This window comes from Bufo gargarizans, chromosome 6 (assembly GCF_014858855.1).
Source record: "Bufo gargarizans isolate SCDJY-AF-19 chromosome 6, ASM1485885v1, whole genome shotgun sequence".
In the NCBI taxonomy this organism is placed as follows: Eukaryota; Metazoa; Chordata; class Amphibia; order Anura; family Bufonidae; genus Bufo; species Bufo gargarizans.
Genome location: NC_058085.1, coordinates 160,248,811 through 160,392,989, shown reverse-complemented (window position 1 = coordinate 160,392,989; position 144,179 = coordinate 160,248,811). Strand labels below are relative to the sequence as shown.

The 144,179-nt window shown below is 43.8% G+C and overlaps 1 protein-coding gene across 1 annotated transcript; it reads left to right on the top strand.

Moving 5' to 3' along the window:
- The first annotated feature begins 29,173 nt into the window (after positions 1-29,173).
- LOC122941078 (neurotrypsin-like) lies at positions 29,174-113,572 on the top strand. Its single transcript, XM_044298068.1, has 15 exons — positions 29,174-29,430; positions 53,348-53,393; positions 67,835-68,077; positions 68,547-68,685; positions 70,900-71,072; positions 71,214-71,361; positions 72,078-72,256; positions 72,330-72,471; positions 87,066-87,268; positions 91,806-91,947; positions 92,349-92,548; positions 102,887-102,965; positions 108,936-109,058; positions 111,688-111,965; positions 112,878-113,572. The coding sequence occupies exons 1-15, from the start codon at positions 29,359-29,361 to the stop codon at positions 113,192-113,194; spliced, it is 2,484 nt and encodes an 827-aa protein (XP_044154003.1). The 5' UTR covers positions 29,174-29,358; the 3' UTR covers positions 113,195-113,572.
- The last annotated feature ends 30,607 nt before the right edge of the window (positions 113,573-144,179 follow it).

Below are 144,179 nucleotides of genomic sequence, written 5' to 3'. Positions count from 1 at the left end.
GGTCGGGCACAGCGTGTCTTCAAAGCGGATGAGACCCTCCGTTCAGTCATGCGTACTGAATGGAAGAAACCGGAGAAAGGACCAGTCCTGACTCGCAAGTTTAAAATGATGTTTCCAATGGCGAAACCCTTAATGGAATCGTGGGGTTCCATTCCCAGGGTTGACATGGCCATAGCCAAGTTGTCTAGACGCACTCTGGTGCCCGCAGATGATGGGTCGAGTCTACAAGACCCTCTTGATAGGAGGGCGGAGTGCACTTTAAGAAGAGGCTATTCAGCCGCTGCAGCTTCAGCTTCCACTGCTATAGCAGCATCTGAGGTGTCGTCCTTCCTGAGGTGTAGGTTAAACCAAATCCAGACCGACGTGGACCAGAGTGTGTCCCGTGATGATATCCTGGCCGCCTTCAAAACGGTGAATCTGGCCATGGACTTTTTATGCGATACTTCGCAGGTGCAGCTAAAGCTAGCGGCCAAGACCATGGGCCTAGTCTCTGCGGCCCGTAGACCCTTATGGCTAAAACCATGGAAGGCAGATGCCTCAAAATATAATTTATGTGGGCTTCCGTTCGAGCCCGATCGGCTTTTTGGGTCCGAGCTGGACAAAATTATGGAGGGCCTCTCTGATAAGAAGGGCAAGAGTCTTCCTCAGCAGCCCTTTCGAGGACGCCCCAGTCAGCCTCGAGGCAGCAGACAGGGCCAACAGGCTACTTCTCGTAGAAACTGGGGGGGGGGGGCAGCGAAGACTTTTGAGGCGCCCCCGCAGACCAACTAAGGAGGCCAATCCCTCCTGACTGCGGGCCTCTCAGAGGCTCTTGGTTTCCCCCTGCTGTCCCCGCCGTTACGACTCTGGGTTTCCCCGTACCCGCTCCCCAGATCCCCGTGGGAGGACGCCTTGCCCATTTCAAAGAGACTTGGTCCCAGGAGATTGCAGACCCCTGGGTTCTAAGCATCATCTCCTCCGGGTACCTGATAGATCTCGCCTCTCTCCCCCAAGAAAGATTCCTCATCAATCGGGACTTTCAGCCTGCCAAACAAAGGATTTTAGAATCCTACATTAAGGATTATATTTCAAAGGGGGCTCTAGAAGAGGTCGCGGCAGGGGAGCAGGGCCTAGGGATCTATTCACCGGTATTTCTGGTTCCCAAAAAGACAGGCGATCTCCGGATGATAATCGACAAGACATCTCAATCGATTCATAAAGAGACCAAGGTTTCGTATGGAAACCATAAGGTCAGTCAGCCACATTCTCAAACTCTGAGATGTGATGGCCACACTGGACCTCAAAGATGCTTATCTCCATATTCCGATCCATCCCGCGTCTCGGAAGTATCTCAGGATCGCGGTCCAGATTTCCGGGGTTCTCAGGCATTTCCAGTTTGCCGCTCTCCCCTTTGGAATCTCATGCGCCCCCCTTATCTTCACCAAGGTGGTGGTAGCGGTGGTGGCAGCTCTGAGACTTCAAGGACTGACCATTGTCCCTTACCTGGACGACTGGCTCCTTTTGGCAGCCACCGTTCCAGCTCTCACCCACCATCTTCATTTGGCAATTTCCTTTCTGCTCCGCCTAGGGTGGATCATCAACTGGCAGAAATCGAATGTGAGCCCTTCGACTTCAATACAATATCTAGGTTTCATAATCGACTCTGTGGAGATGTCTCTTCAGTTGACATCGGAAAGGAAGTCCCGGGTACAGGACCTGGCGAGGTTCTTATCTGTACCATGACGAGTATCCATTCGGACTCTCATGAAGATGTTGGGGCTCATGTCAGCGGCTGCAGATGCAGTCCCTTGGGCATTATGGCACCTTCGCCCTCTTCAAACAGAAGTTTTGAACAAGTGGGACGGCAGCCCTACAGGGCTAGATTCCCTATACTCTCTATCCTCCCAAACTCGAAATTCCCTGAGATGGTGGTTCCATCTCCCTGCAGGAAAGTCTATGACCCAACCAGTTTGGCTCATATTGACTACAGACGCGTCCCTAGTAGGCTGGGGCGCTCACCTAGACGGTTCCACAGTTCGGGGAACTTGGTCTCTTATGAAGCAGCGTCTCTCCTCCAATCTCCGAGAGATGCGAGCTATCCGGCTAGCCCTCCTTCACTTCACCCCTCAAATCCGGGGCAAAGCGGTGAAAGTACAGTCAGACAATATGACTGCTGTTCTTTACATAAACAAACAGGGAGGCACATGATGCAGAGATCGGGGTAATTCTACGGTGGGCAGAGTTGAACCTATCCCATCTATCTGCCACCCACATTCGGGGGTCCCTCAACATGATTGCAGATCGTTTAAGCCGACGGATGCTCTGTCGATACCGTGGAGGTTCAAGCTGGCTTACATCTTCCCTCTCTTTTCCATGATACCGAGGGTATTGATGAAGATTCGTTCAGGATCAGGCCTCGGTAATAGCCATCATTCCGTTCTGGCCCAAGAGATCCTGATTTACCCAGCTCATTCAGATGAGTCGGGGACAATACTGGAGACTCCCCCCGGAGCAGACCCTGGTGTCGTGGGACACACATCTCTGCACAGATTCAACCTGACAGCCTGGAGGTTGATCAGTCCCTTCCCAGAGTAGAAGGGCTCTCTGAGGCGGTCCTGAGAACATTGTCACATTCAAGAGCGGAATCCACTAAGAAGGCCTACTCCAGAGTGATGAGAATCTTCACCTTATGGTGTGATTCTAACCAGGTGGCGTCTGCAGATCCGCCCCTTTCCGCCATACTACAGTTCCTTCAGGATGGACTAGACAAGGGCCTTGCTCCGGCCACTTTGAAGGTACAAATTTTTGCCATCTCGGCCTGTTTAAACAGGCCGTATTCTCGGGACCCGCTCATCAAACGCTTCCTTAAAGGAGCTGAGAGATTGAGGCCTACAATACTGAGACCCATTCCTCAGTGGGATCTTTCAGTAGTGCTCAATGGGTTAGCATCTCCCCCCTTTGAGCCATTGGAGGAGGTCGGGTTCAAGTTTGTCACATTAAAAACAGTATTTTTTCTAGCTGTGACTTCAGCTAAGAGGGTTTCGGAGTTACAAGCCTTTTCGGCTTTGCATCCATATATAACCTTCTTTCAGGACCGGGTTCTCCTAAAATTCTTACCCTACTTCAGACCTAAGGTGTTATCCTTTCAGAATATCAATCAGGTAATTTCTTTACCAGTCTTATTTTCCTCCGCCTCCTCCGATGTTCCTGTCAGACATCCTCTGGACATTTCGAGATGCCTCCAGACCTATGTGGATAGGTCCAGGGAGTTCAGGATTGATGAGAATCTCTTCATCCTGTTTGCCGGTAAATCTAAAGGCCGTAAAGCGTCTAAGGTTTCCATTAGTCGCTGGATCAAGGAAGCCATTAGGGAGTCTTTTCTGTCTCAAACTCTGGATCCTCCAGAGTTCGTTAAGGTCCATTCTACTAGGGCCGTTTCAACCTCTGTGGCAGAAAGAAACCAACTTCCCTTAGAGCTAATCTATAAGTCGGCTTCCTGGAGCTCCGAATCAACCTTTATCTCGCACTACAGACTTGGTGCGAGGTTTGCGGAGTTTTCGGCCTTTGGGCAGACTATTCTTGATTCTGCCAGGCAGGAAGGCCCTCCCTAGGGGTTCTTCTTGTTATCTCCCCATCTGTGCTGCTGTTGGGATGTAAGGGAATCGTTAATTTCTAACGATAATTTGTTTTCCCTTAGTCCTAACAGCAGCACACAAATTTCCCACCCTAAGTACGTATGCTTGCTGAAAACACGGTGGTTAGGAGGTAGTTCCCTCCTTTTGAGGGAGTGGGAACTTTTGTTATTGGTTCTTGGGCTCATTAAAAATTCCGCCGGTCCTACCAGTCCACAGGGGGCAGTTAACCCCATCTGTGCTGCTGTTAGGACTAAGGGAAAACAAATTATCGTTAGAAATTAACGATTACTGCATGTTTACAGTTTGCACAAGAGCACCTGGATGTTCCTCCGCAGTACTGGCAAAAGATTCTGCGGACAGAGGAAACCAAAGTTGAGTTGTTTGAAAGAAACACATAACACTATGTGTGGAGAAAAAGAGGCACAGCACACCAACATCAAAACCTCATCCCAACTGTTAAGTATGGTGGTGGGGGCATCATGGTTTGGGGCTGCTTTGCTGCGTCAGGGCCTGGACAAATTGCTATCATCAAATGAAAAATGAATTCCCAAGTTTATTAAGACATTTTGCAGGAGAATTTAAGGCCATCTGTCCACCAGCTAAAGCTCAACAGAAGATGGGTGTTGCACCAGGACAATGACCCAAAGCATAGAAGTAAATCAACAACAGAATGGCTTAAACTGAAGAAAATACGCCTTCTAGAGTGGCCCAGTCAGAGTCCTGACCTCAACCCGATTGAGATGCTGTGGCATGACCTCAAGAAAGCGATTTAGACCAGACATCCCAAGAATATTGCTGAACTGAAACAGTTCTGTAAAGAGGAATGGTCAAGAATTACTCCTGACCGTTGTGCACATCTGATCTGCAACTACAGGAAACGTTTGGTTAAAGTTATTGCTGCCAAATGAAGTTCAACCAGTTATTAAATCCAAGGGTTCACATACTTTTTCCACCTGCACTGTGAATGTTTACATGGTGTGTTCAATAAAAACATGGTAACATTTAATTCTTTGTGTGTTATTAGTTTAAGCAGACTGTGATTGTCTATTGTTGTGACTTGGATGAAGATCAGATCACATTTTATGACCAATTTGTGCAGAAATCCATATCATTCCAAAGGGTTCACATACTTTTTCTTGCAACTGTATATACTTCATCCTTGCACATTCTACTCCACTAATTTTCTCTTGGTTATGCGAAAGATGAATGTCAAGATTCGTTTTAATGGTTTTATTCACATTGTTAGCTGAACCATGCCAGCCTCACACAAGTCAAGAAGACCATCATTGATGCATAATTTGGTCAATAAACTGAAGCCCATACCACAGCAGTGAGGCTGCAATGGGTATCCATCCAGTGAACCACATTAGCGAATATTGTTAACAGCAAACTTTGTTATTTGATATGTTAACACCCAGTTAAATGTTATTGTCACCACCAGACATCTGAGAAGCTCTGACAGACGTCCTTCAGAACCTCCTCCTTGAGGTTCCTTTTTGTTTTGCTTTCATTTTCTCATCTCGTTAGCCTCTCTCAGCTGTCATGTAGTTGCACTGATTGCATCCCTTTAAATCCCTTCCCATACTGCATCACTTTGCGGTTTATATTACTTCCTGGAGTGTGTGCATGCTGATCCTACTACTGAGTCTTCTACAGATAAGTTTTGTTCGTTCATTTGTGTTTTCCTGTTTGCTGGATCCCAGGTGACCCTGACTCCCTCCGTATCTAGTGTAGGGAGACGGTGGTCGTGTCCCCTCACTATTATAGGGTGTTCAGGTGTTATACAGTCGAGATACGAGGATATGCGATCATCTACCATTGGGATTTTCGCATAGGCTGAGCAGTTAGGGAGAGAGCCAGGTCTGATGCAGGGCTCTCCCTTTTGTTCCTTAGTTTTGGATCCAGTCAGTCGGATCTTCATTTTTGTGTCTTCTAGTTTTCTGTACACCTTCCGTGACATTATAAACCGCCAAAACCGTCTTAAGCATGAATCCGGTTTCAACCTTGATTGACCGCATGCAGGGTCTTTCACTGGAGGTAGAAGATCTCCGGAAAACTGCCTCTCAGTTTGAGGTGGCTGTTTCTGCTTGCGTTCATGGAATTTGTTCTGAGTCTAAAATCTCGCTTCCGGATACATTCTCCGGGGGTAGTGAGAATTTTGTTTGTTTTAGAGAGGCTTGCTAACTCCATTTTCGCCTACTTCCCCATTCCTCTGGTGATGAGGAGCGGAGGCTGGGGATCATCATATCGCTGCTCATGGATAACGCTCAGTCCTGGACCTTTTCGCTGCCGGTGGGGGCACGGCCCCTCCGCTCAGTGGATGAATTTTTTTGGCCCTGGGTCAGATATATGATGATCCGGATCGTATTGCTTTGGCTGAGTCTAGACTACGTCTTTTATGCCAGGGTAAACAGTCCGCAGAGATATACTGTTCAGAATTTCGGAGATGGGCAGCTGATACTGGTTGGAATGATGCTGCACTCCGAAGTCAATTTTGCCATGGTCTTTCAGAGGGATTGAAAGATGCATTTGCCTTTCATGAGAGACCTACCTCCTTGGACTCTGCCATGTCTCGGGCCGTTTGTATTGACAGGCGTCTTAGAGAGAGAGGAGAGATTACTCCTTCCTGTCATACTCAGTCCAAGGACAGTGCGGCGGTCTCATTCAGTGCACAGGGGTCTCAGTCGCTCTCGATCCCTTCTGAGCAGGAGCCCATGCAGCTGGGTTTGATTGCTTCTGACAATAGAAGATTCAGCCCTCATGGGAAGGTTTGTTTCTGTTGTGGGGGTATAAATCATTTGGCAAATGTTTGTCCCTCTAGGAGATTCAGGCAGTTTTTTGAGAGTAATAAAGTAACAAAAAGAAAAAAATCCTCTAAAAACGTTCCATCTGTTACTATTGGCAAGGTTGAGGCGGAAATTGAAGGTTTTCCGTTTGCTTGTAGTTCCCGTTTTGTCCTACCTGCCAGGGTGGCGCTAGAGAGCAAGAACATTTTTTGTGAGATTTTTGTAGATAGTGGAGCAGCTGTCAATCTCATTGATAGTCAATTTGCTATAACTCATGGTTTCCAGGTATGCACTTTGGGAAAGGTTATACCTGTTTTTGCTATTGATTCCATTCCACTTTCTCAGAAATCGTTAAAGGGCATAGTTCACAATATCCGTTTGATTGTGGGTGATACTCATGTTGAGGATGTGTCATGTTTCGTCCTAAGCAGGTTGCCTACTCCTCTAGTGTTGGGGCTACCCAGGCTCACTAAACATAACCCCACCATTGATTGGCAAGCGAGGCAAATAAATTGTTGGAGTGACTTTTGCAGAGAGAATTGCCTCACAACATCTGTTTCTGAGGTTTCTACTAAGACTGTACCATCTTTTCTCTCTGAATTTCCGGATGTGTTTTCGGAGAGTGGTGTTCAGGACTTGCCCCCTCACAGGGAGTACGATTGCCCTATTATTCTCACCCCAGGCGCCAAGCTGCCTAAATCTCGTTTATACAATCTCTCCCAACCTGAAAGGGTCGCTATGCGTGCTTATATCTCTGAGAGTCTGAGAAAGGGACACATACGACCCTCGAAGTCACCTGTTTGTATTAGTGTATCTAGATGACATTTTGATTTTTTCTCCTGATTTCAAAACTCATAAGGAACACTAACGTCAGGTCTTGCTCATCCTGCGGGAGAATAAATTGTACGCTAAACTGGAAAAATGTGTGTTTGCAGTTCCAGAAATTCAATTTCTGGGGTTTCTTCTCTCCGCTTCTGGTTTTCGCATGGACCCCGAGAAGGTCCGCGCTGTGCTTGAGTGAGAGCTTCCTGAGAATCAGAAGGCGCTGATGCTTTTTTGGGTTTTGCCAATTATTACAGGAAGTTTATTTTGAATTATTCCTCTGTTGTTAAACCACTCACTGATATGACTAGAAAGGGGGTAGATTTTTCCTCCTGGTCGGTAGAGGCGCGTAAGGCCTTTTCTAATATCAAGGAGAGTTTTGCTTCCGCTCCCATCTTGGTACAACCTGATATTTCTCTACCCTTCATAGTTGAGGTTGATGCTTCTGAGGTGGGTGTGGGTGCGGTCTTGTCTCAGGGTCCCTCTCCTGCCAAATGGCGACCGTGTGCCTTTTTCTCGAAGAAACTCTCCTCCGCAGAGAGAAATTACGATGTGGGAGATAGGGAGTTGTTGGCCATCAAGTTGGCTTTTGAGGAGTGGCGCCATTGGCTAGAGGGAGCCAGACACCCTATTATCGCGTTTACCGACCATAAAAATCTGGCCTACTTGGAGTCAGCCAAGCGTCTGAACCCGAGACAGGCCAGATGGTCTTTGTTCTTTTCAAGGTTTAATTTTGTTGTCACGTTCCGCCCTGGGGTTAAGAATGTGAAGGCGGATGCCCTGTCACGTTGTTTTCCGGGAGGTGGGAATTTTGAAGACCCGGGTCCCATTTTGGCTGAAGGTGTGGTGGTCTCTGCTCTTTATCCTGAATTGGAGGCAGAGGTTCAGGTAGCCCAGTCAGAGGCTCCTGATCTTTGTCCTCCTGGGAGGTTATTTGTGCCTCTCGCTTTAAGACACAAGATTTTTAAGGAACACCACGATACTGTCCTTGCTGGGCACCCGGGGGCAAGAGCCACAGTGGATCTCATCGCTCAGAGATTCTGGTGGCCGGCGCTTCGTAAGTCGGTTGAGGGTTTTGTGGCAGCCTGCGAGACCTGCGCTCGTGCCAAAGTCCCTCATTCACGGCCATCAGGTCCTCTCCTTCCGTTACCCATTCCTTCCCGTCCTTGGACACATCTGTCCATGGACTTCATTACGGACTTGCCTCGTTCCTCAGGGAAGACTGTGATTCTGGTGGTGGTGGACCGTTTTAGCAAAATGGTGCATTTCATTCCTTTTCCTGGCTTGCCCAATGCCAAGACGCTGGTGCAGGCATTTATTGATCACATTGTCAAATTGCATGGTATCCCTTCAGACATAGTCTCTGATAGGGGCACACAGTTTGTTTCCAGATTCTGGAAGGCTTTCTGTTCTCGCTTGGGGGTTCGGTTGTCATTCTCTTCTGCTTTCCACCCGCAGTCGAATGGTCAGACAGAGCGCGTCAATCAGAATCTGGAGACATATCTGCGCTGTTTTGTGGCGGAGAATAAGGAGGATTGGTGTTCTTTTTTGTCCCTTGCTGAGTTTGCTTTAAATAACCGTCGTCAGGAGTCCTCTGATAAGTCACCATTTTTTGGTGCATATGGGTTTCATCCGCCGTTTGGGACATTCTCTGGAGAGGGGTCTTCTGGTTTACCTGATGAGGACAGATTCTCCTCGTCTTTGTCATCTATTTGGCAAAAGATTCAGGATAATCTAAAGAGCATGAGTGAGAGATATAACCGTGTGGCGGATAAGAGACGTGTGCCTGGTCCGGACCTGAATGTGGGTGATCTGGTGTGGTTGTCTACTAAGAATATCAAATTGAAGGTTCCCTCCTGGAAGTTGGGTCCTAAGTTTATTGGGCCTTACAAAATCTATCCATGCTGCCCACACTTTTCTACGCATTTTACTTATCAGTTAATGTCCCTAAAATTGTATCTTTTGAATGGTATTCTGCAAGTATTCTGGAGATAAGTAACATTTAAAGCTGGAGGTATGATTTAACCCATTAAAACCGGGCCCATTTTCGTTTTTGCATTTTGTATAACTTTAAATTTTCTGTTCACATAGCCATATGAGGTCTTATCTTTTGTAGGAGAAGATGTATTTTTAATGGTACCATTTAATTTGCCAGGTCTTGTATTGAAAAACAGGAAAATAAAAATCTTTGTGGGGTAAAAAAAAAAAAAAACACAATGCCACAATGTGCTAATATTACAATGTTCACTGTCTAAAACATGTCTAAAAATGGCATGATGTCCTTATTCTGCCGATCAATACAATTACAGTGATACCAAATTCTGAACGTTTTCTTTTTTTTACTTCAAATAAATAAAAACCTTTTTTATTTTGCATGACGAACTAGTGTTTATTAGTACAATTTTTGGGATACGTTTGGCTTTTTGATCACTGTTATTGAATTTCTGGAAGAGGACAAGGTGGAGTAAAAATATTCTTACAGTATATTTGAATAGTTCAGACTTTTTCAGACACGGCGATACCTGTTATGTTTTTTTTTGTAATTTTTTTTATATGTAAAATTAGGGAAAGGATGGTGAGTTGAATTTTTAACATTTACATTTTGAAAACTTTTTTTAAAAACTTTTTAGTCAATAGATTTTAGCTCACTTTAGGGGCCTTAAACTATTATGGAAGATAACTATTATGGTCTATGAGATTTTCATTGCCTGCCTGTGAAACTGTTCCTGCTTTGAAGGCAGTATACCATGACAGGCCTGGGAAACTTAAGCAAGCTCCAGGCTGTTAAGGCCCTTGCACATGACCGTATGCCCTTCGAGATATACGGTTCGTGAGCGGGCCATATGTCCTGGAGCGGCATTGATCGTGTGCAGGGGAGCGCACAGCATCATAGATTACAATGATGCTGTGCACGTCAGGCCTCCAGCGGGACTATTTTCCTGCACTCATATGATCTTTTGAGTGCACGAACTGTATATCTCGGAGGGCATATGGTCGTGTGCAAGGGCCCTTATGGTAACCGATCGGAGCCCTGCAATTACACCTCACAGATGCCACAATCGGCAGATGCCATGACCGGTTTTGTCACCGTCGCTGATCGTAGTTATTGTGGCAAGTTGCCTCCTATATTTTACAGCCACTACCCGCCTTGTATGGAGCAGGCTCAGCACAGCAAACAAGCCCTTGCACATAATGAGGTACATGTACAACAATATGCGTTAAGAAGTTAAAGGCGTTGTCTAGGATAAGAAAAATACTCCTGCATTCTACCAGCATTACACCTCTCCACAGGTTGTGTGTGGTATTGCATCTCAGCTCCATTCACTTCAGCTCAGCTGCAATAACACATACAACCTATGGACAGGTGTGGTGCTGGTTTTGCAAGAAAGCAACCATGTTTTTCTTGTCTTGGAGAACTTATTTTAACTCCTTAGGACCCAGCCATTTTTCACCTTAAGGACCAGGCCATTTTTAGCAAATCTGACATGTGTCACTTTATGTGGTAATAACTTTAAAACACTTTTACTTATCCAGGCCATTCTAATATTGTTTTCTCGTCACATATTGTACTTCATTATAGTGGTAAAAGTGAGTCAAAATATTTCATTTTTATTTATAAAATTTGGAAAAATTAGAAAATTTCAAAATTTTAATTTCTCTACTTTTATAATAGACACTAATACCTCCAAAAAGAGTTATTACTTTACATTCCCCATATGTCTACATCATGTTTGGATCATTTTGAAAATTATGATTACTTACCGGTAATTTGATTTTCCAGAGCCCATGACAGCACCATGAGAGAGAGGATCCGCCCCCAGAGACAGGAAACCTGCAGAAAATAAAAGGGCGGACACTCTCGCCTCAATTTAGTGTGATATCCAAGCATCGGAGGAAGGCCGCCATATACGTTAGAGACACATTTACTTTCTATTTATATATATATATTATTTTTTTATTTTTTTGCTGCTATACCCAAGTGAACATAGGATAACCATAAACGCCAAAGGGAGGGAATATAAGGGTGCTGTCAAGGGCTCTTGAAATCAAATTACCGGTAAGTAATCATAATTTTTCCCTTCAACCATGACAGCACCACGAGAGACAACAGAGGAACAATTCAGGGTGGGAGAGTAGAAAGAAGTACCTTTTCACCAAAGGAAGACCCCAAAGGAGAATTTAAGTCCAAATGGTAGTGCCTATAAAAGGTTGAAAGAGAAGACCAGGTGGCAGCTTTGCAAATATCCTCAATGGGAACCAAGGCTCTTTCTGCCCAAGAGGTAGCCACCGCCCTGGTAGAGTGTGCTCTGAGACCCATTGGTGGAGATAAACCCGAAGACAGGTAAGATAAAGAGATAGCCGAAACAATCCACCTGGCAATAGAGCTTCTTGAAGCTGCGCCTCCCTTATTCACTCCTTGGAATACAATAAAGAGTTAAAAAGATTTGCGCCATTCTTTTGTACGGGAAATATAGTTAATTAAAGCCCTTCTGACATCCAAGCAGTGAAGGGACTTCTCTTCCTCAGAACCAGGATTTTTAAAAAGGGTAGGAAGAGTAATCTCTTGTGATCTATGAAATTTGGAAGCGACTTTTGGTAGAAAAGCCGGGTCAGGACGGATCACAACCTTGTCCTCTAAAATCGTGGTGTGCGGAGGGTTAATGGAAATAGCCTGAATTTCATTTATTCTGCGGCAGATGTCAATGCCACCAGGATACATAATTCCAGGGTGAGACATTTTATGGAAATGGAATCTATAGGTTCAAATGGGGGACAAGTTAAGGCTTTGAAGGCTATGTCCAAATCCCAAGGAGGAGGCCTGACTGATGACACCAAGGAAGGCCTGTCAACTGCTTTAAAAAATCAAGATACCCATGGACATGGTGCAATCTTCTGATTGAACAAAGCTGACAAGGCCGAGACATGTACTTTTAAGGTACTACCTGCTAGACCCAGGTCTAACCCTTTTTAGAGGAATTCTAATACCAAATTTATGGGAGCAGAGGGTGGAATAGGATTAATCTGGATTTATGCAAAAGCAAAACATTTTTTGCCATACCCTAGTATAAATGGCAACAGTAACCTTCTTCCTACTCTTAAGAAGGGTCAAAATTAGGGCCTCAGAAAAACCCCTTTTCCTTAGCAAGTACCTTTCAAGTTCCAAACAGTTAAGTGGAGGTTCTTTATATGAGGATGCAATACTGGTCCCTGGCTCAACAGGCCCCAGATTGCCGGAAGCACCCATGGATCCGAGACTGACAGGATCCTGAGCCACGTGAACCAAGATCTTCTCAGCCAAAAGGGGGCAATGAGAATCACTTTTGCCCTCTCTTCCCAGATTGTTTGTAACACACGGGAAATTAATGGAAGGTGAGAAAAGGCGTAGGCCAGGTGAAAATACCATTTCTGAATCAAGGCATCTATCCTATAAGGGGATCCGGTCTGATCCAGGGAGAAAAAATTCTGACCTTTCTTGTTCTGTGAGTTGCGAATAAATCTATATCTGGATGCCCCCACAGGTCCGTTATCATTTTGAAAATGGATTGGTCGAGAGACCACTCGGTTTGAGAAAAGATCTGACGACTTAGAAAGTCCGCCTGTTTGTTTTCGATGCCCTTGATATGGACTGCCGAGATCGAAGTACATACTCTGCTAGATTTAGGATTCTGTAGGCTTCTTGCATTAGAGTGCTGCCCTTTGTGCTTCCTTGTTTGTTCAAATATGAAACTACAGTCTTGTTGTCCGTTAGAATTCTTAAATTTCTTCCTCTTATCCTGGGAAGGACAGAGTTCATTGCTAGGTGTACGGCCATCAGCTCTTTCAGGTTGGAGGACCCTTTTTCTTGGACACTTACCCAAAGGCCCTGAAGGGAGATCTCCTGAATATGAGCTCCCCATCCCCATTGGCTTGCATCCGTGGTCAGACAAATTAGTTCTTCCATTTTCCATGGAATGCCCTGGATTAGATTTTCTCTTTCCAGCCACCATGTCAAGTTCTGGAAAGTCTGGTTGTATATTTTTATCTTTACCTCTAGTGAGTTGCTTTCTTTCCATTGGGACAAGATCTCCCATTGTAGTACCCTTGAATGGAGCTGTGCCCATCGTACTGCTGGAATACAAGATGTGAGAGACCCCAGAATAGACATCTGCTTCCTTTTGAAATTACAGGGTTTCTGATCAGGCCCCTGATTCTTTCTTGGATGAGACTCACTTTTTCCTCTGGCAAAAAACATCTCTGGAGGGATTAATCCCAGAAAGAACTGCCTCTTTGTGGGACGTGGTCTTGATTTTTCTTGATTTACTATCCATCCTAAACTGTTTAGGATGTTCACTACCTCTGCTACCACTGTTCTGCAAGCATTTTCTGTATTTCCAACAATAAAAAAAATCGACTAGGTAGTGAATTAAAAGACTATCCCTCTTCCTTATATGGGCTGCCATTTCTGCAATTATTTTCGCAAATACTCTTGGAGCCATAGATAGGCCGAACGGAAGTGCCTGAAACTGAAAATGTTCTAACTGACCCCCTACACTGACAGCGACTCTTGGGAACTTCTGATGATCTGCAAAAATTGGGACGTGATAGTACGCATCCTTGAGGTCGAGTACTGCCATGAAGCAGTGAGGTGAAAGAAGGTTTATGGCTGATCTGATCATTTCCATTTAGAATTTTTTGAGCTGGAGGAACCGATTTAACTTCTTTAGGTTTATAATAGTTCTTAAAGACCCATCTGGTTTTTCTACCAGAAATAGGGGGGAATAAAACCCTTTGCCTTTCTCTTCCTCCATTACCGGGATTAAAACTGATTTTTCTATTAAATTTTGTACCTCTCTTTCCATGGCTTTGGTTCCATTCTATGAATTTTTTTTTTCTGCCCCCCCACTGGATATCTGGCGTCATTGTTGGTTTTGTTTATTTTTATCCCCAAAGGACTTGTTGAAGAAGTAGTTTCTACCCTTCCTCTGGTTCCTAAATTTGTCATCTCAGTTTTTTTTTTCTGAGTCTCGATTTCCTCTGAAAGTACGAAAGGACCGTTTAAACCTATTTCCAGAAAAGGAAAAATTCTGGAACCTAGGAAACGTCCTCTTTTTATTGGCCGTCTTATTTAATAGATCGTCCAAAGTGGGACCGAATAGATGTTCTCCTTCGCATGGGACACCACAAAGTTTATTTTTAGACGTGAGATCGCCAGCCCAATTTTTTAACCATAGCGCTCTTCGTGCCGAGTTTGATAATGCTGCAGATTTGGCCGCCAATCTGACTGAATCCGCGGGAACATCAGCTAGGAAGTCCGCTGCTTTCTTTATTGTTGGAAGGGAAGCTATAACTTCTTCCCTGGGACATCTATTTTTAAGTTGGTTTTCTAACTCCGAAAGCCAGACTATAAGGGACCGGGCCGTACAGGTAGAGGCTATACTTGGCCTAAAGGAGGAAGTTGATGCCTCCCAAGCTCCTTTTGAAAAGGTATCAGCCTTTTTATCTAAAGGATCTTTAAATATCCCCATATAGTCGAATGGAAGAGCTGTGGAAGATAGCTACGTCTATCTTTGGGACTTTATCCTTTATCGGGAGTCCACAATCTTGCTGATCTGAAATTCTAAATTGCCGTCCAACATGACAGGAGCGGGAGGCAAGGAGGACGGCTCAACAGGTTAAACACATTTCTTTAACAACTATTTATGAAAAACGTTATGGATCTTCAATGTCTGAGGAAGTTCAAGATGGAAGGCTACAGGGTTAACAATGGCAGTGATCTTATATGGACCAATAAATGTTGGTCCCATCTTCCAAGAAGGTACCTTAAGTTTAATGTTTCTTGTAGGCAGCCACACAGAATCACCCACTCAGGTCCGGACCACTGTCCTGTCAGCCGCATGCTTATACCTGTTGCCCATCTTTTCTAGGTTATTTTGGATTTTCCGCCAAATAGAAGACAAAGAAGAAGAAAATCGTTCCTCCTCAGGAATGCCAGAATTATGAGCACCAGAAAATGTACCAAACTGTGGATGGAACCCATATGCCCCAAAAAACAGTGACTTATCAGTGAATTCCTGTCTACGGTTATTTATAGCAAACTCAGCTAATGACAAAAATAAAGACCACTCTTCCTGATTCTCTGAAACAAAACATCTCAAGTAAGTCTCCAGAATCTGATTAGTGCACTCCGTCTGTCCGTTTGACTGAGGATGAAAAGCCGTACAGAACGCTCTCCAGAATCTGGAAACAAACTGAGTCCCTCTATTGGACACCACATCAGAGGGAATGCCATGTAGATTCACGATGTTGTCGACAAACACCTGCGCAAGAGTTTTAGCATTGGGTAGACTAGGTAATGCAATAAATCATGCCATTTTACTAAAACGATCGACAACCACCAGAATTATGGACAAATAGGTCCAAGGTCTGGACGGGATGGGCAATGGAAGCAGAGATCCGGAAGGCCGAGTATGTGTCACCTTAGCACATGCACAGGTACCACAGGCTGACACATAGTCCTCAATACACTTACGCAACCCCGGCCACCATAATCTGTGAGAGATGAGATCAACAGTGGATCTACTCCCAGGGTGCCCAGCAAGCACCGTACAGTGATGTTCCCCCTAAGGACAAGAGTCCGGAGCATCCTCCTGTGCCTCCAACACCCTGGCCTCGAGATCAGGATAAAGAGTGGATATAACCACCCCTTCAGATAAAACTATTGTCATTAGACTCACTCCCCCAGGAAATCTACGTGACAAAGCATCCGCCTTGACGTTCTTAACCCCAGGGAGGTAAGTGACGACGAAGTTAAATCTGGTGAAAAACAATGACCATCTGGCCTGCCTTGGGTTCAGTCGCTTAGCCGACTCCAAGTAGGCCAGATTCTTGTGATCTGTAATTACCGTAATAGGATGAATTGCTCCTTCCAATCAATGCCGCCATTCCTCGAACGCCAACTTAATGGCCAGCAATTCCCTATTCCCCACATCATAATTCTTTTCAGCAGAAAGATTTTAGAGAAAAATGCACATGGGTGCCATTTACTGGGTGAAGGACCCTGCGACAATATTGCTCCTACCCCTACCTCAGACGCATCAACCTCAACAATAAATGGCTGAGACAGGTCCGGTTGCACCAGAGTAGGGGCCGAAGCAAAACATTCTTTCACAGCAGAAAAGGCCTGTAATGCCGCATCAGACCAGATAGAAATATCAGCACCCTTCCTAGTCATGTCTGTTTAAAAGTTTAACCACCGATGAATAGTTCAAAATAAATTTACGGTGGTAGTTGGTAAACCCCAAAAACCGCATAAGCGCTTTCAGATTTTCGGGTCGATCCCAGTCCAACACGGCACGGACCTTCTCGGGATCCATACGGAAACCTGTGGATGAGAGCAGGTAACCCAGAAATTGAAGTTAGATAACAGGAATAGCTCACTCCTCAGAAAATTAGGACCAGGTGCTCTAGGCCAGAAAACTGTATCACCCGTACAGGAGAAAATATTAAAAAATAGATAAATAAACTGGACTGGCACTCTGTATGTATGAAACAATGGATAAAATGTACGATAAAATAGTATAAAATACAATGTAAAGTGATCACACAATTTATTCAAATAATAATAGTAAAATCAGATAATGTGACAAAAATAGATAAAAATAAACGCTGCGCAGCAGGATAAGATAGAATTCACAACCCAGAAATTGCACTTCCTGTACAGCAAACACACACTTTTCCATCTTAGCATACAACTTATTCTCTCTTAGGATCTGTAACACCTGACTCACACGATCCTGATGAGTCTCCATATTAGGTGAATTAATTAGTATGTCATCAAGGTATACAACTACTAACCTCCCCACCAGATGATTAAAGATGTCATTGACAAAGTGTTGAAAAACCGCAGGATCATTGGTTAACCCAAAGGGCATGACCAAGTTTTTAAAATGACCCTCAGGGGTATTAAATGCGGTCTTCCACTCATCCCCCTCCTTGATCCTTACCAGATTATATGCCCCCCTCAGATCCAATTTAGAGAACACCTTGGCACTGACAATCTGACTAAACAAATCCGGAATCAAAGGAAGGGGGTAAGGATCGCGGACGGTAATACGATTAAGCTCACAGAAGTCCAGACATGAGAATCTGTCTCGTTTGCCAATCGATGTTAGGGTTATGTTTGCTTAACCATGGTAAGCCCAACACCAACAGAGCAGGCAGACCCTCCAACACATAACAGGAGATAGATTCCTGATGCAAATTACCCACTCTTAAATGAATGTCATTCACAACCTGCGAGAGGCATTTTTGGGTGAGAGGTGCAGAGGCAATTGCAAAGACAGAAATACTATTCTCTAAAGCATTAGTAGTCAACCCGTGAATGCGTACAAACTCTCCATCAATCAAGTTAACTCCTGCCCCACTGTCGATAAATGCTTCGATTTTCACAGTTTTGGACAAATATTCACAAAATGTCCCTTCTTGTCACAACTAAAGCAGACTCCTTTCACATGACCCAAGCTTTTGCCAGTAGTTCCAGGAGTAGCTCCTCCTAACTGCATAGGCTCATCACAAGGCACAACCACCCATGTCTCTCCACCATAAGTGTCAAAGGAAGCAGTACCCTTATTGGACAGTATGTCCTTAAGGAGAGGACCCCTAGATCTCTCCCTCAGCCGTCTATCAAGACGTACAGCATGGGACATAGCTGCTTCCAATGACTCAGGAATTTCATGAAAAGCCAATGTGTCCTGCAGTCTCTCAGAGAGACCCTGGCAGAATTGGCTACGGAGAACAGAATCGTTCCACTCTGTATCCGTAGTCCATCTCCTAAATTCAGAGCAATAGGTCTCCGCAGAACGTTCTCCCTGCTGAAAACCCTGTAACTTGGTCTCGGCCTGAGAGATCCGATCTGGGTCATCATAGATAAGACCTAAGGCTCTAAAGAATTCATCTACCGACCGGAGGGACAGTGATCCAGCCAGCAGAGAAAAAGCCCAAGATTGGGCGTCCTCTTTAAGCAATGAAATAATCATACCCACATGTTGACACTCATCACCAGAAGAGTATGGACGCAGCCTAAAGTATAATTTACACGACTCCCTGAACCGGATGAAATTGTCACTACGCCCGGATAACCTGTCCGGGAGACCTACCTTCGGTTCAGGGCAGGCCTAGAACCCACCACCGGAACCAGCAGCCTGTGGACTCTGAATCTGCAAAACCATCGCACGGAGGTCTGCTACCTCCAAAGTCAGATTCTGCAGCTGTTCGACCAGTGCAGTCATAGAATCCATAGCTGCACAGATCAGAACAAAAAATGGCGGTATTGGCTCTGGATAATGTCACGGATGTAGTAGGGGAGAACACCAAAAGACAACCAGAATGAAGGGAGAAGACACTAGACCTCACCGCTAGGGAAGGAAAAGGCTCACCACCTATAAAACCCTGCTCCTGGCCCTAACTCCTATCCGTATGGGCACCTCTCGATGGTAGAGATGCCCATACACAGGAACCTAGAAAACCCTGGTGGCCCTCGGATGCCCTAATGGTAATGACAGGACAGAGACAACCCGCTTCTTCCCTGGAGAAGGAACCAGCGTCTCACTGAGGCCTAGTAAACAACAAAGGTGGGGGAGGGGAAATACAAAATACAACAAGCGGAACACTTAACTTCTGAGGCTGATGGATGATGGATGAACAGGACTTCAACTAGAACTACACTCCAGCTCTTCCAAAAACAAATGAAGCTATCCAGAGCAAGGAGTAAGCGGTAAAGTCAGACTAAATAGGGGGAGGTAAAGGTCACATGATCCACACCTGAACAGGAGGCGTGGACATACAAGCAACAAACAGACAAAGTGAAACCAAAACCAAAAGAGGCTGTCAGATCACTAAGGTGCAGATAATCTTTCAGACCTTCTAAAACCTGTCACCGGTGTGACACCTCCCCATCCTCAGAGGAGGACTGTGAAGAATTTTTTAGATTGTTCAAACAGAGAGGAGTGTATCTATTCCTCCTCAGGCTCAGAGGATATATACTCCTGTACCGACTCCCGGAGCTTTGCTCTAGGGTCTTTCTCCCCCAGTCCCTTCCTGGATGATAGTGTACAGTTGACCTCGGATCTAACCAAGGTCTGGAGACACTTATAAAAGGAAGGAGACTCTTCAGCTACTGTTCTAGCTATACAAAATTGACACATCTTCTTTTCCCAATCTGAGGACAACAACATGGATTTAGATATGGCACATTCTTTATTCTTCTTTTTAGAAAACACTTGTCTGAAAATTAATTAACATAAATACATCAGTATAAGGAAGCATAATAAAGAGACCCAGGCACTCTCCCCCTCAGAGGTACCGAGACTGGAGGGACTGTAAACTCCTCAGTAAGTTTGTCCTCCTCCATGCTTCCCCTTGCTGGCCACCAGGAACGCCAGGCAAATCGAAAGTGCACTCTTCTCATGGGCGCACCTGAATTACGTCACTCGCGACGCAGTGCACCGATCACGTGACCTTTTTCCCTGGCCTACTCACTGCCGGAAGCTCTTACTACTACTACTCCTCCCCCTGGGGTTCGGCGTCCGTGCCTCTAGCGCATCAAGTGATGCTGCCAGGCACTTCCAGCTCCAGCACACTATCACCCCCTCCGGAGTTCAGCTGTGCCTCTGCTTGTCCCAGTGCGCACCAACTGATGCCGCCTTACTTACCCCGGGACCTCAGGTATGAAGAGAGCACCACCAGAGGGAAGGACCTGAAAAGAACAAACTGCAGGCTTCCCCAGGGACAGGAAACCACACTGAATTGGCAGGAGAGTGTCCGCCCTTTTATTTTCTGAAGGTTTCCTGACTCTGGGGGGCGGATCCTCTCTCTCGTGGTGCTGTCATGGGTGAAGGGAAAAATTACATTTTATTTTTGTGGGACATTAGAAGGCTTAAAAGTTTAGAAGCAAGTCTTAAAATTTTTAAGAAAATTTCCAAACCCCAATGTTTTCAGGACCAGTTCAGTTATGAAGTCACTTTCTGGGGCTTACATATTAGAAACCACACATACATCACCCCATTTTAGAAACTACACCCCTCAAGCTATTCAAAACTGATTTTTACAAACGTTGTTAACCCTTTAGGTGCCCCACGAGAATTAAAGAAAAATGGTAATGAAATTTCAAAATCTCTTTTTTTTAGCAATTTTTGAATTTTTTCTGCAACACATCAAAGGTTAACAGCCAAACAAAACTCAAAATCTATTACTCTGAATCTGGAGTTTACAGAAACACCCCATGTGTTCTCAAAAACTGATGTATGGGCGCACAGCAGGCTTCAGAGTGGAAGAAGCACCATATGGCTTTTCGATAGCGGATTTAGCCGGAATGGTAATTGGGAGCTATGTCGCATATAAAGACACCCTGAGGTGGAGCTACAGTGGAAACCACCAAAAAGTGACCCCATTCCGGAAACTACACCCCTCAAGGAATATTTCAAGGTGTGTAGTGAGCACTTTGACCAATCAAGCATTTCACAGAATAAGGAAACACTTGGATGTGAAAAGGAAAAATTACAATTATTTCCCGAAAAAGTTGCTTTACACCCACATTTTTCACTTTCACAAGGGGTAACAGGACAAAATGCACCGCACATTTTGTTCCCCATTTGCCCCCAGAATACGGCAACACCCCATATGTGCTTAAAAATGAATTATGGGCGCACAGCAGGGCTCTAGAGTCAAACAGCAAAATATAGATTTTGCTGACCTGAATTGGCAGGTCCCCATGAACTAAAAACCCCAAGGAGTAACCCCATTTTGGAAAGGTAAAGAAGAAATCCCAGCAGTCATGTCTTGATAATATGATGTTTTTTTATTGCATCAAATCAAATCGATGTGTCCTACACCCTATGATGTTTTTTTATTGCATCAAATCAAATCGATGTGTCCTACACCCAGTGGGTGTAGGACACATCGATTTGATGCAATAAAAAAACATCATATTATCAAGACACGACTGCTGGGATTTCTTCTATATCATTAGTGAAGATTGCTCCTATCCCGTGCGGCGTGCACAGAGTGAGTGCTGGCTGATCCATTTACCCATTTTGGAAAGAGCACCCATTTTAAGTGGTGGAAAGGGTACTTTTGATCTAACAGGTGTTTCACAGAAATGAATATGTAGTGGTTGGTGAAAAGTGGATATGTAAGCTATGCGGACCAAATCAGAGATATAAAGTGGTAAAACTACAGGCTACATCATGGATGAAATTAAATTAATACTCCATAGATGAGTAGAAGATTTTAAAACACTCCTGCATGCACAGGCCAGGTTTTTCAGGGCAGGTTTCACAGTGGTAAATGGTGTCTTTCTTTATCCCCCTTGCATCTTTTTTGGGTCCTTCCCTTCCTTGCTGTCTGGGGGACTTGACCTGGAAAATGTTGCCCTGGTACAACACGGGCACCATGACTTCCTGAAGCACTGGGAGCCTCTGCGGCCTGCGTTTGAAAAATTAGGGCCTTGACAACCACCTCTTGGAACTAAAGGAAAGTTCCTGTGTGGCAGATTGAAATAGCATGTATGCATTGCACATTGCCATCTGTACAATGTGTATGGCCAGCTTTTTGAACCACATTTTCGTTTTTCGTGTGGCACTGTAGGGCTTCAGAAGTTCATCTGAAAGATCCACCTCTCCCATGTGCCTGTTGAAGTCCAGGATACAAACTGGTTTGAGGTTAGTGGTTGTGGTACCTCGTACAGGAGCAGGGGAGCTGGGGTTAGTGTGAATGGTGGTCAGTACAAGGACGTCCCTCTTGTCCTTGTACTTAACCACCAGCAGTGATGGCCAGTTCGCAGTGTGCTCAGACGAACACATGCAATCTGCTATCTTTATTCCCAAGCCCGGCGATGCAGAGGTAAGTCCTTACCTGTGCCTGCGCCGCAAGCCGCTCTGAGACATATGCGGTCACCAGGAGCAGGCAGTTCCGAGAACAGCCCGATGAAGGCTGTTCTCGGAACTACCTGCTCCCAGTGACCGCATGTGTTTCAGAGCGGCTTGCGGCACAGGCACAGGTAAGGTCATACCTCTGCATCGCTGGGCTTGGGAATAAAGATGGCAGATCGCATGTGTTCGTCGGCGAACACTGCGAACTGGCCATCACTGACCACCAGCATGTTCTCATAGAGGAGAGCTCTGCTTTCACCCATTCTCAGCGGTTGCCCTACCAGGGATCTAGGGAGGCCTCTCTGATTTTGTGCACTGTGCCGCAAGCAGTTAGGGACATGAATAGGAGTATGCTGTTATAATAGTTATCCAAAATGTCAGAACTCCAATTTTGCCTAAACGTATGTTTTTTTTACAACGGCCATATGCAGCACGAGTCCCCAAAACATAATCATCTCTGCTGCACTTACTGTCGTCCAACCTAGGGGTCTAGCGTATGGTGATGTAGGGTTCTGATCAATGAATTGTTTGGTGTATAAACTGGTTTGGGCCACCATTAAATTTACAAAATCTTCAGAGAAGAAGATTTTGAAAAAATCTAGTTCAGTGAAGCCCGCACAGTCTATCTGTATTCCGGAATTTGGGGCTGATAATCGTCGGGGTGGGGTCCATAAGGCTTCACTCTAGGGGGCTGTCTCCGCTGCTACCCTGGGGCGCCTTCTAGAGGGTCCCTCATCGGCGGATGATGATGATGACGATGAGGGGGTAGAGGAGTAGAGGAAAGTGGCATCCTCTTCTCCCTCACTGGCAGAGTCAGTACCGGAGGCAAGAATGGAGTATGCTTCTTCAGCTGAGTTAACTCGTTGGGATGGATGGGCCATTTTTATTTTATTGGGGCGTGACGTGTGACATGTGTAAACCTTTATTTCGTGTGAGGGGTGTGTATGTTTTGTTTTCACACGTAAAGGGGCATGTAATAAATTTGAAATTAAATTTAGAAGAAAAAAAATTGTAAAATAAAAGTATTTTCTGCACAAAAAATAAGTATTTTCTGCACACAAAAAAGTATTTTCTGCACAAAAAAAACCCTTACTGATCAGTGCTCAGTGGTTGCAAAATGCACGTACGCAGATGATGCGTTCTAAACTGACACTAATTGGAACTATATATATATACAGGTCCTTCTAAAAAAATTAGCATACTGTGATAAAGTTAATTATTTTCTGTAATGTACTGATAAACATTAGACTTTCATATATTTTAGATTCATTACACACCAACTGAAGTAGTTCAAGCCTTTTATTGTTTTAATATTGATGATTTTGGCATACAGCTCATGAAAACCCAAAATTCCTATCTAAAAAAATTAGCATATTTCATCCGACCAATAAAAGAAAAGTGTTTTTAATACAAAAAAAGTCAACCTTCAAATAATTATGTTCAGTTATGCACTCAATACTTGGTCGGGAATCCTTTTGCAGAAATGACTGCTTCAATGCGGCGTGGCATGGAGGCAATCAGCCTGTGGCACTGCTGAGGTGTTATGGAGGCCCAGGATGCTTCGATAGCGGCCTTAAGCTCATCCAGAGTGTTGGGTCTTGCGTCTCTCAACTTTCTCTTCCCAATATCCCACAGATTCTCTATGGGGTTCAGGTCAGGAGAGTTGGCAGGCCAATTGAGCACAGTAATACCATGGTCAGTAAACCATTTACCAGTGGTTTTGGCACTGTGAGCAGGTGCCAGGTCCTGCTGAAAAATGAAATCTTCATCTCCATAAAGCTTTTCAGCAGATGGAAGCATGAAGTGCTCCAAAATCTCCTGATAGCTAGCTGCATTGACCCTGCCCTTGATAAAACACAGTGGACCAACACCAGCAGCTGACATGGCACCCCAGACCATCACTGACTGTGGGTACTTGACACTGGACTTCAGGCATTTTGGCATTTCCCTCTCCCCAGTCTTCCTCCAGACTCTGGCACCTTGATTTCCGAATGACATGCAAAATTTGCTTTCATCCGAAAAAGTACTTTGGACCACTGAGCAACAGTCCAGTGCTGCTTCTCTGTAGCCCAGGTCAGGCGCTTCTGCCACTGTTTCTGGTTCAAAAGTGGCTTGACCTGGGGAATGCGACACCTGTAGCCCATTTCCTGCACACGCCTGTACACGGTGGCTCTGGATGTTTCTACTCCAGACTCAGTCCACTCCTTCCGCAGGTCCCCCAAGGTCTGGAATCAGTCCTTCTCCACAATCTTCCTCAGGGTCCGGTCACCTCTTCTCGTTGTGCAGCGTTTTCTGCCACACTTTTTCCTTCCCACAGACTTCCCACTGAGGTGCCTTGATACAGCACTCTGGGAACAGCCTATTTGTTCAGAAATTTCTTTCTGTGTCTTACCCTCTTGCTTGAGGGTGTCAATGATGGCCTTCTGGACAGCATTCAGGTCGGCAGTCTTGCCCATGATTGCAGTTTTGAGTAATGAACCAGGCTGGGAGTTTTTAAAAGCCTCAGGAATCTTTTGCAGGTGTTTAGAGTTAATTAGTTGATTCAGATGATTAGGTTAATAGCTTGTTTAGAGAACCTTTTCATGATATGCTAATTTTTTTAGATAGGAATTTTGGGTTTTCATGAGCTGTATGCCAAAATCATAAATATTAAAACAATAAAAGGCTTGAACTACTTCAGTTGTGTGTAATGAATCTAAAATATATGAAAGTCTAATGTTTATCAGTACATTACAGAAAATAATGAACTTTATCACAATATGCTAATTTTTTTAGAAGGACCTGTATGTATGTGTATATATATATATATATTTATATATATATATATATATGTATGTAGAAATGGACAGCACATCCAGTAGAGAAATATATTCAAAAATTTTTATTCAGCCACAGTGGCACAAGAGGCTCTTGATGTGCTGTCCATTTCTACATACAAATGTTGGGTAAGCAGTGATAACCCTGGACATAGCACCCGCTATACTGTTGTGTTTTGGTGCTGCCACATTTTTCCATTTTTTATATATATATATATATATATATATATATATATAACTACCACTAACTGCAGGTCTTTTTTCACAAAAAGAAAATGTAAAAAAATAAATAAATCAAAAATGTTCAGATGTAAGTGAGCACACTACTGATCGGTGCTCTGCAGCACGCACACAGATCGTGCATGCGTGCAAAAACTGTAGTATAAAAATTCACTACAGTGTTAAAAAAGTGAACACTGGCTCAAAATTAACTTATTTCTATATATATATATATTTACATATATATATGTATATATAAATATATATATATATATATATATATATATATATATACATATATAACTTTATATATATTTATATAAAGCCCTAACTACAATTTCTTCTTTTTGAACCCAAAAAAAAGAAAAATTGGCAAAAAAACGATGTACAAAAAAAAAAAAGGATAATCCCCAGGTGCTGATCAGGCAGGCATGCACTGAACAGCACTTGGCGGTCACAGCTCGCACGCAGAAAAAGTGGTGTAGAGCTGGAAAATTGTAAAAAGATTTCATAAAAAGACCCAAAAAGCGCACTGACCAAATGGCGTCCGTAAAAAAAGGACGGGGATAAGGGAGGGGGGGAGGGTGGAAAGGGAAGGGACAGGGACAGGGAAGGAGGGTAGTTTAGGGATCTGGAACAGCTGAAAATGAAGAAAAAAAATCAATTCCAGATGTTGTTCTTCTTTTCTTCTTTTTTTCTTCTTTTAGCAGGAAAGGGTTAAAAGCGCAGTGGTGGTGTACCACAAGTCCCAGCAAGCCAACAGCAGCGCAGAAAAGCACAGAACCTCTCTGCATGCAGTCACCAGCTAGAATGGCTGCATGTAGGGAGGTTCTGCCTCTTCCTTTGCAGCTATAGCTCTGCCATTGGCTGGAGCATTGTTCCAGCCAATCGCAGCGCTGGCAGGGGACTCCAAACACCGGTGTCCCCTGCCTCACCTTGGAGGAGACCAGTGCTGACCAGTTCAGCACCGGTCACCTCCCCCTGACCTCTCCCTGCCTTGCAGCTGTATACAGCTTTTGGCGCTGCGATGTGCCGGTCTTCATTGGAGCTGCAGGGGGGTGGTGCAGCACCATGTTGCCCTTACCTGGCATGGATGCCTGTCGGTAAGAGCATGTACGTCACTGGTCTTTAAGTCCCGTCCAGATATGACGTACATATACGTCACAGGTCCTTATAGGGTTAAATATCACACGTCCTAATTTATAGGACATCAGTATAGTACATTTTCTATTGTTCGGGAACAACTACATTTACAATGATTCGTCATCATCATCATCATCTTGTACTCATGTGACCTGATGAAATAGGGAACCCACGGTGTGAGCCATACTATCCCTTTGCAAGGACTAAAGTAGCTATACAATGCTAATGCTGCTAAATGACCCACATTGTCTGACTAGAATGAACAGAAAAGGTTAGATGTCAAGCATTTATCATGAGCGTGAGTCATTCTAGTCCATGTCCTTCAGAAGGGAAATCTGAAAGTCTGCATTTTGTGCATAATAACTAAAGCCCACTGTCCATTGCTTGTAGACAAGAACTATAGACAGATGGCTGTTTTAAATTTTAATGTTCTATTTTTAATGAAGAAATTCTTGAAGATACATTCTTATGACACATAACTTAAATATTCTCCTAAGAGTCTCGTTATGAGGAAAATATTGCACTGATTTGAACATTAGGAAACCTAATGAAGCTTTAGTTATGGCTCTGATTTGAATGCATTTATTAGTCTGTTTGCTCTGCAATATTTCCATAACGTAAAACTACATTCTGTTATCTATTTACTAATTATTTGAAGTAATTTATATTTATGATATTTACTAATTGTTATAAGTAAGAATGGTCCTTTACAGGACATACTCATGGGTATGCGCAAATTGTGGTTTATGGCTGCGATCACTGCAAACACTTTTTTTTCTTGTTTTTTTTTTTCGTTTTTTTTGCAAAACTGGTTGACAGTTATGTTATTGTGCTGTGATTTTGCACAAATTCCAGCAATAAAACACAATTTTACTGTACCAAGTGACTGGATCCACAAAATCAGCACATGAGCAGGGAAATTTTTATCCACAGGAGTAGAGATGAGCGAATTGATTCATGATAAATCAAGATTCAGTTTGCACCTGTGATGGGGTGCCCCTGAAACTGAGGGCGCTGCCGCTGCTGCTTGGTTGGCACAGTTGGACATCTTGGCTGGCCCTGTTCACCTTTAAAAGATTTTTGGAAAGTTGGAGGAAACCAGAGCACAAAGTGGGTACCCACACAAACTTGGGGAGAACATACAAACTCCATGCAGATATTGCCTCTGGTTGGCATCAAACCCAGGATACCAGAGCTGACCAGTAAGCCACCATACTATGTAGAGATGGAGGAAGATGCAATACACCTCTTTCACCACTTAGCATGTGGGATTTAATAGTATATATATATATATATATATATATATATATATACAGTATATATACAGTATAATATTTTATATATATTTCTCTAGGTAACCTTATAACATTCAAATTAATTGGTCTGAGCTGCAATACCAGACACAAACCCTGGACAGAAGTGGCGCTGTTTCGAAAAAAAAAAGAAGCAGGACCTGATTCTAAGAGCTTGTGCACACGGCGGTAGCGGTTTTTGCAGTCTGCAAATTGTGGATCTGCAAAAGACGAATACCGGCCGTGTGCATTCTACATTTTGCGGAAAGTCCTGCCATCTTTAGAACTGTCCTATCTTTGTCCGTAAAATGCTCATGTATAGGAGATGTTCTATTTTTTTTTTAAGGGCACCACGGAACAGACATGTCGACAGCACCGGAGTGCTGTCCCCATCTTCTGAGGCCCCATTGAAGTCAATAGGTCCGCATCAAACCAGCAAAAAATGCGGATGGGTACCAAAAACACGACTGTGTGCATGAGCCTTAAGGCCTCCTGCACGCGAACGTGTGTGCCACGTGGCCGTGCTGCGGCCCGCAATTTGCGCGAACACCTCCTATTTGCGCGAACACCGACCATGGGGCAGCCACAGCGGATCGCGGACCCATTCACTTCAATGGGTCCGCGATCCGGCCGTTCCACAAAAAGCTAGGACATGTTCTATCTTTTTGCGGAACGGAAGCACGGGACGAAACGCCATGGAAGCACTCCGTAGTGGTTCAGTTCCGTGCTTCCGTTCCGCACCATTCCGCATCTCTGGATTTGCGGACCCATTGAAGTGAATGGGTCCGCATCCGGAATGCACATGCAACGTTGCCCGTGTATTGCGGATCCGCAAATGCGGTCCACAATTTCGGCAACGGGCAGCACGCGTTAGTGTGCAGGAGGCCTAAAGCTGTAACACCTAGTTGCTATTCTGCTGTGACTGCTGGCGAGACCTTTGCTCCCTTTCAGAATCAATCAAGGTGCAATAATAATTTTCCACCACCTACTAAGAAAACAATGGCTCACAAATGGCAACTGCAAATACACCGTACTGAAAGCATGGGATAAGATACCGCAGAGCGTAAATCACTTCAGCGTCAGGATATAGAGACAACCGTGCTATTTATCGGTTCAGAATATGTCGCTCACTTTCACCGCTATAGGTGATCCGCAGCCCGGATGACATTGCTGTACCCCTTTAAGGAAAATGATCTAATTGATATTGTACGGTAAGCACAGATCACGGCTTTGACTTGAACGTGACATCACTGCCTTGAAATAAACCCGTCCTAATGGAATTTAGAACGTCCCACTCCAGAGATAATTAAAATTGTCACATAGGGCGCATCTGCCAGGGTGGGCGTGATGGAATTGTGTGGGAAACACAATGTAAGGTATGCATCCTGTATAGTATGAACAGTACGGGTTTATGCATGACACTGTAAGCAGTTATACAGTATTTATTAGCATTGTTACTGGAGGGTGAGGTAGAGGGACTGGAGTGCAGAATAAGGGTGGGACAGAAGAAAAAGGAGGCGATTGACTTAGACCTACGGTAGGAGAGTGGGTGGAGGGAGATGGGAGCGGAGATCCTGGTACAGTCACACACTGCCTCTGCTAGCCTGCACTTGTCTAATACCTCTCTGGGTGATGATCAGGACTGCCAGCAGTAACACAATGCAGCAGCAGTACACTACCCACTGCTAGAGTGCTGCAGCCTCAATGAAGATCAGACAGCTGCCAGAGAGAAGAGAAAGCAGCCGCATCCCACTGTCACCATGAAACCTGTGGACGTCCATGGAGTGCTGGCCATCCTCGTGTGCATCTGCCTTGCATTTGGAGATCACCAGGTATGAATTTATGACAGTCCTATCGCCTCTTAACAAGTCACAGGCTTCTCACTATCAGTTTGTCAGACTTTGACCCACTAATGATGCCGTCTTCTCTGTATTAATATATCTAGGGCATATGACAAAGCAAGGGCTATGCTGTGGTGTAAATCAGGATTCTGCTGCAATAGGTTCCTTCACGCTGTAAGCACTGCAGTGACATCAGAAAGTAGAACGGCTAGCTTCATTTGGAAATTGGTGATAACCACTTACATTCCCAATAAAACTGTACACGGCGATTACTAGGGAATAGAGGGATGGGTATGAGTTCCCTATGGAATCCGTAAGCTCCCCGCTCCTGCGGGCACTCAGCTAAATTAGTTTTATACTTCTGAGGGGTAACCATGTATGAATTCTCTAGGATGCTGCAGATTGGATGATAGGGTATGGCTACACGACGGGTACAGCTACACTGCGACATTTTTTGTTATGATAGTCAATGGTGTCGTACCGCGAAATGCTGTGACTGCGGCACATCAGACGCACAAAAATCTAACTTGGATGGATTTTAGTGCCACTCTTCCGTCACAGTCGCAGCATGTAGCAGTGCGACACCATTGACTATCATGACAGAAAATGTTGCACGACATTGCTGCGACATAAACGGCACACTACAAATTTCGTTGTGTAGCCGAGCCCTTAACGTCATCAGTTTTCAAGCTAAACAACTGTCTTGTACGTACGAAGACTGGAGACACAGAGACGAAGTACAGGCCACACTGCCATAACTGCAGCCAAGGTGTCTCCATTAGGGCTACTTTATCATCTGTGCTTTTGCTGTCCAGTTTTCAGATCCGGCATGGGATCTCAAAATCGCAGCAAAACGCTTCCGTTATTATAATACAACCAGCCGTATCCATTCAGAAAGGATCCGGTTGTATTATATAGACCAGGCATCCTCAAACTGCTGCCCTCCAGCTGTTGTAAAACTACAACTCCCACAATGCCCTGCTGTAGGCTGCTACCTGTACGCTGTTCGGGCATGCTGGGAGTTGTAGTTTTGCAACAGCTGGAGGGCCGCAGTTTGAGGATGCCTGATATAGACGATGAAAATGCCAGATCCAGCACTAAAACCAGTGTAAGTTTTCGTGTCCCTAAAAACTGGATCCCACACCATTGACTTACATGGTTTTTGGTGCCGGATCAGTGGCATGCTCAGTTTTCCATGCCGCACACAAAAAAGCTGCAAGCAGCAGTTTTGTGTCCAGCATGGGAACGCAACAAACCGGAACGGAATGCATTCTGGTGCATTCCGTTCGGGTTTGTTCAGTTTTGCCCCCGTTGACAATGAATAAGGACAAAACGGAAGCGTTATGCTGTGGTTTTGAAACCATGTGCCATACCTCAAAACTGGACGATATAATGCAGATGTGAAAGTAGCCTTAAGGGCTCATGCACACAAACGTTTTTTGCGTTCAGTATACTGGCCGTTTTTTCAGTTCAGCATGAGTTACTTTTACTGAACCATTCATTTTAATGGGTCAGCAAAAAAATATGAATTGTCTCTGTGTGCATTGCGTTTCTGTATTTCCGTTTTTCCGTTCCGTTCAAAGATAGAACACGTCCTATTATTACCCGCAAATCACATTCCGTGGCTACATTCAAGTCAATGGGTCTGCAAAAAAAAAACGGAACACATACAGAATGTACTCCCTATGTCTTCCGTATCGGTTCCGTTTTTGCGGAACCATCTATTGGAAATGGTATCCCAGCCCAATTTTTCGTATGTAATTACTGTATACTGTATATGCCATACGGAAAAACGGAACGGAAAAACGGAATGGAACCGGAAACACTATTGAAACAAAAAACGGATCCGTTAAAAACGGCCTGCAAAACACTGAAAAAGCCATACGGTTGTATTCATGAGCCCTAACAGAGACATTAAAATGAAGCCCCCCCATAAGCAATATGGCCAGCAAAGTACCCCCACGTAAACTGATCCAGCAGAGTGCCCAGCCCAGTATACAACCCTTCACAATTCCATGGAATGCATTAGACAGATCTGGCTGCCGGCGGATGCCACAAGACGAAGCTCATTGAATACATATTTTACTTATACAGCTGTCAATAGGCTGATTTCTGCAGCGGCATCACTGACGAGATTGTCATGGGTCTTCGACTGCAGCCTAAATTGTCTGAAAATCAGATTACATTGCGATTACGTTGTCTCCACAGTGTGTGGATGAGATTTCTAAAATCACACCCACTTTGCTTGTACTGTAACTGCTACAGATTTTGCACATCAAATTCTGCTGCATTTGATGCCCATCTGAACCAACCCTTCGAGGACTTTCAGATGCTGCCCAGTTCAATCATGGCATCACAGTGTATGGATTAATAATGACCATGTGCCTATGAAGGTGGCCCTCAGCATTGGTTTTCAGGTAGCACCATGTGCTGTTCACACGTGGGTTCATATGCTATAAAGTCATCCAAGCAACCAGGATGTTTAAACACATTGTTTGCAGCCTTGGTTTTAGATAAAGATGATTCATTGTATTATGAAAAGTTCTGCGACTTTGTGATCACCATTTACAAGATCTTGTCTTGCTTTCAGTGAATGGACCCATTGAGTTTTTTTTTTTTATCTAGAGCAGGCATCCTCAAACTGCGGCCCTCCAGCTGTTGTAAAACTACAATTCCCACAATGCCCTGCTGTAGGCTGATACCTGTAGGCTATTCGGGCATGCTGGGAGTTGTAGTTTTGCAACAGCTGGAGGGCCGCAGTTTGAGGATGCCTGATCTAGAGGCTACAAATTTACCCTGATCATGGTTACTAGCTTACACAGGTGCACTCCCCTTGCACAGGTGCACTTACCGCTGCACTTGCAGTTTAGTCAGTATTCACGCTATAGGTAATCAGTTACCACTGCACTTGCAGTTTAGTCAGTATTCACTCTATAGGTAATCAGTGACTGCTGCACTTGCAGTTTAGTCAGTATTCACTCTATAGGTAATCAGTGACTGCTGCACTTGCAGTTTAGTCAGTATTCACTCTATAGGTAATCATTTACAGCTGCACTTGCAGTTTAGTCAGTATTCACTCTATAGGTAATCAGTGACTGCTGCACTTGCAGTTTAGTCATTATTCACTCTATAGGTAATCATTTACAGCTGCACTTGTAGTTTAGTCAGTATTCACTCTATAGGTAATCAGTGACCGCTGCACTTGCAGTTTAGTCAGTATTCACTCTATAGGTAATCAGTGACTGCTGCACTTGCAGTTTAGTCAGTATTCACTCTATAGGTAATCATTTACAGCTGCACTTGCAGTTTAGTCAGTATTCACTCTATAGGTAATCAGTGACTGCTGCACTTGTAGTTTAGTCAGTATTCACTCTATAGGTAATCAGTTACAGCTGCACTTGCAGTTTAGTCAGTATTCACTCTATAGGTAATCAGTGACCGCTGCACTTGCAGTTTAGTCAGTATTCACTCTATAGGTAATCAGTGACTGCTGCACTTGCAGTTTAGTCAGTATTCACTCTATAGGTAATCAGTGACCGCTGCACTTGCAGTTTAGTCAGTATTCACTCTATAGGTAATCAGTGACTGCTGCACTTGCAGTTTAGTCAGTATTCACTCTATAGGTAATCAGTGACTGCTGCACTTGCAGTTTAGTCAGTATTCACTCTATAGGTAATCATTTACAGCTGCACTTGCAGTTTAGTCAGTATTCACTCTATAGGTAATCAGTGACTGCTGCACTTGTAGTTTAGTCAGTATTCACTCTATAGGTAATCAGTTACAGCTGCACTTGTAGTTTAGTCAGTATTCACTCTATAGGTAATCAGTGACTGCTGCACTTGTAGTTTAGTCAGTATTCACTCTATAGGTAATCAGTGACCGCTGCACTTGCAGTTTAGTCAGTATTCACTCTATAGGTAATCAGTGACTGCTGCACTTGCAGTTTAGTCATTATTCACTCTATAGGTAATCATTTACAGCTGCACTTGCAGTTTAGTCAGTATTCACTCTATAGGTAATCAGTGACTGCTGCACTTGTAGTTTAGTCAGTATTCACTCTATAGGTAATCAGTGACTGCTGCACTTGCAGTTTAGTCAGTATTCACTCTATAGGTAATCAGTGACTGCTGCACTTGCAGTTTAGTCAGTATTCACTCTATAGGTAATCAGTGACCGCTGCACTTGCAGTTTAGTCAGTATTCACTCTATAGGTAATCAGTGACTGCTGCACTTGTAGTTTAGTCAGTATTCACTCTATAGGTAATCAGTTACCACTGCACTTGTAGTTTAGTCAATATTCACTCTATAGGTAATCAGTGACCGCTGCACTTGCAGTTTAGTCAGTATTCACTCTATAGGTAATCAGTGACTGCTGCACTTGTAGTTTAGTCAGTATTCACTCTATAGATAATCAGTGACTGCTGCACTTGTAGTTTAGTCAGTATTCACTCTATAGGTAATCAGTTACCACTGCACTTACAGTTTAGTCAGTATTCACTCTATAGGTAATCAGTGACTGCTGCACTTGCAGTTTAGCGAGTATTCACTCTATAGGTAATCAGTGACTGCTGCACTTGTAGTTTAGTCAGTATTCACTCTATTGGTAATGAGTGACTGCTGCACTTGTAGTTTAGTCAGTATTCACTCTATAGGTAATGAGTGACCGCTGCACTTGCAGTTTAGTCAGTATTCACTCTATTGGTAATCAGTTACCACTGCACTTGCAGTTTAGTCAGTATTCACTCTATAGGTAATCAGTGACCGCTGCACTTGTAGTTTAGTCAGTATTCACTCTATTGGTAATGAGTGACCGCTGCACTTGCAGTTTAGTCAGTATTCACTCTATTGGTAATCAGTTACCACTGCACTTGCAGTTTAGTCAGTATTCACTCTATAGGTAATCAGTGACTGCTGCACTTGTAGTTTAGTCAGTATTCACTCTATAGGTAATTAGTGACCGCTGCACTTGCAGTTTAGTCAGTATTCACTCTATAGGTAATCAGTGACTGCTGCACTTGCAGTTTAGTCAGTATTCACTCTATTGGTAATCAGTGACTGCTGCACTTGCAGTTTAGTCAGTATTCACTCTATTGGTAATCAGTGACCGCTGCACTTGCAGTTTAGTCAGTATTCACTCTATAGGTAATCAGTTACCACTGCACTTGCAGTTTAGTCAGTATTCACTCTGTAGGTAATCAGTGACTGCTGCACTTATAGTTTAGTGAGTATTCACTCTATAGGTAATCAGTGACTGCTGCACTTGTAGTTTAGTCAGTATTCACTCTATTGGTAATGAGTGACCGCTGCACTTGTAGTTTAGTCAGTATTCACTCTATAGGTAATCAGTTACCGCTGCACTTGCAGTTTAGTCAGTATTCACTCTATTGGTAATCAGTTACCACTGCACTTGCAGTTTAGTCAGTATTCACTTTATAGGTAATCAGTGACCGCTGCACTTGTAGTTTAGTCAGTATTCACTCTATTGGTAATCAGTGACCGCTGCACTTGCAGTTTAGTCAGTATTCACTCTATAGGTAATCAGTGACTGCTGCACTTGTAGTTTAGTCAGTATTCACTCTATAGGTAATCAGTGACCGCTGCACTTGCAGTTTAGTCAGTATTCACTCTATTGGTAATCAGTTACCACTGCACTTGCAGTTTAGTCAGTATTCACTCTATAGGTAATCAGTGACCGCTGCACTTGTAATTTAGTCAGTATTCACTCTATTGGTAATCAGTGACTGCTGCACTTGCAGTTTAGTCAGTATTCACTCTATTGGTAATCAGTTACCACTGCACTTGCAGTTTAGTCAGTATTCACTCTATAGGTAATCAGTGACCGCTGCACTTGTCGTTTAGTCAGTATTCACTCTATAGGTAATCAGTGACCGCTGCACTTGCAGTTTACTCAGTATTCACTCTATAGGTAATCAGTGACTGCTGCACTTGTAGTTTAGTCAGTATTTACTCTATTGGTAATCAGTTACCACTGCACTTGCAGTTTAGTCAGTATTCACTCTATAGGTAATCAGTGACCGCTGCACTTGTAGTTTAGTCAGTATTCACTCTATTGGTAATGAGTGACCGCTGCACTTGCAGTTTAGTCAGTATTCACTCTATTGGTAATCAGTTACCACTGCACTTGCAGTTTAGTCAGTATTCACTCTATAGGTAATCAGTGACTGCTGCACTTGTAGTTTAGTCAGTATTCACTCTATAGGTAATTAGTGACCGCCGCACTTGTAGTTTAGTCAGTATTCACTCTATAGGTAATCAGTGACTGCTGCACTTGTAGTTTAGTCACTATTCACTCTATAGGTAATCAGTGACCGCTGCACTTGTAGTTTAGTCAGTATTCACTCTATAGGTAATCAGTGACTGCTGCACTTGCAGTTTAGTCAGTATTCACTCTATAGGTAATCAGTGACTGCTGCACTTGTAGTTTAGTCAGTATTCACTCTATTGGTAATCAGTTACCACTGCACTTGCAGTTTAGTCAGTATTCACTCTATAGGTAATCAGTGACCGCTGCACTTGTAGTTTAGTCAGTATTCACTCTATTGGTAATGAGTGACCGCTGCACTTGCAGTTTAGTCAGTATTCACTCTATTGGTAATCAGTTACCACTGCACTTGCAGTTTAGTCAGTATTCACTCTATAGGTAATCAGTGACTGCTGCACTTGTAGTTTAGTCAGTATTCACTCTATAGGTAATTAGTGACCGCCGCACTTGTAGTTTAGTCAGTATTCACTCTATAGGTAATCAGTGACTGCTGCACTTGTAGTTTAGTCAGTATTCACTCTATAGGTAATCAGTGACCGCTGCACTTGTAGTTTAGTCAGTATTCACTCTATAGGTAATCAGTGACTGCTGCACTTGTAGTTTAGTCAGTATTCACTCTATAGTTAATCAGTGACTGCTGCACTTGATCTAATTATAGGTAATTGAAACAGGTACTTACCAATGTCTGCCTGCCTGCTCCTTTCTTAAACTGAGAACCAGTGGAAGAGATGCATTGGAGAAGGGTATTTTAGATTTGTGCCTCTTCCAGTGTGGTGATTAATATACACCATTGTGGTTTTAAAAAGATTTTCCAGTTTGTCTCAAGATCCTTCAAAATAATTATTTATGAAGGTAGCTGTAATGATGTAATGTGTTTCTTTTACCTATCTTCTGTTTTGGGCTGTGGTCACATGACCATGTCCATACATCTCTTTCTCATTTCCTGCGATGTCTTGTCCATAGGCATGTCAAAGCAGCAGGGGCAGTGATAGGGAGGTGTCTATGTAATTAGATGGTGGGAGGAGCTATCAACTAGCTGTTAGGGGCGGTGCTGGAGCTGTGGCAGACAGAGGAGAACTGCATCATGGGTTCGGTTGGAAACAGCAACAGGAAGTGCTACATACAGGATGGAAACCAACAAGAGTAATTTGTTTACATGGTGAAAACAGGTCAGGAGAGTCCAAATTGATAAAAGGAGGGAGAATTGTACACTAAGTAAGCAACTACATGAGCATATCTGTTAAAAACCATAGTAATCCCAGAAAACCGCTTTATTTTATCATATGATTGACCCACCACCCTGAAATAAGAAATAAACTCCTTGGTTTGGAATTTGGCACATAAATGATTTGAAGGATACCATATCTCCTTATGGAGAGCCCCTAAACCGTGTGAGGAAGCTTATAGGCCATACATGCTCCTCTGGAATTCTGGGAAGAAGTTATGCAAATTAGCTCCTAACAAGCTCTGCCTCTGATGCCACCAGATGTAAGGCAGCTATCCTATAAGTCAGTGTTTGACCTTGAGACAGGCCTTGAGACATGACTCGGATAATAATTAGGCCAGCACCTCATCTACAGACAGCTGCCTGCCTCATCTGCAGACCGGTGTCTGCCTTACAGTTTTAGAAGCACCACAGTATAGGGGCGTAACTATAATCCATATAGCAAAATAAGTTGGGGCCCCCACCAACTAGTGTAAGAAAAATTGTAACTGCTGCATAAGTAGCAATGATTAAGGCCTCTTTCACACGACCGTATGGCTTTTTCAGTGTTTTGCGGTCTGTTTTTCACGGATTTTTGTTCTAATTTTTGTTTCTGTTCCGTTTTTTCGTTCCGTTTTTTCCGTATGGCATATACAGTATACAATATTTACATAGAAAAAAAATGGGCTAGGCATAACATTTTCAATAGATGGTTCCGCAAAAACGGAACGGACACGGAAGACATACAGATGCATTTCCGTATGTGTTTTTTTTGCGGATCCATTGACTTGATTAGAGCCACGGAATGTGATTTGCGGGCAATAATAGGACATGTTCTATCTTTCAACAGAACGGAAATATGGAAATGGACTGCATATGCAGTACATTCAGTTTTTTTTGCCGGACCATTGAAATGATTGGTTCTGTATACGGACCGTATATGGAACGCAAAAAATGGCCCGTAAATGGAAAAAAAAAATTGTAGTGTGAAACAGGCCTAAAAGTATGTATAAGGGCATGTTCATACTAACGTTTTTTGCGTTCCGTATGCGGGCCGTTTTTTGCGTTCCGTAAACGGTCCATATACTGAACCATTCATTTTTATGGGTCTGCAAAAAAAAAAATGAATGTACTCCGTGAGCGTTCCGTTTCCATATGTCCACATTTCCATTCCGCTACATTTTGAGTCTTGTCCTATTATTGTCCGCAAATCACGTTCCGTGGCTCCATTCAAGTCAATGGGTCCGCCCAAAAAACGAAACACCTACGGAAATGCATCCGTATGTCTTCCGTATCCATTCCGTTTTTGTGGAACCATCTATTGAAAATTTTATGCCCAGCCCAAAGTTTTCTATGTAATTACTGTTACTGTATATGCCATACGGAAAAACAGAACAAAAACACAACGGAAACAAAAAACGGAACAACGGACCGCAAAACACTGAAAAGGCCATACGGTCGCGTGAACAAGCCTCTATTGGTCTCAGACTCTCAGGTTTTTTATGTTGTATTTATAGCATGCAAGGCAGTGAAATCATATAAGTTCATACCGGGCCTGTCCTAACCTCTATTCTGCTTTGACCTAAGCTCACAGTGTTTATAGACACAACTTCTGCATACTTGACATAGGAGACAAAACTACATGATAGCACATGAGGACATGCTGTTTGTTGACTTTACATTAGGATACGGACTAAAATGACCCTGTTCTTGAGTCACAATAGGAAGCAAGAGTTATGGAAAAATTGCAGGTCTTATCACTGTCTTTTCATTTGACGGTAAAAAGAACCATAATGTACTATCTTCACTCTTAGGCCACCAAAAAGTATTGTGTGATCTTTGCATTTAGCCTTTCCTGAATGGTCAGTTAGGTAAGAAAATGTCATGGTATAGACATAGAAAGCTGCTAGAGATTTCTTATATACAATTACTCTATATGTGATATTTAACTCACAAAAACAAGAGTTGTTCTGGATAGGATTCATCCATGTGAAACCTTTTATGGTTGCTTCATGCCTAGCGCTAGCGTAAATCCATTGTTTATGTCCAGGACATTATCTGAGTCTTAGTACAAAGGGACATATCTGTCAATGCATTGGAAAAGAAACAATAGTTGTTGGTTGGTCCCTTTAGCATCTATTCAAAGCCAGATCGTCCAGTGTTCCTCAAAGTTTCTAAGCAAAGTACCTCCAGTCAAAGAGAAGTCACAGAACAACCCACAAGGCTACCATCATTCAAATATTGCCGAACTAACATCATATTACATTGTATTTTGTACTTTTTACTAGTAATGGTTGTCATTGTCTTGATTTTTCTTTGAACTCTGGGGCAATGGGAGGGCACCATCTTAGTTCACATGGCTTAGACCCATCATAAAGGACTGTGGATGTGTAGGGGGATGGAGTGAGTGCACATTTCGATTTATAGGAAAAGAGTGTATCTATATAAGAGCCATCTAACATGGAGCTCTCACTTTAGTGGCAGCCTACAATAATGCCCTTAGAACAGAGGCATCCTGAAGCAGTACCCCCATGAAATAGCAAATGTACAGCAGTGGTTTTATAACCATTGACTGCCTCATTACACCATAGCACATCCAGTCTGCAAGATGGCCACCATAACAATGGAAGCCTACAACAGAGGAAAAGAAAAGTAGTTAGCAAGAAATGCATTGCATGTGGTTCCAAGAGAGCACCAGTGGGTTACCAGAGCCTAGGGCAAGCCAAGTATTTTGCCACCTAACTTTTGGACATGCCACTTTTTATACAGCCACACTCTACAGTATAACAAGACCAATATTACCAATAATAAAACTATATAAAGTGCAAATAATACCATTACATAATGACCACATATGATCAGAATGTCACCACCATACTGATAATGAATAAAAAACACTATACAATAACCAACATTACCAACAATAACACCGTATAAGAGAAAAATAATACTGCCAAGACCATGATAACATGTATTACCACCTCACAGTGACTATACCAATACCGATATACACTATACCAATACTGCACATGATGTACTATACAAAGAGCAATATTACCACCACAGCAGTGGTAGACACCAGTTAGTGCATACACAAAGAATACAATGCAGGTAAATCCACTTAATTACAGGAGATATCTCCTTTGACTGGAACTGAAGTCATTCTCTTTTCTTTTCTTTCCAGTCCAAAACGCAATGTCTTCAAGCATCTATAATGCCTCCAGTAGTGCCCTAGTATTCATAATGGCCTCCATATTGGCCATTGGCGTTTATAATGATAAACAACAGGGAAAGGCAACAGACACATATATCAAAACAAAATACAAAAGGGAGACGGAAACACTTATCTTTAATAAAGTTATGGTAGCACCAGGAACTCAGCCAAGAACCAAACACAAGCTAACCACAAGTCCAACAGAAGCTATAAACTGCATAGCATAGTGGGAGAAACAACAATAAATAGAGAAGGTAAAATGACCACAATAGCCACACCTGGGGAAAGAAGGTGTAGCAAGCACCAGAAACAACACAGACGTCATTTTATCTAAAAGTAAAACATATCAGATCAAACCACGTGTTGCCAGGCTTTCAGATCTCCTGCCACCTGTCGCGGGAATGTCTGTATGTCTCGGTACGTCCGTGACACAAGTGCTCATGCTGGGAGTGCACGGTGACGTCATCAAGCTTAGTGCAGGTCCTTTTCAATGAAGAAAGGAGTGACTGCTTCTGCACGTGCAAGTGGATGAGGTGAGTATTTTTTTTTTTAAATCCTTTTTTGCTAACAAAACATTACATCTGGGGGCCACTATGGGGGGCATTATTACAGATGGGGGGCACCATGGAGGACATTATTACAGATTAGTGCCACCAAGGGGCGACATTATTACAGATGGGGGCCACCATAAGGCGTATTATTACTGCTGGGGGCCACTATGGGGGGCATTATTACAGATGGGGGGCACCATGGAGGACATTATTACAGATTAGTGCCACCAAGGGGCGACATTATTACAGATGGGGGCCACCATAAGGCGTATTATTACTGCTGGGGGCCATTATGTGGAACATTATGTGTACTGAGGGCTAAGGTTTGACCGATTATCGGATTTACCGATATCATCGGCCGATATTCATGATTTTCAAAGTTCGGTATCGGCACCTAACCTTGACGATAATGCGTCCAGCGCTGCTCTCTTATGAGAAAACATGGCGCTTGGCGCGCGCCGCCATGTTCAGTGGCCAGAGTCAGTGGAGAAGGAGGGAGGGCCGCCACAGAGCTCAATAAAATGAGCGGGCTCTTAAGCTGCCCACTTCACTGCCACCAATGAATGTCTGGCTAATATTAAAGCAGGAGGAGGGACAGGGGAGGGTTTACCGCTGCGCCGTCTCAGCTAGTGTGCTCGGCAAACGGCAGCAGCCTCCTTTTCCTCCTGAGTGTCCTCCCCAGAGTCAAGCAGCCAGCATAGCAGGTGCCTGGCTACTGTGCCACCAATGATAATTTTAATACAAATACAGGAGGCGGGTGCCGGCTGTACCCGCCTCCTGTATCTGTATTAAAGGTTAATTATCATTGGTGGCGCAGTGCGCCCCCACCCCCCAGTATTAAAGTCATTGGTGGCAGTGGCCACAGGGTCCGCCCCCCCCCAACCTAAGTAATTTCATTGGTGGCAGTTCTGATCGGAGGCCCAGCAGTGTAATCGCGGGGCTCCGATCGGTTACCATGGCAGCCAGGATGCCACTGAAGCCCTGGCTGCCATGGTAAGCTCCCTGCTGCTGTGTGTTCTATGCACAGGGCAGCAGGGAGAGTGGAAGATCCTATTCACCCTAATAGAGCTCTATTAGGGTAAATAGGGAATATCGGTATAAGTTATCGGCTATCGGCCTGAAAGTTCACAGGTTATCGGTATTGGCTCTAACAAAATCAATATTGGTCGATCCCTAGTGAGGGCACTGCAGGGGTTATGATTTTTATTTAAAAATTTTTAGATTTAAAGATTTTTATTGAAATTCATCCGTTTTTCATGGCCATTTTTAACGTCCATGAAAAACAAATGGAAAACGGCGATTAAAAACGGACAGACCGCCAGAAAATGGATGCACAAATGGTTTAAAAATGGCCATGAAAAACGGACAGTGTGTCAGTTTTGAACTGATGCATGTAGCCTTATAGTGGTAAGGTGGCCACACATGTGCACTCTATTAAAGTAAGGGTACATTCACAAGCCCACAAGTGTTTTGCAGTCCGAAAATTGTGGCTCCGTAAAACATGGACACCGGCCATGTGCGTTCCGCATTTTGCGGACTGCACATAGCCGGCCCTGTGATAGAAATGCCTATTCTTGTCCGTGGTTGTGGACAATAATAGGACATGCTCTATCTTTTTTGCAGGGCGGTAGAATGGAACTACGGATGCGAACAGCACACAGTGTGCTGTCTGCATCTTTTGCAGCCCCATTGAAATAAATGGGTCTGCACCCGTTCCGCAAAATTGCGGAACGGGTGCGTACCCATTCATACGGGCGTGTGAATGGACCCTTAATGGGAGATATGGGAGAAAGTAAGCATGCTTAGGCTGTTTCTGTATTGCCCATAGCGTAAAATGGAGTCACAACTGAATATAATGTACAGCTCAACAGAGACCACCATACTGTAGTGAGTAGCCACCAGCAGTATAGATTGTTGTAATGCAGCCTATAGCTTGCTAACAGGGAACACTGATCTTGCTCTATTTTCAGATAGTTCCCACAGCTAAAAGGTACAATGCAATATTCCCATTATATGCGAGAATTGCTGTTTGAGCATGTCCCTAATTCTGAAACATCATCTGTAAGATGCAGGCATTATTTCACTATGTTATGCAGATAACTACAAATTTAGAATATATATAGTCATAATGATAACTGACAAATGCATATCTGCTGTTATATATAAATTATTCAAGTGTTATATATATACATTGGCCACATTTAGAGAGTACTTCCAGTAACACTGTCAGCTAGGAGCATTCTAGCAGGTCACAAGCTGCAAAATATAAGTAGTCGCAGCACCCCGTGAACCTGACGTTATATAGCTCTAATGTAATGTTATGGTATTTTCACTTGTTACTTTGTACTTAATGAAAGAAAAAAAAAAAAAAAAAAAGATTGTCAGTTGTCAGTCTCATGTGCTAGAACGATGTGCTAGTGATACAGTTCAAGCAAGTGACAGCTGAAACCAGTAATTGGCTGTCGTAGGCATGGGACCAAACCACTTTTGGTCTGCCAGGGACCAGAAGTGGCTGGAAATGTGGCAGCGGCGTGTGGCAATGGGGATGCAGACATGTGAGTGTTTTTTTAATTGCCACTGGTTCTGTCCATTACCAGCTCCTAGGCCAGACCACCCCCTTAAGTTTTGCAACTTGTAAATTGGATTACTGATTAAAGGGGTTGTCCCACTTCATAAAATAGGTTTTATCTAATCTATTTACCCCCACACAACATATCTTCCTATCCATGTTATTATCCAAAAGCTACCTTTCATTCAAAAAATCATGTAAAGCGATTCCTTTGTTGTTTTCTGTATCCCATGGATACGGCCTCTTTCGTCCGGCCGCATCGCTGTGCCGCGCCTGCGCACAACGGCTGAACAAGTACTCGGGCCGCCTCTCCATTCCTACAAGTACGCGCACGCCCGCGCATGCGCAAATACAGCAGGCGGGTGCCGGAATCAAATAGCCGGCACCCGACCTCTATGACAGGGAGCGGGACCTTAGGGGTTAACTGCCGCTGATCGCAGCCCCCTATCATAGAGGTCGGGTGCCGGCTATTTCACTCCGGCACCCACCTCCTGCATTTGTATTAACATTGGTGGCGCAGTGCGCCCCCCCCCCCCCCCCCAGTATAATATACATTCAGTGCGGCCACCCCCCCCCCCCCCCAGTATAATATACATTCAGTGCGGCCACCCCCCCCCCCCCCAGTATAATATACATTCAGTGCGGCCACCCCCCCCAGTATAATATACATTCAGTGCGGCCACCCCCCCCCCAGTATAATATACATTCAGTGCGGACCCCCCCAGTATAATATACATTGGTGGCGCAGTGGGAAGTGCCAATGAGGGTTAAAAAAATAAATAAAAAATTAACTCACCTCCTCCAATTGTTCGCGCAGCTGCCGGTCTCCTGTTCTATCTTTAGGACCTGTGAAAGGACCTTTGGTGACGTCACTGAGCTAATCACATGGTCCATTACCATGGTGATGGATCATATGATGTACCATGTGATGACCACAGTGATGTCACCAAAGGTCCTTTCACAGGTCCTAAAGATAGAACAGGAGACCGGCAGCTGCGCGAACAATTGGAGGAGGTGAGTTAATTTTTTATTTATTTTTTTAACCCTCATTGGCACTTCCCACTGCGCCACCAATGTATATTATACTGGGGGGGTCCGCACTGAATGTATATTATACTGGGGGGGGGGGGGTGGCCGCACTGAATGTATATTATACTGGGGGGGGTGGCCGCACTGAATGTATATTATACTGGGGGGGGGGGTGGCCGCACTGAATGTATATTATACTGGGGGGGGGGGGGGGGTGGCCGCACTGAATGTATATTATACTGGGGGGGGGGTGGCCGCACTGAATGTATATTATACTGGGGGGGGGGCGGCCGCACTGAATGTATATTATACTGGGGGGGGGGCGCACTAAATGTATATTATACTGGGGGGGGGGGGCCGCACTCAATGTTTATTATACTGGGGGGGGGGGCGGGACCTCACATACGGCTCCATGTGGATGACCTCATACACATGAACGAGCACGCAGGGTGAGTCATGAGGAGGCGTGGCCTTCACTCAACTGCCTGAGAACCAGGAAGTTATCAGGACATCTACTGCTGATAAGATTAAAAAAGCAAAGTGGGACAACCCCTTTAAATCAACTAATTACAGTGGAAAAAGTGGATCTTTTGCACGAGTCACAAATCTACAGCACTGAGCACGTTGTTATTTTGTTGATACTGTGTGTATTGTAAATGTGACCAATATGGCAATTTATATGGTCACCAATTCCCTTGTACTATGCTTGAAAATAAAAGTGGCCCCAATTTGTATATTTGCTATGCATGTGCCTGGTTTGCCGTAGGGGATTGTCTGCTTTGGAACAGCCTTTTTTGTTACAAAGGCCCCTGATGGTAAGATATCTACAGTATTTACCATGGAGCCAGACCTATGGGGCCTTGGTGACGGGAGGTGGCATTGACATTCTGCTGTCACTAGAGGGAGCTCAGTGCATAGGAATTTTACAACGGTACAACTTACTAAGCGTTGAATATCCCCTACTTGTGGGTGTAGGCAGACAGTTTTAAAATATATTAAAAGAAGGGAAGCAGAGGGTTTAGATCTGTATGGGAGGAGATTTATCAATGTATTTATACCAGTTCCCTGGTGAAAATACACTGAGAAATACATATGGAGATTGAGCTCCATATCTATAAAGGACCTGTTCTACTTTTTCTGACATACAGGTTTGGTAAAGTGTATGAACGTATTTTATTATTATATTTTTTTGCTGTTAAAAGATTGTAAATTCATCTCCAATCTCTCAGGGTGGCAAACTTACTAAATTTAGCTATGGGGCCATATGCTATCTGTGTGCTCCCCTGGAATCCACCAGAAAACAGCTGTGATACATGGGAGAACCTGACAACAAGTGTTTAGTAACCCTGCAGCTCCGCCACAATGGGAAAATGAAGTGGTTCTGTCAGGTCTCCTGTGCTAGCTTTTTGTGGGCAGTACATTATAGAGGGGGGATGCATTTAATTCAGCATGTAAGGGAGTCAACCCTTACAGCCAAAATTTTTTGGGTCCTGAGTGGTGTGTGTGGCTCCCAACTCTAGGTGGGATGGAAACAGGCTGTTAAATTGGCAGCCCATGCCTGCCGCCGCTCCTCTCTCTTGGGTGGGCATGGGTGCCGCTCCACTGACCCTCCTGTTGTCCTTCCTGCGACCCAGACCCGCTGGTCTTCTACAGTTTCCTTGCACACGGCCATCAAAGTCTTCTGTGGTCCCCCCACCCCCAAAAAGCCTCTCCCTGGCTTAGAAGGCTAGCTCGCTTTCACCCTAATTCACGCCTGAGCGATAGGTTGTCTAAATGCTTATTAACTCGATTCTAGCTGCTTCCTACCCTGTGCCTGGCCTCCGTATTGACCCTTCCTGCCTGCCCTGACCATGGCCTGTTTACTGTATGGCGTGTACTCCTCCAGCCCTGACCTCAGCCAGTTCATGACTACAATTTTGCCTGACTCCTCTGTGCTCCTCACTGGTACCTCTGACCCCTGTGGGTCAACTGTCAATCACATAGTAACTACTCCAGAAGGTAGTGGCCTGATGGTTCCCCTGAAGAAAATTACAGATCCCTGTACAGGGGTTAAAGGATGAAAACCAGGGAACGCCAAGATTATGCCCTTAGTAGTAGCCCAAATTCAAATCAGTTCGTTGACACAGCAGTTCCACACCCACTGCCAAAACAACCCAGTTGTGACTTATTGAAATTTTTACTGGTCTCTTGTGGCAAAACAGGTTTAATGGTTACAAGTCTTTTGACAGGCAACAAGCTTAGTGATTACAGTCTCCCAATAATAGCACATACTTAATTAGAGGAAACAGGTTAATTAAGTACACTGTCTTTTTATGTGGCAACAACTTTCCTTCTGGCTTGGGTTGCTCCCTGGTTGTCGACATTCTAGCTCTGCTCTCCACACTAATAAAGATGACTGCATGTCTTTCCATGTGGCATTATCTTTCCATGTGGCATAATACTGCATAATCTGCACAGTTTTGAACAACTTCTCCCAGGTTGCATTATCTCCATCTTCACAACCACTGTGTACATTCTTCTCAGTTGTGGTATTATCTTCTATGAAATACAAAGTATTGCACACAGTCTCTCACACCGTGTTTGCTTACAGGCTGCAGGCTGGATGGTCTTTGTTAAAGGTCTGACTATTATACCTGCCTTGGTTGCTTCCAGAATGCATGAACTTGGCAGCTTCTTTCTATCCCTTATCTGTGGCCTTAACTCCTCTGTGATATTTGGCTTCAGATGCCCTAGCTAGTCACATAGGTGTCGTACACTTATTATTAGTACCAGTCACCTCCACTATCAAGCTAGTTACTTGCAGGATCATTACTGGCTTTGTTTTCAGCAGTAACTTCCCAGTTCACTCCTTTATTTCCTACCTGCTTCCAACTATGAGGTCTGAAGATCACTGCCATGTCCAGGGCCTGTGTACACAAGCCATTTTGCTTTCTTTAGTTCAGTACCTTTTTTTTGTCATATCCCAGCTACTGTTTCCTCAGTAGCATAAGACCCACATAGCACACATGTAACACATAATATTACATATGAAACATATAGTACATGTCAGTTTCTTTCTAGAAAAGCTTGAACCAGCCCTGCACCTCTCATGGTTCTAGAGAGCACCCCATTTATTTCTCTGATTGTTGCTAGTTTTATTTCTGGCTGGCAGCTCAGGGGGCATGTCCTTTCTGCTGTAGCTCTTTCCTTGTAACTGCCACAGCTTCAACAATAGATACAGCTGGTGGCAGTTGAAGAGTTAAACTGAGCACGTGCAACTAACTCAGTGAGGTGGACAAGAAATAAAGTAAAGAACAAACAGCATGTGAAACTCTACCAATACATTTTATTGAATAGCCCAGTGGCTATACTTAATATATAATTACATGTAATTATATGAAGATGCACATCAAATAATATAAAACTATATATCTCTGAGCTCGGTGTCTTCCCAACTTATTCCATACCCTTAGATAAGGTAGGACCAGATAGATCCACAGTTCTTCATTGAAATCAATGGGCTCTCTCTGTAATATGCAAAAGTATCAGGTTCGGTGGAGTGAATGATGCTCTTTGCAGCCTTTCTGCTACATAGTTAATAGTGACATTGCAATGTAATTCAATTTACACTTACAAATAGCAACGCCATACCTTTTATTGGAGGTATTCTGGTGGGCTAGTCTGACTTTGTATACATGTCCCCTGCGCTATAGCTTATAAGCCTACATTTCTGTATATATTTATTTTATATATACCTGTTTTATGGTGTATTTTACTCCAAAATAGTGTGTTAATCTGCTGTGCAACATTTTTATTAAACATTGTGCCCCAGAATTTAGTCATTTGCGCCATAGTAAAAATTGAGTGTGGATTGCTGGTTGCCAAGGTTTTAGAAAATATATAAAATGCCCATGGAAAACTGTCATATATCACTGGGCACAGGGATTATTGTCTATTTGTATTTTTTTTTTTTAAACATTTGCCTTAATCCTGTGATTTTTATCAATTTTTCTGCAGCCTTTAGGTATTACTTTGTAAAGACCATTATTAGGAAACATCCCTATGGGTCCGTTTTGGAATCTGGTGAAAATCAGCCGGGAAACCCACAAGATAAATCTGTACCAAATGATGTCGATTTTTGTGCAGACTTACTGTAGAAGTTAAAAACAGCATTGGTTTAAAATGATGCCATTGTAAAGTGTGCCACAAACATTTGCAGCATTCTGTTCAGTGTGAGCATACCTCTACGGTATGTCCACAAAGCACGGATATTCTGCAGCATTTACCGTAGGAGCAAAGTGGATGCTATTTTATGAAATTTTATCCAAACATTATTCAAAATTGTGTGCCGAACCTGCATGGAAAATGACCTGCTGTGCGGATTATGAATCTGTAGGATGTCAATTTATGTTTTGCTGATATTCACATTTTGCAGTGCATAGCGTGAAATTCACAGCAAATCTCCCAAAAAAATTGCATATAAAACATTGTGATTTTAGAGCAGATTTTGTCGGAAATTTAGTGGCGAATCTGCAATGAATAATTGCCATTGCAAATTACATCTTGTATGGATGCATCTTTGCAGTCTTTGTTACTTTTATGTTTTTTTTTTATCAGTTTCCATTCCATGTTTGAGTGCCAAGTAATCAATATTATACCTCTGTAAACCTCTTTTAAGATTTTTTTGAGCTTTGATTTAACAGTATACTTATTAATTTAATACATCTATGAAGTATAACTTTTTTAAGCCATTAATGTGAAAAAATAATTTTCCACCCCTACTCCAGTACAGAAAAAAATACATTTAGTGTGAATGTTAATGGCCAAGATGTATGTTTTGAAAAATTTATCGAGTAGGGCACATGGAGTCAGAAATTAGTTGGTACACATAAATAAATTAGCCTAGCTTTAAATAAGACAGTGGCTAAAATGATGTAACTTTTGATAAACGTGGGCCAGACTTATAAAATTAGAATTTCCATGAGCCACGCAAACATTTTTGGAATATAGATGCAACTCAGTAATACATTAGTGTAGGTTCACCAAAGGTGACCCATGCTGTAACCTAAGTGCAGCAGTCTGGTCTGTATCTTATCGGCATTTTTCAGGCCTCTCAAGTAATTTGCCTATGGCATATGATGACCCTTGAGATAATGTCACATTAGTTTGATGTAAATGCAAAAGACATAGGTCAGTCATTTTACCTTAGTAGCTGTAATAGCTCCATAAATATGTATATATCTGTAGGAATAGGTCATATTTTTCATAATCGATGTCATGTATTAGGCATGTCATGTTAATGGGAAATTGGAAAATATCTCAAAGCCACAAAAATGTCTAATATTGTGTAAGCAATAAGTTGCACATGAGCCTACTACTTGCTGTTTTTACATACATTTCCATGTTTAGATGAAATTCATATATCCCAATGACTGACCAATGCTGCTTTTATATATATATATATATATATATATATAAATATATGATAAACGAAAAAAGTAGCAGCACACCACTATATGCACCAAGACTGGACAAACAAATACATGTATGAACAGGGTCAAATAAATGACAGCAATACTTACTGCAAATGCAGTAAAGAAGCTCTTAGCGCATATTATTGATCAAAAATATGTCGGGCCCACCTACCAGACGGCAAGGTAGCTTCTTATCAGGTGGGACCTACTCTAACATGGAGGGTCCAGCTCCATTTTCACTCTGATTTAAAACCACCAAGGGGTGGGGGATGGGCGAGGAGTGCTAAGTTCCAAAGAGGATGCCTGGTCCTCTATAATATACATACAAACGAAAAACGGAACAGCACCTCCTGAGACAAATCGCGGGTGCAGGCATACCGGGCAATAATACAATAAACGAAAAAAGTAGCAGCACACCACTATATGCACCAAGACTGGACAAACAAATACATGTATGAACAGGGTCAAATAAATGACAGCAATACTTACTGCAAATGCAGTAAAGAAGCTCTTAGCGCATATTATTGATCAAAAATATGTCGGGCCCACCTACCAGACGGCAAGGTAGCTTCTTATCAGGTGGGACCTACTCTAACATGGAGGGTCCAGCTCCATTTTCACTCTGATTTAAAACCACCAAGGGGTGGGGGATGGGCGAGGAGTGCTAAGTTCCAAAGAGGATGCCTGGTCCTCTATAATATACATACAAACGAAAAACGGAACAGCACCTCCTGAGACAAATCGCGGGTGCAGGCATACCGGGCAATAATACAATAAACGAAAAAAGTAGCAGCACACCACTATATGCACCAAGACTGGACAAACAAATACATGTATGAACAGGGTCAAATAAATGACAGCAATACTTACTGCAAATGCAGTAAAGAAGCTCTTAGCGCATATTATTGATCAAAAATATGTCGGGCCCACCTACCAGACGGCAAGGTAGCTTCTTATCAGGTGGGACCTACTCTAACATGGAGGGTCCAGCTCCATTTTCACTCTGATTTAAAACCACCAAGGGGTGGGGGATGGGCGAGGAGTGCTAAGTTCCAAAGAGGATGCCTGGTCCTCTATAATATACATACAAACGAAAAACGGAACAGCACCTCCTGAGACAAATCGCGGGTGCAGGCATACCGGGCAATAATACAATAAACGAAAAAAGTAGCAGCACACCACTATATGCACCAAGACTGGACCAACAAATACATGTATGAACAGGGTCAAATAAATGACAGCAATACTTACTGCAAATGCAGTAAAGAAGCTCTTAGCGCATATTATTGATCAAAAATATGTCGGGCCCACCTACCAGACGGCAAGGTAGCTTCTTATCAGGTGGGACCTACTCTAACATGGAGGGTCCAGCTCCATTTTCACTCTGATTTAAAACCACCAAGGGGTGGGGGATGGGCGAGGAGTGCTAAGTTCCAAAGAGGATGCCTGGTCCTCTATAATATACATACAAACGAAAAACGGAACAGCACCTCCTGAGACAAATCGCGGGTGCAGGCATACCGGGCAATAATACAATAAACGAAAAAAGTAGCAGCACACCACTATATGCACCAAGACTGGACAAACAAATACATGTATGAACAGGGTCAAATAAATGACAGCAATACCGTCTGGTAGGTGGGCCCGACATATTTTTGATCAATAATATGCGCTAAGAGCTTCTTTACTGCATTTGCAGTAAGTATTGCTGTCATTTATTTGACCCTGTTCATACATGTATTTGTTTGTCCAGTCTTGGTGCATATAGTGGTGTGCTGCTACTTTTTTCGTTTATTGTATTATTGCCCGGTATGCCTGCACCCGCGATTTGTCTCAGGAGGTGCTGTTCCGTTTTTCGTTTGTATGTATATTATAGAGGACCAGGCATCCTCTTTGGAACTTAGCACTCCTCGCCCATCCCCCACCCCTTGGTGGTTTTAAATCAGAGTGAAAATGGAGCTGGACCCTCCATGTTAAAGTAGGTCCCACCTGATAAGAAGCTACCTTGCCGTCTGGTAGGTGGGCCCGACATATTTTTGATCAATAATATGCGCTAAGAGCTTCTTTACTGCATTTGCAGTAAGTATTGCTGTCATTTATTTGACCCTGTTCATACATGTATTTGTTTGTCCAGTCTTGGTGCATATAGTGGTGTGCTGCTACTTTTTTCGTTTATTGTATTATTGCCCGGTATGCCTGCACCCGCGATTTGTCTCAGGAGGTGCTGTTCCGTTTTTCGTTTGTATGTATATTATAGAGGACCAGGCATCCTCTTTGGAACTTAGCACTCCTCGCCCATCCCCCACCCCTTGGTGGTTTTAAATCAGAGTGAAAATGGAGCTGGACCCTCCATGTTAGAGTAGGTCCCACCTGATAAGAAGCTACCTTGCCGTCTGGTAGGTGGGCCCGACATATTTTTGATCAATAATATGCGCTAAGAGCTTCTTTACTGCATTTGCAGTAAGTATTGCTGTCATTTATTTGACCCTGTTCATACATGTATTTGTTTGTCCAGTCTTGGTGCATATAGTGGTGTGCTGCTACTTTTTTCGTTTATTGTATTATTGCCCGGTATGCCTGCACCCGCGATTTGTCTCAGGAGGTGCTGTTCCGTTTTTCGTTTGTATGTATATTATAGAGGACCAGGCATCCTCTTTGGAACTTAGCACTCCTCGCCCATCCCCCACCCCTTGGTGGTTTTAAATCAGAGTGAAAATGGAGCTGGACCCTCCATGTTAGAGTAGGTCCCACCTGATAAGAAGCTACCTTGCCGTCTGGTAGGTGGGCCCGACATATTTTTGATCAATAATATGCGCTAAGAGCTTCTTTACTGCATTTGCAGTAAGTATTGCTGTCATTTATTTGACCCTGTTCATACATGTATTTGTTTGTCCAGTCTTGGTGCATATAGTGGTGTGCTGCTACTTTTTTCGTTTATTGTATTATTGCCCGGTATGCCTGCACCCGCGATTTGTCTCAGGAGGTGCTGTTCCGTTTTTCGTTTGTATGTATATTATAGAGGACCAGGCATCCTCTTTGGAACTTAGCACTCCTCGCCCATCCCCCACCCCTTGGTGGTTTTAAATCAGAGTGAAAATGGAGCTGGACCCTCCATGTTAGAGTAGGTCCCACCTGATAAGAAGCTACCTTGCCGTCTGGTAGGTGGGCCCGACATATTTTTGATCAATAATATGCGCTAAGAGCTTCTTTACTGCATTTGCAGTAAGTATTGCTGTCATTTATTTGACCCTGTTCATACATGTATTTGTTTGTCCAGTCTTGGTGCATATAGTGGTGTGCTGCTACTTTTTTCGTTTATTGTATTATTGCCCGGTATGCCTGCACCCGCGATTTGTCTCAGGAGGTGCTGTTCCGTTTTTCGTTTGTATATAAATATATATATATGTATATACAGTTGCCAGAAAAAGTATGTGACTTAAAGACCAGATCACATTTTATGACCAATTTGTGCAGAAATCCATATCATTCCAAAGGGTTCACATACTTTTTCTTGCAACTGTATATAGCACGTCTATGCACCTTTCCTTATTGTCTGTAGCTTTTTCATCTCACTGGAATATATTTTCTATTTTCTAAATTCCTAGGATATCGTAAATTCCCTCCAAGCCCAGAAGCACCTGCTGCTTACAGGTAAGGACAGGACTCTGCCCCGAGTCACGTCTAACATGTCACAACGTCTCTTCTTCCAGGTTATTTGTCTCTTTATTTCACTTTTAGATTACTTTTACATTGTGTTTCTTCTGTGGCGTCACTCTAGACACACAGAGTTGATTTGCTGCAAATCCGCAATTAAACTATTATCTATTTATCCTGCCTATGCATACACCCTTTTTTGCCTTTTTAATAAAAAAAATTGTACATGTTCTATCAACAGTGTTAAAAATACAACCGTTATAGGTATCCTCTCAATTAACAAACATAGCTTATACCCACGGGGTTCATAAACATGCCAGGCCTGTATGGGAATGAATCAGCTGCTATATGTGATGTCATGAGCACAAACTTAAAACCTATAAATGCATTCACGGCATAGTAGTAAGAATAAACAGACTTTTTGTCCACCATGACACTGTACTGGACATAGTTCTTGCTTTCTGGTCCCAGTAGAAGAGTGTGCTATAAATGTTTGATATTATATTTGCCTGGCAACACAAAAATGTTGTGTATTCTGCCAGAGCAGAAGCAGCTGAGCAGATTGATATATAGTTTGTGGGAAATAATAATATATTTACGGTACATATATAGCGCCACCATATTCTGCAGGGCTTTACAATTCAGTGGGTTCATGTACAAAACAAAAGACATCACAAAGTAACTGGCTAATATACAACTGAAAAACTAGGAGTAAGGGCCCTGCTCACAAGAGCTTACAATCTATGAGGAAGTGGGGGTGACACATAAGGTAGTTGATTGTGATATGTAGTAGTTGAGCCATTATTGAACTGAAAGCAGTGGTGTAGGCTGATCTGCTTCGGGTTTGGGACTGTTAGAAGATCGAGTTCAGGTCTGAGGAGTCGGAAGGAAGGGGTTAGGTTACTAGCAGAATAGTCAGTTTAGGTAGCTTGATAAGCCTGCCTGAGAAGATGTGTTTTTAAGGCACGTTTGACGGTGGAGAAGTTGTGAATTGACCTAATATTCCGGGGCAGAGTATTCCAGAGAGTAGGTGCAGCTCGAGAAAAGTTTTGAAGACGGGAGTGAGAGGTACGAATTATGGAGGTTATTAATCTTAGGTCGCTAACAGAACGGAGAGCACGAGTTGGGTGGTAGATGGAGATGAGGGAGGAGATGTATGGAGGTGCAGCACTGTGGAGAGCTTTGTGGGTGAGGGTGAGAAGTTTGAACTGTATTCTGTGGTGGATGGGCAACCAGTGAAGTGACTGGCACAGACTAGTAGCATCAGTGTAGTGTTTGTATGGATAGATGAGCCTGGCTGCAGCATTTAGGACAGACTGAAGGGGGGAGAGTTTAGTGAGAGGGAGACCGATTAGTAATGCGTTGCAGTAGTCAAGACGAGAATGAATCAAAGCAACTACAAGAGTTTTGGCTGTTTCCACAATAAGAAAATAAATATATTTCATTCCTTTAAATTCTTGCTCATTCTAGGCTTTGAAGACAAGGAGGCGGTCCTATCGGTGATTGACAAATACATGTTTTACTGAATCTCCCCCCCACCCCCAAAAAAATAAAAATAAAATACATATCAATCTGCTCAGTGCCTCCTGCTCACAGCTCAGACACCATGTGACAGTTTCCTTTTAAATATTAATTCTGTATTAATTAACTTCATATATTCTAAATGTATAGTTGTGTTGTCAAAGTAGGTACCCCAACATAGCATGACATACATGTGGACAAGTTGATATGGATTGGTAGCACCAGGAGGGCCAGCAATATCGAAGGGACTCGGTGCAATGCATACTCCACTTGATTTTCCTGTTTGATATGAATGAAGCTTAATTACTGTATAAGGCAAAGTTATGCAGCCGCCTGCCATATTTATAAGAGCTTTGCTTGCAGTTATTTACATTTTGAGACTGTGTTCTTCTTAAGCCGCGTGTTATGAACCCTGGCAGTCTGTTCTGGTGGACAAACAGGCTGCCAAAGTTCACTGTATCTGACAAAGATGCCGGCCTTTGGCCGGAAAAGAATACTACATCCAACATTTTTTGTCTGGCTGCCGCTACTGTTTGGCCGCTGCTCCAGTCCCTGCCTTATTCCACTTCCTGTTCTTGGGCTCCACCCCTGAAACAGCTTGTCCGCTTAGTTAATCGCTGGCTGAGCCGTGTGATCACTGCAGCCAGTGATTGGCTGAGCTGGTGGTTCAAGCCGTTTCCAGAGTGTCAAGCCAGAGAGCAGGAAGTGGAGAGGAGCGGTTACTGGGCAGTGTTGAAGAACAGCGGTGGGGGTAACATGAGTACTTCTATGTTACCCAACGCTGATCACATTTTTTTATAAAAATGATACCCCTTTCTAATGTGGAGATGTCTGTGCATAAACGACCATACGCAGCATACTCAACTCAATTATATATCTCATATCAAAATATATATAATCATAAACAGCATAATAGTGTAAAATAGGAATATGTGCCTTCTTATATTATTTCCTGGTATTGCCATACAAGAGTGATTAGTCAGTGTAGGGTGCAGCATAATAAACAGGAGCTTTCTTACGACATTTTATAGTACAGCTACCTGGAAGGAGTTCATGACAGAGATAATATGGTCATGATAATCAGCTGCTGCATGAGTGTTGTGTTCTGGAGACGTCGGGGCACTTACCTTCCAGCCTAGCAGATAACATATTGAATGTAACAGTTTTCGGCAGGATTATCTGTTGTAATAACCACCTTTATCATTTTGACCATTCCCTTCCTGGTAAGGAAAGGCATCTGTTATTTTGTTTCTGGGCTCCTACGAATTGTCGAATCTTCATGCTGGGGTCAAGACTTCATTTTCTGATGGATCAATGGTGGATCCATTTTTAATATAACAAAATCTAGGCTGAACTTTAATTGACTTTGACTTTAACGGGATCCATTAGGCTCCTGTTTACTTACTTGGTAGCTATGATATTCTGCCTGTCAAAAGAAGCACAAACCTGACGGAGCAGCCCTGGCAGGTGCCAGCTGTCCAGGACAATGCAAATAGCATATATAGATTGTTAAATGCTTTCCACATCCCAAATTTCAGTACTGCCTTGTGCTATCCTTCACTCAGTTGGCTGTACGAGCAGAGTGGCTTGATGGCTCCTCACTCGTAGCACACAGCATCTGGGGTAGGCAATTTTTCCAATTTATTAATTACAGACAACTCCTTTAAGGCTACTTTCACACTTGCGACAGAGTGATCCATTGCATTGCAAGAACAGATCCGTCTGTCCATTTGTCATACGGACAAACAAATCAGTTTCAATTTTTTTCCGGCATTGCAGTATTTTTAATGCCGAATCCAGCACTAATACATTCCTGTGTAAAAAAATGCCGGATCGGGCATTCAGGCAAGAGATAAAACAGTAGCATGCCGCGGTATTATCTCCATCCTGAACAGTCAAAAAGACTGAACTGAAGACATCCTGAACGGATTGCTCTCCATTCAGAATACATGGGGATAAAACTGATCAGTTCTTTTCCGGTATTGAGCCCCTAGGACAGAACTCTATGCCGGAAAAGAAAAACGCTAGTGTGAAAGTACCCTAAGGCTAAAGTCCATATGATGATTGGGTAGAAAATCTTCATAGAAAATCTTATAATTAGTGCTCCTCTCTACCATGACCACCTCTGGGAGCAAGTAAACTGAGGGCAAAAGATTAAGATTGTTTTGGTCTCCACTCAGTGGTCCATTGTCACTTCCTTATTTCCTCCATTTTTGGTGATCTACAGTACTTTCAGTTGTCTGCTGCTTCTTTCTATGCTCATCTGCCATAATTTATAGTGATCACATGGGGCAAGGTGGGGGCCTATATATATGTCTGATACTCTGGTAATAACCCCCATGCTAGAGTGACACATAGGCAGCCACTAGGGATGAGCGAACTCGAACTGTATAGTACCGAATTTTGGGGTGTCCGTGACACGGACCCGAACCCGGACATTTTCGTAAAAGTCCGGGTTCGGGTTCGGTGTTCGTCGCTTTCTTGGCGCTTTTGTGACGCTTTCTTGGCGCTTTTTGAAAGGCTGCAAAGCAGCCAATCAACAAGCGTCATACTACTTGCCCCAAGAGGCCATCACAGCCATGCCTACTATTGGCATGGCTGTGATTGGCCAGAGCACCATGTGACCCAGCCTCTATTTAAGCTGGAGTCACATAGCGCCGCCCGTCACTCTGCTCTGATTAGCGTAGGGAGAGGTTGCGGCTGCGACAGTAGGGCGAGATTAGGCAGATTAACTCCTCCAAAGGACTTGATTAACTGATCGATCTGCAGCTGTGGATCATTGAGCTGCTGATCCTCAATTGCTCACTGTTTTTAGGCTGCCCAGACCGTTTGTCAGTCACATTTTTCTGGGGTGATCGGCGGCCATTTTGTGTCTTGTGGTGCGCCAGCACAAGCTGCGACCAAGTGCATTTAACCCTCAATGGTGTGGTTGTTTTTTGGCTAAAGCCTACATCAGGGTGAAGCTGTCACACCAAGTGCATTTAACCAGCAATAGTCTGTTCATTTTTTGGCCATATACAAAATCAGGGGCAAGCTGCGCCTGTCACCAAGTGCATTTAACCCTCAATGGTGTGGTTGTTTTTTGGCTAAAGCCTACATCAGGGTGAAGCTGTCACACCAAGTGCATTTAACCAGCAATAGTCTGTTCATTTTTTGGCCATATACAAAATCAGGGGCAAGCTGCGCCTGTCACCAAGTGCATTTAACCCTCAATGGTGTGGTTGTTTTTTGGCTAAAGCCTACATCAGGGTGAAGCTGTCACACCAAGTGCATTTAACCAGCAATAGTCTGTTCATTTTTTGGCCATATACAAAATCAGGGGCAAGCTGCGCCTGTCACCAAGTGCATTTAACCCTCAATGGTGTGGTTGTTTTTTGGCTAAAGCCTACATCAGGGTGAAGCTGTCACACCAAGTGCATTTAACCAGCAATAGTCTGTTCATTTTTTGGCCATATACAAAATCAGGGGCAAGCTGCGCCTGTCACCAAGTGCATTTAACCCTCAATGGTGTGGTTGTTTTCTGGCTAAAGCCTACATCAGGGTGAAGCTGTCACACCAAGTGCATTTAACCAGCAATAGTCTGTTTATTTTTTGGCCATATACTACATCAGGGGCAAGCTGCGCCCGTCACCAAGTGCATTTAACCCTCAGTAGTGTGGTTGGTCAAGCTGTGACACCAAGTGCATTTAACCAGCAATAGTCTGTTCATTTTTTGGCCATATACTACATCAGGGGCAAGCTGCGCCCGTCACCAAGTGCATTTAACCAGCAATAGTGTGGTTATTTTTTGGCCATATCCCAGTCTAATTCTGTCACTTAATCCATACCGGTCACCCAGCGCCTAAATACTAGGCCTCAAATTTATATCCCGCTAAATCTCTCGTTACCGCTGTCCTGTTGTAGCTGGGAAAGTTATTTAGTGTCCGTCAAAGCACATTTTTTGTTCTGGGTTGAAGTACAATTCCCAATTTAGCAATTTCATAATTTAGTGGTTTCTGCTATATCAGAGCTATTTGAAATCTATCCCTAAAAGGGTATATAATATTCAAGGTGCACATTGGGTCATTCAGAATAACTTCACACACACCCGCTACTGTGTATTTTCAAGTCTAATTCTGTCACTAAACCCATACCTGTCACCCAGCGCCTAAATACTAGGCCTCAAATTTATATCCTGCTAAATCTCTCGTTACCGCTGTCCTGTTGTAGCTGGGAAAGTTATTTAGTGTCCGTCAAAGCACATTTTTTGTTCTGGGTTGAAGTACAATTCCCAATTTAGCAATTTCATAATTTAGTGGTTTCTGCTATATCAGAGCTATTTGAAATCTATCCCTAAAAGGGTATATAATATTCAAGGTGCACATTGGGTCATTCAGAATAACTTCACACACACCCGCTACTGTGTATTTTCAAGTCTAATTCTGTCACTAAACCCATACCTGTCACCCAGCGCCTAAATACTAGGCCTCAAATTTATATCCTGCTAAATCTCTCGTTACCGCTGTCCTGTTGTAGCTGGGAAAGTTATTTAGTGTCCGTCAAAGCACATTTTTTCTTCTGGGTTGAAATACAATTCCCAATTTAGCAATTTCATAATTTAGTGGTTTCTGCTATATCAGAGCTATTTGAAATCTATCCCTAAAAGGGTAGATCATATTGAAGGTGCACATAGGGTCATTCAGAATAACTTCACACACACCCGCTACTGTGTATTTCCAAGTCTAATTCTGTCACTAAACCCATACCTGTCACCCAGCGCCTAAATACTAGGCCTCAAATTTATATCCTGCTAAATCTCTCGTTACCGCTGTACTGTTGTTGCTTGGAAAGATATTTAGTGTCCGTCAAAGCACATTTTTTGTTCTGGGTTGAAGTACAATTCCCAATTTAGCAATTTCATAATTTAGTGGTTTCTGCTATATCAGAGCTATTTGAAATCTATCCCTAAAAGGGTATATAATATTCAAGGTGCACATTGGGTCATTCAGAATAACTTCACACACACCCGCTACTGTGTATTTTCAAGTCTAATTCTGTCACTAAACCCATACCTGTCACCCAGCGCCTAAATACTAGGCCTCAAATTTATATCCTGCTAAATCTCTCGTTACCGCTGTACTGTTGTTGCTGGGCAAGATATTTAGTGTCCGTCAAAGCACATTTTTTGTTCTGGGTTGAAATACAATTCCCAATTTAGCAATTTCATAATTTAGTGGTTTCTGCTATATCAGAGCTATTTGAAATCTATCCCTAAAAGGGTATATAATATTCAAGGTGCACATTGGGTCATTCAGAATAACTTCACACACACCCGCTACTGTGTATTTTCAAGTCTAATTCTGTCACTAAACCCATACCTGTCACCCAGCGCCTAAATACTAGGCCTCAAATTTATATCCTGCTAAATCTCTCGTTACCGCTGTACTGTTGTTGCTGGGCAAGATATTTAGTGTCCGTCAAAGCACATTTTTTGTTCTGGGTTGAAATACAATTCCCAATTTAGCAATTTCATAATTTAGTGGTTTCTGCTATATCAGAGCTATTTGAAATCTATCCCTAAAAGGGTATATAATATTCAAGGTGCACATAGGGTCATTCAGAATAACTTCACACACACGCTTCTGTGCATTTCCAAGTCTAATTCTGTCACTAAATCCATACCGGTCACCCAGCGCCTAAATACTAGGCCTCAAATTTATATCCTGCTAAATCTCTCGTTACCGCTGTACTGTTGTTGCTGGGCAAGATATTTAGTGTCCGTCAAAGCACATTTTTTGTTCTGGGTTGAAATACAATTCCCAATTTAGCAATTTCATAATTTAGTGGTTTCTGCTATATCAGAGCTATTTGAAATCTATCCCTAAAAGGGTATATAATATTCAAGGTGCACATAGGGTCATTCAGAATAACTTCACACACACGCTTCTGTGCATTTCCAAGTCTAATTCTGTCACTAAATCCATACCGGTCACCCAGCGCCTAAATACTAGGCCTCAAATTTATATCCCGCTGAATTTGAATACAATACATTGGGCCAAATAATATATTTGTTGTTGTGGTGAACCATAACAATGAGAAAAACATCTAGTAAGGGACGCGGACGTGGACATGGTCGTGGTGGTGTTAGTGGACCCTCTGGTGCTGGGAGAGGACGTGGCCGTTCTGCCACATCCACACGTCCTAGTGTACCAACTACCTCAGGTCCCAGTAGCCGCCAGAATTTACAGCGATATATGGTGGGGCCCAATGCCGTTCTAAGGATGGTAAGGCCTGAGCAGGTACAGGCATTAGTCAATTGGGTGGCCGACAGTGGATCCAGCACGTTCACATTATCTCCCACCCAGTCTTCTGCAGAAAGCGCACAGATGGCGCCTGAAAACCAACCCCATCAGTCTGTCACATCACCCCCATGCATACCAGGGAAACTGTCTCAGCCTCAAGTTATGCAGCAGTCTCTTATGCTGTTTGAAGACTCCGCTGGCAGGGTTTCCCAAGGGCATCCACCTAGCCCTTCCCCAGCGGTGAAAGACATAGAATGCACTGACGCACAACCACTTATGTTTCCTGATGATGAGGACATGGGAATACCACCTCAGCATGTCTCTGATGATGACGAAACACAGGTGCCAACTGCTGCGTCTTTCTGCAGTGTGCAGACTGAACAGGAGGTCAGGGATCAAGACTGGGTGGAAGACGATGCAGGGGACGATGAGGTCCTAGACCCCACATGGAATGAAGGTCGTGCCACTGACTTTCACAGTTCGGAGGAAGAGGCAGTGGTGAGACCGAGCCAACAGCGTAGCAAAAGAGGGAGCAGTGGGCAAAAGCAGAACACCCGCCGCCAAGAGACTCCGCCTGCTACTGACCGCCGCCATCTGGGACCGAGCACCCCAAAGGCAGCTTCAAGGAGTTCCCTGGCATGGCACTTCTTCAAACAATGTGCTGACGACAAGACCCGAGTGGTTTGCACGCTGTGCCATCAGAGCCTGAAGCGAGGCATTAACGTTCTGAACCTGAGCACAACCTGCATGACCAGGCACCTGCATGCAAAGCATGAACTGCAGTGGAGTAAACACCTTAAAACCAAGGAAGTCACTCAGGCTCCCCCTGCTACCTCTTCTGCTGCTGCCGCCTCGGCCTATTCTGCTGCTGCCGCCTCGGCCTCTTCCTCCGCCTCTGGAGGAACGTTGGCACCTGCCGCCCAGCAAACAGGGGATGTACCACCAACACCACCACCACCACCTCCGTCACCAAGCGTCTCAACCATGTCACACGCCAGCGTTCAGCTCTCCATCTCACAAACATTTGATAGAAAGCGTAAATTCCCACCTAGCCACCCTCGATCCCTGGCCCTGAATGCCAGCATTTCTAAACTACTGGCCTATGAAATGCTGTCATTTAGGCTGGTGGACACAGACAGCTTCAAACAGCTCATGTCGCTTGCTGTCCCACAGTATGTTGTTCCCAGCCGGCACTACTTCTCCAAGAGAGCCGTGCCTTCCCTGCACAACCAAGTATCCGATAAAATCAAGTGTGCACTGCGCAACGCCATCTGTAGCAAGGTCCACCTAACCACAGATACGTGGACCAGTAAGCACGGCCAGGGACGCTATATCTCCCTAACTGCACACTGGGTAAATGTAGTGGCAGCTGGGCCCCAGGCGGAGAGCTGTTTGGCGCACGTCCTTCCGCCGCCAAGGATCGCAGGGCAACATTCTTTGCCTCCTGTTGCCACCTCCTCCTTCTCGGCTTCCTCCTCCTCTTCTTCCACCTGCTCATCCAGTCAGCCACACACCTTCACCACCAACTTCAGCACAGCCCGGGGTAAACGTCAGCAGGCCATTCTGAAACTCATATGTTTGGGGGACAGGCCCCACACCGCACAGGAGTTGTGGCGGGGTATTGAACAACAGACCGACGAGTGGTTGCTGCCGGTGAGCCTCAAGCCCGGCCTGGTGGTGTGTGATAATGGGCGAAATCTCGTTGCAGCTCTGGGACTAGCCAATTTGACGCACATCCCTTGCTTGGCGCATGTGCTGAATTTGGTGGTGCAGAAGTTCATTCACAACTACCCCGACATGTCAGAGCTGCTGCATAAAGTGCGGGCCGTCTGTTCGCGCTTCCGGCGTTCACATCCTGCCGCTGCTCGCCTGTCTGCGCTACAGCGTAACTTCGGCCTTCCCGCTCACCGCCTCATATGCGACGTGCCCACCAGGTGGAACTCCACCTTGCACATGCTGGACAGACTGTGCGAGCAGCAGCAGGCCATAGTGGAGTTTCAGCTGCAGCACGCACGGGTCAGTCGCACTACAGAACAGCACCACTTCACCACCAATGACTGGGCCTCCATGCGAGACCTGTGTGCCCTGTTGCGCTGTTTCGAGTACTCCACCAACATGGCCAGTGGCGATGACACCGTTATCAGCGTTACAATACCACTTCTATGTCTCCTTGAGAAAACACTTAGGGCGATGATGGAAGAGGAGGTGGCCCAGGAGGAGAAGGAGGAGGAGGAGGAAGAGGGGTCATTTTTAGCACTTTCAGGCCAGTCTCTTCGAAGTGACTCAGAGGGAGGTTTTTGGCAACAGCAGAGGCCAGGTACAAATGTGGCCAGCCAGGGCCCACTACTGGAGGACGAGGAGGACGAGGATGAGGAGGAGGTGGAGGAGGATGAGGATGAAGCATGGTCACAGCGGGGTGGCACCCAACGCAGCTCGGGTCCATCACTGGTGCGTGGCTGGGGGGAAAGGCAGGACGATGACGATACGCCTCCCACAGAGGACAGCTTGTCCTTACCCCTGGGCAGCCTGGCACACATGAGCGACTACATGCTGCAGTGCCTGCGCAACGACAGCAGAGTTGCCCACATTTTAACCTGTGCGGACTACTGGGTTGCCACCCTGCTGGATCCACGCTACAAAGACAATGTGCCCACCTTACTTCCTGCACTGGAGCGTGATAGGAAGATGCGCGAGTACAAGCGCACGTTGGTAGACGCGCTACTGAGAGCATTCCCAAATGTCACAGGGGAACAAGTGGAAGCCCAAGGCCAAGGCAGAGGAGGAGCAAGAGGTCGCCAAGGCAGCTGTGTCACGGCCAGCTCCTCTGAGGGCAGGGTTAGCATGGCAGAGATGTGGAAAACTTTTGTCAACACGCCACAGCTAACTGCACCACCACCTGATACGCAACGTGTTAGCAGGAGGCAACATTTCACTAACATGGTGGAACAGTACGTGTGCACACCCCTCCACGTACTGACTGATGGTTCGGCCCCATTCAACTTCTGGGTCTCTAAATTGTCCACGTGGCCAGAGCTAGCCTTTTATGCCTTGGAGGTGCTGGCCTGCCCGGCAGCCAGCGTTTTGTCTGAACGTGTATTCAGCACGGCAGGGGGCGTCATTACAGACAAACGCAGCCGCCTGTCTACAGCCAATGTGGACAAGCTGACGTTCATAAAAATGAACCAGGCATGGATCCCACAGGACCTGTCCGTCCCTTGTCCAGATTAGACATTAACTACCTCCCCATAACCATATATTATTGGACTCCAGGGCACTTCCTCATTCAATCCTATTTTTATTTTCATTTTACCATTATATTGCAAGGCTACCCAAAGTTGAATGAACCTCTCCTCTGCCTGTGTGCTAGGCCTAAATATATGCCAATGGATTGTTGCAGTGGTGGCTGACGTGAAGCCTCATTCTCTGCTATGATATGAAGACTGATTCTCTGCTGACATGAAGCCAGATTGTCTGTTACGGGACCTCTCTCCTCTGCCTGTGTGCTAGGCCTAAATATATGCCAATGGATTGTTGCAGTGGTGGCTGACGTGAAGCCTGATTCTCTGCTATGACATGCAGACTGATTCTCTGGTGACATGAAGCCAGATCCTCTGTTACGGGACCTCTCTCCTCTGCCTGGGTGCTGGGCCTAAATATATGAAAATGGACTGTTGCAGTGGTGGGTGACGTGAAGCCTGATTCTCTGCTATGACATGCAGACTGATTCTCTGGTGACATGAAGCCAGATCCTCTGTTACGGGACCTCTCTCCTCTGCCTGGGTGCTGGGCCTAAATTTATGAAAATGGACTGTTGCAGTGGTGGGTGACGTGAAGCCTCATTCTCTGCTATGACATGCAGACTGATTCTCTGCTGACATGAAGCCAGATTGTCTGTTACGGGACCTCTCTCCTCTGCCTGTGTGCTAGGCCTAAATATATGCCAATGGATTGTTGCAGTGGTGGCTGACGTGAAGCCTGATTCTCTGCTATGACATGCAGACTGATTCTCTGGTGACATGAAGCCAGATCCTCTGTTACGGGACCTCTCTCCTCTGCCTGGGTGCTGGGCCTAAATATCTGACAATGGACTGTTGCATTGGTGGCTGACGTGAAGCCTGATTCTCTGCTATGATATGAAGACTGATTCTCTGCTGACATGAAGCCAGATTGTCTGTTACGGGACCTCTCTCCTCTGCCTGTGTGCTAGGCCTAAATATATGCCAATGGATTGTTGCAGTGGTGGCTGACGTGAAGCCTGATTCTCTGCTATGACATGCAGACTGATTCTCTGGTGACATGAAGCCAGATCCTCTGTTACGGGACCTCTCTCCTCTGCCTGGGTGCTGGGCCTAAATTTATGAAAATGGACTGTTGCAGTGGTGGGTGACGTGAAGCCTGATTCTCTGCTATGACATGCAGACTGATTCTCTGGTGACATGAAGCCAGATCCTCTGTTACGGGACCTCTCTCCTCTGCCTGGGTGCTGGGCCTAAATTTATGAAAATGGACTGTTGCAGTGGTGGGTGACGTGAAGCCTCATTCTCTGCTATGACATGCAGACTGATTCTCTGCTGACATGAAGCCAGATTGTCTGTTACGGGACCTCTCTCCTCTGCCTGGGTGCTGGGCCTGAATTTATGACAATGGACTGTTGCAGTGGTGGCTGACGTGAAGCCTGATTCTCTGCTATGATATGAAGACTGATTCTCTGCTGACATGAAGCCAGATTGTCTGTTACGGGACCTCTCTCCTCTGCCTGGGTGCCGGGGCCTAAATATCTGAGAATGGACTGTTCCAGTGGTGGGTAACGGGAAGCCAGATTCTCTGCTATGATATGAAGACTGATTCTCTGCTGACATGAAGCCAGATTGTCTGTTACGGGACCTCTCTCCTCTGCCTGGGTGCTGGGCCTAAATTTATGAAAATGGACTATTACAGTGGTGGGTGACGTGAAGCCTGATTCTCTGCTATGACATGAAGACTGATTCTCTGCTGACATGAAGCCAGATTGTCTGTTACGGGACCTCTCTCCTCTGCCTGGGTGCCGGGGCCTAAATATCTGAGAATGGACTGTTCCAGTGGTGGGTGACGGGAAGCCAGATTCTCTGCTATGGAACCTCTCTCCAATTGATTTTGGTTAATTTTTATTTATTTAATTTTTATTTTAATTAATTTCCCTATCCACATTTGTTTGCAGGGGATTTACCTACATGTTGCTGCCTTTTGCAGCCCTCTAGCCCTTTCCTGGGCTGTTTTACAGCCGTTTTAGTGCCGAAAAGTTCGGGTCCCCATTGACTTCAATGGGGTTCGGGTTCGGGACGAAGTTCGGATCGGGTTCGGATCCCGAACCCGAACATTTCCGGGATGTTCGGCCGAACTTCTCGAACCCGAACATCCAGGTGTTCGCTCAACTCTAGCAGCCACATCAGAGTGACACTGTCTTCTGCAGTGGATTGCCTACTAATCCAGAGGTTAGGCAGCCCAACTGTTAAATTAGGGCATACCTTGCTGCATCTCCATACAAGAGCACACAAACGTAAATTGCTGACCAGTGATGGTCAGTTCCAGTGTTCGCCTGTAAGGTAGACTTACCCGTCCGGCGATGCACAGGTAAGCCCTTACCTGTGCCTGTGTCGGGAGCCGGTCTAAAATCAAATGCAGTCACCGGGAGAAGGCAGTTCCGAGAACAGCCGCCGGGGGCCTTCATCGGGCTGTTCTCGGAACTGCCTGCTCCCGGTGACCGCATTTGATTTCAGACCGGCTCCCGACACAGGCACAGGTAAGGGCTTACCTGTGCATCGACGGACGGGTGAGTCTACCCTACTAAAGATGACAGCCCGCATGTGTTCGCTGGTGAACACTGCAAACTGACCATCACTGTTGCTGACATTTAAGCCCTGCCCTGGACACCCCAAACCCACCAGGAACACAGGAACACCTTCTTCTGGGTGGAGTTTACATAAACTTTGCCCATTTTCAGGAACAAAATTTACTGGGATTGTCCATGAAATTTGGGGCAATTACAGCAAATTTGGGATAATTGGCAACTATGCAACAGTGACTTCAGTACTGAGTAGAATAAAGGTTTGTTGTCACTGCCTATGAGGCCATCATGAAAGTGATACTATTAATATTTCGTTTTTGAGGGGTCATGCACACAACCGTGTGCTGCCCGTGGCAGCATTGCGGCCCACATACGACGCGTCTGCAATACACGGGCACCGGCCATGTGCATCCCGCATCACGGATCGCGGACCCATTCACTTCAATGGGTCCGCAATCCGGGAGATGCGTAACGGAGGCATGGAACGGAAGTCCACGGAGGCACTACGGAGTGCTTCCGTAGGTTTTCTGTCCGTGCCTCCGCACCGCAAAAAAGTAGTGCATGCACTACTTTTTTGCGGTGCGGACAGATCACGGACCCATTCAAGTTGAATGGGTCTGGATCTGTCTGCAGCCGCCGCACGGACGTTGCCGTGCATTGGGGACCGCAAATTGCATGAGCCCTTACTGTCTCATTATATTTCCTGTTTGGTAAGGATGCATTCATTATTCCAATGTTGTACTCCGGTAATTGCTGGATTAATTTATTAACAAGAACTATACAAATGAAGGCATCTGTTATGTCTTGGGCAGGTTACAACCTCTGCTCTGATGGGATAGATTCTCTGGGTTATTACAACGGTTCCATTTCTGTAACGGAGTTTGGCTTGGATTGTCTGAACTGGGCCGAATTTCCTGACTACATGAAGCAGTATCCAGGGCGAGGACTTGGGTATCACAACTACTGCCGAAATCCAGATGGATTAAGTACACCATGGTGCTTTTATCGTCAACCGTCAGGAATGATAAGCTGGGCTCGCTGCGACTGCAGCCAGGGTATGTAGCTACTTAATGTATCTACTATTCAGATGACATCACAGATCCTACAGATACTTTGCCTTTGTTAAAATGCACTTAATTATTACACACAAAAATTGAAGTTGACAATTTTTTTGGGCTGAACCAATCTATTCTCTTGTTTAGTATATTATTGCCATGTCCATGGGTTCTGTTCAGCCGGTATCATAGCTCAACTCTATTGAAGAGAATGGGATTGAGCTGCAATACCAATCACAACCTGAAAAACAGGTGTGGCACTGTTTTTGGAAGAATGCTGCTGTATTTTAGGCATAATTTACCTAGCTGAGAATTAATACGGTATAAAGTATATACTTTCTCTCTTTCATCTAGATAAATGATGTGTGTTCCCCTGTCATGATAAAGGAAAAATTATTCTTTGTTAAATGCTTCAATCATTTGCTATTTATATCATGCTGATAAATGCATACCGGCATATTCCTTACAGGTGCTATTCGTCTGCTGGGTGACCCTTCTTCCCAGAGCAGTGGAGTTCAGCTCTATTTCAAAGGAGTTTGGGGAAACATATGTAGCGACTACTGGACAGATTGGGATGCAAGTGTGGTTTGCAGACAGCTCGGAATCAGGTCAGTTTGAAGCGCTGGTAAATTAGACATGCCTGGTTGCTCTAACCCAACTCCTCCAAGGCACTGCTGGCACTATCCCATCCCAACATTGCATAAAAATTACTTTATTAGGGTGCTTTCACACTAGCATTGCTGGATTCTGCCAGGCAGTTCCGTTGCCGGAACTGCCTGCCGGATCTGGCATCTGTATGCAAACAGATAGCATTTGTAGATGGATCTGAATGCGGATCCGTCTCGCAAAAGCATTGCAATACCGGATTTGTCTCTCCGATTGTCATCCAAAATAACGGATCCGGTATTTATCTTTTTCACACTTTTAAAGGTCTGCGCATGCGCAGACCCCAAAACAGGGTCCGTTTTTCCAGAACACTTTATGCATTAATGCATTTCAATGGAAAATAATGCTGGATCCGGCATTCCGGCAAGTGTTCCGGAATTTTGGACGGAGAAAATACTGCAGTGACTGAACTGAAGACATCCTGCTGCATACTGAACGGATTGCTCTCCATTCAGAATGCATTAGGATAAAACTGATCAGTTCTTTTCCGGTATTGAGCCCCAAGGATGGAACTAATACCGGAAAGTTTAACGCAAGTGTGAAAGTATCCTTAGTCAGTACAATCAAAACCTGAAATTGCAAAAACTCCCAGAAATGGAGGGGTGCTCTTTCCCACAACCTTGAGCATTGTTGAAAAAGTGAATGCTGCCTATGATGGAAATGTGTTACAATACACAGTGCATCACAGCTTACTGTGTTTGGGGTCCATATTGATAGCTGTCCAGCCTCAGAGTGCCTACAATGTGTATATGACCATCAGAACTGGAAGACAGAGCAATGGAAAAAGGTGGCCTGGTCTGATGAATCATGTTTCATTTTACATAATATAGATGGCAGGGTACGTTAGCATTGTTTACTTGGGGTAAAGATGGCACCAGGATACACTATGGGAAGAAGGCAAGCCGGAGGATGTAGTATAATGCCTGGGCAATGTTCTTGGGTCTGGTATTCGTATGGATGTTATTTTGACATGTACTATCTACATATACATGTCTATGTAATTCTAATGGCTGTGGCCTCATTCAGCAGGATAAGGCATTTTGACACACTGCAAAAATTGTTCAGTAATGGTTTGTTGACTTAGCCTCTAGATTCCTCAGATATTAATCAATCTGTGGAATCTTCTTGACAAACTGGAAAAGCACATTTAATCAAATTCTGCTAACACTTTGGTGCCAGATACCACAGGAGACCTTCAGAGATCATGTGTAGGTCATGCCCCAACAGGTTAGAACTGTTTTGGCGGCACAAGTGTCAACTTTACAATATTAAGCAGGCGGATTTCATGTTATGACTAATTGGTTTTAGATTTATTAATATTTAAGGTTATTGAAGGAAGCCAACCTCCTGTCTATGGTTACTATCAGACTGGACAAGTGGTAACCTAACCCGTGCAATCCAGTTGTTTTCCCAAGATAAGCTCTTCCTGAGTTGTCTGCTTGCTGGTTCTACCATATAAATACCATCTTCCTTTCAGCTGCTTGTGGTGGAATCAGGGTAGTAAACTGTAAATTGACCACCAGTTGTCCCATGCCAGTCATCTATTACTGTAAAAGTGAACTGATATGGCTGGAACATTCCTTGACCAATTAAATGTTTGGTAAATCTGTACAAATCGGAGTAAACTGATATAACATAAAGACATTGTAGACATGTAAGTCTTCTTGACATAGAAGACTTACAGCAAACAATGAAAGAAAGGGTTCTATCCATAGGATAGTCAATTGATGTTTGATTAAAGGTCTGTCTATCCCTGAGATCTCTATAATCATCAGAACGAAAGGCTTGTCTCACAGCTTGTATGTACAGTGTACATGCAACCACCATGCCCAGCTGCATGTATGAAGGAACGTATGAGCCTAGATAACAGTGAAGGAGCAGCTGCATTCACTATAGTCCCTTTGTTCTGATAAACAATGCTTGTCCCTCTAGCCAGACCCACACCGATCAAACACTGATGGCCTATCCTACATTTTGTAGATAAAGTTTTAAGAATTATTGACCCAAGCAAAAAAACACAGAGGGAGACATTGAGACAAATTTCATACTAATGCGCAAAAGAAAGTTTAATTTCAGGACATTGTTGAAGTTTTGGTCATCACTGTTTCTGTCCTGGTTAATATGGAAGCCATATATTCTGCTAATGATTTTAACAGTGAAATTGGCACAGCTAAAAAGATCCCTGATCATGCTCCTTGGACAACCCCTGTACTTCTGGAATCTGCCAATTGCCGAGGGGATGAGAAAGCCTTACTACACTGCAGCTATACCCAGGGCAAAGGTTGCAGGAATAAGGAGGTAGCTGCCATCACCTGCTCTCCTCCTGAAGGTAAATTTTTAACACTTGGCTATCTTTACAGAAAACTTCATAGCATGATTCAGACCACAATTCTTGAGTCTGCCCTCCAGTTTCTGAAGTTACTAATCACCACTGCTAATAAGATCTTATTTTTCATTCTCTGAAGAGCAGGTTTAAAGCCCCCTCTACGTCTGGTGGCAGGAAAGGACCGATTTGAGGGGCGTGTTGAAGTGTTTTTTAAGGGTCAGTGGGGAACAGTTTGTGATGATCACTGGGATGACAAAGATGCTGAAGTCATATGCAGACAACTAGGATTTAAGTGAGTACCATCCACTTTATACTTTGTTATATTAGTTGCAGTACTCTTTTATATTAGTAATTGAAATGTTACTGCTTTAGTTCCTTTAAAGAGTTTCTACGGGAATTTAGAAAATGATAATACCTAAATATTACCTCATTATAAATATATTCCCAAATACCTTACATTAGTTATAATGGCTTGTTTTGTCTATGGAGCAATCATTAGGAGAAACAAAATGGCCACTGTCCTATTAATACACACAAAACCTGTCCTAATCACACAGCAGGACAAGTTACTTCACAACACTAAGATAAAGAGCTGCCTCATCCTCCTTGTCAGGGATTAGGATCCTGATCTTCATCTGAATCTCTGTTGGAATTGAGTTCATGAGCAGATGTGGCTAATGAGCAGCAGCACTTAGTCTCCATTACTACAGTCCCACATTTGCACAGTCTGTCCTGTCCATCCTTTCTGTACTCCTTATGAACTCCATTACCACAAAGATTCAGCTAAATATCATATTAAACTGTCTTCAGGATCATAATCCCTGACATGCAGATCAAAGAGGAGGATGAGGCAGCTCGTTAGCTCAGTGTTGTGAAGTAACTTGTCCCCCTGTGCGATTAGGAAAGGTTTTGTGTGTAGTAATAGGACAGCGGCCATAAATTGTCTTTGTAAAACAGCTCCTTAAAATAATCGATTTACAAAAGATGCCATGTGATTTAATATTTCAGTGGGAAGCCTAAAGCCTGGGTATGGGCTCATTATGGACAAGGCAGTGGTCCCATATTACTTGATGAAGTAGAGTGTTTGGGCAATGAGTCTTCATTAGATTTTTGTCAGAAGAATAATTGGGGACATCACAATTGTGACCATATTGAAGATGCTGGAGTTTCCTGCAGTCCTTTTATAGGTAAGTTAGTTTTGGCTTGATATGAAACCATGACAATGTGAAATATGGATAATGTATTTTATGCCTTCTACAGATGGAGCTGTAAGATTATCTGGTGGTCAAAATGCTGGTGAAGGACGAGTGGAAGTATATTACAATGGAGAATGGGGAACTGTATGTGATGATGGTTGGACTGAACACAATGCACAGGTGGTTTGCAGACAAATAGGCTTCAGGTATTTAAATAAATAATAAAAGTGGTTGTATGTAGGGACTTGATTAAAACAATGGGCTATCACTAATTCTATTGAAGATGGTCAGCCAGAGACTTAAAGAGGACCTTTCACCGATTATTACACTGTGAACTAAGTATACAGACATGGAGAGTGGCGCCCGGGGATCTCACTGCACTTACTATTATCCCTGGGCGCCACTCCGTTCTCCTGCTATGCCCTCCGGTATCTCTGCTCACTAAGTTATAGTAGGCGGAGATTTCAGTCACTAAGTTATGGTAGGGGGAGTCTGCCCTTGTTCTGCTCTAGCACTGGCCAATCGCAGCGCAGAGCTCACAGCCTGGGATGTTATTTTCTCCCAGGCTGTGAGCTCTGCAATGCGATTAGCCAGCGCTACAGAAGAATAAGGGCAGCCTACCATGACTTAGTGGCAGGAGATACCGGAGGGCATAGCAGGAGAACGGAGCGGCGCCCGGGGATAATAGTAAGTGCAGTGAGATCCCCAGGCGCCGCTCTCCATGTCTGTATACTTAGTTCACAATGTCATAATCGGTGAAAGGTCCTCGATAAATTGATTTTCTTGGGCCCTAGTGCAAAATCGGTAACAAGAATTCAAATTTTCTCTATTAGTGTCCTCTTATGTGAAAGAGACCACTGGGCCCTTACGGTACCAATGCCCGGTTATGCTCCTAGGGCCAGCACAATGCTAGAAACTACTTTTCTTTGTCCAAATGGTCAGCATATGACAAATGGTCATCGTTTATAAAGATCCAGACAGCCATGGTTTAGAAAAATGTCTTAGCATTAATTGTATTGGTGGTATATTGTTGCTGTTTGCATTGCCTCCGTCTTTGCCATGCAGGGGTATGACCCCACAGTTAGGTTTCTGGCACCAGGACGCTCGCCGTCTGCCGACTTCCTTACTGCAAGTGCGCCGAATACTAAACAGCACGGCACATGCATGAGATTTACCCGGCATGCAGAGCCAGAAGGAGGAGGCAAACACTGGCCTGGCTGGCCCTGTCAATCAAGACTTGGAGGGCGTGAAATGAGGTGGGAGAACGGAGCCTCTAGGAGCAGGAGCAATGCCTTCCCTGCTCCTAGAGGCTAATTTGCATAATTTGCATATGATAAAAGTACTAATTCTGGAGTAACGGCGGCATGAATAAAAACAAGATCATTCTGGTGACAGAAACCCTCTAAATTCTATTCCCATGAAAATAGGGGGAGATTTGTCAAAATTGTTACAGCGCAAAACTGGCTTAGTTGCCCATAGCAACCAATCAGTGATCTTTTCATTTTACAAAAGAGCTCTGAAAAATGAAAGGAGGAATCTGATTGGTTGCTATGGGCAACCAGACCGGTTTTCCTTTGCACCAGTTTTGATAAATCCTCCCCTATAATTTGCATCCATGGACACATAAAAGTACGGTAAATGATGCATGCACTATTCTGGTCCTTGTTTCACAGAAAGCATTGAAAACAATTGTTTCCAGTGTCCGGTGACCATATGTCCTACATGGACATATGGTCCTCACTGTGTATAAAAAAAAAAAATCAAACATGCATTATGGCTGTAACATGGATGATTTTTAATACATTCATGTGAATAAGGACCAAATCCTAATTTTTAAAACCTTGGCAGGGAGAAGGGAAGTTGAAAGTGACATCTGGAAGAAACCACTCCCCTCCAGTAACCACATCGATTTGCTGCGATTTTCATAAAATTGAAGCACAATATTCAGGGGCGGACAGGGAACTTAAAGAAAACCTGTCACCGGGATTTTGTGTATAGAGCTGAGATGAGTCAGGGACAGGACTCGTCTCAGGTTAATTTGCATATGTATCAAATCGTTTTTTTTACACAATAAAAGCACACAGAGCTATGGGGACTGGGTATTGAAGATGTGCTAGCAGCCATCTATCAACCCATGTCCTCAGTTCTATACACAAAATCCTGGTGACAGGTTCCCTTTAACCTCTTAGGGAGCTGTATAAATAATACACACTGTATTACTCATACAGCCAACGCATTCCAATACAGAAGTATTGGAATGCATTGTAAAGGGGATCAGACCCCCCAAAGTGGGACAAAAAATAAAGTGAAAAAAAAAGTTGAAAAAATAAAGTTTCCCCCCCCCAAAAAAATTAAAAGTAAAAAAATAAAAATGTCATTTTCCCCAAATAAAGTAAAAAAAAATCATAAAAAATAGGGAAAAAAGAAGTAGACATATTAGGTATCGCTGCGTCCGTATCGACCGGCTCTATAAACATATCACATGACCTAACCCCTCAGATGAACACCGTAAAAAAAAAAACTGTGCTAAATAAACAATTTATTTGTCACCCTACATCACTAAAAGTACAACAGCAAGCAATCAAAAAGGCGTATGCCTACCAAAATAGTACCAATCTAACTGTCACCTCATCCCGCAAAAAATGAGCCCCTACCTAAGACTACCTAAGACAATCACCCAAAAAATAAAAAAACCATGGCTCAGAATATGGAGACACTAAAACAATTTTTTTTTTGTTTTAAAAAAGCTGTTATTGTGTAAAACTTAAGTAAATTAAAAAAAAGTATACATATTAGGTAATAACCTGCTCTATAAAATATCACATGACCTAACCCCTCAGGTGAACATGGTAAAAAAACAACTTTAAAAAACGGTGTATAAAAAGCAATTTTTTATCACCTTACATCACAAAAAGTGTAATACAAAGCGATCAAAAAGTCATACGCACCCCAAAATAGTGCCAATCAAACCAGCATCTCATCCCGCAAAAATCATAACCTACCCAAGATAATTGCCCAAAAACTGAAAAAACTATGGCTATCAGACTATGGAGAAACTAAAACATGTTTTTTTTTTGGTTTCAAAAATGAAATCATTGTGTAAAACTTACATAAATAAAAAAAGTATACATATTAGGTATCGCAGCATCCGTAATAACCTGCTCTATAAAGATATCACATGACCTAACCCTTCAGGTGATTACAGTAAAAAAGTTAAACTAAAAACGGTGTAAAAAATGCCATTTTTTGTCACCTTACATCACAAAAAGTGTAATACCAAGCGATCAAAAAGTCATACGCACCACAAAATAGTGCTAATCAAACCGTCCTCTCATCCTGCAAAAATCATACCCTACCCAAGATAATCGACCAAAAAATTAATAAAACTATGGCTTTCAGAATGTGGAGACACTAAAGAATCCCAAAAAAAAAAAATATGCTTTGTTATGTAAAACTGAAACAAACAACCAACCATATTTGGTATTGTCGCGTCCGTGACAACCTGCTCTATAAAAATACCACATGATCTAACCTGTCAGATGAATGTTGTAAATAACAAAAAATAAAAACGGTGCCGAAACAGCTATTTCTTGTTACCTTACCTCACAAAAAGTGTAATATAGAGCAACCAAAAATCATATGTACCCTAAAATACTACTCTAGGGGTGCATCAGGGGGGATTCAAATGGGACATGGTGTCAAAAAACCAGTCCAGAAAAATCTGCCTTCAAAAAAACGTATTATTCAAAATTATTCGAATGGAAAATCTGCCAAAAATGTGAAATTTCAAAATGTTATCTCTATTTTCCATTAATTCTTGTGGAACACCTAAAGGGTTAACAAAGTTTGTAAAATCAGTTTTGAATACCTTGAGGGGTGTAGTTTTGGGTGGTTTCTATTATGTAAGCCTCACAAAGTGACTTCAGACCTGAATTGGTCCTTAAAAAGTAGGTTTTAGAAAATTTCAGAAAAATTTCAAGATTTGCTTCTAAACTTCTAGGCCTTTTAACATCCCCAAAAAATAAAATGTCATTCCCAAAATGATCCAAACATGAAGTAGACATATGGGGAATGTAAAGTAATAACTATTTTTGTAGGTATTACTATGTATTATAGAAGTAGAGAAATTGAAACTTGGAAATTTGCAAATTTTTTAACATTTTGGGTAAATTTGGTATTGTTTTATAAATAAAAATTATTTTTTTGGACTCGATTTTGCCAGCGGCATGAAGTACAATATGAGACAACAAAACAATTTCAGAATAGCCTGGATAAGTCAAAGCGTTTTAAAGTTATCACCAAATAAAGTCACACTGGTCAGATTTGCAAAAAATGGCCTGGTCCTTAAGGTGAAAATGAGCCCGGTCCTTAACCTCCTCCCGTCACACTAACGCCGAAAGGCGTCATTTCTGCGGCGCTCCCAGGTCACACTAACGCCAATAGGCGTCATCTCGCGAGACGCGAGATTTCCTGTGAACGCGCGCACACAGGCGCGCGCGCTCACAGGAACGGAAGGTAAGCGAGTGGATCTCCAGCATGCCAGCGGCGATCGTTCGCTGGCAGGCTGGAGATCCGAATTTTTTAACCCCTAACAGGTATATTAGACGCTGTTTTCATAACAGCGTCTAATATACCTCCTACCTGGTCCTCTGGTGGTCCCTTTTGTTAGGATCGACCACCAGAGGACACAGGTAGGTCAGTAAAGTCGCACCAAACACTACACTACACTACACACACCCCCCCGTCACTTATTAACCCCTTATAAACCCCTGATCACCCATGATCACCCCATATAAACTCCCTGATCACCCCCCTGTCATTGATCACCCCCCTGTCAGGCTCCGTTCAGACGTCCGTATGATTTTTACGGATCCACGGATACATGGATCGGATCCGCAAAAAGCATACGGACGTCTGAATGGAGCCTTACAGGGGGGTGATCAATGACAGGCGGGTGATCACCTATATACACTCCCTGATCACCCCCTGTCATTGATCACCCCCCTGTCATTGATCACTCCCCTGTAAGGCTCCATTCAGACGTCCGCATGATTTTTACGGATCCATGGATACATGGATCGGATCCGCAAAACACATGCGGACGTCTGAATGGAGCCTTACAGGGGGTGATCAATGACATGCGGGTGATCACCCATATACACTCCCTGATCACCCCCCTGTCATTGATAACCCCCCTGTAAGGCTCCATTCAGACGTCCGCATGCGTTTTGTGGATCCGATCCATGTATCCATGGATCCGTAAAAAATCATGCGGATGTCTGAATGGAGCCTTACAGGGGGGGTGATCAGTGACAGGGGGGTGATCACCCTGATCACCCCCTGTCATTGATAACCCCCCTGTAAGGCTCCATTCAGACGTCAGCATGCGTTTTGTGGATCCGATCCATGGATCCGTAAAAAATCATGCGGATGTCTGAATGGAGCCTTACAGGGGGGGTGATCAGTGACAGGGGGGTGATTACCCTGATCACCCCCTGTCATTGATAACCCCCCTGTAAGGCTCCATTCAGATGTCCGCATGCGTTTTGTGGATCCGATCCATGTATCCATGGATCCGTAAAAAATCATGCGGATGTCTGAATGGAGCCTTACAGGGGGGGTGATCAGTGACAGGGGGGTGATTACCCTGATCACCCCCTGTCATTGATAACCCCCCTGTAAGGCTCCATTCAGACGTCAGCATGCGTTTTGTGGATCCGATCCATGGATCCGTAAAAAATCATGCGGATGTCTGAATGGAGCCTTACAGGGGGGGTGATCAGTGACAGGGGGGTGATTACCCTGATCACCCCCTGTCATTGATAACCCCCCTGTAAGGCTCCATTCAGACGTCCACATGCGTTTTGTGGATCCGATCCATGTATCCATGGATCCGTAAAAAATCATGCGGATGTCTGAATGGAGCCTTACAGGGGGGGTGATCAGTGACAGGGGAGTGATCACCCTGATTACCCTGATCACCCCTGTCATTGATAACCCCCCTGTAAGGCTCCATTCAGACGTCCGCATGCGTTTTGTGGATCCGATCCATGTATCCATGGATCCGTAAAAAATCATGCAGATGTCTGAATGGAGCCTTACAGGGGGGGTGATCAGTGACAGGGGGGTGATCACCCTGATTACCCTGATCATCCCCTGTCATTGATAACCCCCCTGTAAGGCTCCATTCAGACGTCCGCATGCGTTTTGTGGATCCGATACATGTATCCATGGATCCGTAAAAAATCATGCGGATGTCTGAATGGAGCCTTACAGGGGGGGTGATCAGTGACAGGGGGGTGATCACCCTGATCACCCCCTGTCATTGATAACCCCCCTGTAAGGCTCCATTCAGACGTCCGCATGCGTTCTGTGGATCCGATACATGTATCCATGGATCCGTAAAAAATCATGCGGATGTCTGAATGGAGCCTTACAGGGGGGGTGATCAATGACAGGGGGGTGATCAGGGAGTCTATATGGGTGATCCCCCCCCTGTCATTGATCCCCCCCCTGTCATTGATCACCCCCCTGTCATTGATCACCCCCCCCCTGGTAAGGCTCCATTCAGACATTTTTTTTTGGCACAAGTTAGCGGAAATTTTTTGTTTGTTTTTGTTTTTGTTTTTTCTTACTAAGTCTCATATTCCACTAACTTGTGTCAAAAAATAAAATCTCACATGGACGCACCATACCCCTCACGGAATCCAAATGCGTAAACATTTTTAGACATTTATATTCCAGACTTCTTCTCACGCTTTAGGGCCCCTAAAAAGCCAGGGCAGTATAAATACCCCACATGTGACCCCATTTCGGAAAGAAGACACCCCAAGGTATTCCGTGAGGGGCATATTGAGCCCATGAAAGATTGAAATTTTTGTCCTAAGTTAGCGGAAAGTGAGACTTTGTGAGAAAAAAACAAAAAAAAATCAATATCCGCTAACTTATGCAAAAAAAAAAAAAATTCTAGGAACTCGCCATGCCCCTCATTGAATACCTTGGGGTGTCTTCTTTCCAAAGTGGGGTCACATGTGGGGTATTTATACTGCCCTGGCTTTTTAGGGGCCCGAAAGTGTGAGAAGAAGTCTGGGATCCAAATGTCTAAAAATGCCCCCCTAAAAGGAATTTGGGCCCCTTTGCGCATCTAGGCTGCAAAAAAGTGTCACACATGTGGTATCGCCGTACTCAGGAGAAGTTGGGGAATGTGTTTTGGGGTGTCATTTTACATATACCCATGCTGGGTGAGAAAAATATCTTGGTCAAATGCCAACTTTGTATAAAAAAATTGGAAAAGTTGTCTTTTGCCAAGATATTTCTCTCACCCAGCATGGGTATATGTAAAATGACACCCCAAAACACATTGCCCAACTTCTCCTGAGTACGGCGATACCAGATGTGTGACACTTTTTTGCAGCCAAGGTGGGCAAAGGGGCACACATTCCAAAGAGCACCTTTCGGATTTCGCAGGCCATTTTTTACACATTTTGATTGCAAGGTACTTCTTACACATTTGGGCCCCTAAATTGCCAGGGCAGTATAACTACGCCACAAGTGACCCCATTTTGGAAAGAAGACACCCCAAGGTATTCCGTGAGGGGCACGGCGAGTTCCTAGAATTTTTTATTTTTTGTCACAAGTTAGCGGAAAATGATGATTTTTCATTTTTTTTTCTTTTTTCCTTACAAAGTCTCATATTCCACTAACTTGCGACAAAAAATAAAAAATTCTAGGAACTCGCCATGCCCCTCACGGAATACCTTGGGGTGTCTTCTTTCCAAAATGGGGTCACTTGTGGCGTAGTTATACTGCCCTGGCAATTTAGGGGCCCAAATGTGTGAGAAGAACTTTGCAATCAAAATGTGTAAAAAATGGCCGGTGAAATCCGAAAGGTGCACTTTGGAATATGTGCCCCTTTGCCCACCTTGGCAGCAAAAAAGTGTGACACATCTGGTATCGCCGTACTCAGGAGAAGTTGGGGAATGTGTTTTGGGGTGCCATTTTACATATACCCATGCTGGGTGAGAAAAATATCTTGGTCAAATGCCAACTTTGTATAAAAAAATGGGAAAAGTTGTCTTTTGCTAAGATATTTCTCTCACCCAGCATGGGTATATGTAAAATGACACCCCAAAACACATTCCCCAACTTCTCCTGAGTACGGCGATACCAGATGTGTGACACTTTTTTGATGCCAAGGTGGGCAAAGGGGCACATATTCCAAAGTGCACCTTTCGGATTTCACCGGTCATTTTTTTACAGATTTTGATTGCAAAGTACTTCTCACACATTTTGGCCCCTAAATTGCCAGGGCAGTATAACTACGCCACAAGTGACCCCATTTTGGAAAGAAGACACCCCAAGGTATTCCGTGAGGGGCACGGCGAGTATCTAGAATTTTTTATTTTTTGTCGCAAGTTAGTGGAATATGAGACTTTGTAAGGAAAAAAGAGAAAAAAAAAAAAATCATCATTTTCCGCTAACTTGTGACAAAAAATAAAAAATTCTAGGAACTCGCCATGCCCCTCACGGAATACCTTGGGGTGTCTTCTTTCCAAAATGGGGTCACTTGTGGCGTAGTTATACTGCCCTGGCAATTTAGGGGCCCAAATGTGTGAGAAGTACCTTGCAATCAAAATGTGTAAAAAATGGCCTGCAAAATCTGAAAGGTGCCCTTTGGAATATGTGCCCCTTTGCCCACCTTGGCAGCAAAAAAGTGTGACACATCTGGTATCGCCGTACTCAGGAGAAGTTGGGGAATGTGTTTTGGGGTGTCATTTTACATATACCCATGCTGGGTGAGAGAAATATCTTGGCAAAAGACAACTTTTCCCATTTTTTTATACAAAGTTGGCATTTGACCAAGATATTTTTCTCACCCAGCATGGGTATATGTAAAATGACACCCCAAAACACATTCCCCAACTTCTCCTGAGTACGGCGATACCAGATGTGTCACACTTTTTTGCTGCCAAGGTGGGCAAAGGGGCACATATTCCAAAGTGCACCTTTTGGATTTCACCGGTCATTTTTTACACATTTTGATTGCAAAGTGCTTCTCACACATTTGGGCCCCTAAATTGCCAGGGCAGTATAACTACCCCACAAGTGACCCCATTTTGGAAAGAAGACACCCCAAGGTATTCCGTGAGGGGCATGGCAAGTTTTTAGAATTTGTTATTTTTTGTCGCAAGTTAGTGGAATATGAGACTTTGTAAGAAAAAATAAAAAAAATAAAATCATCATCATTTTCCGCTAACTTGTGACAAAAAATAAAAAGTTCTATGAACTCACTATGCCCATCAGTGAATACCTTAGGGTGTCTACTTTCCGAAATGGGGTCATTTGTGGGGTTTTTCTACTGTTTGGGCATTGTAGAACCTCAGAAAACATGACAAGTGCTCAGAAAGTCAGAGCTGCTTCAAAAAGCGGAAATTCAAATTTTTGTACCATAGTTTGTAAATGCTATAACTTTTACCCAAACCATTTTTTTTTTTTGCCCAAACATTTTTTTTTTATCAAAGACATGTAGAACAATAAATTTGGCGAAAAATGTATATATGGATGTCGTTTTTTTTGCAAAATTTTACAGCTGAAAGTGAAAAATGTCATTTTTTTGCAAAAAAATCGTTAAATTTCGATTAATAACAAAAAAAGTAAAAATGTCAGCGGCAATGAAATACCACCAAATGAAAGCTCTATTAGTGAGAAGAAAAGGAGGTAAAATTCATTTGGGTGGTAAGTTGCATGACCGAGCAATAAACCGCTAAAGTTGTGGAGTGCCGATTTGTAAAAAAGGGCCTGGTCACTAGGGGGGTATAAACCTGTGGTCCTTAAGTGGTTAAGGAGTTAAAGTGGCCCTGGTAAAAAAAAAATAGAAGTGGCCCCATGTTTTAGGCTAATCCAAACTGACATAAGGCAGGACCAACACAAGTAGGTGGGGCCAGCAATACCAGTGCAGCACAATATACCGTATTTTTTGCTCTATAAGACGCACTTTCACCCCCCCAAAATGGGGGGAAAATGCATCTGCATCTTATGGGGCGAATTCTGACAGTTTTACATCGCAAGCTGCGATGTATGCGAGAGCGGGGAGGGACTGGGAGGAGGAGCTGGGGGCCGGCAACTGCGGCGGGGCGGTGCAGTCACTGTACTATAGCCCCGCCGCTTTTATACAAATATAAAATGTCTTATTCAATTATTACCATACATCCGGCCTGCCTGCCTGCATTGTACAGAAGCAGTTTGGATGTACAGTAATATTAGGAGTGAGGGGGCATGTTTAATCACTTTTAATTGAATGAGACATTTCATATTTGTATACTGCAGCACTGGAGCGGCGGGGGGGGGGGGGGGATCTGTGGATGACAGTTTTATGGGGAACATCTGTGGATGGCAAAGTTAAGGGGTGGGGGGTCTTTGGATGGCACTGTTATGGGCTGGGGGGGGCCTGTGGATGGCACTGTTATGGGGTGGGGGGGTCTGTGGATGGCACATATATAACAGTGCCACCCACAGATCCCCCATAACAGTGCCACCCACAGATCCCCCCTGTAACAGTGCCAGCCACAGATCCCCCCCTGTAACAGTGCCAGCCACAGAACCCCCCCTGTAACAGTGCCAGCCACAAATCCCCCTGTAACAGTGTCAGCCACAGATCCCCCCCATAACAGTGCATCATCCACAGATCATCCCATAACAGTGCGTCATCCACAGATCCCCCCCATAACAGTGCGTCATCCACAGATCCCCCCATAACAGTGCGTCATCCACAGATCCCAGTAATAGTGCCATCCACAGACCACCATTAGTTCCAAACCCACCAAAAGCACACCTTTTGGTTAAAAAAAACATTTTTCCTATTTTCCTCCCCAAAAACCTAGGTGCGTCTTATGGGCCGGTGCGTCTTAATGCGTGAAAATACGGTACTGCCCCAGCAGAACCAAATACCACAGTGTAGCACAATATACTGCCCCAGCAGAACCAAATACTACAGTGCAGCACAATATACTGCCTCAGCAGAACCAAATACCACAGTGCAGCACAATATACTGCCTCAGCAGAACCATATACCACAGTGCAGCACAATATACTGCCCCAGCAGAACCATATACCACAGTGCAGCACAATATACTGCCTCAGCAGAACCATATACCGCAGTGCAGCACAATATACTGCCTCAGCAGAACTATATACCACAGTGCAGCACAATATACTGCCTCAGCAGAACCATATACCACAGTGCAGAACAATATACTGCCTCAGCAGAACCATATACCACACTGCAGCACAAAATACTGCTCCAGCAGAAAGAAATACCACAGCACAGCACAAAATACTGCCACCCACTGCCGCAGTATTCAACTATATCACCTGTCTGAGGATGCCGATACAGTTCAGGAGGGCACCCACGGCCATCGGACAGGTGCATATGTACCTGGTTCTAATAGCATTAATTATGCTGTGAGAATTGTTATGTACCACGCCGGAGGCCGCAAGGAGGGCTCAGGTAGCCCCGTGGGCATCCGACCACTTGGACATTTTCCTATACCCAGTCGGCCCCTGACAACATTGTGGTTTTGCATTGAGTTTGAGAAAATGTGAGTAACATGCACCAATATTGTATGATGGCACTGTGTTAATACACTACTATGTACAGGGATATCACAGGAACATAGTAGTAATTAATATCATATTTAGACTGAGTAACATTATATATATATATATATATATTTATAAAGCCCCTCTATTTTTTGAGTTAGGGTCTGTTCACACAGTGTTTACAAGGTATGTTGGATGTTTGTTGCAGCAAATGCTCCCAACATATGTATATGCCAAGCATGTCTGAAGGACACCATTGACCCGATGTACAGTCCCTGACAAAAGTCTTGTCGCGTCTCTATTTTGTAGAAACTCCTGCTATTAACCTGACTTTTAATTAATCAATTGGTGTTAGAAATAGCTCATATGAAAAGCTAAAGCCCTCCCAAATGATATTTAATGCACTGAAATAAATTAGTTTCACTGAAAAAAGATTTATCATTTAATCAAGACAGAAAGGTCAAATTTTGGCAAGACAAAAGTTTTGTCACCTATACAGAAATTAAACAACTTTACTGCAAATCCCAAAATATGTCAGCAAATTAAGTAGTGGTGCTGTGAGATCCAAATGTAATATCTTGTATGACTTCCATGAGCTTGAAGGACAGCATCCATGCGGTTTGGCAAGGATTCATACAATTTATTTATGAAGTCATCAGGAATAGCAAAGAAAACAGTCTTGCATGCCTCCCAGAGTTCATCAATATTCTTTGGTTTCGTCTTCCATGCTTCCTCTTTCATCCTACACCACATATGCTCAATGATGTTTATGTCTGGTGACTGGGCTGGCCAATCCTGGAGCATCTTGATCTTCTTCGCCTTAAGGAACTTTGATGTGGAGATGGAAGTATGCGATGGAGCACCATCCTGCTGCAGAATTTGGCCTTTTTTATGGTTGGGAATATAAGAGGTAGCTAAGATTTCTTGGTATTTTAGACTATTGATGTTGCCTTCCATCCTGCAGATCCCTCGCACACCCCCATACTGGATGTAACCCCAGACCATGATTTTGCCTCCACCAAACTTCACTGTTTTCTGGGTAAATCTCGGCTCCATGCGGGTTCCAGTAGGTCTCCTGCAATATTTGCGGCGACTGTGGTATAATGCAATAGAAGATTCATCAGAAAAATCCACCTTCTGCCACTTTTCCAGCGTCCATCCTATTAGCAGGCTGTGGCCCTTGGCAAATGCCACCCGTTTTTTCAATTGTCTTTTGTTTAGTGCTGGCTTATGGGCACCGATTCGACCATGGAGGCCATTTCGAGACAGAATCCGACAAACTTTTCTGGTTGACACAGGGACTTCAGGTGACCAGGTCTCGTGGAGCTCTGCTGCAGTGGAAAATGGGCTGGCCTTGGATTTTCGAGCCAACAAACGGTCCTCTCGAGCAGTTGTCTTGTGGGGTCGGCCTGAGCTGGCCTTGTCCAAAACGTCTCCAGTCCCTTATAATCTTTTTTTTATCCTCTGAACTTGACGCTGAGACACATTGAAGGTGTCTGCCACATCAGCAGTGGATCTGGGCTTCAGCCTCTTGATAATCATCACTTTAGTCTCTGGGTGAATCTTAGGCATGTTTGCAGAGGTCTAGTTGCAGTTGATGTGAAGGTCTAGTGTACTGGGGTTCTTTTTATACACATCTGAGACTTAATTGATCCATTATTAGTCACAGTTGAAGCTCATATGACAAGGCGACAACACTTATGTCTTGGCAAAAATTGACTTAAAGGGCTTTACCAAGCTGTGAATATTAGAATTCTTTTTGTCAGTTTCGTTTTGCACTGAAACATTAGTACAAAAGCTGTTGGGATTAAAATGACCCATTTCTTGTAACAAAATCTTGATTAGAAATATATTTTAGCGGCACTCAGGGTCAATTTGTACACAAGCGACAAGACTTTTGTCAGGGACTATATGCCAAAAGAATTTTCTTTTGGCACACATCAGGGCCATATGTGCCTGATTACCTTTTTAGGAAAAATGTACTGAATAAGGTAGTTAACTACACTATTTAATGCAGAGGCATCCATCCAAAACTGTATAGTATGCGGCATATGTTTCTTTTTATAATGGGAATCAATGGAAGACTGTGTACCATACAGAAGCATATGTCAGAGGCTTCCCGATATATACATTATATACATCCTACATATGCTGATGAGTCAGTTTTTATATATATATATATATATATATATGTATATATATATATATATATATATATAAAAATCATTATTATTATATAAGAGCTTTAGTTATTCATTAGTACTACTACCTCCTCTGACTCTACTCTGATGCGCAAAATATGGATGCAACACAGACAGATCAATGTTTTGCGGATCACTAAATACATACGGTCATGTGAATGTAGCCTAACTTGCAGAGCAGTATTGGCCTTATACAGGTCAAGGTGATTTGGTGTGGGAATAAAAGTGTTGGAAGCAATGCAATGTATTAGACCATGCTTTCTTGCTGCGTTGGTGTGGAAATAGAAGCGATTCAAGCAATTTGGTCATTGTTGATATTCCTTTTATTTCCAGACTAAATCAGCATGAAACTATGGCCTGATACAATATATTGCTTGCTATACATTCTCAGGGATCTTGGCGACCCGATAAGTTAAATTTCTAGAATTATAGGTGGGGGTCCTGTTAAAGGGAACCTGTCACGTTGAACATGGTGTCTGAGATGCAGGCAGCATGTTATAGAACAGGAGGGGCTGAGCAGATTAATGTATAGTTTTATGGGAAAAGATTCAGTAAAACTTGTATTTTATACATTTACATCCCTGCTCATTCTGGGTTTAGAAGTCAAGGAGGCGGAGCTATCAGTGATTGACAGCTGTCCCTCTATGACTGTGTATACAGAAATAGCTGTCACTGATAGGACCTCCTCCTTGACTTCAAAGCTTAGAATGAGCAGGGATTTAAATGAATAAAATGCAAGTTTTACTGAATCTTTTCCCACAAAACTATACAGCAATCTGCTCAGCTCCTCCTGCTCTTATAACCTGCTGCCTTCAGCTTAGACGCCATGTTCAATGTGACAGGTTCCCCCTTTAAACATACTGCATTAGGGTCCAGGATCTTCATGTTACGCCTCTGTCAGATATTATCATATAACTGATGAGACAGATTAGATGCCGAGATTAATGATAATTATCTGTATATCATGGATATACTAACTCATGATCTTTCACTCTTTTCAGTGGCCCGTCCAGCTTGGCATCGAAAGCAGAGTTTGGCCCTGGAGATGGGTTGATTTTCCTGGATGATGTGTCTTGTGCAGGCACAGAGCGCTCTCTAGTGGAATGTTCACGTAGCAGCTGGGGCCAGCATGACTGCTCTCATGCTGAAGATGTTGGTATCCGCTGCTCAAATGACAGCAATGACATAACTGAAACACCACCTGGTAATGACCTAGTTCATCCGAATATCGCCATGGTGTTCATATTTTACTGGGGGATCCTAGTTGGTGCCAGTGGCTTTTCTCTATATTTTTGCCAGGATGGAAGCTCGCTGTATTGTTATCTATAACATTATTACTAGTGTTGAGCGAATCAAAGTTAACAAAGTGGACTTCCATCCGAATTTCAGGAAAAATTTGATTTGTCATTAAAGGCAAATTTCCTTGCACTTCATGGCAACGAATCAATTTTTTCTGAAATGGACGTAAAAAAACTGAAAACATACTGACCTCATCCATTTGATTGTAGAGAGGCCGTCACAGCCATCTTGAATAAAGAAAATGCTCCAAATCTCTAGCCCGCTGACGTGTGACATCATCACCCTGGCCAGGAGCAGCAACGTCATAGTGATGATGTCACCGTGTCTACCTTGTGGGATGACGTTGTGACGGCCTCTCCACGATAAAATGGATGAGGTGATTATGTACTTTTTTTTAACCCCTGAAATGCCTCAATGTGATCAGCGTTGAACCTGGTATCTGAAGAGTTCAATGACGGACGGCGGCGAGATCGCCGTTCCCCATCATTGCGCCCTCTATATACAATGGGATGCACTTCCTAACTAATCGAATTTCTTGTGTAAGTTCGGGTGAAGCAGCTGAATAGAATTTTTGAAAACTTCGCTCATCACTAATTATTGCATACTGTAGACTGTTTAATATTAATATTTGATATGTTTTGATGTGGTCTTTGAGGGGTAATGTCGTCCAAGATCGTTTAGAAAGTGCAGAGTAACAGCAGTAATGATCCTCAATATTACTATTCTTATTATAATCAGTAAAATTCCATTAAGGCTACTTTCCCGTCTGCGCTTTCCCTTTCCGCTATTGAGATCCGTCATAGGAAAACGCTTTAGTTTTGTCCCTATTCATTGTCAATGGGGACAAAACTGACCTGAAGGGAACGGAGAGCACCAGAATGCATTCCATTTCATTGCGTTCCCATGACGCACATAAAAGCGCTGCAAGCAGAGTTTTTTAGTGCATCCTGGGATGGGGAGCAAGACGGATCTATCATGACTCACAGTATAAGTCAATGATGATGGATCCGTTTTCTCTGACACAAAAAAAACGGATCCGTCCCCCATTGACTTACAGTGGTTTTAGAGACGGATCTGTCTTGGCAATGTTAAAGATAATACAACCGGATCCGTTCATAACAGATGCAGATGGTCGTATTATTATGACAGAAGCGTTTGTTGCTGATCCATGACGGATCCAGCAAAAACGCAGATGTGAAAGTAGCCTTACATAGTACCTGATGGTCCATAAAGTTAGGTAAACCTGCACAAAAAATTACTTGCTGGATTTGCAGGATTATCTGATACTTGACTAATTTGCTGTTAATGGCCTTGTGGTGTTTTCAGCACTGGGATGAGAGAGATTAAGTGTAAACTGCAACGGGTACAAGAAAAACATGATAGACAGACTGATTGGATAGATACATAGATAGATAGATAGATTAGCCAGACCGATTGGATAGATAGATAGATAGATAGATTAGATGGGTTATACAGACCGATTTACAGACAGATAGATTAGATAAATCGATGGATTAGATATATTAGACAAACAGATTACATATATTAGAGAGATAGACCGATTAGATAGACTGATGAGATAGATAGATAAATGATAGATTAAATAAATTAGACAGACCGATTAGATAGATTATATTAGATAGATAGATAGACCGATTAGATAGATTATATTAGATAGATAGATAGACCGATTAGATAGATTATATTAGATAGATAGACCGATTAGATAGATTATATTAGATAGATAGACCAATTAGATAGGATATATTAGATAGGTAGATAGATAGACCGATTAGATAGGATATATTAGATAGATCGATTAGATAGATTATATTAGATAGATAGACCGATTAGATAGATTATATTGGATAGATTAGATAGACGATTAGATAGATTATATTAGATAGATAGATAGATAGATACATTTCCTTGAAAAAGGTTCCATTGAGAGGACCGAAACGTTGCATCTGGTGAATAAATACGCACACTTTATTTGGAAGTGCTGTGGAGTTCCTTTTCTTATTGCACAGTGGTATTGCATCTACAGCCGCTGGCACTCCTTTCTTACTTTTTGGATTGCGGTGCTGCCCAGAGATATATTTTTTAGATAGATAGACCGATTAGATATATTATATTCGATAGATAGACCGATTAGATAGATTATATTAGATAGACCGATTAGATAGATTATATTAGATTGACCGATTAGATACCGTAGATTATATTAGACAGATAGACCTATTAGATAGATTATATTAGATAGATAGACCGATTAGATAGATTATATTAGATAGATAGACCGATTAGATAGATTATATTAGATAGACCGATTAGATAGATTATATTAGATTGACCGATTAGATACCGTAGATTATATTAGACAGATAGACCTATTAGATAGATTATATTAGATAGATAGACCGATTAGATAGATTATATTAGATAGATAGACCGATTAGATAGAAAATTCAATAATCCAAAACCTGTTGGTTACTGAAAATACTAGATGTACAGTACAGTTGATGCCCATGTCAAAGCCATGAGCACAGACCCTACACATGAGCACTTTTTTTTACTGTATATTACCTCCAAACTGAGCTATATTCCCTTTAGAATGCAGTGGAGGATGCCTTATTGTTTTTTTCCCCTCAAATTCTGGATGTTGTTTGAATCCCTAAGAAAAAAAGGTTCTTGTATTCTTTGTATGAGGCCCACAGAGGAACCATAAAGTATAGGACAAAAGATTTCAATAGTTGTCATTTTAGAAATGTATGGATTTTTGATATGGTGCTGTGCATGTGACCTCTGTATAGGTTTACAAGCAGCACCACCAGTTCTATGTGATACCACATTTGATTATCATTTGAATGTTATTGTGGAAAAAGTATAAAAATTGTTTGAAAACTGTTTTCCACTGTTGCACATATAGTTTAGCAATGAAAAATGATACTGACATGGTAATTGTATGGAGGATATATAAAGAGGCCATAATAAATAAATAAAACTCAGTGTGCCAACATATACAATGCATTCAGAAAGTCTTCAGACCCTGCCTAGTGCTAAAATAATAATAAAGTTTTCCCAAACGATCTGCATTCAATACCCCATAAATAGAAAGTGAAAACTGAATTTTAGCACATTAAAAAAAAAAGGAAAAACTAAAATTTTGCATGGACATAAGTATTAAGACCTTTTGCTATGACACTTGAAATGCAGTTCTGGGGGACTCCCATTTCTCTTGATTATCTTTGATCTCTGCAGCTTAATTGGAGTCTACCTGTGGAAAATTCAGTTGGTTGGACATGATTTGGAAAGACACATCCCTGTCTCACAGCTGACAGCAAAAACCAAGTCATGATGAGAAAAGAACTGCCTGTAGAGCTCAGAGACATGATTGTGTGGAGGCACAGATCTGAAGGGGAAGATGACCTCTAAAATTTTTAAAGGGAAGATGTTTGTACCAATCAGGACTCTTCCTAAAGTTGGCTGCCCCACCAAAGTAATCGGGGAATAAGGACCTTGGTAAGAGAGGAGACCAAAAACCAAGATTGAACTTTTTGGCCTCAATTATAAGTGTCATGTCTAGAGGAAACCAGGCACTGCTCATCACCTGCCCAATACCATCCCTACAGTGAAGCATGTTGGTGTCAGCATCATGCTGTAAGGATGCCTTTCAGAGACTGGGACAGGGAGAATGGTCAGGATTGAGGGAAAGCGAACAAAGTACAGAGATATTCTTAATAAAAATCTTATCCAGCACCATTTGGACCTCAGAGTGGAACCTTAGATCACCTTTGAACAAGACAATGACCCTAAGCACACAGCCTAGACAACAAAGGAGTGGCTTAGCAACAACTCTTTGAATGTCCTCGAGTGGCCCAGACAGAGCCCTGACTTGAAACCAATCAAACATTTATGGAGAGACCTGAAAAAGACTGTCCACCGACGGTCCTCATCCAACTTGACAGACCTTGAGAAGATCTGCAGAGAAGAATTGCAGAAAATGCTATAGTCCAGGTGTGAAAACCTTGCGGCATCATACCCAATGAGACTGGAGGCTGTGATCTCTGCCAAAGATGCTTCAGAAAAGTACTGAGTAAAGGGTCTGAATACTTATGTCTGTGCAATGATTTTAGTTTTTCCTTTTCGATAAATTTGCAAAGATTTCAAACATTCTGTTTTCACTTTCTCCACGGGGTATTGAGTGCAGATTGTTGGAGGAAAACTTTTATTTTTTATTTTTTGCACAAGGCTGCAACATAAAATATGAAAAAGGTGAAAGGGTCTGACGACCTTCCGAATGCATTGTACAATTGGAGGCACATAGAAGATACGGTAGAAGCCAATAGTGCCAGACTACGGGAGCTGTATTATGGATCTGTACGACAGATATAGCTAGGCGCCTAATCCCTAAAGTAATTTTACTGTGGTGACATTTTCAGGACCCCCTGTTCGGCTGATGGATGGGGAAAGTACCAAGGAAGGCAGAGTGGAGATATTCCTGAATGGAGAGTGGGGCAGCGTGTGCGATGATGGCTGGACTGACAATGATGCTGTTGTTGTGTGTCGCCAGCTAGGACACAGGTGAATATTTCTTTTTTATGCTCCCTGTATACGCTGCAGCCATGCATGTTTACTGAGGATCTCTGCAACTTTTATGTTACTTTTTTCTTCTGTTTGTGGACAATACCAGCAGGACTGCACAACGTATATGTGAGGGACTATTTTCTATGCAGGTAAGAAAGGGGTTAACAAGAGTTGATTGCAGTGCTTCTTGGTAGATGCAGGTGCCTGATGAGCTGCTGCCCACTCACAGAAAGAGAAGAAAGTCCTCCAGATAAGCATATAAGAAAAAAAGAGTTCTTAATTTATGGGATAACCTTATGGTTGTTGCCCAATATGTAATGATGCAGCGAAACAAGTAGCTGCCATCTGACTGAAGTGCATACCTGAAAGAATTCAAGTTTGCAATTTGTTTTATTTAGGGGCCCTGCAAAGGCAAGAACAATGGCGTATTTTGGCGAAGGGCTAGGGCCGATTCACTTGGATAATGTAGATTGCAATGGTACAGAAACCACATTAGCAGACTGCAAGAAGCAGGACAGTGGAATCCACAACTGCTGGCACAGTGAAGATGCTGGAGTGATATGTGATTATTTAGAGAAGAAGATAAGTGGCCTCACAGGTACCTGCTCATATAATGCAATTCATTTCCGTCATATAGTAAATGTAATTCAAATAACTCTGGCTAATGATTTATTTGGGTATAAAATGTCTAATAGATGACAGACTAGTAATACCGTATTTTTCGCTGTATAAGACGCACCGGCCCATAAGACGCACCTAGGTTTTTGGGGAGGAAAATAAGAAAAAAAATATTTTTAACCAAAAGGTGTGCTGTGTGTTTGGTGGGTTTGGAACTAATGGTGGTCTGTGGATGGCACTATTACTGGGGATCTGTGGATGACGGACACTGTTATGGGGGGATCTGTGGATGACGGACACTGTTATGGGGGGATCTGTGGATGACGGACACTGTTATGGGGGGATCTGTGGATGACGGACACTGTTATAGGGGGATCTGTGGATGACGGACACTGTTATGGGGGGATCTGTGGATGACGGACACTGTTATGAGGGGAATCTGTGGATGACGGACACTGTTATGGGAGGATCTGTGGATGACGGACACTGTTATGGGGGGATCTGTGGATGACGGACACTGTTATGGGGGGATCTGTGGATGACGGACACTGTTATGGGGGGGATCTGTGGATGACGGACACTGTTATGGGGGGGATCTGTGGATGACAGACACTGTTATGGGGGGATCTGTGATGGGCACTGTTATGGGGGGATCTGTGGCTTGCACTGTTACAGGGGGATCTGTGGCTGGCACTGTTACAGGGGGGATCTGTGGATGGCACTGTTATATATGTGTCATCCACAGACCCTCCCAGCCTATAACTGTGCCATCCACAGATCCCCCGCCGCTCCAGTATACAAATAAAAGATGTTATTAAACATGCCCCCCAACTCCTAATAGTACCTTACATCCTAACCTCTTCAGTACAATGGAGGCAGGCAGGCCGGGCGGCCGGCGAGTCACTCACTGACGTCACTTGCCTGCGCCGCCTGCTTCATTCATAAAGTAGGCGGCGCAGGCACGTGACATCAGGGAGTTACGCTGCCGCCCGCCCAGCCTGCCTGCCGGCATTCTACTGAAGCGCTTAGGATTTAAGGTAGTATTAGGCATAAAGGGGCATATTTAATAACTATTAATTAAATAAGACATATTATATTAGTATACCGGAGCGGCGGGGCGGGGCTATAGTACAGTGACTGCACCGCCCCGCCGCTATTGCCGGCCCCCAGCTCCTCCTCCCAGTCCCTCCCCGAGTCCCCGCTCGCTTTACATCGCAGCTTGCGATGTAAAAACTGACTGCATTCGCCGTATAAGACGCATTTTGGGGGGAGAAAAAGTGCGTCTTATACGGCGAAAAATACGGTATTTTGCACACTTGTGTATTTTCTCTTCATTTATCTTAGCATTGTGCAACGTTCAAAATAAATAATGGCTGATGCTAGGCCACAATATGTGTCATACACAGCTCCGGAATGCTGTACACAATTAATTTAGTACTTATGACTTCTATGGAGTTTGACTATCATACAGGTTGGATTGCAGTGGGTTTAATGACACGCACAACTTTTGATGACTGCTACATTGCAGATAAATTCACTCACAGTCATGACCTTGTCATTGAGAGAGGTGATCATACGGCATCGGAAGTCAATAGGGGTCCAATTTTGGACCATTTTCCACAGCCAGGCGGACCCCAATGAAATCAATGGGGCAGTTTTTAAAAGCCGCTTAACAGGAGGGCACCCGTCTAACGGTAATAAAAAATGGGTACACTAGTGAAAAATGGCCTTTTAGGAGTTAAAATAATTTTAAAAAATGACTCCCTTGCATGCACAGAGACAGTCGCTGACGTCACTATGCATTCCCAGCATGATGATGTCACAGTGCTAGGAAGTCATCATGCTGAGAGCGCAGGTCCTTCTGCATTGAGTTAGGAGTTACTTCTCTGCCCCTGCAAGTGGATGAGGTGAGTATTTTTTTTTTTTAACAGAAGCACATAACAGGGGTTACTAATGGGGACAATATTAGTACTGGAACCTTGTTATATTGGAGGCCACTAATAGGGGCCATTATTCACACTGTGGGGGACTATAGGAGACATTATTCATACTGTGGAGGCACTATAGGGGCCATGTGATGCCCATAAGGCACTATCGAGGGCAATATGTATACAGTGAGGCCACTGTGACGGTTGGGATGTTAAAAAAAAAAGTCTATAAAATTCATACTTTTTTAATGCCCGGTTTTTAGTGGCCATTAAAAACAGATACAAAATGGATGCAAAATGTCTGTTAAAAATGGACAGATGGCCAGAAAATGGACACATGGATGCCAAATGGCGATGAAAGACCTGTGCAGAGTTCACTGTGCAGGGAGGGGAAGAAGGTGAGCTGTGCTCATCACTTATAGTCAATGGTGTGACACTTTGGCGTTACCTTTCATTGTAAGGCTACTTTCACACTAGCGTTTTTGTTGGATTCAGCAGGGTTCAGCAAAAACGCTTCCATTACTGATAATACAACCATCTGCATCCGTTATGAACGGATCCGGTTGTATTACATTGCCAAGATGGTTCGACATGAACTCCATTGAAAGTCAATGGGGGACGGATCAGTTTTCTATTGTGGAAGATTGTGGCAGAGAAAACGGATCCGTCCCCATTGACTTGCATTGTGAGTCATGACGGCTCAGTCTTGCTCCGCATACCATGACGGAAAGCAAACCACAGCATGCCGCAGTTTGCTCTCCGGTATGAGAAAGCAACTTACATTGGAGCGTTCTGTTCAGTTACGTTTTGTCCCCATTGACAATGAATGGGGACAAACCGGAAGCAATCTCAATACCGGAAAATATTAACGCTAGTGTGAAAGTAGCCCAATTCTGCTTGTGATGATAACTAGATGACTGCTGAGAAGTAATGAGGCATCAGCCTAGTATAAGTCTCGGTGCTCAGTGTAGAATTAGATAGTGACATGGAACATCAGGAAAAATAATCACTAACAATTCTTAAAAAATGTCTAACATGCCCTTTAATTAAAAGACTCATTGCTGTTCCATTGAACTCATGTTAAAGCCGGTCATACATATAAGATAGCTTTCATCTGTAAAATATTAGAAATAAAAAGTTGCCCTCCAACCCCTTCAGATAATTGTCCTCCCCATCTTCCTTTGTTAACAAGGCTATATGATTCCCTAGCATGCCAACCACTTCTAAGATGCGGCCTGTCAAAACATTAAATTGAGCATGTAGTGATGACCCATCGCAGTGACCCCCAACATTCTCCTACTGAGCTGGAGGAGGGACAATGAATGTGTAACTAAGGCAACAAGAAATGTTCCTTTGGGAATGAGCTCTGAAGTCAGCCTTTGTAACTTCACACATGCCAACTAATTCCCTATATTAATGTGGTAAACCCAGCTACCACACGTTTCTTTAGGAAGGAACCTATTGGAGGTTGACAATATGCATATAATCCCTGAAGGGATCAGGTCCCTGGTTCATAATGAGTTAATCAGAGGGAAGTCACCATTGTTAGCTGATACATACGTGATGAATGTGGCCGATAATATAAATATGACTAATATCAATGCCTTGGATATATGCACATTGTTTCATAATGTATTACTCAAGTGTCCTTCATCAGTTTGACTCAAACTGCACTAATCTTGTGTATTGTGTAGAGTGGGTACTTGGGTTGGCACCATGTTGAATGCAGAACAAATGAGGCATCAGTGGTTGTGACATCACATTCCATCCTTTTCTTGCATTGTGTTACAGAGAACATAGAAACAAAGAGAAAAGACTGTGATCTCTGTAATGTTGTGTGACACCCTGTCATGTGCTGATGGAATAAAGTGGTGAATAACCCAGTCACATCTATTGTTAGCTTATCTATTGAAAACCTGGAATAATTCAAAGTGATTTAATGAAAGTTTCAACATGAAAAGTCGCTTTCAGGCTTGTGTCCAATCGGGTATGCAGGTTTAATGCAGAGAGATAAAATACAAGTAGGATGGATAGATAGATAGATATGGGGTAGATAGATAGATATGGGTTAGATAGTGTGACACAATGAGGGGTTGTATCTGGCAAGGCAGGTATTTTCCTCCCAGCATGTGCGGCTGGGCTGGTTTCCAGCCAAGTGAGGTCAAATACCGGACCGGAGTTTAAGTGCCGGTCGGGTATTGGCAGCACCTGGCTGTCCTTAAATAGGCAGCTGGGCTCAGCAGAGAGGTCTCTGTTTTTGGGATCTGAGGCTTTGTGCCGTGCTGGAGGGATGAGATACGCATGCTGGGGAAACAGGCCCCCTAAAGCCTGCTGTGAACTACTGGAGGCAGAACTGCCAGCAAGTGACTTGTGTTATATGAACTTTCCATTGTGTGTGAATTAACACCAAGACTGCAAACTTACGTGCAGTTTTGTGCAATTGCCTCAAGTGTGAATAAACACTGACGTTTTGAGTTAAGAACTTGTATTTTGCCTCTGTACTGCACCCGCTTACCCTATATACCAGAGCGAAACTCCACAATCGATAGATAGATAAATAGATATGGGATAGATAGAGATAGATAGATAGATAGATAGATAGATAGATACAGCTGAAACTCGAAAAATTTGAATATTGTGCAAAGTTCATGTATTTCAGTATTGCAACTTAAAAGGTGAAACTAACATATGAGAGACTCATTACATGCAAAGCGAGATATTTCAAGCCTTTATTTGTTATAATTTGGATGATTATGGCTTACAGCTTATGAAAACCCCAAAGTCACAATCTCAGGTACCCTTTGTTCAGGGGGGTATGGACTAATTAGCTGACTAGAGTGTGACACTTTGAGCTTAGAATATTGAACCTTTTCACAATATTTTAATGTTAAGTTGCATTACTCAAATAAATTAACTTTTGCACGATATTCAAATTTTTCGAGTTTCACCTGTTGATAGAGGAGATAGATAGATAGATAGATATGGGGTAGATAGATTCTTTCAAATTATCTTCACAAATATTTTATTTATAAGAAACACCAAATAGGAATGCTAGATTTAGGGGCTGCTCAAATAGTGCTTTTTCCAGCAGACTTTTGGTGCGGACACCGTGTGTTGAAAATGGACATGACCATTTATTGCGCCATCGCAGCTTTAAACCTACGCTTAGTGATCTTCAGTGCTGCCTCCCATTGAAAAAATGGAAAGCAGAAATGACGCGATCACCGTCAGAATATCAGCACAGAGTTTGCACCAAAATTTCACTGGAAAAAAGATGTTGTGTGAACAGCCCCTCAGTAAAATAACTACAATCATTCTTCTGGATTAACAGAAATTCTTCATACTGTGCTATTTCCAATGCTGCTGAATAAATTGGCAGATATCTCCTGCGCAGGCCTTGCCATAAATCCGTTTTCAACTTAAGAACATCTTATTCGAGCCTTCCTCACCCCTTAAGTCAACTAAAATACTAATGCATGCACTAAAATACTAGCGTATGCTCTTGTCATCTCCCGCCTGGACTACTGCAACATTCTCCTGTGTGTCCTCCCATCAAGCACTCTCGCTCCCCTCCAATCTATTCTCAACCCCGCTGCCAGGTTAATCCACCTCTCCCCTTGTTTCTCCTCTGCCAATCTCTTCACTGGCTCCCCATTGCCCAGCGAATTCAATGTAAAATACTTATAAGGCCACATATAAGGCCGTCCACAACCTGTCCCCTCTTTACATCTCTGACCTGCTTTCTCGATACATCCCCACACATAACCTCAGATCCTCAACAAGACCTCCTCCTCAGTTCTCCTCTCATCTGTTCCTCACACAATCGACTACAAGATTTCTCAAGTGCCTCTCCCCTACTCTGGAACTCACTACCCAACACATCAGGCTCTCCCCCAACATCCAAAGCTTCAAGAGTAACCTGAAAACCCACCTTTTCAGGAAAGCCGACCATCTGCAATGAGCATGCTGCCACCACACAGCCACAAGAGAAGCCTATAGACTCACCTACTGTGTTCTCCCCTTCGCTTATAGATTGTAAGCTCTTGTGGACAGGGTCCTTTACCCCTCTGTACCAGTCTGTTATTCGTTTCTTGTTTACTGTGTTTTTTATTGTTGTGTAACCCCAGCTGGATGTACATCGCCATGGAATTAATGGCGCTTTAAAATAAATAATATTAATAATAATCCTCCGGCAGTCCATGTGCCTAAACACAAATCTACGGCAGGATTTTTGGCTTAGTTTGACTTTCTGGCTTCATTTGCACCAAAAAAACCTGAAGTAAATGAAGATAAATGTGTTGCTCCCCCTTACAGTCCTTGCCACGTGCCTTTCTGTGGCAGGGGAGGCATAAAAAACTCCACTTGCAACTATTTATAAAAAAGTTGCATTTTAAAAGCCGCAAACACACAATTTGTGACTTTTTAACGGCAGGAAGATGATACATTTATGTTGTTGCTTAGCCTTACAAAATAGTGGGGGAAGGGAAGAGACAACACGTCTAAGCAAATCTGTCATTTAAGCTTTGGCCAGATAAGCTACATTTAAAATGACTACATTACCTGGTTTGTCCGGCCAGTATATGTATTCTTTTAGACATAATAAAAAAAAGGCATACTCACCTCCTTGCTCCCCCTCTACTCCCATTGCGATATTTAGCGGATCCCCACTGGTCTCTGCTTCCTGGTCTTGGAATTGATCAAATGCCTGCTCCCCTAAACACTGGCCACAATGATCTACCTTAACCTGTGACCCTCCAGCTGTTGTAAAACTACAACTCCCACCATGCTTTGCTTTAGGCTGATACATGTAGGCAGTCTGGGCATGCTGGGAGTTGTAGTTTTGCAACAGCTGGAGAGCCTCAGGTTGGCCATCCCTGCTCTAGACCATAGTCATAAAGTCTATGGGATCCTGTGGTTTTCATCCCTTAACAGAGATTATCTTTGCTGCAGGAAATCCTCAATTTTAAGGGACATTCACAACACTGTATCTGTTTTGCGGTTTGCAAATTGCGGATTCACAAAACACTGATACCGGCCGTGTGCATTTCAAATTTTGCGGATCAGCAGGTCCCACCTTTTATTAGAAATGCCTATTCTAGTCTGCAAAATGGAATTTTTTTGCGGGGGCCATGGAACAGACATATGGATGCTGACAGCACACGTCTTTTGTGGCCCCATTTAAATGAACGGGTCGATATTCAATCTGCAAGCCAAGATCAATATCATATGGAACAACAAGTACCAGGGTCCGGAGTTCAATGGTTAACACAACTGTATAGTCAGTAGACAGTCTGAGGTCAGCAACACAAGGTAAATGCTATAAAGGAATAGAGAAAGAGCTAGGTAATATATAATCAGGGAAGATATAGGATTGTGATGTCAGCTTCAGGAACCAAACGCCACAGAGAAGGAGAGCCAGGACAGAACTTTAGTGCTGTGTCCTCCTCTGCACGCCGTCTAGCTCGTAGCGAGGGCAGTGTAACTACAACAGCTTCTCCCGCTCACTTGAATGGAATGAGTAGTTGCAGTTACACTACGCTGTTGCAAACCACGGACACCACCCGTGCGCATCCCACATTTTCCACAGGTCCTGCACTATGTTACAAATGCCCATTCTGCTCTGCAAAACGGACAAGAATTGGACTTTGGCAACCCCATTCAAATGAATAGGTCCGCATCTGATCTGCAAACTAATGTGAATGAGGCCTAAAGGCAACCATGCAATGTAAGCTGCAGGCAGCATGTTATAGAGCAGGAGGAGCTGAACTGATGGATATTTAGTTTTGTGGCAACAGATTCAGTATAACTTGTAGGGGGTCATTTATTATACTGAAATATGCCTATATTTGGCGTATTTCAGGTGCAGATGGTATCGCTATCTGCGACTTCTCCCCGCTCACACCAGGTCTAAAATTGTGAGTGGGGTATGGGCAGGGAAGAAGACGGGCCGGCCCGTCTCATTTACCATTTTCTATGCCTAGTTTAGGTGTAGAAAATGGTCTAAGGGGGTCATTTATTAAGCTGAAATGTGCCAATATTATAACAGCTAATTGTGCTGCAATCTACAACTTTACACCGCTCACGCCAGTTGTAAATAAGTGGGAGTAACGTCTCATTTACCCTTTTCTCTGCCTGTTTCAAGGAAGCTGGCTTACATTTAGACCAGCGCTGGATATGCTGAAGTTAAGGAGAGGCCTGCGCCAGCTATGGGGCTTTATTAACACTGGGGGTCTTCATAAATGTGCCCCTGTAATTTATACATTTATATCCATGTTCATTCTGGGCTTTGAAGTCAAGGAGGCGGTCCTATCAGTGATTGACAGCTGTCTCTGTATACACAGTCATAGAGGGAAGGCCGTCAATCACTGATAGCTCCGCCTCCTTGACTTCAAAGCTCAGAATGAGCAGAGCTTTAAAAGTATTAATTACAGGTTTTAATTAATCTTTTCAGATAAAACTATGTATCAATCTGCTCAGCACCTCCTGCTCTATAACATGCTGCCTGCAAACCTGACACATTCAGTTTAAACAGTGAAAAGGACGCAGAGCTCTGATCTGATATTGCTAATATTGCTACCCTGAAGATAGGTCATCAATATACCACTGCACGACCCCTTCAATCCCATAGGCCCTAGATGACTGCTGCCAGTTCCATTATATACAGTACAGACCAAAAGTTTGGACACACCTTCTCATTCAAAGAGTTTTCTTTATTTTCATGACTATGAAAATTGTAGATTCACACTGAAGGCATCAAAACTATGAATTAACACATGTGGAATTATATACATAACAAAAAAGTGTGAAACAACTGAAAATATGTCATATTCTAGGTTCTTCAAAGTAGCCACCTTTTGCTTTGATTACTGCTTTGCACACTCTTGGCATTCTCTTGATGAGCTTCAAGAGGTAGTCACCTGAAATGGTTTTTACTTCACAGGTGTGCCCTGTCAGGTTTAATAAGTGGGATTTCTTGCCTTATAAATGGGGTTGGGACCATCAGTTGCGTTGTGGAGAAGTCAGGTGGATACACAGCTGATAGTCCTACTGAATAGACTATTAGAATTTGTATTATGGCAAGAAAAAAGCAGCTAAGTAAAGAAAAACGAGTGGCCATCATTACTTTAAGAAATGAAGGTCAGTCAGTCCGAAAAATTGGGAAAACTTTGAAAGTGTCCTCAAGTGCAGTCACAAAAACCATCAAGCGCTACAAAGAAACTGGCTCACATGCGGACCGCCCCAGGAAAGGAAGACCAAGAGTCACCTCTGCTGCGGAGGATAAGTTCATCCGAGTCACCAGCCTCAGAAATTGCAGGTTAACAGCAGCTCAGATTAGAGACCAGGTCAATGCCACACAGAGTTCTAGCAGCAGACACATCTCTAGAACAACTGTTAAGAGGACACTGTGTGAATCAGGCCTTCATGGTAGAATATCTGCTAGGAAACCACTGCTAAGGACAGGCAACAAGCAGAAGAGACTTGTTTGGGCTAAAGAACACAAGGAATGGACATTAGACCAGTGGAAATCTGTGCTTTGGTCTGATGAGTCCAAATTTGAGATCTTTGGTTCCAACCACCGTGTATTTGTGCGACGCAGAAAAGGTGAACAGATGGACTCTACATGCCTGGTTCCCACCGTGAAGCATGGAGGAGGAGGTGTGATGGTGTGGGGGTGCTTTGCTGGTGACATGGTGGGGATGTATTCAAAATTGAAGGCATACTGAACCAGCATGGCTACCACAGCATCTTGCAGCGGCATGCTATTCCATCCGGTTTGCATTTAGTTGGACCATCATTTATTTTTCAACAGGACAATGACCCCAAACACACCTCCAGGATGTGTAGGGGGTATTTGACCATGAAGGAGAGTGATGGGGTGCTGCGCCAGATGACCTGGCCTCCACAGTCACTGGACTTGAACCCAATCGAGATGGTTTGGGGTGAGCTGGACCGCAGAGTGAAGGCAAAAGGGCCAACAAGTGCTAAGCATCTCTGGGAACTCCTTAAAGACTGTTGGAAGACCATTTCAGGTGACTACCTCTCGAAGCTCATCAAGAGAATGCCAAGAGTGTGCAAAGCAGTAATCAAAGCAAAAGGTGGCTACTTTGAAGAACCTAGAATATGACATATTTTCAGTTGTTTCACACTTTTTTGTTATGTATATAAGTCCACATGTGTTAATTCATAGTTTTGATGCCTTCAGTGTGAATCTACAATTTTCATAGTCATGAAAATAAAGAAAACTCTTTGAATGAGAAGGTGTGTCCAAACTTTTGGTCTGTACTGTACATATATATATATATATATATATATATATATATATATAATAAAGAGCATATACCATGAGATTTGAATATGTTTTCATTCATTTTTCTTGACTTCTTTACTAGATATTGTATCTGCTAAGTGTGGTATTAGTCACGTGTCTCGGAGAAAGAAGAGAATCGTCGGTGGAACCAAATCCATCAGGTATTAAATGTTAAATGCAACCTCTGTGTAACGTTGGTGCCTTTTTATTTTTTTATGAGAGATGGAAAAATCTTTGCGCCTATCACCCCTCTTGAAATGCCTTACACTTGCCAAAAAAGACAGTCTTAAACATCTGTACATGTTTATTTAATACTTAAAGCACTTCAACGGATTACTAGCGCTCACTTCTCACCAAACATGGTCAAGATGAAGACTGTGAGAAGATGTTATGGTTGGATGTTATATTCATTGGTTACGTTTTAAGCTGTTTTCATTTGTTGATGAACATTACATAATAATAAAGTATTTTAACTCATCTCCTCATTAAATTAGGATCAGTCTTGGGCTACTATCACACTAGCGTTTTTTGCGGATCCGTCATGGATCTGAAAAAACGCTCCCGTTACGATAATACAGTCACGTGCATCCATCATGAACGGATCCGGTTGTATTATGTCTTCTATAGCCATGACGGATCCGTCATGAACACCATTGAAAGTCAATGGGGGACAGATCAGTTTTCTTTTGTGTCAGAGAAAACGGATCTGTCCCCATTGACTTACATTGTGTGTCAGGACGGATCTGTCTTGCTCCGCACCACAGCGATGGGGACACAACCAAACAGAATGGAATGCATTTTGGAGCATTCCGTTTCGTTCAGTTCAGTTTTGTCCCCATTGACAATGAATGGGAACAAAACTGAAGCGTTTTCTTCCGCTATTGAGATCCTATGACCGATCTCAATAGCGGAATTGAAAACACAGATGTGAAAGTAGCCTAACGTTGTACTGATGTAAATGTTGGTTCTAATGTTTTATTCTATGCAGATTTACAAATAAAAAGCCCCAAAAGGCAATTTGTCTATTATTGATGTATACACACAGTGGATTGGTATCCAAAGGTAACTAATAATAAAATCCCCACTCTGGTGTCAGCATAATGCCGGACTAGAGCTCTGTTCACACTAGTTTTTTTCTCTGTTTTATTTAAATTTTTTATAATAATAATACTGATGATAATGGCCACATAGATGGTATTTTTCTAAAGGGATATCTATGCCATCAGAGAATCAGAGGTGGATAAAAACAGAGGGCATCTCAATATGTTACAGCAGAAGGGGTTACAGTATGTTTGTACAGTATTTATCCTGATCTAGATGACGGACATTTATGGCATATCCACTGAATTAGCAATCTCTGTAACTGTGATCGCTGCCTCCTGGCTACTAATGTATAATAGCCATAACTGGTTCCTTGTTCTTCCAAAAAGTGGGAATAACTGAGGTGGGCTGCATACTTATTTATGGCAGACATGTATGGCCTCTTATGATCACTTCATAAATATATGTCATTGTGAATACCTGTACAGCCCAGTCACGTATGACTGCTAAGGAGGGGAAAAGCCAGAGAAACTGGACAAATGTGTCCAGTTGTGGGCACTTCAACGGCAGAGGATCAAAAGATCCTCTGTATACATTAGTATACATTTTGATCAGAAAGCATAGGCCCACTCACCACCTCCTTGAGTAGGACCCTACACTAAATTTGGCGCTCCAGAGGGCTGTCATGGAACCATGAACCAGACGTACAACAAGAGATAGGTGGAAAATAAGAAGGTTTTATTGAAGAGCAAGCCGTAAGCAAAGTCCGAACGGATGGCTAAACCGAAGCAGGGTCTTGCGGAGACAGAGGTCAGGAACCAGAAGGGTAGTCAGACGAAGCCAGGAACAGGAACCAACGGGGTAGTCAGACGAAGCCGGAATCGGGAACCAACGGGGTAGTCAGACGAAGCCGGAATCAGGAACCAACGGGGTAGTCAGACGAGGCCAGGATCAGGAACCAGAAGCAGCAGCAGTCTTGGAAGCATGTGAACACAGGAGGACCAAGCAAGGAACTGAAGCCACAGACCTCCTATATATATGAGCTGGGCATCCAGCTCCTCCCAGTGGGAAGGAGGAGCCGCAGGGTGGGAGGCTACAAGAAAACCCAGAAACCAAGATGGCCGCCAGCACATGTCAAACGAAGGGAACAGCAAGGAGGTAAGACCATGACAAGGGCATATGATAATGTGAGCTTTCAAAACTCTTCACATGTGTGGTGCTGCGTGGCAGCCATTGTTGCTATGACTCTGTGCTGGTTGATGGGGCCCAGAGCCAGGGTGGAGTTGCCAGGCAGCAGGGGTGCTGTTTGGCTGCTGGGTCCCACCTCCTGCTGGTGCGGTGCTGCAGCGCCGGTGGTCACTGTGTAACGCCGCGCCAAATTTAGAGTAGATTCCCACTCAAGAAGGCAACCTTGTCGTAGTAAATGGGCCTATGCTTTTTGATCAAAATGTATACTAATGCCTCATGCATAGCATGCAACATAGGGGGCGGTAAGCTATTTACTGTGCCGAGAAGCGATGTTAATTATGCTGAGAAGCAGCTATTAGATCAAAACATAGCATGAGGATGTGCGATCCAGATTCACTCTTATTTTTGGCTAAGTAACATTAACCCCCTAGGAACTCCTAGACAATGAGTATCTATTACATTAACCCTTTTACTGCCTATTTTCTCCCTAAACACAACCATTAACCCTTTTCTTGACATTAACCCTTTTCCTAACTACTCGGGTTAGCCCTTTCCCTGCCTCAGTTAACCCTTTCCTTGCCCTTATCATTTAGCCCCTGTTACTCCCCTAAACCAGAGCTAACTGTTATCACTTTCCTTGCTACCCTACAAGAGCTAGCTGGTTAACCCTTTCCTTGCTACCCTACAAGAGCTAGCTGGTTAACCCTTTCTAGCTGGTTAACCCTTTCCTTGCTACCCTACAAGCTGGTTACAAGAGTTAGCTAGTTAACACTTTCTACCCTTTATTACAACAGGGACAGTTAGTGCTAGGTGGGATAGGAGCCGCTGATGTGTGTAAATATTTGAATATTAGGTGGGCAAAGTACAAACCGGATTCCAAAAAAGTTGGGACACTATACAAATCGTGAATAAAAACTGAATGCAATGATGTGGAGGTGCCAACTTCTAATATTTTATTCAGAATAGAACATAAATCATGGAACAAAAGTTTAAACTGAGAAAATGTACCATTTTAAGGGAAAAATATGTTAAATCAGAATTTCATGGTGTCAACAAATCCCCAAAAAGTTGGGACAGGGCCATTTTCACCACTGTGTGGCATCTCCCCTTCTTCTTACAACACTCAACAGACGTCTGGGGACCGAGGAGACCAATTTCTCAAGTTTAGAAATAGGAATGCTCTCCCATTCTTGTCTAATACAGGCCTCTAACTGTTCAATCGTCTTGGGCCTTCTTTGTTGCACCTTCCTCTTTATGATGCGCCAAATGTTCTCTATAGGTGAAAGATCTGGACTGCAGACTGGCCATTTCAGTACCCGTATCCTTCTCCTACGCAGCCATGATGTTGTGATTGATGCAGAATGTGGTCTGGCATTATCTTGTTGAAAAATGCAGGGTCTTCCCTGAAAGAGATGACGTCTGGATGGGAGCATATGTTGTTCTAGAACCTGAATATATTTTTCTGCATTGATGGTGCCTTTCCAGACATGCAAGCTGCCCATGCCACACGCACTCATGCAACCCCATACCATCAGAGATGCAGGCTTCTGAACTGAGCGTTGATAACAACTTGAGTTGTCCTTGTCCTCTTTGGTCCGGATGACATGGCGTCCCAGATTTCCAAAAAGAACTTTGAATCGTGACTCGTCTGACCACAGAACAGTCTTCCATTTTGCCACACTCCATTTTAAATGATTCCTGACCCAGTGAAAACGCCTGAGCTTGTGGATCTTGCTTAGAAATGGCTTCTTCTTTGCACTGTAGAGTTTCAGCTGGCAACGGCGGATGGCACGGTGGATTGTGTTCACTGACAATGGTTTCTGGAAGTATTCCTGAGCCCATTCTGTGATTTCCTTTACAGTAGCATTCCTGTTTGTGGTGTAGTGTCGTTTAAGGGCCCGGAGATCACGGGCATCCAGTATGGTTTTACGGCCTTGACCCTTACACACATCTTCGGATGATGTTATGTACAGTTGATGATGATAGATGCAAAGTCTTTGCAATTTTTCGCTGGGTAACACCTTTCTGATATTGCTCCACTATCTTTCTGCGCAACATTGTGGGAATTGGTGATCCTCTACCCATCTGAGAGACACTGCCACTCTGAGAAGCTCTTCTTATACCCAATCATGTTGCCAATTGACCTAATTAGTGTTAATTGGTCTTCCAGCTCTTCGTTATGCTCAAATTTACTTTTTCCAGCCTCTTATTGCTACTTGTCCCAACTTTTTTGGGATTTGTTGACACCGTGAAAATTTGAATCAACGTATTTTTCCTTTAAAATGATACATTTACTCGGATTAAACGTTTGATCTGTCATCTACGTTCTATTACAAATAAAATATTGACATTTGCCATCTCCACATCATTGCATTCAGTTTTTATTGACAATTTGTTTAGTGTCCCAACTTTTTGGGAATCCGGTTTGTAGTATTTAGAGGGTGCAGGTTTTTACAGTGTGTTGTATCGTGTAGACGCAGCATTATACTTAATATTTGAGGCTGGTCACCGTTGCGGTCTGCTATTGGCTGCTTCCCCTATAGCTGGCCGTTTTCATCTGAGCAACAGGGAGATGCAGCGGTGGCCTTGCAGGGATTCGGAGTGATGTAAGTGTCGGGGAGCAGGTAAACATAATCCTTACAAGGGGCCTGGGCACTGGGGCAATATTTTAGATATCAGATAACTCCTTTAAAGGGACACTGACAGGCAAATTCAGCATATTTAGTTATATATCTGACATTACAGTTCTTATACAGTATATTAAAAGCATCTAAGTATCCCCCCTGTCCACCTTTTAAATACCGAAAAATAAAGTTTTATAACCTGCCTGTCTCCTCACCAATCTGCCCAAGGGGCGGCGTTTCATCTCAAAATGCGCCCAGCCAGCCGCACCACTGCCGTTCTGAAGCCCCACCCAGCTCATCAATATTCACTTCGCTGGGCGGCGGCTACAACTCTCCCCAGTCACGATCCTGCGCATGGGCAATAGAATCCTGGCATCGTTCATGTCTAATCTTCTGCGCCTGCGCCCCGCCATGGTTAGATCGCGCCTGCGTACACACCCTCCCTGCGTCCCCGAGGCCGCTGCAGCCTCTGCCTCATGCGCATGCGATGATAATGATACGATTCCAGGAGGATTCTATTGCCCATGCGCAGGATCGTGACTGGGAAGAGTTGTAGCCGCCGCCCAGTGAAGTGAATATTGATGAGCTGGGCGGGGCTTCAGAACGGCAGTTGGGAGCGGCTGGCTGGGCGCATTTTGAGATGAAATGCCGCCCCTTGGGCAGATTGGTGAGGAGACAGGCAGGTTATAAAACTTTATTTTTCGGTATTTAAAAGGTGGACAAGGGGGATACTTAGATGCTTTTAATAGACTGTATAAGAACTGTAATGTCAGATATATAACTAAATATGCTGAATTTGCCTGTCAGTGTCCCTTTAAGCAAAGCAAGCTTTGTGAAACATTACAGAGCAAAGCACACTGGGTTTGGTTAGCAAACCCAGCAGGAAGCTGAGGAAAACAGGAAGTAAGCCACGTAAACATCCTGTCTAGATGAGCTGATGCAGAGAACAGGGGAAGGAAAACACAGACATCAAAAACAGGTACATGGGGCATAAACATGCAGTGCTTTGGGTACTGAATGCAGTATAGAAATTGATTATGGGACCGGAGGAACCCTTTTATGCTATCCAGTATCCTATGACTAGGAAAGTTGGAATAATCCCTCCACTACCACTAGACAACCAGAAATATGTCATCTATTTTTTGTTTTTTTTTGTATTTACTTGGGGTCAACTTTGCCCCAAAAATATGGGCTTTAGAAATGTTTTATACCGTCTAATGAAATTACAAATTATTTTAAAAATGAATGTATTTAATATTTTACATTTTCTTTTTGCAGGGGTGGCTGGCCATGGCAGGCCTCACTGAGGCTCAAGGGATTCCACAAAGAAACACGACTATTATGTGGAGCTACACTAATAAGCAGCTGCTGGGCTCTAACTGCTGCTCACTGCTTCAAAAGGTTAGAGAAATGTGCCAGTATTTACTATATAGACAAAGTAGGCATGAGCCCAGGGGCAGCAAAAACGGGACTAATGTTCTGACGAGGAGGTGGGGCACAAGCAACTTGCTTAGGGTGTTATCACACGCGGTCAATATCATCCAGTTATGTCATTAAAAATGCTCATGGTGGGAGCAGTGAACCCTGAACTCACCTGTCCCACTGTCCCTGCTTATTTGAACGATTCACCCTAGACAGCGGCCCACAACTGGTTGGCAGTCCCTTCCTGAATAAGTGCAGGGGTCTATACAGAAGGGAAGAGCAGGAAAAAAATAATTAACTATTGATAGATCAGCAGCCACAAAAACAGGCCTATGACGGAAACAGACAAGCCGGGTCAAATCAAAGAGACAAAAATGAACCAAATCAGGATCCGTGAATCAGAGTCAGAACCGCACCAAAGTCAAAACAAGGAGAACATACAGAAATAGACAAATAAATAGAAATAGACAAATCAGATACGATACCAAGCTAGGGTTTAAAACCTAGAAGAAACACCAGGGTCCAATCAGGCAAAGGTCGGGGTCCAAAAGAGAGGTTGAGAATCCAGTAGGCAATAACACAGAATAAGGCTAGAGATGTGATCCAGAAAAAATAACACCAATCACAGGCAACATGTGGCCAGCAGGTTGCCTGTTTAAATAGGCTGTGCTTCCTGGTCACATGATGCGCCCAGTGTAGCTTCAGATTGGCCGGAATTCCTGCACCCTGCGCTCAGCCTGTTTCTGAAAAGGTAGTGCGCAGAATAAATGTCCAGTCTCTTCGTGGGTGGTGACATAAAAGTAAAGCGTGTGATTATGCAATTTAGCAGTTTGTTTAGGAATAATTTCCAATATACATTACAAGTTTGTGAGAGAAACAAGGGTGAACACTATTAGCGATATATTGTATTTTATAAATATAGACTACCTGAGCCACACATCTGGATGCTATAACTAGGGATGAGCGAATCGACTTTGGATGAAACATAAAACTTTGATTGAATACGGTATGGAGCGAGCGCACCGTACAGTATTAGAATGTATTAGCTGCGATGAGCCGAAGCCGTTTCATCCGAAGTTGATTCGCTCATCTCTAGCTATAACATAGAAATCCAGAATATTAAAGGGGTTTTCTGGAAGGAGAATATTAACCCCTTAGTGACCAGCCTGTTTTGGGCCTTACTGACCAAGTGTTTTTCTTCCTTTTTTCATCGTCGGATTCCAAGAGCTATAACTTTTTTATTTTTTCATCTATATAGCTTTATGAGGGCTTGTTTTTTGCGGGACAAGTTGTAGTTTTTAATGTCACCATTTTGGGGTACACATAACTTTCTGATTAACTTTTATTAACTCTTTCTGGGAGGGAGATGGGAAAATTGTACGGCGTTCATTTTTCGGTATCAGTAACATAATATCTTTATTCTCTGGATCAGTCCGATTACAGTGATACCAAATACGTATAGTTTTCTTTTTTTCCTCTTGCAATAAAACCCCCCTTTTTTTTAAAGAAAAAAATGTTTTTGCATTGCCGCTTCCCAAGACCCATAACTTTTTTACTTTTAATTATATGGAATTTTGTTAGGGCTTGATTTTTGCGGGGCGACTTGTATTTTTCATTGGTATCATTGTAAATGGCGCTTTTTGATTCCTTGTTATTACGGTTTTTTCGGTGGCAATTAAGAATAAATGAGCCATTTTTATTTACCGTAGGGGATAATTTACATGATATTTATGTAGTCTGGGTCATTATGGACGCGACAATACCAAACATACGGGGGAGATTTTTTTTTGCAATTTTTTTCATTGAAAAGCGTATTTTTTTAAATTGAATAAATGTGTGTGTTTTTTTATTTATCACTTAATAGTCCCACAAGGGGACTATAACAGACAACATTCTGATTGATTTAGTGCATTGCATTTTAATGTCAGTGCTATTCTGACATTGACCAGCAGGCTGCGCCAGAGAGGTGAAGCCCGCTGGAAATTACTCAGGGCTGGTCTGGGGCCTACACGAGACCATAGTCAAGCTTCACACACATCGGCACCCCACAATCGCATTTGCTGGGTGCCGATGGGAGACATAGGTAGTCCGCTCCCTCTGTTAGCAGTTTACATGTGGCAGGCGCCATTGCCCGCGGCATGTAAAGAGTCGGGCCCCCTGTTCGCCTAAGGCCCCTTAGTGACCGCCGTAAAAAGGGGTATTGGTGGTCACTAAGGGGTTACTGACCTATCCTGAGGATAGGTCATCAATACCTGATCGTTGGGGGTCCACCTCCAGGCACCTCGACCAATCAGCTGTTTGAAGAGGCCGCAGTGCTCAAGTAATTGATGACTACTGTATTTTGAGCATAGATTATCAATATTCGACAACTGGAAAATGCCATAGTCTAGAAACATGTTTTGCACTATAATCTCATGCAGCACAATCAGAGTTTGCAACCAGGACAACCCAGATCAAAAGGTGATGTTACATTTGGCCTACCTAAATTTCCTGGCTTATCTTCCATTTACCTATGATTACAAATTCTTTACACGGCCATTGCAAGTGTTTGTAAAGATATGATACTGTGATATTTAATGCTTCATTCCTTTTCATGTATGGCTTCCAGGTTTGGTGACAAAGCTCACAAATACTCACTGAGAGTTGGTGATTACCACACTGGGGTAGAAGATGATTTTGAGCGTGAGCTACCAGTGCAGAAGATTGTTGTACATAAGAAATACCACACTGGCAGCAATGACAATGACATCGCATTGGTCAGATTACAGGGACAAGAAGGTCACTGCATGTCATTTAGTTACCATGTCCTGCCAATATGCCTTCCAGAAAGGAAGGAGTCATCTGTATACAAGAAGCCATGCTTCATTTCTGGATGGGGAGACACAGGTATTTCTATCAGTTGTATCATTATATATTACTGTATAGGATACAATATAAATATAATTTATATTTCCCAATCCCTGGAACATAGGTGCATGTTGCATACACATTAAATTTAATTTCCGCAATGTCCACTATGGAAGCCATTTAGAAGTGGTTAGGCAAAATAGAGTCAAAGGGGGTCATTTTACATGGCAGTCTTCATAACCCTTATAGATGGCGGTGGATCCACCAAAGTTAAGAAGAGGCGCTGGCCTCTACATTACTTTGGCGTATTCAGTGCCAGTCTAAATGTAAGACAGCTTCCTTGCTAGCTTACATTTTAACCATTTTCTACGCGTAAAACAGGCGTAGAAAATGATGAATAAGATGGGCCTGCCGGCCCGTACCCTGCCCCTCACATGCCATGCCCACTCTTTTAGACCTGAAGCAGAATCTGCATCAGAAATATGCCTAAATTAGGGGTATTTCTGGATAATAAATGACCCCTAAAGTCTTCTTCTTTTTCTGGCTGGTTGCTACACACAAATAGTTGTTTTGAGGCAGTAGACCAGTGTTTGATGGAATACTGAACACTGGGCGAAGAATGTGAAGAACGAAGAAGAAAGAAATAATCTTTCTGGAGATGTTCTTTCACAAACCATTTGTGGCTGAAAGAGTTTTCATCCGACGATCAACTTCTTCCCAAATGATCATGGTGTGTTGCTGGTCAGCTGCAAAGATCAATTCATTGTTAAAAATCACCTGGTGAACATTCATTGTGGTTGAATTTGTCCATTGTCATAAAATTTTGTCTAATGTGTATGGGTACTTGAGCTTTGCTAATAAAATTATGGCTGAACAGTCCCTCTTAAAAATATTGCGATGGTAAAAAAAAAAAGTATATCTGTTACTAATGGATTAATTTTTATTTTGTAGGAACCTCCTATTCAAAGACACTTCTGGAGGGTGCAGTTCCAATCCTTCCTAAAGAGAAATGTGTATTTCGTTATAAAGCAAAGTTTACTAATAGGATGATCTGTGCCGGTAATTTATCTGAAGACAATAGAGTCGATAGTTGTCAAGGTGACAGCGGCGGACCACTCATGTGCCAAAATGCCAATGGACAATGGATAATAGTAGGGATAACTTCTTGGGGCTATGGATGTGGACGAAAAGACTATCCTGGAGTATATACCAAGGTCAACAGGTTTATCCCTTGGATCAAGAGGGTTACAAAACTGAAATTCAACTAATACTGCATTTACAGCAATAGAGCATGCAATTGTCGGGAAGGACGCGATCCTTCAGACAATTGCCTGCTCGTTAGTGGAGGTGAAGCATTGCATTTACATGCAGTGATCACCTCCACAGTATGAGGACGAGCGATGGCTACAGCTATCATTCATCCTCATACAGCTGCATTGTTTCTGGGCAGCAGATCACTGTTCACACAGCATGATCTGCTGCCAAGAAAAGATCATTTAGGTGTCTGCATGAACGATCGTTTCACCTGATGAATGTGCATTTTGCTAATTCATCGGGTGATCGGTAGCACCTTTAAGCCTCATTCACACGTCAGTGTTTCACGGACGTGTGCTGTACGTGTTCTCCACGGACAGCACACGTCCCTATTCATTTTAATGTGTGTATTCGCACATCAGTATTTAGCACGGTCCGTGGGTCCTTTTTTATAGCACGGATGCATGCTCTATTTTGTCCGTGTTCACGGATCCATCACGCCCATTGTAGTCTATGGGTCCGTGAAAACCATGGATGCCGTCCATGTTGCATCTGTGTTTCACGGATCATTAAGAAGAGATTCTTTGAAAATTATTTTTCAGCTGTTCAGTGTCAGTGAAACACGGATGCAACACGGACAGCAAAAAACGGACAAACGGACCTAACACGGATCCTTCACGGAAAGCTTCACGGATGCATCACTGACCACCTTCTCACGGATTTGAGCACGGACACGGACATGTGAATGAGGCTTTAGGCGGACAGATTATAGGGAATGAGTATTTGTAGGAATGTTTGTCCCAGGTAATCTGTCCGACAAATGGGAAAGTGTAAACTCGCCTTAAATCTAAGCAAACAATCTTCATTCATTGTGAATTATATGACTCATGTTGACAACTATGAACTTTTTACCATGAAATTCATCTTGGAACAACATGCGCTCTACAACATGCCTTAATTCCATTTATAGCCCTTTGATGTATAAAGAAACAAAGCTGTGAAATGTCTCCATGTTGTGTCTTTGTCGGTAACCGAAATATTGTGTGTATAAAAATACAAAATTGAATTTGATGTTTACAGCCTGAATATGATTTTCACATTCCTATATATAAATTTTTGATGTCATTATCATACTTGCAAACTGTTCCAAATTTTGAAGGACTATCCCAAATTTTCAGAGATATTTAGAAAATATACTTACTTATATTAGCCTCGTCCTGGAATCTATGGGGTGTATATGTCTCGAATTTACCAACTGAAATGTTGGTAAGTGTTCATCACCGATGCTAGGACTGTAATCTGGGCCAAAAATATATCTATGTCAGTTATATACAGTAGTTTCATTAATTTATAAAGCTCTTTACCTGAATTTACTTTTACAAACATGAATACTAATTAATTTGGGTAAAGTATGGAATGTGCATCACTGAGACATGTCAGAAGTCTGTGTTAGTATTATTTTTTATTAAAGCACCAATCATTCCATGGCGCTGTACATATGATAAGGGATGCACATACATAATACAGGCAATTGCAATAATCTTGAGCAAGACGACTTACAAGCTGGTACAGAAGGAGAGAGGGCCCTGTCCGTGAGGGCTTACAATCTACAAGAGTGAAGACTCTTGCAGATCGTTTTGTGAGGGTAGCGGCTCAAAGACATTTGACATATTTCAATGCCATGTTAGAAGATCCGAAGTCGATTCGCTCTTTCCTAGTAACAACCAACTGGTTTGTGTCATGTTCCAGGGGCCCGGGCAGACCTCCGGAACGTCTTGCAAACAGGACATGGGCCGAACAGACCAGGTACCAACAGAGTACTTTATTACACATGTAATAAAAAGAACATGACAGTAAAAGGAAAAGCAGGTTAGGAAATAGCACTACCACAGAACCAAGTGCACTTGAGACCAGAGGCAAAACCCAGAGAGCGGAGAGACAGTGAGCCCTATTCTTCACAGAGCCCCTGGTGGTGGGGATGAACTGGGCCGAGGGCTCACTGATCGCACCTCCAGGAAGATCCCGGTACACTTGGCCGCTACCTGCAAGGAACCACACTGGTGCACACACTAGCGGAAACAGACAACAGAATTACTGGAACCCAAACAAAACACAGGACATGAAACACACGAAAAACGGGAACCAGCACACAAGCAGATGCCTGGACCCCAAGCGGAATGAAAGCATGGCGGTCTCAGGCAGAGCTGCACACAGACTAGAGATCCTCCCTCCGGAGAACCAAAGAGCCCTCTCACAAAGGCAGGACATACACAGGACAGGAACAGAAGCAGTAAGGCACTGCAGGCAAGATATGAAACAGACCGGATCAGAAGCAGTTTAGCACTGCCAGACTATACATGAAACAGACAGGATCAGAAGCAGTTTAGCACTGCCAGACTATACATGAAACAGACAGGATCAGAAGCAGTTTAGCACTGCCAGACTATACATGGAACAGACAGGATCAAAAGCAGTTACACTGCTAGGCAAAACATGGAACAGACAGGATACAACATCAACAACAACACTTTACCAGGCGACACCACACAGAAGGAAAGATGGCAAAAAAAAAGCCAGCACGCAGCCCCAAGCAACCAGCATACACAGGTGTCAGCCTGCACCCAGTATGTGAGAGAGCATGCAGCCAGCCTGCACGGCCACAACTGTCACAGTGAACCACACCGTGACAGTTTGGCTTAGAGCTAACTCTAAGGCTTCTTTCACACAACCGTATGGCTTTTTCAGTGTTTTGCGGTCCGTTTTTCACGGATCCGTTGTTCCATTTTTTGTATCAGTTGTGTTTTCTGTTTCTGTTCCGTTTTTCCATATGGCATATACAGTATACAGTAATTACATAGAAAAAATTGGGCTGGGCATAATATTTTCAATAGATGGTTCCCCAAAACGGAACGGATACGGAAGACATACGGACTTGACCCATTGACTTGAATGGAGCAACGGAACGTGATTTGCGGGCAATAATAGGACATTTTCTATCTTTCAACAGAACGGAAAAACGGAAATACGGAAACGGAATGCATACGGATCAGTTTTTTTTTGCGGAACCATTGAAATGAGTGGTTCTGTATACGGACCGTATACGGAACACTAAAAACGGCCTGTAAACGGTAAAAAACGGTTGTGTGAAAGTGGCCTAAGAGTCCATTCACATGTTCGCAAGTGTTTTGCAGATCCGCAAAACACAGACACCGGCCATGTGCGTTCCGCATTTTGCGGACTGCACATGGCCGGCACTTTAAATAGAAATGACTATTGTCTGCGGACAAGAATAGGACATGTTCTATTTTTTTGCGGAACGGAAGTGCGGATGCGGACAGCACACTGTGTGCTGTCCGCATAATTTGCGGCCCTATTGAAAATAAATGGGTCCAGATCCGTTCCACAACGTTGTGGAACGGATCCAGACCTATTTTGCGGACGTGTGAATGGATCTTAAAGGCGTTATGCTGGTAGTTCTCTGGTATTCACTCTTTAACCCATATACAGGGAACTGGACTTGCCATGAAAACGCTATCTCTTTAGATCAGGGGTGCACAACCTTTTCTGGTCTGAACCAATTCCAAGGGCCGAAAATAAAACTTAAAGGGGTGATACCAACTGAAATACTATTTTTATGGCATATTGAACATACAGTATATATCATAAATGTCTAGTTACACTTCTAGTACTCCCATTTAATGGGAAAAAACATGAAAGATACATGTGAGCAGCCAGAAGACATAGACATACATGTCTGTTACCAGATGATTGGGGGCCGCACAGAAAGGTATCGAGGGCCGCATGTGGCCCCTGGGCCGCAGGTTGTGCATCCCTGCTTTAGATAGTCCCGTTTTGGTTTGTGGCTGACCCACGGAGGCAGAGACACCGGTGCAAGGCACCAAATCGTCAGGTAAACATGCCTAGTCTAGAGAAAGCCAAAGGTCAGGGCAGGCAGCATACAAGCGTATCTGATAGCCCAGTTCAGGGTCAAGGCAGGCGGCTGTTGAGAAATCTAAAAAACAGGCTAAAGTCAGGGCAGGTGGCTAGAAGTCAGAGTTGATATTGAGGATGGAGTATGGTAAATGGGTAGTCAGAGAGAAAGCGCCTTTGCTAGGCACCAGAGACTAGAAAACCTAGTCTCGGACACTGGAGAGAGTACTTTAAATATATATAGTCACACACCGATTGGCCGGGAAGGTAATTGGATGTGTGAACACTGGCCCTTTAAGAGGCTGAGAGTGAGCGTGCACATTCTCTAATGAATAGGCCTGGAGGCCTTAGGACCTGGGCGTTCAGGCGCATGTAGAGGATACCAGAGGAGGGCACCACCAGAGTTGGATGAAGAGGAGAGGGGTCAGACAGCGGGGGAGCGGGTAGGCTGAGTAGCATGGCGCCTGTGTCCAGAGGAAAGAGAGAGGAGGGCATAGGGTGCCAGCACAACAACCAGCTTCCTGATCTGCCTGAAGGAGTATCATATAAGGTCACAACTAGAAACCATGGAATAGATCTGCCTTGACTAAACCGGATTTGGACATTCCCTCTTCTATGCCACCACATACTTTCCAAATGGTAGGTCAGTCAACCAGAAAATAATTTCTTCATATTTCTAATTATTTTTCAGACCCTATTATATCCTTTTAATAGTTGTGCAGTAATTTTTGGCGGATGTCAATTCCAATCCCAAAATATTCTTTCCATCTGTCCACAACCCCCACAATCCTCATTGTCCCTCTTCCTGACTATATCAAATGTCTGACCGTTGAGATTTTCAGTGTTAGACTAGGCATGAAAAGCTCTCCATAAGAGGACTGAGAGATGGCCTTTGATGTATTTGTTATCAAACTGTCCAAATCCGATATTATCTGAATATACCAAATATAACAAATCCACTGGATATTATATTTGAGCTGGACTTCTTTATACTTTAAAAGGGACCCCTGACGTGATAGCATTGTGCAGTAAAAACCCTTGTTCAGAATACGATGTCTAATAATTCCGTCTAATAATTCCCTTTTTGTAATATTATCCACGTGGCCACCAAGAAAAGTAGGATATAGATACATTTCCATTTCACATGTACTAAGCTCCATGGTGTAAAAGGTGAAGACCAATAAGGTTCCAAGTGACTATTAGCTACCATATTATACCCCATTGTCCACTTGCAATCATCATGATGAATGCATGCTAACCAAATATCTGGTAACCCTTCCCACCCCACAGTTTTTTTTTCTTGCCGTGAGCCTCCACAATTCTTTGCAGGGTCATCTAGACAGAGGAGAGGTTCATTCAACTTTGGGTAGCCTCGCAATATAATGGTAAAATGAAAATAAAAATAGGATTGAATGAGGAAGTGCCCTGGAGTACAATAATATATGTTTAAGGGGAGGTAGTTAATGTCTAATCTGCACAAGGGATGGACAGGTCCTGTGGGATCCATGCCTGGTTCATTTTTATGAACGTCAGCTTGTCCACATTGGCTGTAGACAGGCGGCTGCGTTTGTCTGTAATGACGCCCTCTGCCGTGCTGAATACACGTTCAGACAAAACGCTGGCCGACGGGCAGGCCAGCACCTCCAAGGCATAAAAGGCTTGGCCACGTGGACAATTTAGAGACCCTTGAATGGGGGCCGAACCATCAGTCAGTACGTGGAGGGGTGTGCACACGTACTGTTCCACCATGTTAGTGAAATGTTGCCTCCTGCTAACACGTTGCGTATCAGGTGGTGGTGCAGTTAGCTGTGGCGTGTTGACAAAACTTTTCCACATCTCTGCCATGCTAACCCTGCCCTCAGAAGAGCTGGCCTCTACCAACGTGCGCTTGTACTTGCGCATCTTCCTATCACGCTCCAGTGCAGGAAGTAAGGTGGGCACATTGTCTTTGTACCGTGGATCCAGCAGGGTGGCAACCCAGTAGTCCGCACACGTTAAAATGTGGGCAACTCTGCTGTCGTTGCGCAGGCACTGCAGCATGTAGTCGCTCATGTGTGCCAGGCTGCCCAGGGGTAAGGACAAGCTGTCCTCTGTGGGAGGCGTATCGTCATCGTCCTGCCTTTCCCCCCAGCCACGCACCAGTGATGGGCCCGAGCTGCGTTGGGTGCCATCCCGCTGTGACCATGCTTCATCCTCCTCCTCCTCCACCTCCTCCTAATCCTCGTCCTCCTCGTCCTCCAGTAGTGGGCCCTGGCTGGCCACATTTGTACCTGGCCTCTGCTGTTGCAAAAAACCTCCCTCTGAGTCACTTCGAAGAGACTGGCCTGAAAGTGCTAAAAATGACCCCTCTTCCTCCTCCTTCTCCTCCTGGGCCACCTCCTCTTTCATCATCGCCCTAAGTGTTTTCTCAAGGAGACATAGAAGTGGTATTGTAACGCTGATAACGGCGTCATCGCCACTGGCCATGTTGGTGGAGTACTCGAAACAGCGCAACAGGGCACACAGGTTTCGCATGGAGGCCCAGTCATTGGTGGTGAAGTGGTGCTGTTCTGTAGTGCGACTGACCCGTGCGTGCTGCAGCTGAAACTCCACTATGGCCTGCTGCTGCTCGCACAGTCTGTCCAGCATGTGCAAGGTGGAGTTCCACCTGGTGGGCACGTCGCATTCGAGGCGGTGAGCGGGAAGGCCGAAGTTACGCTGTAGCGCAGACAGGCGAGCAGCAGCAGGATGTGAACGCCGAAAGCGCGAACAGACGGCCCGCACTTTATGCAGCAGCTCTGACATGTCGGGGTAGTTGTGAATGAACTTCTGCACCACCAAATTCAGCACATGTGCCAAGCAAGGGATGTGCGTCAAACCGGCTAGTCCCAGAGCTGCAACGAGATTTCGCCCATTATCGCACACCACCAGGCCGGGCTTGAGGCTCACCGGCAGCAACCACTCGTCGGTCTGTTGTTCTATACCACGCCACAAGTCCTGTGCGGTGTGGGGCCTGTCCCCCAAACATATGAGTTTCAGAATGGCCTGCTGACGTTTACCCCGGGCTGTGCTGAAGCTTGTGGTGAAGGTGTGTGGCTGACTGGATGAGCAGGTGGAAGAAGAGGAGGAGGAAGCCGAGTAGGAGGAGGTGGCAACAGGAGGCAAAGAATGTTGCCCTGCGATCCTTGGCGGCGGAAGGACGTGCGCCAAACAGCTCTCCGCCTGGGGCCCAGCTGCCACTACATTTACCCAGTGTGCAGTTAGGGAGATATAGCGTCCCTGGCCGTGCTTACTGGTCCACGTATCTGTGGTTAGGTGGACCTTGCCACAGATGGCGTTGCGCAGTGCACACTTGATTTTATCGGATACTTGGTTGTGCAGGGAAGGCACAGCTCTCTTGGAGAAGTAGTGCCGGCTGGGAACAACATACTGTGGGACAGCAAGCGACATGAGCTGTTTGAAGCTGTCTGTGTCCACCAGCCTAAATGACAGCATTTCATAGGCCAGTAGTTTAGAAATGCTGGCATTCAGGGCCAGGGATCGAGGGTGGCTAGGTGGGAATTTACGCTTTCTCTCAAATGTTTGTGAGATGGAGAGCTGAACGCTGCCGTGTGACATGGTTGAGATGCTTGGTGACGGAGGTGGTGGTGGTGTTGGTGGTACATCCCCTGTTTGCTGGGCGGCAGGTGCCAACGTTCCTCCAGAGGCAGAGGAAGAGGCCGAGGCGGCAGCAGCAGAAGAGGCCGAGGCGGCAGCAGCAGAAGAGGTAGCAGGGGGAGCCTGAGTGACTTCCTTGGTTTTAAGGTGTTTACTCCACTGCAGTTCATGCTTTGCATGCAGGTGCCTGGTCATGCAGGTTGTGCTAAGGTTCAGAACGTTAATGACTCGCTTCAGGCTCTGATGGCATAGCGTGCAAGCCACTCGGGTCTTGTCGTCAGCACATTGTTTGAAGAAGTGCCATGCCAGGGAACTCCTTGAAGCTGCCTTTGGGGTGCTCGGTCCCAGATGGCGGCGGTCAGTAGCAGGCGGAGTCTCTTGGCGGCGGGCGTTCTGCTTTTGCCCACTGCTCCCTCTTTTGCTACGCTGTTGGCTCGGTCTCACCACTGCCTCTTCCTCCGAACTGTGAAAGTCAGTGGCACGACCTTCATTCCATGTGGGGTCTAGGACCTCATCGTCCCCTGCATCGTCTTCCACCCAGTCTTGATCCCTGACCTCCTGTTCAGTCTGCACACTGCAGAAAGACGCAGCAGTTGGCACCTGTGTTTCGTCATCATCAGAGACATGCTGAGGTGGTATTCCCATGTCCTCATCATCAGGAAACATAAATGGTTGTGCGTCAGTGCATTCTATGTCTTCCACCGCTGGGGAAGGGCTGGGTGGATGCCCTTGGGAAACCCTGCCAGCGGAGTCTTCAAACAGCATAAGAGACTGCTGCATAACTTGAGGCTCAGACAGTTTCCCTGGTATGCATGGGGGTGATGTGACAGACTGATGGGCTTGGTTTTCAGGCGCCATCTGTGCGCTTTCTGCAGAAAACTGGGTGGGAGATAATGTGAACGTGCTGGATCCACTGTCGGCCACCCAATTGACTAATGCCTGTACCTGCTCAGGCCTTACCATCCATAGAACGGCATTGGGCCCCACCAAATATCGCTGTAAATTATGGCGGCTACTGGGACCTGAGGTAGTTGGTACACTAGGACGTGTGGCTGTGGCAGAACGGCCACGTCCTCTCCCAGCACCAGAGGGTCCACTAACACCACCACGACCATGTCTGTGTCCGCGTCCTTTACTAGATGTTTTCCTCATTGTTATCGTTCACCACAACAACAAAAATATTATTTGGCCCAATGTATTGAATTCAAATTCAGGCCTTTTTTTACAGACACCTAACACGATCTGGCTATCTATTTAGGTACCGTATTACACTAATACAGGCACAGCAGTAACCACAGATTTAGCTGAATATAAATTTGAGGCCTAGTATTTAGGCGCTGGGTGACAGGTATAGGTTTACTGACAGAATTAGACTTGGAAATGCACAGTAGCGTGTGTGTGAAGTTATTCAGAATGACCCTATGTGCACCTTGAATCTGATATACCCTTTTAGGGATAGATTTAAAATAGCTCTGATACAGCAGAAACCACTAAATTAGGAAATTGCTAAATTGGGAATTGTATTTCAACCCAGAACAAAAACTGTGCTTTGACAGACACTAAATAACTTGACCAGCCACAACAGTACAGCAGTAACAACAGATTTAGCTGGATATAAATTTGAGGCCTAGTATTTAGGCGCTGGGTGACAGGTATAGGTTTACTGACAGAATTAGACTTGGAAATGCACAGTAGCGTGTGTGTGAAGTTATTCAGAATGACCCTATGTGCATCTTGAATCTGATATACCCTTTTAGGGATAAATTTAAAGTAGGCCTGATACAGCAGAAACCACTAAATTAGGAAATTGCTAAATTGGGAATTGTATTTCAACCCAGAACAAAAAATGTGCTTTGACGGACACTAAATAACTTGACCAGCCACACCAGTAACGACAGATTTAGCTGACTATAAATTTGAGGCCTATTATTTAGGCGCTGGGTGACAGGTATAGGTTTACTGACAGAATTAGACTTGGAAATGCACAGTAGCGTGTGTGTGAAGTTATTCAGAATGACCCTATGTGCACCTTGAATCTGATATACCCTTTTAGGGATAGATTTAAAATAGCTCTGATACAGCAGAAACCACTAAATTAGGAAATTGCTAAATTGCGAATTGTATTTCAACCCAGAACAAAAACTGTGCTTTGACGGACACTAAATAAATTGACCAGCCACAACAGTACAGCAGTAACGACAGATTTAGCTGGATATAAATTTGAGGCCTAGTATTTAGGTGCTGGGTGACAGGTATAGGTTTACTGACAGAATTAGACTTGGAAATGCACAGTAGCGTGTGTGTGAAGTTATTCAGAATGACCCTATGTGCACCTTGAATCTGATATACCCTTTTAGGGATAAATTTAAAGTAGGCCTGATACAGCAGAAACCACTAAATTAGGAAATTGCTAAATTGGGAATTGTATTTCAACCCAGAACAAAAACTGTGCTTTGACGGACACTAAATAACTTGACCAGCCACAACAGTACATCAGTAACGACAGATTTAGCTGGATATAAATTTGAGGCCTAGTATTTAGGCGCTGGGTGACAGGTATACGTTTACTGACAGAATTAGACTGGGATATGGCCAAAAAATAACCACACTATTGATGGTTAAATGCACTTGGTGTGACAGCTTGACCAACCACACTACTGAGGGTTAAATGCACTTGGTGACAGGCGCAGCTTGCCCCTGATGTAGTATATGGCCAAAAAATGAACAGACTATTGCTGGTTAAATGCACTTGGTGTGACAGCTTGACCAACCACACTACTGAGGGTTAAATGCACTTGGTGACAGGCGCAGCTTGCCCCTGATGTAGTATATGGCCAAAAAATAAACAGACTATTGCTGGTTAAATGCACTTGGTGTGACAGCTTCACCCTGATGTAGGATTTAGCCAAAAAACAACCACACCATTGAGGGTTAAATGCACTTGGTGACAGCTTGCCCCTGATGTAGTATATGGCCAAAAAATAAACAGACTATTGCTGGTTAAATGCACTTGGTGTGACAGCTTCACCCTGATGTAGGATTTAGCCAAAAAACAACCACACCATTGAGGGTTAAATGCACTTGGTGACAGGCTCAGCTTGCCCCTGATGTAGTATATGGCCAAAAAATAACCAGACTATTGTTGGTTAAATGCACTTGGTGTGACAGATTCACCCTGATGTAGGATTTAGCCAAAAAACAACCACACCATTGAGGGTTAAATGCACTTGGTGACAGCTTGCCCCTGATGTAGTATATGGCCAAAAAATAAACAGACTATTGCTGGTTAAATGCACTTGGTGTGACAGCTTCACCCTGATGTAGGATTTAGCCAAAAAACAACCACACCTATGAGGGTTAAATGCACTTGGTGACAGGCTCAGCTTGCCCCTGATGTAGTACAGACGTGGACAAAATTGTTGGTACCCTTTGGTCAATGAAAGAAAAAGTCACAATGGTCACAGAAATAACTTTAATCTGACAAAAGTAATAATAAATTAAAATTCTATAAATGTTAACCAATGAAAGTCAGACATTGTTTTTCAACCATGCTTCAACAGAATTATGTAAAAAAATAAACTCATGAAACAGGCATGGACAAAAATGATGGTACCCCTAGAAAACACAGAACATAATGTGACCAAAGGGACATGTTAATTCAAGGTGTGTCCACTAATTAGCATCACAGGTGTCTACAACCTTGTAATCAGCCATTGGGCCTATATATATGGCTCCAGGTAATCACTGTGTTGTTTGGTGATATGGTGTGTACCACACTCGACATGGACCAGAGGAAGCAAAGGAAAGAGCTGTCTCAAGAGATCAGAAAGAAAATTATAGACAAGCATGTTAAAGGTAAAGGCTATAAGACCATCTCCAAGCAACTAGATGTTCCTGTGAGTACAGTTGCACATATTATTCATAAGTTTAAGATCCATGGGACTGTAGCCAACCTCCCTGGACGTGGCCGCAGGAGGAAAATTGATGACAAATCTAAGAGACGGATAATCCGAATGGTAACAAAAGAGCCTAGAAAGACTTCTAAAGAGATTCAAGGTGAACTTCATGCTCAAGGAACATCAGTGTCAGATCGCACCATCCGTCGTTGTTTGAGCCAAAGTGGACTACATGGGAGACGACCAAGGAGGACACCATTGTTGAAAACGAATCATAAAAAAGCAAGACTGGAATATGCCAAACTACATGTTGACAAGCCACAAAGCTTCTGGGAGAATGTCCTGTGGACAGATGAGACAAAAATCGAAGTTTTTGCCAAGGCACATCAGCTGTATGTTCACAGACGAAAAAATGAAGCATATCAAGAAAAGAACACTGTCCCTACTGTGAAACATGGAGGAGGCTCTGTTATGTTCTGGGGCTGCTTTGCTGCGTCTGGCACAGGGTGTCTTGAATCTGTGCAGGGTACAATGAAATCTCAAGACTATCAAGGAATTCTAGAGAGAAATGTACTAGCCAGTGTCAGAAAGCTTGGTCTCAGTCGCAGGTCATGGGTCTTGCAACAGGACAATGACCCAAAACACACCGCTAAAAACACCCAAGAATGGCTAAGAGGAAAAAATTGGACTATTCTAAAGTGGCCTTCTATGAGCCCTGACCTCAATCCTATTGAGCATCTTTGGAAGGAGCTGAAACATGCAGTCTGGAAAAGGCACCCTTCAAACCGGACACAACTGGAGCAGTTTGCTCATGAGGAGTGGGCCAAAATACCTGCTGAGAGGTGCAGATGTCTCATTGACAGTTACAGGAAGCGTTTGATTGCAGTGATTGCCTCAAAAGGTTGCGCAACAAAATATTAAGTTAGGGGTACCATCATTTTTGTCCATGCCTGTTTCATGAGTTTATTTTTTTACATAATTCTGTTGAAGCATGGTTGAAAAACAATGTCTGACTTTCATTGGTTAACATTTATAGAATTTTAATTTATTATTACTTTTGTCAGATTAAAGTTATTTCTGTGACCATTGTGACTTTTTCTTTCATTGACCAAAGGGTACCAACAATTTTGTCCACGTCTGTATATGGCCAAAAAATAACCAGACTATTGCTGGTTAAATGCACTTGGTGTGACAGATTCACCCTGATGTAGGATTTAGCCAAAAAACAACCACACCATTGAGGGTTAAATGCACTTGGTGGCAGCTTGTGCTGGCACACCAAAAGACACAAAATGGCCGCCGATCACCCCAGAAAAAAGTGACTGAAAAACGCTCTGGGCAGCCTAAAAACAGTGAGCAATTCAATAGCAGCAGTTCAATCATCCACAGCTGAAATTCGATCTCTAAATGAAGTCCTTTGGAGGAGTTAATCACTGCCTAATCTCGCCCTAACGTCGCGGCTGCAACCTCTCCCTATGTTGATCAGAGCAGAGTGACGTGCGGCGCTACGTGACTCCAGCTTAAATAGAGGCTGGGTCACATGGTGCTCTGGCCAATCACAGCCATGCCAATAGTAGGCATGGCTGTGACGGCCTCTTGGGGCAAGTAGTATGACGCTTGTTGATTGGCTGCTTTTCAGCCTTTCAAAAAGCGCCAAGAAAGCGACGAACACCGAACCCGAACCCGGACTTTTACGAAAATGTCCGGGTTCGGGTCCGTCCCAAAATTCGGTACGAACCCGAACTATACAGTTCGGGTTCGCTCATCCCTAATGATTACCATTATTTACCAGGTCCAAAAAAAATAAAAACTTCTGATCTTTTTACTTTATATTCTGAAAATTCCCCAAAATCTCTAAGTGTCTTCAACCCTTATAGAAAATGGAACTCTATATCTTCCAGAAACACTACTAAATCATCGGCTCAACCTCACTTCCACATCCCCCATTCTTATACCTCTATCTGTGGATTACCTAATAAAAACCTTGCCGGGGGTTCTATAGCAATATTGAAAAGTAGCGGCAACAATAAGTATCCTTGTCTTGTACCCTTACTAAGGTACAATTGAAGTAAAAAACAGCAGCACTCTCCAGCCTTGATCCTTAATGCTTTATTTTCACCAAGACAAATGCGACGTTTCGATCAGTGTGATCTTTCTCAAGCAATCTAACATTGTGAACTCAAAGTCAAATACATATACCCTACTAAGCTGGTCATCTGACCTAATCAATTATGCAAATACATAATTAAAAAAGTCTGTGCGTACCGCCCCCACTTCTGTTCGTCTAACAGCGGGGTTAACCTGATCCACCATATTTAAACTTTATCCATTGTGCATACATTAAAAAAAACTCCATCAACTTACTGTGGTGTAAGGCGTGAACCTGGGGAATCCACTACTGTAGCAATTATAACTATATAGAAGGCCGATCGCCTCACTTACTTCGGCGTTTCTCAATCTCCAAAGCGCCTGCGCCTGCGTGTCTCACCCATGACGTCAGTCTCGGGACGCCCAGCCAGTGCCATGGAGACCGGGCGCCTCTCCTCCTCGTCACTACCAGGATAGAGTGCGCATGCGCACCTAGTCTCAGCGGCGACGGGATTCAGCGTCCAGTCCCGCGTCACTGCGTAGCGTCCCTAAGGCTGTCGCCATGGAGATTCCAAACATCGTGTCCTATGTAAAGTTCACAAACCAGACCAGGCTTTCATGTTTGTCATTATGTGTGTTCACCAATCGTATGGGGCAAATCGGTCTAGATTTATTAAAATTAGGGGTTGATTGTACATCGATGTTAGTTTGATTTAAGAGGGCTATAGGTGGCTATACGTACCAGGTGTCCACTACTCAACCATATCTTAAGATTAGAGTACCCAGTCACTAAGTTTAGCCTCATGATGATTGATCCAGGGTCCACAAACTCATATACAAAGAGTGGCACTACTCAATCCAGTACAATAGGGGTAAATATCCCCCCTGTCATGGAGTGAGCTTGTGCCCACCCTCACCAGACGGACATGGTGGTCCTAATGGCAATGCGTCTTCCCCTATTATTGGGGTCAACGAATGTAGCCATAGTCCACCCCACACATTTTTTAGGGGGGCATACCCTCCAAACCGAAGGGACGTCCGTCCTATAAAGCCAACCATTCAGACCCATATAGTCGGATAATAGGTATCCCCGTCTCCGGGTATACATCCATATTTCCGACCACTAGGTCATCTCAAACACTTCAACCCCCTCTATTATATATATATAAATATCATACGGCTGTTCCACAGAAACTGTGCATCTCATTCTCCCATATGTGGAAAAGTAGTGAAACCAGCACATTGTCATCTAGTATATCAAAATTGACAAAATTTGTCCCCTCACTAGGCGAACACAAAAAAAATAACAAAAATGATAATAACTGGATTACCGTTAGATTGTATATATTCTCTATATTCTGTTACTTCAGTTTGCGTCCCCAGGTCACACCTACACACACAGTTATCTATAAATAGAAGACAGAGAGATTGTGTAAATATAAGAAGACATAAATAGTACAAAACCATTATAAAAAGCACAACCTATCAGGTTGGGTACCAACTTCATTAAAAAAATGATTAAACTTAGATGGGATATAGTATTAATCAACAAGTGTGGAGGCAACTTGACTCTGTACAGTCAGTAGAGTGAGCCGATCCTAAACTCCCTGTTGAGGCCTTTTGGTTCGAGTGTTTGTAACTCGTAGATCCACCTCAACTCCATCCTTTTTAAGAGCTTCTCCCTATCTCCCCCTCTTCTTTGGGGTGGAACTCCATCAATAATGCGAAAGCGTAATTGCGAAACATTGTGGTTATATTTGAGGAAATGCTCTGGGACAGGTAACTCTGCCTTGGAATTGTCGGTCTCCTTCACTCCTCGTAACAGTTTACGTATGTCATACCGATGTTGATTTACTCTCTTTCTAAATTCCTGAGTGGTCTCTCCCACATAAAGAAGTCCACAGGGGCATTGCAGTACGTAAATAACGTACTCAGATCTACATGTGTAGAAATTCCCAATCTGGTAGGTTTTCCCTGTCCTGGGGTGTGAGAAGGAACTCCCCTTTAGGATCCCATTACAATTACAACATCCCAGGCAGGTAAAACAACCCTTTATCTGTACTAGGGGTAAACTACGTTGTTTTGTGTCGGCATTAACCAACTTGTCCCCTATAAAGCGTGGTCTTCTATACGACATAAGGGGTGTATTACGAAATGCCTCAATTTCGGGAAAAGACTCAGCGAGAATGTGCCAATTACTTCTGAGGACATGTGTAATGGATTTACTGGCCATTGTATGTGTTGACACAAAGGGAACCCTCTTATTTTCCTCTCTTTGTTCCTTTTTCTTCAAGAGGTCCTCCCTTCTAAATTGATTCACTCTTTGTTTGTGCCTCAGCACCATGGGCCTCGGATAGCCTCTCTCATAAAATTTATTGCACATCTCACTGAGTCTTATCTCTGATTGGACATTATCTGAAACTATTCTTTTAACCCTGAGCAACTGGCTATACGGCAGTGACTCTTTCATAAATCCAGGGTGATCACTCTGGAATAACAACATGTTGTTTCTGTCCGTAGGCTTTACAAACAAATCGGTATAAAGTCTACCATCTACACGATAAACTGTCGTGTCCAAGAACTGTAAGTTGGTTTGAGAGTACACAACTGTAAACTGTAATTCTGTGTGGACCGAATTAATTTCCTCCTGGGAATAACTCAGAGACTATGCCATGTCCGCTAAGTCATATGTAAAAGTCACTACAGACTTCCTCAAGAAATTGCAAACTTTACAGGTTGAGGAAGGACAATACCTGGTTTCCTTTGATGTGGTCGGTCTCTATACGAGTATCGACCACATCAAAGGATTAGGATTCGGTAGAGTGGACCCTCACCAGAGGTGAGATTAAGTCGGAGATTGCTAGGTTCATCCTTTCCCTTTTGGAGATAGTCCTGACATGTAACTACTTCCTCTTTGAGGATACCTATTATGTACAGCAGCGGGGGACCGCAATGGGGTCCAATGTGGCCCCCACTTATGCGAACATATACATGAACAGGTTTGAGGAATGCTCTATATACCCATCCAGCCACTTTACTTCGGTGAAGGGCTGGATGAGGTATATAGACGATATATTTTTTGTCTGGACTGGATCCCTCGAGAACTTACTTATCTTCCAGGAGGAAATTAATTCAGGTCCACACAGAATTACAGTTTACAGTTGTGTACTCTTAAAACAACTTACAGTTCTTGGACACGACAGTTTATCGTGTAGATGGTAGACTTTATACCGATTTGTTTGTAAAGCCTACGGACAGAAACAACATGTTGTTATTCCAGAGTGATCACCCTGGATTTATGAAAGAGTCACTGCCGTATAGCCAGTTGCTCAGGGTTAAAAGAATAGTTTCAGATAATGTCCAATCAGAGATAAGACTCAGTGAGATGTGCAATAAATTTTATGAGAGAGGCTATCCGAGGCCCATGGTGCTGAGGCACAAACAAAGAGTGAATCAATTTAGAAGGGAGGACCTCTTGAAGAAAAAGGAACAAAGAGAGGAAAATAAGAGGGTTCCCTTTGTGTCAACACATACAATGGCCAGTAAATCCATTACACATGTCCTCAGAAGTAATTGGCACATTCTCGTTGAGTCTTTTCCCGAAATTGAGGCATTTCGTAATACACCCCTTATGTCGTATAGAAGACCACGCATTATAGGGGACAAGTTGGTTAATGCCGACACAAAACAACGTAGTTTACCCCTAGTACAGAGAAAGGGTTGTTTTACCTGCCTGGGATGTTGTAATTGTAATGGGATCCTAAAGGGGAGTTCCTTCTCACACCCCAGGACAGGGAAAACCTACCAGATTGGGAATTTCTACACATGTAGATCTGAGTATGTGATTTACGTACTGCAATGCCCCTGTGGACTTCTTTATGTGGGAGAGACCACTCAGGAATTTAGAAAGAGAGTAAATCAACATCGGTATGACATACGTAAACTGTTACGAGGAGTGAAGGAGACCGACAATTCCAAGGCAGAGTTACCTGTCCCAGAGCATTTCCTCAAATATAACCACAATGTTTCGCAATTACGCTTTCGCATTATTGATGGCGTTCCACCCCAAAGAAGAGGGGGAGATAGGGAGAAGCTCTTAAAAAGGATGGAGTTGAGGTGGATCTACGAGATCCACACTTGTTGATTAATACTATATCCCATCTAAGTTTAATCATTTTTTTAATGAAGTTGGTACCCAACCTGATAGGTTGTGCTTTTTATAATGGTTTTGTACTATTTATGTCTTCTTATATTTACACAATCTCTCTGTCTTCTATTTATAGATAACTGTGTGTGTAGGTGTGACCTGGGGACGCAAACTGAAGTAACAGAATATAGAGAATATATACAATCTAACGGTAATCCAGTTATTATCATTTTTGTTATTTTTTTTGTGTTCGCCTAGTGAGGGGACAAATTTTGTCAATTTTGATATACTAGATGACAATGTGCTGGTTTCACTACTTTTCCACATATGGGAGAATGAGATGCACAGTTTCTGTGGAACAGCCGTATGATATTTATATATATAATAGAGGGGGTTGAAGTGTTTGAGATGACCTAGTGGTCGGAAATATGGATGTATACCCGGAGACGGGGATACCTATTATCCGACTATATGGGTCTGAATGGTTGGCTTTATAGGACGGACGTCCCTTCGGTTTGGAGGGTATGCCCCCCTAAAAAATGTGTGGGGTGGACTATGGCTACATTCGTTGACCCCAATAATAGGGGAAGACGCATTGCCATTAGGACCACCATGTCCGTCTGGTGAGGGTGGGCACAAGCTCACTCCATGACAGGGGGGATATTTACCCCTATTGTACTGGATTGAGTAGTGCCACTCTTTGTATATGAGTTTGTGGACCCTGGATCAATCATCATGAGGCTAAACTTAGTGACTGGGTACTCTAATCTTAAGATATGGTTGAGTAGTGGACACCTGGTACGTATAGCCACCTATAGCCCTCTTAAATCAAACTAACATCGATGTACAATCAACCCCTAATTTTAATAAATCTAGACCGATTTGCCCCATACGATTGGTGAACACACATAATGACAAACATGAAAGCCTGGTCTGGTTTGTGAACTTTACATAGGACACGATGTTTGGAATCTCCATGGCGACAGCCTTAGGGACGCTACGCAGTGACGCGGGACTGGACGCTGAATCCCGTCGCCGCTGAGACTAGGTGTGCATGCGCACTCTATCCTGGTAGTGACGAGGAGGAGAGGCGCCCGGTCTCCATGGCACTGGCTGGGCGTCCCGAGACTGACGTCATGGGTGAGACACGCAGGCGCAGGCGCTTTGGAGATTGAGAAACGCCGAAGTAAGTGAGGCGATCGGCCTTCTATATAGTTATAATTGCTACAGTAGTGGATTCCCCAGGTTCACGCCTTACACCACAGTAAGTTGATGGAGTTTTTTTTAATGTATGCACAATGGATAAAGTTTAAATATGGTGGATCAGGTTAACCCCGCTGTTAGACGAACAGAAGTGGGGGCGGTACGCACAGTCTTTTTTAATTATGTATTTGCATAATTGATTAGGTCAGATGACCAGCTTAGTAGGGTATATGTATTTGACTTTGAGTTCACAATGTTAGATTGCTTGAGAAAGATCACACTGATCGAAACGTCGCATTTGTCTTGGTGAAAATAAAGCATTAAGGATCAAGGCTGGAGAGTGCTGCTGTTTTTTACTTCAATTGTACCTGGATTTGGGGAAGCATAGGACTGGCTTCTGACACGGCGAGCACCACCACAGTAAGGAAACTACTAATTTTTGTAGTGCTGCTACATTTTTCCTTTTTTGTGTACTGTAAGAAGGAACAAGGAGCCGTCTTTGACGGAAGATACGTGTCACAGAGGTTCCTGGCCTCGGTGAGGTAAGAACCGGGTTTTTCCGGTGTCAGGTCTGTAGTGCAATCTGACACTTCAACTGTTAGAATGGCTGTAAAGCCAATCCGGGCCGGTTCTTATTGGGAGCAGCCAAAGAGCAGGGTGGGTGGCTGTTCCCCACGGTTCCAGGCCGGGTTTTGGCTGGAATATAAAAAACCCAGCCAGCATGTTCAGGTGGTGGATTATCCTCCATGACAGAGGAGCTGAGGAGTCTGTGGTTTGGAGACACTGAGTCATCTGTTTGTGTGAGCCATAGGCTGGGGAAACAGGCCACTAAAGACTGCTGCGGACTCTGGGTGAAAATCATCTGCTGACCAGGTGACGTCTTTTTTGCACTGTGAACTTTGTGTGGTGTGAACAGGCACCAAAACTGAACACTTTCTTTTGGCTTGTTTTCTTGCTATGTGTGAATAAACACTGAACTTTGATTTAAACCTTGTTTTTGCCTCTGTACTGCGTCCGCTTACCCTGCCTACCAAAGCGAATCCCCACAGTACCCTTACTAAGGATATTATTTCTGAAAGAAAGCCTGCAATACGTACGTGGACCTCTAGTGCCCTGTGGCAAATACAGCCCTGGCTATCCCTAATTTCCCTGGCTATCCCTAAAAGTTTCCTACAGTGCAGTTGTGATGCAGTTACTACATCGATAAACATGCATTCACAACACAGAGGTTTTTTTTAAGCCAAAACCAGGAGTGCATTCAAATAAACACATAAGATACTATGTGTTCTTTATACTTTCTCTCCTTTTGTGATCCCAACTGGATTTTGGCTTCAAAAGCTGCATAAAAAACTCAACACGTGGCAGCACCCTAAGGGTAAAAACTGCGTTCAGGCCTGTCTCATTTATAATTTTCTATGTCAGTTTTTGGGGTAGAAAATTATCTAAATCTACATGAGCAACGGAGCTGGCATAGATTTAAGGCTGTTGTACACTGGGGAGCTGTGCCTCAGTTATGTATAGGCCGGTGCCTCTACATAACTTAGGTGCATCAATCGCCAGCACAGAGTTATTAAGACCAGCGTCTAAAACGCCGGTCTTAGTAAAAGTAAATGACCCCATTAGTGTTTTGACTTTGGTCTACTTCCCCTGCAATCCCCCAAGAAGAGCTATGGTCAATGTTCATTAAAATGTAAAACCTTCCTAAGAGAAAACCTATTCTTCTCTTCTTCACAAGTACAAGGACTGGCTCTTTTGTAATCTGAATAATTCATTCCTTTTAAAGTTGTCACAGGAACAATTCTCATGCAGAAGGCACTTATATAGAATAACTGCATCCCGATCTAAACATTTAGCTGAGGGATTAATTGTATAACATTAGAACAATAATAAAATGCTTCTTAATCTCTCTATTGAGCATGGCTCCATCTGGGCGATCAATCAAATCACACAACTGAAGATGCAGAGGATTTCCTACATACAAAATTAAAAACATGTTTGAGTAGAATTGCATCTAATAGATATGCTGTCCCCGAATAAGGACTGCTTCCGCTGGCATCCTTAAACCATAATTAGGCCAAGAATTTAATCCATATATAGTCCTGTAAAATCTAGTGTGAACTCCACTATAAATCTTATTGGTGAGGTCCAACACCCTGCACCCCCACAAATCAGCTCCTCTGCAGTAATTCTGGCGCCAAAAGTGGATGTCGGAATTAGATCGCTCCGTCCCATGTGCAGTGGACACAGCACTGCTCCCAGTGAATGGGAAACATGAGTTTTTATTGAAATACCATCAAGTATACATAAGGCAACATGTGATTTACATGTATCATGATATTCTTAAAAAAAATTCTGAATACATCAAAATGCAAAGGAAACAAAAAGACAGAAAACTGTCTAATAACCTGAGGGAATCGAGATGTCAGTTCTTACATAAATTGTAGTCTTTGCTAACTCTTAGCTAATATGGGATTCCTTAGACAATACTATGCATCTGATTAAGAGATAGAGCAATCAATCAAAAGGGTTTATGAAAAATAGAAGTGATCCAAACTTCCCATCTAGATTGATATTGATGTGACGCGTTGAAAGCCGCGGCGGACATCCTTTCGTACCAGCATTTTTCATTAATGGACTGTAGAATGTTTGAGACATGTATGGGCGTTCTTGTTTTCCAATTGGCTGCAATTTTCTATCGCACAGCTATGCATGCATGAGAAACTATAGTAGAATGTAAAAAAGAGAACTGTTCTATACCAAGGGATAGAAGAGCTAAAGCCGGGTCTGGGGCAATTTGATATTGGCATATATCGGATGATATAGAAAAAATCTGGTGCCAAACTTTCTTTATTAATCCACATTCCCACCAAACATGCATATATGAACCAATTCCACTGTCACATCTCTAACACACATCTGATGTGTTGGGGAAAATACGTGACAGGCGGCACAGTGTGAGGTACAGTGGTGGATCCAGAGCCTGGTCTCGGGAGGGGCACTTCCAGATTATTTTCTGTCCGCCACCACAAGACTACACAGTGTAGAGGTATACTGTATATTGTGTGGCACAGTGTACACTATATGTGTATAACAAACATATTTCACATGAAAACTTACAGTTACTTGGCTTGGCCCTTGGGGATCTCGGATGCCACTTCCACACTTTGGCCGGGGGCTTGGTGGAGCTAATGTTGTGTTTTATCCTAATGAGAAACATTTCATAATAAGGATTTGGAGAATGGGCAGAGGGATAGCTGAGCAGGGAGAGGTTGGTGCTGCTACTAGGGGAATCATACCATGGGGGAGTAATAAAGCCCACCATAATGCCCCCTCAGTAGTAATAATTCTCCTTATAATAGACAGTGCAAAAAATACCCCCTTGTAATGCCCCCAGTTGAGCTAATGTCCCTATAGTGCCCCATAATGTGCCAGTATAAAATACCCCTATATAGTGCCCCCAGTAAATGCATCCATAGTGCTCCTCTCCCCCCTTCCTCTTAGTGCCCCCCATAATGTACCAAGTATGGAGGCGCATGCGCGAGGCTTGCATGGCGGACGTGTTCCCCTGAGCTCCGCTCCTAGCGCCGAACTTCACCCTCATTTAGCGCTGATTCGTCGGCTCCACGGGCCCGTTTCTTCATGCAAGGGACCCCTATGATGACCCGCAACAAGGGAAGGACAAAATCGATGGGAACACCCGCGCCTTCTCAAACCCTGCCGGAGCTCTTCAGGAATTCAGGCCGCAGCAATATGGCGGACCCGGCCACTGCTCCCAGGAGCCCTGCGTCCTCAGAGGCCAGCATTGCCTCACAGCCCTCGGACATACAGGATCCAGGTCAGGCTGAACTCTATAAAAATATTGCTTCCCTATTCCGCTCAGAACTGTCCCAAGCGGTTGACGAGTTTTCCCGCCAGATTCACGACCTGGGCACCCGGGTCTCTGACTTGGAGACGCGCACCGATGATCTGTCGGACGCTTTACATGCTGACAAAGCGGATATAATATCTCAAGCAGCCCAGATTGCAGCATTGGAGCTCAAATTGGAGGACCTGGAAAATAGAACCAGGAGGGGCAACCTCCGGATCAAGGGCCTGCCCGAAACCTTTACAGACCTCCAGGCCACTTTGTCGGCGCTGTTCCAGGCCCTGCTGCCGCAAACAGAACCAACGAGGCTCCTGATGGATAGGGTTCACAGAGCCCTAGGGAGACCTCGCTCAGATGCTTCACCGTGGGATGTTATCCTGAAATTTCATCACCCAGGTACTCGGGATCTAATCTTGGCGGCTGCCCGTAACCTCACTGAACTTCCTGGTGTACCCTCGTCAGTGCATCTGTATGCCGACCTGGCTCCCTCCACTCTCCGTAGACGAAGGGATATGAGACCGGTGACCTCGGCCTTGCAAAATGCCCAGGTGCGGTACAAATGGGGATTTCCTTTCTCCCTTTCATTCCGATTGAACTCCCGGGATCATACGATCCACACACCCAAAGAGGGAACCGAGATCCTCAGGAAGGCGGGGATTCCATGCGACCATGATCCAACTCCAGAAGCCGCCCCAGAACCGCATCGTCCAGCCAGGATCTGGACAAAAGTGCCCTCATCATCGCGGAAACCAGCTTCCTCACCTCCGGTTTAGGCCTGGGACTTCTGCTCCTGTTCATTCTAACCTGCTGTGACGTTCAAGCTGTCGTTACTTTCCCAACGAATCCAACCCTTACCTTTTTCCCGTTCCTAATGTTGCGGGACACTATCCCTCTTTTATAGTCCCTTCATTATTGGCTGATATTTTCCCGAACATTAACATCTAGCTGGGACTCGGCGTGAAGGACTGTCATGTTTGACCCCATGTTTGGGTTCTCTGGGCTGGGTTGGGAGGCTTTGTCCTCACCCCGCTTAGCAGCACCCACCTATTTTTCTCAAGCCTGTTTAGGCTTAATTCCATATTGTTTTATATGTTTGCAGTTTCTTTTAACCTTTTATTCTTTTTCCTTTCTTTTTTTTTGTTTTTATTATTGTCTGTGTCAGGGGAGAAGATCGGGCTGCTTTGGTGTTCAGGTGGCGGTCAGAGGTGGCGCTCCTGTGGCGGATCACTCGGGCTTGCCTTGCCTTCCCTACATCCTCCTTATTATCCCACCATGTGTAAGTTGCTTTCACACAATGTGAGGGGATTTAACTCTCCCAGAAAACGTAAGTCGGCCTTTTCTACTTATGTCAAACATGCACCTGATGTGATCTGCCTGCAGGAGTCCCACTTCACGCCCACCTCTCATCCTAAATACTTCCATCCGCACTATTCGCGCTTCTACTCATCTACTTATGTCTCGAAAAGTAGGGGGGCTATTATACTACTGCGTAACTCGTTCCCCTTTACTCTACAGAGTTCAATGGTTGATCCCAATGGCAGATATGTCATTCTTCTAGGCACGTATAGGGAAGAGACCCTGTGTATTGTAAACGTGTATGCACCTACTGAGGACCCTATTCCCTTTTTTGCCTCTATGCACTCCATTATTGCGCCCCTTACGTACCACAAGATACTGTGGTGTGGCGACTTTAATTTTGTGCCCAACCCTGTTCTCGACAGATCCGCCCCTCCGGCCCAACCGCGCCCTTCATCCCATAATGTTAAAATTAAACATGTACTGGAATCCCTGTCCTTGGCGGATACCTGGAGGGAGCACAATGGCCCACAAAGGGGATATTCTTACTATTCTCCTTCCCATCAACTTTACACTCGGATAGATTTAATCCTAGTTTCCTCCTCTTGCCTACCCTCACTAGCTTATTCCAGACATATTGTATCCTCACTGTCGGATCACGACATGGTTATAGCCGATTTCGCATTTGCCGATAGCTCCAATACTCCTCTTGTCTGGCGCCTGAATGAGTCATTGCTGACCCGTCCGGCTGTGTTTGATGCGCTATTGGATGAACTTAAACAGTTCTTTTCGTTGAATGATACGCCGGATACTGATCCTATGAACCTGTGGTTGACCCACAAGGCCTTCATGCGAGGCAAGCTCATTCAGGTGGCGTCAAGACTTAAAAAGGACAGATCTTTAGCTCAAGTCACCCTAGAGTCTAAATTGGCTAAACTAGTGAGGGCTCATCAGCAAACCCCATCCCTTTACCTACTGAAGGAAATAAAGGACACCAAGTCCCAACTGAATACCCTACTTTCAAATAATACGGAAAAAGCACTTCGCTGGACTGCCTCCTACTATTACAAATATGCTAATAAACCTGATAAAATGTTGGCCCGCCAACTTAAAGCCACGCAGAGAATAAACCAAGTCTACCAAATCCGCACACGGACTGGTAGAACCACCACTCACCCGGACATCATTTATGACACCTTCCAATCTTTCTATAAGCAGCTATATTCCGAGCACAATGGTGACCCCAGCAACAGGGTGGGTGACTTCCTTTCTCCCATTCCCCTTCCTAGGGTCTCTTCAGCTGCATTGGCGGAACTTAATAGTCCAATTACGGCGGAGGAGGTGACCTACTCAATCAAAGCCCTGAAACTGGGAAAAGCCCCAGGCCCAGATGGCTATACGGCACTTTATTTTAAAAAATTTGCAGACCAATTAATACCTTTCATCACTAAATACTGTAACCATCTGCTACAGGGCTCCGCGCCCCCAGCCGAGTTCCTAGCGGCCAAGATAACAGTAATTCCCAAGCCAAACAAAGATCCCCTTCTACCTTCCAACTATAGGCCTATCTCACTCTTAAACTTAGATAACAAGTTGTTCACTTCCATTCTGGCGCGCAGACTTAACGGACTTCTCCCTGATCTGATTCACAAGGATCAGGTTGGTTTCATCCCCAGCAGGGAAGCTCCAGATAATATTAGGAAGGTTTTGGGTCTGGTGCATGAGGCGAACAGGACTGTGACCCCAGTGGCTTTATTAGCACTGGATATAGAGAAGGCCTTTGATACAGTTTCTTGGACCTATCTCTGGCAGACTCTCTCTCATTTTAACATCAGGGGACCCTTCCTTTCCGCCATTCAGGCCCTATACTCTTCGCCTCAGGCCAGCCTCAAATTGCCTTCCTCGCGCCCATCCTCCATGCCAATTTTTAGGGGAACACGTCAGGGTTGCCCCCTTTCCCCAGCCCTCTTTGCCTTAGCTATGGAACCGTTAGCAATTCAGATTAGATCTCATCCGGACATAAAAGGGATCTCGGTTGGGGGTGTGGACTATAAATTGAGCCTTTTTGCCGATGACCTTTTGTTAACACTCACCAACCCTGTCATCTCATTTCCATCCCTTCTGTCTGTACTCAAATCTTTCTCAGCTGCGTCTGGCCTACAAGTCAATCAGTCCAAATCCGAACTCCTATTGAGTAATGTCTCCTCTCGGGACTCCGAGATACTTCGCGGTGGGTTCCCATTCCTTCATAGCCAGCATTTTCTCCCATATCTGGGCATATCGCTGACCAAAAGGCTCGACACCCTATACAAACACAACTACCTCCCCATGTTTACGCAGGTGCGGAAGGACCTACAGTCATGGGAATCCCTCCCAGTATCCTTGGTGGGTAAGATACATATAGTACGAATGGTAGTCCTCCCCCGGCTTCTATATCTGTTCCGCACTATCCCTGTCCCAGTCCCAATGTCTGATCTAAGGGCTCTTCAGGCGGACATCCTCAAGTTTATTTGGGCCCATAAACGGGCTCGTATTTCTAAACTGGTCATGTGTCGTCACAAGGCTCATGGTGGCCTTTCAGTACCGGATTTAGCCCAATACTACAAGGCTGCCAGATTAGCGCAACTGTTCCTGACACACCTCTCTGCACAGGCTCAACCTATATGGGTTACCCTTGAGCAGTCGCTGTTTGGCCCGTTCTCCTGGAGAGCCCTTATTTGGACCACATCCCCTCTGCCCTCTTCCCTCCGCTCTAGATCCCAGCTCTCCTACTATGCCTTGCTCCTGTGGAGATCTATCAGATTCAAACGCTCTCTCCAATCCAAACCGTCCCCCTTGGAATGTCTTTGGGGCAATCCTGCCTTCCCCCCCGGGCTTCATTCTAGGGCCTTTTCATGGTGGGTTGAGAAAAAATTGTGCTCCCTCCGGGATTTCCTTGTGCGGGGCAAACTAGTAACCATGCCAGCTTTTCTTGAGAAATTCACCCCCCCGGCCTGTGAACAATTCAATGTCCGGAGAGTATTCTCCTTCCTCCACTCCCTGAAGACGGGTTCTCTCGAAATTGACTACGCCCCTTTTGAAAGGCTAATGGCATTCTCCCTATATAAACAAGGCCTACTGTCCAGGATATATTCTATCCTCACTGCACCCCCAGAGGGCACCAAACTCCACTATATGTTGGAGTGGGAGGCGGATCTGTCGGAGGAATCGAGTGTATCCAGATGGCACCAGCGCTCCCAGACATTGACTAAAGGGTCATGGCAGACTACTCTGGCGGAGACTTCCATTAAAATACTCCACCGGACATACCTTGTGCCGGCCAAATTGCATCATTTCTACCCAGAGGTCCCCTCTGCCTGCTTTCGGGGGTGTGATGAGGAGGGCACGATGCTCCATATTTGGTGGACATGTCCCATAGCTTCTAGGTTGTGGGGTCGCATCTGTGACTTACTATCAGCCTTACTGGGGCGCGTCCTCCTCCCCACACCCTCGGTCTTTTTACTTGGAGACAAACCGTCTAAATTAGCAAATGCTAAATTTAAACTGGCCCAGTTTATCCTGATGGCGGCTAGGATCCACATTGCCTCTCAGTGGCGATCCTTGTCATTGAGCTATCAAGCTGTGATTGATAGAATCAATAAGATCTACCAATCTGAAAGGCTGTCGGCAATCCGCTCGGACACATTTGCTTTGTTCGAAGGAGTCTGGGAGCCCTGGGCGTCCTCTCCCCACTCGACTGATCTTTCCCTCTATCATGAACTCTGATGGTGGCATCCTGGATTTGTTGTACCCTGAGAGATGGATGTGAGGTCTAACCCTTGACTTTCTGGTCGCCTCCTGTTAGCTAAATCGTGCCCCCTGAAGCGGTATGTCTATTACCCCTGATCTTTTGATGTTTTTTTTTTTTTTTTTTTTTTCATTATTTGTGCTTAATTCTCTGTAAGTCTTTTTGTTCGTTATTTTATTTGTTTGGAAGGTCCAATTGATGGGCTCTTTGCCTCTTATTTTATGCACATTGTAATGTGTATCTTATTTTTGTGAAAAACGTAATAAACACCATTGAAACATAATGTACCAAGTATAAAATGCCCCATATATAGTGCCCCAGTAGATGCCCTCAGTGTCCCTCATAATTTGCAAGTATAAAATACCCCTTCTTAGTGCCCCCCGTAGATAACCCCAAAGTATTCCTCTGCCCCCTTCGCCATAGTACCCACCATAATGTGTCCCAGTATAAAATGCTACTGTACAGAGCCCCCCATATAAAATACCCCTTCTTTGTGGCCTCAGTAGATGCTCCTATAGTGCCAGTAAGAAGTGCCCCAATCATGTGCCAGTAAAATGTGCTCCCATAGATGCCCCCAATCATGTGCCAGTAACAAGAGCACCCCCATAACGTGCCAGTAACAAGAGCCCCCACCCATCATGTTCCCCATCATGTGCGAGTAACAAGAGCCCCCCCTAATGTGCCAGTAACAAGAGCCCCCCCCCCAATGTGCCAGTAAAACTATTGTACATATATAAAAAAAATATATATATATTACCTCCATGTCAGCGATGCAATGCAAGCCTCTTCCGGCCTGTGTCCCGCGCTGTACGGCTCAGGCCGCCAGTGGTGAGGTACCATCTGTAGAATACTTTTCGATGAGTTTCCAAGTGGGATATACACTTTGAAAATTTGCAAACAGAGGTAAGAGCAGCTTGCCATTGATCATCAGTATAGCTTTGATTTAAATCATGGTGCCAGCGGTCTTTAATCTTCCTCAATTTGTCCCCTTCCTCCATTAGCTAATTTCTGTAGCAAAAGGATATGCTGTGGGAATTAGAGTTAGGATTGGGGATCCATAGCCTTAATACAGGAAAATTAGACGATTGAGCAATGGGAATCAACCCAAAGCTAAGCATATGTATAAGTTGCAGGTACTGGAAGTACTCTGAGGATGGCAGGTTATATTTGGCAGCTAAAATGTGGACTTGACGTAGAGTAGGAACACCCAGATCTTTCAAGAAGTAGAGGCCTTTCTCGGACCAGGGTGATGCTGAGAAGTTAGGAACAAACAACTCAACAATAGATATAGGGATATCCATTAATTCTATGATGTCAAAACATCTATGGAAGGATGGGTTAGTCCACAGCCATATCACAGCTGAGATTGGGAAAGAAAATTGTTGTGGAACCCAAAATATAAAAGGGAACATAAGAAAGTGTGAATGCTGTGTCCCCGTAATAGGCCAAGCTCAATCTGAACCCATTTTTTAGAGACATCTCCAATCCACAATTGTTTCAGTTGGGCCAGTATCACGGATTTATAGTATAAAGACAGAGATGGGCAATTCACCCCACCCTGATGAATATGGGAAAACAGGATGTCCGCCTTAACCCTCAATCTCTCCCCCCCCCCCTCCCCCCACAAACCGCATAAGCAAGTTTTGCAAGGTTTGGATATAGGAGATTGAAAACAAAGTTAATCAGCACATCCTAATGCACTAGTGCACATCACCATGACTGAACGTAGAAAATCAAACACAATGCAACAGCATGCTGCAAACACAAATACTATACCCACTATATGAATAAACATGAGAAATATATTTTCATCAAAATCAATTGTGCCCATCTACCACGGCAAGGTGACCTTTTTTGGATGTGAACCTACAACAAATACCACCTCTTTTGGGGCCAGCCTGCCTCCAGTGAATTTAGGGAATTGTGTGCACAAATGATTTACATCAAAATAGATTTGCTAAGTACCTGATGTTTATTTATATAGTGAGTATAGCATCCATTCATATATTCTGTGTTTGCAGAGTGTTGTTGCATTGTGGTTAATTGATGTGAATGGAAGGATTGCTGCAGGAATCATCTTTTTCCACTGTGTAGTCTGTGGGCCTCTGAGGATAGGCCATCACTTGTTAAAGAGTGAACAGCCCCTTTAAGACATAGTGATTTGTTTTTTCATTTTTTGATCTCTACCTTTCAAAAGCCATGACTAGTTTTAAAAGCCATGACTAGTTTTATTCAGGACGAGTTAAATTTTTTTTAATGGCACTATTTTGGGATACAGGTAATTATACATTTTACATTTTTTTTTAGGGCAATGATGTAATATTGTCATTGTTTTTAGGGATTTGTTTCATTTTTACAGTGTCTACTGTGAATATGACATTTTAACTTGATTCTACGGGTCAGTATGATTATTGAGATATCAACGTTATATAGTTTTTGTCATGGTTTACTACTTGAAAATAAAAGATTGCTTATGACATATGTTTGTTGACAGAATGTGTTAAAAGAAGTGATACAGCAGCCATTCTAGAGCATTCAATTCTTACATCCATATTTACTAGTTTATTAGAGGTCCAAGATGGTCTAACAGTTTATTGAACAGAAATACGATACGCCTATATTAGGCGTATTTCTGGCACAGATTGCAGCGCAAAGGTCCTTTGCGCCATAATCTGCGACTTTTCCCCGCTCACGACAGGTCTAAAAATGTGGCTGTGGCATGGGTAGGGAAGGGGACGGGCCGATAGGCCCTTCTCATTCGTCATTTTCCACGCCAGTTTTAGGCGTAGAAAAAAGTCTAAATGTAAGACAGCTAGGAAGCTGTCTTACATTTAGAAATGGCGGTGGATCCGCTGAAGTTATGTAGAGGCCTGCACCTCTACATAACTGCAGCGGATCCACTGCCAGTGCAGGGCTTTATTAAGACTGGCATCTAAAACGCTGGTCTTAATAAATGTGCCCTTATGAGCAGTAGTGAAGCCCTAGAAGAGTTGTTACCTAGGACCCAAGGTAGAAGGATGGGGGATATATTCACAAATATATGATTCAGAGATGTAATAGACCTGCAGAAAATGAAAGCAGATCTTTAGTCTCCCTGCACATTGTGACTTCAGTGGTGTCAGGCTTCCATTTGTTATGTTCTTCAATGGTT

Excerpts from the sequence above, each read along its gene's own strand:
- LOC122941078 (XM_044298068.1), top strand. The coding sequence starts at position 29,359 with ATGAAACCTGTGGACGTCCATGGAGTGCTGGCCATCCTCGTGTGCATC. Across the intron at positions 71,362-72,077 it reads TGCAGACAACTAGGATTTAA|TGGGAAGCCTAAAGCCTGGG; the intron begins GTGAGTACCATC and ends TTAATATTTCAG. Across the intron at positions 102,966-108,935 it reads GGTGGAACCAAATCCATCAG|GGGTGGCTGGCCATGGCAGG; the intron begins GTATTAAATGTT and ends TTCTTTTTGCAG.